At 42.4% G+C, this 121,896-nt stretch overlaps 4 protein-coding genes and 1 pseudogene across 8 annotated transcripts; 3 read left to right on the forward strand and 2 right to left on the reverse strand.

Annotated features, from left to right (window-relative positions):
- Positions 1-2,848: 2,848 nt before the first annotated feature.
- On the reverse strand, positions 2,849-15,050 carry LOC139538522 (T-lymphocyte activation antigen CD80-like). Of its 2 annotated transcripts, XM_071340666.1 has the most exons (6): positions 14,775-15,050; positions 13,240-13,279; positions 12,028-12,384; positions 11,602-11,907; positions 11,402-11,488; positions 2,849-7,025 (listed from the first exon to the last, which is right to left on the reverse strand). In XM_071340666.1, exons 1-6 carry the CDS (start codon positions 14,841-14,843, stop codon positions 6,943-6,945), a joined length of 942 nt encoding a protein of 313 aa, XP_071196767.1. In that variant the 5' UTR covers positions 14,844-15,050; the 3' UTR covers positions 2,849-6,942. The 2 variants fall into 2 exon arrangements, with proteins under 2 accessions (XP_071196767.1, XP_071196766.1); XM_071340665.1 differs by having other exon boundaries at positions 11,602-12,384.
- Positions 15,051-28,863: 13,813 nt separating this feature from the next.
- LOC139538523 (CD276 antigen homolog) lies at positions 28,864-36,655 on the reverse strand. Of its 2 annotated transcripts, none has more exons than XM_071340668.1 (5): positions 36,543-36,655; positions 32,513-32,905; positions 32,052-32,315; positions 31,692-31,826; positions 28,864-31,588 (listed from the first exon to the last, which is right to left on the reverse strand). In XM_071340668.1, the coding sequence occupies exons 2-5, from the start codon at positions 32,886-32,888 to the stop codon at positions 31,500-31,502; spliced, it is 864 nt and encodes a 287-aa protein (XP_071196769.1). In that variant the 5' UTR covers positions 32,889-32,905; positions 36,543-36,655; the 3' UTR covers positions 28,864-31,499. The 2 variants fall into 2 exon arrangements, with proteins under 2 accessions (XP_071196769.1, XP_071196768.1); XM_071340667.1 differs by lacking the exon at positions 36,543-36,655 and adding an exon at positions 35,841-36,530.
- Positions 36,656-58,925: 22,270 nt separating this feature from the next.
- Positions 58,926-72,798, forward strand: LOC139538524 (exosomal polycystin-1-interacting protein-like). Of its 2 annotated transcripts, none has more exons than XM_071340669.1 (3): positions 58,926-59,159; positions 66,756-66,896; positions 68,622-72,798. In XM_071340669.1, exon 3 carries the CDS (start codon positions 68,685-68,687, stop codon positions 69,420-69,422), a length of 738 nt encoding a protein of 245 aa, XP_071196770.1. In that variant the 5' UTR covers positions 58,926-59,159; positions 66,756-66,896; positions 68,622-68,684; the 3' UTR covers positions 69,423-72,798. The 2 variants fall into 2 exon arrangements, with proteins under 2 accessions (XP_071196770.1, XP_071196771.1); XM_071340670.1 differs by lacking the exon at positions 58,926-59,159 and adding an exon at positions 66,375-66,632.
- An 8,538-nt stretch (positions 72,799-81,336) lies between these two features.
- LOC139538526 (interleukin-10 receptor subunit beta-like) lies at positions 81,337-87,741 on the forward strand. 2 transcript variants are annotated; one of them, XM_071340673.1, is made up of 9 exons: positions 81,337-81,428; positions 81,676-81,728; positions 82,110-82,219; positions 84,231-84,351; positions 85,348-85,505; positions 85,728-85,876; positions 86,011-86,170; positions 86,255-86,382; positions 86,681-87,741. In XM_071340673.1, the coding sequence occupies exons 3-9, from the start codon at positions 82,171-82,173 to the stop codon at positions 87,563-87,565; spliced, it is 1,650 nt and encodes a 549-aa protein (XP_071196774.1). In that variant the 5' UTR covers positions 81,337-81,428; positions 81,676-81,728; positions 82,110-82,170; the 3' UTR covers positions 87,566-87,741. The 2 variants fall into 2 exon arrangements, with proteins under 2 accessions (XP_071196774.1, XP_071196773.1); XM_071340672.1 differs by lacking the exon at positions 81,337-81,428 and having other exon boundaries at positions 81,469-81,728.
- A 24,107-nt stretch (positions 87,742-111,848) lies between these two features.
- On the forward strand, positions 111,849-114,211 carry LOC139539223 (uncharacterized; annotated as a pseudogene).
- The last annotated feature ends 7,685 nt before the right edge of the window (positions 114,212-121,896 follow it).

Raw genomic sequence — 121,896 nt, forward strand, 5'->3', positions numbered from 1 at the left:
TCTTGCCACAGCTCGCATTGATGTGCCATCCTGGATGAGCTGCACTACCTGAGCCACTTGTGTGGGTTGTAGACTCCGTCTCATGCTACCACTAGAGTGAAAGCACTGCCAGCATTCAAAAGTGACCAAAACATCAGCCAGGAAGCATAGGAACTGAGAAGTGGTCTGTGGTCACCACCTGCAGAACCACTCCTTTATTGGGGGTGTCTTGCTAATTGCCTATAATTTCCACCTTTTGTCTATTCCATTTGCACAACAGCATGTGAAATTTATTGTCAATCAGTGTTGCTTCCTAAGTGGACAGTTTGATTTCACAGAAGTGTGATTGACTTGGAGTTACATTGTGTTGTTTAAGTGTTCCCTTTATTTTTTTGAGCAGTGTATATTTTCATTATTTAGCTTTTAGTTTTTGGGTTGATCTGGAGTTCTGGGGTCCTTGATGGTCCCCGGTTTAATGTGTGTGTGACGACCCTCCCACTCTGTCTGTCAAATTCTTTCTCTCTGTCCTTGTTTTCCTTTAGATGTTGGTGGGTGGAGCTGGGAGGGTCGTCAGTGAAATGGGACACATCTTGGCTTTTAAGGTACTAAGAAAACAAACATTCACTTAATATTTCGATAAATCACCTGCAAGCAATAGCTAGTGTGACATTACAGTGCACTGACTGACGGTGCTAGTTAGCTCATCATTAACATGGCTAGCTCAGCCAGCAAACACTTGGTTAACCTGCCGAAATAAGCTTTCAATACATTAACGGCAACATAAATATATACATAGCCACATTTGCTAATGGCTTCGGGATATATGAACCAGTTTTCCAAAGACACTATTGTGTTATACAGTTTTAAACAGATTTTTATGTACAGAAGAAGGAGACACAAACCTGCTCTCAGAATATCTATCTGCCTGAAGAGCAGGCAGACCAACTTAGCTAGTGGGACACCAGCCGACAACATCCGGTGAAATTGGAGGGCGCGCAATTCAAATAAGTAATCGTAATATTAAACATTCATGAACATACAAGTATCTTATATCATTTAAAAGCTTAAATTCTTGTTAATGTATCTTCGTTGTCTGATTTACAATAGGCTTTACGGCGAAAGCATACCATGCGATTGTCTGAGGACGGCGCCCCATATTAACATATTTTTCAACCAGCACAGGCTTCATAAAATAACAAATAGCAATTAAATAAATCACTTACTTTGAAGATCTTCCTCTGTTTGCAATCCCAAGGGTCCCAGCTACAACATGAATGGTCGTTTTGTTAGATAACTGACTTTTTGGAATATAAAGAAGGATTTTTAGTTGGCGCCATCGATATTAGTAATCCACTCGTTCAACATGCAGACGAAGGAGTTCAAAAGCTACCGCTGAACTTCGTCCAAACAAGTCAAACAACCTTTCTATTAAATCCTCAGGTACTCTAAAATGTCAAGAAACTATAACATTTCATACGGAAAGTAGTATGTTCAATAGGAAAGCAAAATTAGTAAGTGCGCACCGAAAGACTGATATTGTTCTGGTGCTCTCCTAACCAAAACTCAAAATTCTTGCTTGTTTTTCAAAAAACAAGCCTGAAACCTTGAATAAAGACTGTTGACATCTAGTGGAAGCCATAGGAATTGCAATCTGGGAGACGGAATTACACAGGAAGAATAGGTTTCCATTATAGGAGCCTGGGACCTCAAAAAAAATATGGTTGGTTTTTCTTTGGATTTTTGCCTGCCATATCAATTCTGTTATAGTCTCAGACATTATTTTAACAGTTCTAGAAACGTCACAGTGTTTTCTATCCAATGCTACCAATTATATGCATATCCTGGCTTCTGGGCCTGAGTAACAGGCAGTTTACTTTGGGCATATTAGTCAGACGGAAATTCAGGAAACTAGACCCTATCCCCATTAAATAAAAAATAATTCAACATAACTAACTTACTGTTTCTTAACAAAGCCATTTGTTTTCTCAACTCTGGTTTGTGTTGTGGTCTTGGTTGTTCTTAGTTGAGGAAATGTAGTGTAGTTAACTGCAGTGTTTGTCCTATGTAAAATCTGTCTACCTCATCTTACGTTATCATAGATCGGTCTGTGCAATGCGAATGAACGCGATTAGTGTGGCAGTTTCCCAACGTTTGGTGGTTTTAAAGTTAAAGTTAATGTTAACTAGTTATGTTTTGTTTAAGAAAGTATGATATTGTGGTGCATGAACTGGCCATACACATTAGCTAACGTTACAGTCATACGTTGGCTAAGGTTACCTAGCTAGCTAGAGTTACTTGGCTAGCATAGCAGCCAAGGACGTTCGCTTTGTGCATATTTGTTTGTGCTCCGATTACCCGCAAGTGTCTAGATCAGCAGTTTACAGATGACTTCAGTCTTATGAGAAAAAACTTACTTGGAAAAATTATAGCTAGCTAGCTAGCTTTCCTCGCTTGTTGGTTAGCTACTTAGCCAATGTTAGCTCTCATCTGACTGGTATAACATTACATTAGCTAGTTAGCTACCTAAGTAATAAAAACAAAACCACATTCATTGGCTAGCTACCTTTATTTGCCTGTTCATTAGCTAGCTAGCTTTCAGCTGATTGCTGTTAATTAGCTACAGAGACTAGCTGCTGGAATTTGTACAGGCAAGCTAATGTTAACTAGGCAACATTAGCTAGTTAGCTACGTAGCTATTCAATGTGCATGTGAAAGTGATAAATTATAAATTTAATAAAACGTTTTAAATCTAATGGTCACTTTATGAACGCTATAGCCTCGTTTTAATCCAACGTCAAGAATCTTAGCTAGGTAGTGTAACAATAATGCTAGTTCGAACCCAGGCGCAGAGAAACACAGCAAACAGAGGTAAGGGTAAATCCAGCACTTTTACTTAGAGTCTTAACAGAAACAAGACAACCCCACAAGAGCCCACTAATAAAACATGAGACCTAAGCAAAGATACAGGCCAACTGAGGAACCTAAATAACAAGGCAACCAGGTGAACAGAGAAGGTAATTAAACACAGGTGAATCCAATAAGTAATAATAAGGGTAACTTGGAAACTAGAAACCAGGGTAAGGGTGCCCTCCAGCGGTAACCTAAGGAAACAACAATCAAATAACACAGAAACTGTGACAGATAGCCGCAAGAAATACTCCTAAAACTCGTCACATCTATAATTGTCAAGATAAGGACTGCCTATAAACGTGTGTCATGAGATACAGTACACAATCGTCTCATCTATCTGCATCTAGTTCAGGCTAAGACCTGTCCGAAAACACAATTTCTTACCACTAATGTTTGTCCAGTTGCATGGTTACTGTTGTGACATTGTATTGATTGTGACGACTGCTGTTCATCGAATGATTAACTGTTAATAATTATGTGATTAACTCAGTAACCTGGGGCACCATGGGAAAGTTTGTTTTTATTGAGTTTCCATTTCCCAAATTAACTCAAAGAATATCAGAATATCGATTTTACAACAGTAGCTAATTAATTAATTTCCTCTACAGTCTCATCCTGAACGTCGCATAATCCGGGAATCTGCACAAACCCGAGTCCCACAAAACAAGTCAGTACCACACCAATTGAGTTGATTATTTATTTACTAACAAGCTAAAATTATAATATAAGATACACAAATACACAGTCTAGGCTATTGATTAGAACTTAGTACAATGAAACAGGTCCTTAGCGGGCCAACACAATATGATACGTGTTACACAAAATGGGGATTTAAAAAAGAGAGAGTGCATGAGAGAAAAGTACACTTGGATACATTTGTAAACTATGCTTATTTTAGCCCTAACACCTTGCCCCAAACTGCCGCTCTTATGGGTCAGAATATAATGATGTAATTACTTGTCGAAGGTCTCTGATGGGGTGTCTCTTCGTAGACCGGGTTTGCCTTCTCCTCTGATGACGGCACTTCTTTGGTTATTTGGTTACCGGGTGTAACTCTCTGATTGTCCACACGATGTCATTGTCTGTTCTCTTAGTGGTCTGTTTCCTAGCCCTTGTTCTGAAAGGGGGTCTTCTGAGTATGGTCAGCCATGTAGTTCAGGGCTCCAGCGTAGGAATGAAAGCAGTGTAGACACACGATTCCTTGGAGAGTGGTAACCGGGTGGTCCTGCTTGAATTCACCCTCATTCGTAGCATAGATTTTTAAAAGGTTTCTTTGTCTTCAACCTCGTGTTGCGTTTTGGGGTTACAACTAATCAGATCAACTTGCCAGCAGCATACCACCCTGCATACCACTGCTGGCTTGCTTCTGAAGCTAAGCAGGGTTGGTCCTGGTCAGTCCCTGGATGGGAGACCAGGTGCTGCTGGAAGTGGTGTTGGAGGGCCAGTAGGAGGCACTCTTTCCTCTGGTCTAAACAAAGATCCCAATGCCCCAGGGCAGTGATTGGGGACACTGCTCTGTGTAGGGTGCCGTCTTTCGGATGGGATGTTAAACGGGTGTCCTGACTCTCTGAGGTCATTAAAGATCCCATGGCACTTATTGTAAGAGTAGGGGTGTTAACCCCGGTGTCCTGGCTAAATTCCCAATCTGGCCCTCAACCATCAAGGTCACCTAATAATCCCCAGTTTACAATTGGCTCATTCATCCCCCTCCTCTCCCCTGTAACTATTCCCCAGGTCGTTGCTGCAAATGAGAACGTGTTCTCAGTCAACTTACCTGGTAAAATAACGGTAAAAAAATAAAAATAAATAAATAAAAAAGACCTTGGCTGCAGCTCGTGGTCAACTAGTCTGATATGTTAATTCTTAACTCACATGTTTTATACCCTCAGGTCAGAAAGGGGCATTTCCGTCTTCATGGCAAGTTCTCTGGGCGCCACTAGTTACCAGGCATGGTCTGGATTTTACTAAAACATTCTCTTTGATCTGGACATTTTCCACACAACGTACAGTGTGCAAACATCAGGTACATATTATGAAAAGTCTTCAAGTTACAATGTTTTGTTATAACGTCGTCATTTAACTTTTAATAACAACAAAAACAACATTAATTTTCATATTCCATCTATCGTCATTAGTGGTTCGTCCTTTGGCACGTTATTTAAGTGGCAGCCATCATAACCATTAAAGCTAGTTAGTGCTAGTTTGACCACCAGAGGGCATCTTTGAGAAACATTTGATAGCCTTCAATAGTGCTGTACTAGAGAATTTAAAACCTTTTTTGCAAGAACATAGTATATGGGACTGATTTTAAGACATTTTGATTAATTCATTTGATTAATATTATGGTGTTTCTATTCCAAGAAAAACAAAAAACCCTCTGGCTTTCTGTTAGGATGGAACGGAAAATATGACGCTGTACAACGTGGCGGTCGTGAGTAGTTTACAGTACTGGGCTATTTAGCAAAAGAATCCCCTTGTTGTGCAGGCACGTGGTAGACCGAGGTTCAATTCTCTGATGGGGAGGCAGGAGTAGGCTGTCCTTGTAAATAAGAATTTGTTCTGAACTGACTGCTACACTAAGAGCATAACATTTCTCCACCTTTATTGTATAATTGTAGTTTAACCAATACCCAAACGGAGATAAAAATAAATAAATAAAAATCTCATTGATTTATCAAGACCAGTCCCCATGCTTGTTTCAGAGCAGCGTGAAACAGTGATAAAATAGTTGTAGGCTATTGCTTCTAACTTCAATATGCTCTTTAAATAAATAAGACCCGCACCACTCTTAACAGCACATTACTCAACACAAGTGAGACTCATGTCGCCTACTGTAGGCCTACAGTATATCAAAAAATATTTATTTCAATGATGTGACCGTCGATAATTACATATGGGTCTCCCGGCACGGGTATCAAACCTACATCTGTAGCAACGCATTTTGCACTGCAATGCAGTGTCTTAGACCACTGTGCCAATCAGGAGGGCTATTATAATACTGTACATGGTGTCCAGGTCAGGATAACCAAAACATTTATTTATTAAAGACTATCAGAAAGAATGTTGGTACTTATTTATTTTGATCCAAAGCCATGAATGAGTGAGTCACTCAGCTTTATGTAGGCGCCGAGGCTATATGACTTTGCCATTAACTTGATAATATATAATGATATTTTGGAGGTTATTTCATTTTCAAAAAAACTAAAATGAGCGATTGTAATCTGAATAAATGCCAAAATAATATTTGTAAAGGCCAAAACATTTATTTATGTTTTTAGAGGGAGAGAAACGCTCTAAGTCCTATGGGACACCCAATCACGGTAGGATGTGATACATAATAATAATAATACTTATTAGAATAATTATTATTATTTAGAATTATTTATTAATGTTTTTAGAGGGAGAGAATCCAAAAACCTACAGTCATCTCATGGGTCTCCCAGTTGAGGCCGGCACGGGTATTGAACCAGCATTGGGACCCAAAAGCATAATCAGTGCTCTAACTCCCCCATGCGCTGGTCTGGAGCAATGAAGTAGTGACGCAGGGTACCGTACTAAACCACAAATGACCTCTAAGTACCACAGCAAAACTTTTAGTGGAGCAACCACTGTACCACCATTTTGGCTGACGAAACAGATTGTCCCAAAGTCCATTTTTTGCATGTTACTGTTCTGAGGTAGGTTCTCCATAGGCCCATCATACATTCCATTCCTCCACACTGAGCGACAAAGGGATTTTGTCTGCTGCTTAAGATTTGCAATGCGTGTGAGGTGTCATAAAACCCCCCCACCTCCATACCTCTCGATCTCTCCCCCTCTGGTGGGTGTAAGAGATGTCCCTGTAGATTGTGGTCCACGGTAACCACGGTCATCCACTGGTTCAGTAACACCTTCTGTGGCAGCACTGTTTGCAGCACTGTTTGCTTCTGTGGCAGCACCATTAGTGTTGTTAACTGTGACTTCACCACCATTGATTGCTGTAGCTCCATCACCTTGAACAACACTACAATTGCCCAAAGCCTGGCTTGTTGTGGAAGCCATCAGATTGCTGTGCTACTCATCACCTCCTGTGGCACCCTCGCTGGATCCTGCAGCAACACTGTTTGCTGTAGCTTCACCTCCACTGGTTCCACAACCTAGATCAACATGGATCAGTGTTTTAGTCATAATGAGCAATACACTGCAGCCAACTAACTATTAAAAGTACATAGGGAAGATTGATTTTCACATACTTGACACTTCTCAAATGAGAGGCCAGGATATACAGTAGTACATTCATCCAGTCCTGGGCAGAAAATAGTTGTATTTTATCATATAAAATTATTATTATAATTACCACTCATACAGCATTGTACGAGAATAGCCTTCATGGAATAGTCTTAATTTCTCAGAACAAGAATGGACTGACGAGTTTCAGAAGAAAGTTATTTGTTTCTGGCCATTTTGAGCCTGTAATTGAACACACAAATGCTGACGCTCTAGATACTCAACTAGTCTAAAGAAGGCCAGTTTATTGCTTCTTTAAATCAGAACAACAGTTTTCAGCTGTGCTAACATAATTGCAAAAGGGTTTTCTAATGATAAATTAGCCTTTTAAAATGATAAACTTGGATTAGCTAACAACGTGCCATTGTAACAGGAGTGATGGTTGCTGATAATGGGCCTCTGTACGCCTATGTAGATATTCAATAGAAAATCTGCCTTTTCCAGCTACAATAGTCATTTACAACATTAACAATGTCTACACTGTATTTCTGATCAATTTGATGTTATTTTAATGGACAAAAAATGTGCTTTTCTTTCAAAAACAAGGACATTTCTAAGTGACCCCAAACTTTTGAACGGTCGTGTATGTTATTTATTATATATATTAATCAATCAATCAAATTACTGTACATGCACAAACATAGATTTTGAAACCTTAAAAAAAAAATCAACCTACAATAGTGCATGCTGGGAAATATGTTAGACGTGGTTTTGGTTCAAATGTGTCTGAGTTTCAGGCCCCTGTATTACGGTCAAACTAGGCGCTCAAAATAAGACCTCGTGAAATACATATGGTATTGTGTTAAAGGTCATGAACAGTCAAAATCATGTTTTCCATGAAATGGTATGATATTTGGAGTAAACCAGAAGTATGTTGACCAAAGTATGAAAAATGACAGTTGCTTCTACATTGATAAAGTTTGATCATAAAGCTACTGGTTCCCTCCCCCATGTCAAACACTTGGATTCATTATTAACGGGACAAGGTGATATCACCCTCGACCTTCTAGCCCGAAGTCCAGCGCGCTATCGACTGTGCCGCAAAAGCATGCTCGAGCGGCAGAGTCGATTTCCATGCTAATAAACCCAGGGTCGTTACACTACTCCCTCCTTTCAAAGAGCGCGTCCTCGCGCTCTGAAGCAGGTTTTCATCAAGGATCTCTCTGTACTTTCTCCGTTCATTTTTACCTCGATCCTGACTAGTCTCCCGGGCCCTGAAAAACATCCCCAAAGCATGATCTGCCACCACCATGCTTCACCGAAGGGATGGTGCCAGGTTTCTTCCAGACGTGACCCTTGGCATTCAGGCCAAATAGATCCTCAGACCAGAGAATCGTATTTCTCATGGTATGAGAGTCTTTAGGTGCCTTTTGGCAAACTCCAAGCGGGCTGTCATGTGCCTTTTACTGAGGAGTGGCTTCCGTCTGATCACTCTACCATAATGGCCTGATTGGTGGAGTGCTGCAGAGATGGTTGTCCTTCTGGCAGGTTCTCCCATCCCGACAGAGGAACTCTAGAGCTCTGTCAGAGTGACCATCGGGTTCTTGGTCACCTTCCTGACCAAGACCCTCCTGCCCCGATTGCTCAGTTTGGCCGGGCGGCCAACTCTAGAAAAGGTCTTCGTGGTTTCAAACTTCTTCCATTGAAGAATTATGGAGGCCACTGTGTTCTTGGGGACCTTCAATGCTGCAGATATTTTTTGGGACCCTTCCCCAGATCTGTGCCTCAACATAATCCTGTCTCGGCGCTCTACGAACAATTCCTTTGACCTTATGACTTGGTTTTTGCTCTGACATGCACTGTCAACTGTGGGACCTTATATAGACAGGTGTGTGCCTTTCCACATCATGTCCAATCAACTGAATTTACCACAGGTGGACTCCAATCAAGTTGTAGAAACATCTCAAGGACGATCAATGGAAACAGGATGCACCTGAGCTCAATTTCGAGTCTCATAGCATAGGGTCTGAATTCTTATGTAAATAAGGTATTTCAGTTTTTTATTTTGTATAAATTAGCAAACATTCCAGAAAAAATCCAGAAAAACGCATGTCAAAAATGTTATAAATTGATTTGCATTTTAATGAGGGAAATAAGTATTTGACCCCCTCTCAATCAGAAAGATTTCTGGCTCCCGGGTGTCTTTTATACAGGTAACGAGCTGAGATTAGGAGCACACTCTTAAAGGGAGGGCTCCTAATCTCAGTTTGTTACCTGTATAAAAGACACCTGTCTACAGAAGCAATCAATCAATCAGATTCCAAACTCTCCACCATGGCCAAGACCAAAGAGCTCTCCAAGGATGTCAGTGACAAGATTGTAGACCTACACAAGGCTGGAATGGGCCACAAGACCATCGCCAAGCAGCTTGGTGAGAAGGTGACAACAGTTGGTGCGATTATTCGCAAATGGAAGAAACACAAAAGAACTGCCAATCTCCCTCGGCCTGGGGCTCCATGCAAGATCTCACCTCGTGGAGTTGCAATGATCATGAGAACGGTGAGGAATCAGCCCAGAACTACACGGGAGGATCTTGTCAATGATCTCAAGGCAGCTGGGACCATAGTCACCAAGAAAACAATTGGTAACACACTACGCCGTGAAGGACTGAAATCCTGCAGCGCCCGCAAGGTCCCCCTGCTCAACACATATACATGCTCGTCTGAAGTTTGCCAATGAACATCTGAATGATTCAGAGGACAACTGGCTCAAAGTGTTGTGGTCAGATGAGAACAAAATGGAGCTCTTTGGCATCAACTCAACTCGCCGTGTTTGGGGGAGGAATGCTGCCTATGACCCCAAGAACACCATCCCCCCGTCAAACATGGAGGTGGAAACATTATGCTTTGGGGGTGTTTTTCTGCTAAGGGGACAGGACAACTTCAACGCATCAAAGGGACTTTGGACGGGGCCATGTACCGTCAAATCTTGGGTGAGAACCTCCTTCCCTCAGCCAGGGCATTGAAAATGGGTCGTGGATGGGTATTCCAGCATGACAATGAACCAAAACACAGCCAAGGCAACAAAGGAGTTGTGATGTGCACAGTTTTTGGTTCAAAGTGATGTGTATCCGTTTCAGTCCCCTGCATTCAAGGCAGAGCTTTACACTAAGCAGTGTGTTCATTTAACAGAACCGGCATCTATATGTACAAATGACCTCGACTAACCTGTGACCCCGCACATTGACTCAGTACCGGCAACCCCTGTTTATAGCCTCATTATCGGTATTTTACTGTGTTACTTGTTTTTTTAATAGTTTATTTAGTAAATATTTTCTTAACTCTATTTTCTTCATTGTTGGTTAAGGGCTTGTAAGTAAACATTTCACGGGAAGGTCTACACCTGTTGTATTCGGCGCATGTGACAAATAAGATTCCATTTGATATGGGTTCAGACTCAACACTTTCAGTGTTGATTTAACATTCAGTGTTAATTTTGTTTGTTTTCTTACACTGGAGAATTAGCTGTGTAAATATCCAACTTGCAATGTTTGCAATTGGCTTCGATTTACTCTGCAATATTAATTGCAGCTTTCAACCTTTTCAGTGGCATGTTGAAAGAGTCATAAAGTAGTTGAGGGTCACAACTTATTTATACTTTTTTATAAAATATAATTTGTTAAATGTTTTGCCTTTATTATGTACACCTGGAGCAATGGATATTTAGGAGAATGGACATTAACAGAATGTTCAGATATAAATGTATTGTGTAGATCAAATACAGTATGACTGTCAGATAGATTGGAATAGTATAGGAGATTGTGTGTGCTCTATTGATTCTATTTCTATCTTCAACATGCAGATGCAGCCCTGCCATTAGTTGAAGGCAGCTAATCCTATAGTTTCAGAAAAGTAGTCACTTCCTCAGATCTGTGTTCAAATATTATTTTTAAGTAAATGCTTTCTCAGAACTTTATTCAAATCATTTTAAAAAGAAGTTTCTTTCTGAGATCTGTGTTTAAAAAGGTCATAATTTTTGGGAATCTTTATTCAAGTAATTGTAGTCACTTTCAAAGTAACTATTTGTGCCAAAGGAAAAATAGTTATTTTCCACAAAGCAGTTAGGTCTATAGTTATCCCAGGTTTGCAGTAATCATGTGATTGGGAGTTGATAGCACTTCATTGAATGTAAATGGATATAATATCCTTAGATTTGTCACTAACAGAGTAATTACAGATGGGGTGTCTTTACACAGTACTGGATCTATTTTCATTATAGTAATAAAAATACTGAAATTGCAACTTACATTGTTTGTACACAAAAATTATTCCCCCGACGCAAATCAGCATCAATAGTGTAATGCCTACAATAACACTGAGAGAAAGGCCTTCACCTGTGGGGAAAAGACAAGAACAGTTTAAGTTTTCAGTTAATAAAGATTAGGTAATGAGAGGGGGTGAAACACACTGTATCATGTTCTTGCAGGGTCTGTGTGAATTCTCTTACTTGTGCGGATGATGGTTGTGTTGCTCACAGTCTCTCTCAGAACGGGGTTGAATACCTGGCAGGTCACAGAATGATTATCTGTGTAATTCTCTTTGAAATTCACTTGGCTCCAGACAGTGTACAGTCCACTTTCAGGATCAAGTGTAATGTTGGTCTGTACTTCCCTGGGTTCCAGAGTGCCGTTCTGAGGCTGTGAGAGGTCCTGGATAGTCCATGTGACTTTTGGTTTGGGGTAGCCTCCCTGGGTCAAACACATTGCATTCATCGCTTTGTACTTCACAGTCAATTTGGGTGTCAGGAACCGTGCTGAAAGTGTACAAGGCAAAGACGAGAAGTGAGAGAAAGGTTCCATGAAGTGCCATGTATAAATGCTATAATAATGTCCTTTATGATTTCCCACAAGAGCTATGAATAACTCAGCCATACCTGCGACAAGCAGAGTAGTCTGACACACTTTGGTGAAATGGATAGTTTGATCAATTCTGTCGAACAGCGAAGCGAAAGCCCAGTAGGTTTTCTGGTTGTCTTGAGGTGTTACTTGCCTGAGTTCGATAGAGATATTTCCAGAACTCATCTCAACCTGAAAGGCGTTAGTCCTGTTTGTGTAAAGTTTATTCTGATACTCCTGCTCAACTCTTTTGTTGAACGAGTACAACACAACGTCTGAATGATCTTGCCAATGGAACCGGAGTCTTGCTGGGTTAATGGATAAATTCAGGTCACAGGGCAACAGAACAGATTCTCCTATAATGCCAGTGACTAGATGTTCAGATGCAACATGTGCTGAAAAAGTCAAGACAAATATGCCAAAGTTACACCAAACTAAGCTCAGAATTCAACACACAGATCATAAACGTCCACCACTGTATAACTGCATGATTGTGTTTGAATATGGGAGAATCTATGCATGTCTCAATTGGCTTGAGGTGTGAAACAGTGAAGAATTGTCACTGTGCCTTAATGTCATCAATGGTGCTCAAGCACAGGCCCATATGAGTTTCCTGCTCCTCATGCCTATATCCTGACTCCTTGAGAGAATTGTAGGAGCTTATGCTAGATCTGACACAGTCCTTCAAACCAGGACAGAGGGGCCCAAACACTAAAACTCACACTGCTATTGTGACAGCAGGCTTCCCTGGAGGAATGGCATGATGTGCTCATGTACTCACTCAAAGGAAATTACAGTAGTTTTAAGGATGTGGTAGAAAGAGAAAAGTCCCCTAAACAAACATGTTCCTGGAAATTTAAGAAACGTTTTCTCCTCCAAAAGCCATACAATAACATTTGAAACTGGGTTGTTCATTTATCTGTCTACTTTTGTAATGAATTCCAGCACTTGCTTACGAAGATGATGGGAAGATGTATGACATCACCCGTTTCATGACTACTCTGATGAAACGTTTGGTTATTTATCTTTGTCATAAACCGTCAGCTCGGTAACAGCATTTGTCACAATGGTTTACAGTAACCTGACCTAGACCCCCAAAAGGGAAGGAAGAACCATTTCCATGGGAAAGTCTGTGTGGAAGATGTGTGGGCAAGCCCAGAGATTTTCTCTTTAAACAAGCCAAAACCCTTTCTTTCTGTAAAGCATTGAATGAAATAAAATACATGCGTATTGAGATAAAGGAGACTTACCAAACAGCAAAAATATGAATACCAGAGTAGATATTCCACGCTGCAAGAAAAAAATTAGAGAAGAAATGAATGGTGGGAGGTTGGTTTCATTTTGTATGCCATCTGCTTTATTGTGAAATACACATCTTCCTTTCATGACATACACTGAGTATACAAAACATTAATGTCACCTGCTCTTTCCATGACATAGACTGACCACATGAATCCAGGTGAAAGCTATGATCCCTTATTGATGTCACTTGTTAAATCCACTTCAATCCGTGTAGATGAAGTAGAGGAGACAAGTTAAAGAAGGAATTAAGACAATCGAGACATTGATTGTGTATGTGCCATTCAGAGGGTGAATTGGCAAGACAAAATATTTAAGTGCCTTTTGAACGAAGCATGGTAGTCGGCTCACCGGTTTGTGTCAAGAACTGCAATGCTGCTGGGTTTTTCAAGCTCAACAATTTCCTGTGTGAATCAAGCATGGTCCACAACCCAAACGACATCCAGCCAACTTGACACAACTGTGGGAAGCATTGGAGTCAACATGGGCCAGCATCGCTGTGGAACGCTTTTGGCACCTTTTTAGAGTTCCCAGGGCAAAAAGTCGGGGTTCAACTCTATATTTGGAAGGTGTTCCTAATGCTTGGTATACTCAGTGTACGTTCCCTCCCTTAATCATCTATTAGCGGCGTTGGGTTTAGTGCTTACCAACATTATGATTCAAACAACGTTTGAAAGGTCTATCATTTTCATCGAACACAATCAACGTTAGCATAAGCCCTAGTTGCCTTCAATAGCCTTATAGGTTATTGTTATTGCTAGGATAGCTTTCTTTGTTATCCTGTTAATAGTTTTTCATTCTTTGTATGCGATGCACACTGCGCAGTAAACCGGAGGAGAGGTCGTGTGTTAAGTGATCCCTGTAAGGGGTGGGTCGCGAACTGGTGAACGAGACAAAAATCTAAGATTCAATCATTCATATAGGCAAGCCCAATTAAGACTTATTATAACAATGTGATGATGCATCCCAAACGGATCACTTGAAATAACATAATGTCAGGTAATTAAATAATCAAAAGAAAAATGTGGTTATTTATTAGTGGTTATATGTATTTAGGCATATGATGTGAAAAAGGCCTCGTGAAATCATTGTTAAAAGCGCAAGAGATACTGTTGCATGTAGGTCTCGATTATTTGTGGAGTGATCATATAGAAATATCAAAACATTATTTCAACAACTCCAAAGCAACTGCATGTGGCGCAGGAACCATTGACAGACTGCATTTTTTTATTTTCAATCTGGTAACTTTCCTACTCTCAGACAATTTGTGGATACAGCCCCTATAAGTTAACTTTGAATTGTGCAGAAGTTGTTTCATTTTGTCCGTGCATATGAATGCAGACAGCACTTTCTCATAGTAGCCGTATCTCATCATAGGGAAATAACAGTTGTATGTATAGTATGTAGCTTCATGAGAAACAAATGATAATGTACAGAATGCAACCCGCTTATTAAGCTGTAAATTAGGGGTTAACCCAAATCTTACCAGACTGAAGACCGACTCCGAGATGATCCTTCTCCTTTCTATGACAAGCATGTTGGTGTTCATACCCATTCACATCTAGATTGTCATCAAGAATAGCTGATCTACTTTCATCCTAACAGCTCCACCCTCTCACATGACCGCAATGTCACTGACTAATTTACGTCTGCCTATTCCTGGATATAATACTTGATTACATCATATACAGTAGAGATCACAATTACAATAATAAAGGTGCTAAAATAATAAAAACATCTTCACGTTCTTGCTCTCTTTCTCTTTCTGTCTCCCTCTCGCACACACACACACACACACTTCCTGTTAGCAAGAACATACGTATGTGATTTTCCTCACTTGTTGCTTCATTCATTAGAATCAAGTTTTTTTAACCAAATATGACACAACACATGGAAAGAGCAATACGTTTAGGTAAACATTGAAAGTTCATTATGCTCCCCATTGCTTCAGTTTTAAGACACTGAGTATATTACCACTGTAAAGAACTTTCATTTCAGTACTTGACTGACAACTTTTCTGTACAATGACATCTGCCTACACAGGATGCCCTCTCCTTTCTAGGTGTCGTTATTCAGTAATGTTGTGTATTTGTATTAATGCTACTGGTCCCAATTTGCCATTTTGTCTCTGTTAACGGCTGCGTTCAGTTGTCATCTTGTTGTACATCTAGTTTCTGGCTCCTTCAACGGCCTCTGTCACTATGCTACTGTAATTGTCTACAGTACATCCTGTCACTATGCTACTGTAATACTATACTACTGTAATAGCCTACAGTACTGCCTGTCACTGTTCTACTGTCATAGCCTACTGTACAGCCTGTAATTATTCTTCTGTAATAGCCTGTCATTATAAAAATATGTTTTACCTTTTATTTTATTTATTACAGCCTGTCATTATTCTACGGTAATAGCCTACTGTACTTTGAAGAAAGTACAGTAGATTAAATCCATGTCATGTGACATGATTGTCCAAAACAAAGTGCCCTCATAATAACATATAGAATGCACCAAACATTCCAGATTAAAACAGGAACATTTTCCATTTTAGATTTAGCAGCTAGGCAAGTGGATCAATGTCAGCTTTTAAAAAATATATATGTTTTACCTTTATTTAATTTATTCAGCTAGAGCTACAAGCCCCTCACACACTGTCTGTAATGTGGTGGACTTTAGGAAATAATTAAGCAGAGGTTTATGGGTGTCTCTAGAACAGATTGAGTATGGGTGTGGGCTGTTGGCTCTCTGTAATGCTCTGGTCATGGTCAGTATGTGAGAGCAACGGTGTGGTAGATGGCAGTCTTCAAATCAATCATTTACCAACATTGACGTGCAGGAAAAGAGATAAAAAATGCTAAATGCTAAAGTAAAATAGAAACTACTGTATATAGAATAAGGAAGCCTTTCTACTTTACCACCAGAGTGGAAAAATAACACGTTGTTTCCCAGAAATTATGATTTACAACACTTTTTTTATTTTTAGGAACTCAGTCGGGGTCTCAATTTACTGTTGAGAGTTAGAAAAGTAGAATACACAAGGTGCAATTGTGAAATTTGATTGTGCATCAGCAGTTTTTCTCTTGTTATGTCAGTCACTAACCAGGTTTCCATCCAACCTTTTTATGTGAGTAAAGTACATGTCGGAAAAAACGGTAATGACAGGTCTGATGGAAACAGAAACATTTTCGGTAAACTCTCCAAACGTTGATAAAACAAAAGATGCTACAAAATGTGAGATATTTTTGTGTCGGTAAAATGAATTTTAGCCAAAAATGTCGGTGGAAACGCTTTTATGTGCAACTATTGATAGAATAACCATCATATCGAAGTAAACTTGGGAGTCACACGCTGGCATGTTGTGTGGTCCTCCCACTATGACTCGTCGGGAAAGCATGCCGTTTATTAGGCTACAGATTAAATAAATTATGATTAACTTCACAGGGTGGTGAAAGTGCACGGTGATGAGCTTGATGCTGCTTTCTGAGGGTGTAATGCTGGTGTCATGATAATCGATGTTTGTATCTTGCTCTTTTGTCCATAATAATAATCTCATCATATAGGCTATACTGTACGTGTGCCCTAAATCTATTTTCTCCAGCAGGTGGCGACTTTTCATTCTTTTCGCTCCACAACTGGTGAGTTTTTGTGTGGAGGTCAATGAGTGTCGAATTTGGGTCACCAAAAAATGAATGGTTTATTTGCTACGCGTGGCTTTTGAGTGAATATTACTTCGTAATGTTTAAGTTGTTAAGAGTGTACTGGTATAAGAAGTTCTGCCTCGTTGTCACTAGTTACCACAGCCACAAAATCATAAACCCTGCCTATTTCTAAAATGTCTCTTCCTAAAATGTGATTTTAAACCTAACCTTAACCACACTACTAAATGTATGCATAACCCTAGCCTTAAATTAAAACCAAAAAGCAAATGTTTGTTTTGGTCACTGTGGCAGCTAGTGGGACTGTTGAGCCTGTTGTTCACACGCCTATCTGCCCTCTCATTGGCTAGAATGGTCTCACCTGATTTGGCTCCCCCATGACTGACTTCCATTTTTGAAGACATTGTTAGAGGCCACTAGAGTATCTGGTCAATATCATAGATCATTTGTGCACTGACCCACCACGTCATTTCAACATGGAGAATTGCGTAATATTTGGTCAAGACATTGATCAATGAGATTCCAACCTATTTTCACCGACTCAAAAAGACAGCCAAAGGTTTGTTGAATTCCCAATGTGTCATCACTATGCTTTCAACCATCAAAGTTATTTCAAGGAGAGCCCAGTGTCTGATGAATTCCAATTGAAAATCAATGTCTGATATTTGGTTTGGTTGTCACCTAAATGTGTTCACTGAGCTTTCAACCATTTAAAAGCATACCAAAGTTCAAATGGGAATGCAACGTCATATATTTTGTTTATTTATACAACAACTTAATGTGTTATCACTGTTTGATCTAAATCAAATCATACTTTATTTAAAGTACATTTAGAATCACAACACACATTAAAACAATGATAAAATCACATAGAAAGCAAAAAAAGCTGTTATTAAAGTGGTGTCTGCCCCTCTTACCTGACAGGGCAAGCTGTTCCACAATTGCAGTGCTTTAATAGAGAACGCTCCCCCCCGCCTTGGTTCACCATCTTGGAACCGTAAGAAATGGAGCTGGGTGGGAAGGCTGCCGTCTTATCGGCTCTTAACCAACCATGCTATTTTGTTTGTTTTTCCCTGTTGTTCCTAACTTGTTTTGTACATAATGTTGCTGCTACCGTCTCTTATGACCGAAAAGAGCTTCTGGACATCAGAACTGCAATTGCTCACCTCAAACTGGATGAAGAGTTCTTCTTCAATGAGTCGGACAGGAGGGATACACTACTACAGACACCAGGCCCAGATCCCCGTTATTCGCTAGAGAAGGAAATGCAGATTTCGCGGAAAGAGATCAGGGTGCCTTGTGAGGATCAGGCGACGAGTGGCTAATCTGCCCTTGCCCTCCGTTCTGCTAGCTGACGTTCAATCGCTGGGAAATAAATGTGACGAACTGAAAGCACGTTTATCGTACCAACGGGACATTAAAAACGGTAATATTTCATGTTTCACCGAGTCGTGGCTGAATGACGACATTAACAACATACAGCTAGCGGGTTATACACTCTATTGGCAAGACAGAACAGCAGCCTCTGGTAAGACACGGGGCGGGGGCTTATGCATTTATGTAAACAACAGCTGGTGCACGATATCTAAGGAAGTCTCAAGATTTTGCTCACCTGAGGTAGAGTATCTCATGATAAGCTGTAGACCACATTATCTACCTACAGTGTTTTCATCTATATTTTTCATACATCACAGACCGATGCTAGCACTAAAACCGCAGTCAATGTATACCGCCATAAGCTAACAGGAGAACGCTCATCCAGAGGCGGCACTCCTAGTGGCCGGGGACTTTAATGCAGGGAAACTGAAATCAGTTTTACCTAATTTCTATCAGCATGTTAAATGTGCAAGCAGAGGGGAAAAAAAATTTGACTACCTTTACTCCACACACAGAGACGCGTACAAAGCTTTCCCTCGCCCTCCATTTGGCAAATCTGACCATAATTCTATCCTCCTGATTCCTGCTTACAAGCAAAAATTAAAGCAGGGAGCACCAGTGACTCAGTCTATAAAAAAGTGGTCAGATGAAGCAGATGCTAAACTACAGGACTGTTTTGCTAGCACAGAATGGAATATGTTCCGTGATTCTTCCGATGGCATTGAGGAGTAGACCACATCAGTCACTGGCTTAATAAATCAATAAGTGCATCGAGGACGTCGTCCCCACAGTGACTGTACGTACAGTACATACCCCAACCAGAAGCCATGGGTTACAGGCAACATTCGCACTGAGCTAAAGGGTAGAGCTACCGCTTTCAAGGAGCGGGACTCTATCCCGGAAGCTTATAAGAAATCCTGCTTTGCCCTCCGACAAACTATCAAACAGGCAAAGCGTCAATACAGGGCTAAGATCGAATCGTACTACACCGGCTCCCACGCTCGTCGGATGTGGAAGGGCCTGCAAAATATTACTGCAAGACTGCAAAGGGAAGCACAGCCGAGAGCTGCCCAGTGACACGAGCCTACCAGACGAGCTAAATAACTTCTATGCTCGCTTCGAGGCAAGTAACATTGAAACATGCATGAGAGCATCAGCTGTTCCGGACGTCTGTGTGAGCACACTCTCCGCAGCCGATGTGATTAAGACCTATAAAACATGTCAACATTCACAAGGCCGCAGGGCCAGACAGATTACCAGGATGTGTACTCCGAGCATGCGCTGACCAACTGGCAAGTGTCTTCACTGACATTTTCAACCTGTCCCTGACTGAGTCTGTAATACCAACATGTTTCAAGCAGACCACCATAGTCCCTGTGCCTAAGAACACTAAGGTAACCTGCCTAAATGACTACCGACCCGTAGCACTCACGTCTGTAGCCGTGAAGTGCTTTGAAAGGCTGGTCATGGCTCATATCAACACCATTATCCCAGAAACCCTAGACCCACTCCAATTTGCATTCCGCACCAACAAATCCACAGACGATGCAATCTCTGTTGCACTCCACACTGCCTTTTCACACCTGGACAAAAGGAACACCTACGTGAGAATGCTATTCATTGACTACAGCTCAGCGTTCAACACCATAGTGCCCTCAAAGCTCATCACTAAGCTAAGGACCCTGGGACTAAACACCTCCCTCTGCAACTGGATCCTGGACTTCCTGACGGGTCACCTCTAGATGGTAAGGGTAGGTAACAACACATCCACCACGCTGATCCTCAACATGGGGGCCCCTCAGGGGTGCGTGCTCAGTCCCCACCTGTAGTCCCTGTTCACTCATGACTGCACGGCCAGGCACGACTCCAACACCATCATTAAGTTTGCTGATGACACAGCAGTGGTAGTCCTGATCACCGACAACGATGAGACAGCCTATAAGGAGGAGGTCAGAGACCTGGCAGTGTGGTGCCAGGACAACAACCTCTCCCTCAATGTAAACAAGACAAAGGAGCTGATCGTGGACTGTAGGAAAAAACAGGCCCCCATTAACGTTGACGGGGCTGAAGTGGAGCGGGTCTAGAGTTTCAAGTTACTTGGTGTCCACATCACCAACGAACTATCATGGTACAAACACCAAGACAGTTGTAAAGTGGGCACAACACTTCTAGCTACTGAAAATATTTGGCATGTGTCCCCAGATCCTTAAGTTCTACAGCTGCACCATCGAGAGCATCCTGACGGGTTGCATCACCACCTGGTATGACAACTGCTCGGCATCTGACTGTAAGGCGCTACAAAGGGTAGTGCGTACGGCCCAGTACATCACTGGGGCCAAGCTTCCTGACATCCAGGACCTATATACTAGGTGATGTCAGAGGAAGGCCCAAAAAATTGTCAAAGACTCCAGACACCCAAGTCATACACTGTTCTCTCTGCTACCACATGGCAAGTCCAGGACCAAAAGGCTCCTTAACAGCTTTTACCTCCAAGCCATAAGACTGCTGAACAATTAATCAAATGGCCACCCTGACTATTTACATTAACCCCCCCTCCCCTTTGTTTTTACACTGCTGCTACTCGCTGTTTATTATCTATGCATAGTCACTTTACATATTACCTCGACTAACCTGTACCCCCACACACTGATTCGTTACCGGTACTCTCTTTATATAGCCTCATTATTTTAATGTTATTTTCTTGTGTTACTTTATGATTTGATCTTTTTACTTTAGTTTATTTAGTAAATATTTTCTTAACTCTATTTCTTGAACTTCATTGTTGGTTAAGGGCTTGTAAGTAAGTATTTCACTGTAAGGTTTACACATGTATTCGGTGCATGTGACAAATAAAATTTGATTTGATATACAATTTTCGAGCTCTGTAAAATGTAAAAAACACTATTTCAAATTTTGCTACATAAGACCAAATCAAGCCGGTCACAATTTCATGCTACTGAATGCTACCCGGCCACCCTGGTGATAGCGCCCCAGGGTCATCCTAAGCATGTGATGTGCTTGCCCTGCACTGTATGGAGGGTCCATGCGTAATGGTTGCGTGGTACATATTATCTGAAAACTCCACACATGATTTTGTATGGATTTGTAGATCCCACAATGTAATACGGTAATGAGAAGCTTAGGCCTATGTAATGACCAGGTGAGGTGTAGGCAACGTTTCTACCATGTCTAGGCCTATGGTTTTGTTTTTAACAGCAACTTTTAGTCTGGCGCTAATATCTATATTATTATATTTATTATATGTCTTTCATAACTTTAAATTGTGTCTGTATTGTGCTTCTTACAGCTAAATGCAAATGACCTACACCAGTTGCACACACACATGTACACCGACCGGCCTGGTAGCTAGATGCAGTAGAATTAAGGGCAGAAGTGATGTAGGGTTACATTTTTCTGAGTAGCCTTACTCAGAGTTGAATTGCTGTAATACTGCAAATCTGGTGCTGCTGGACAAAGTATTGTGAAACGTACAAGCTGCAGCTCTGTTAATCATTGCTACAACAGAATTGCCTTCCTCTTTAAGTACTTCTGAGGAATTGTATAGGAAAATATCTGTACATGTAGCCTGCATACTGTGGATATCATATTGGGCCAGTATATTTGTGTGTGCCTGTTGAGTCTTGTTTCAGAATGAGTTCTAATGATATTGTCATTGCAGTAGGTTTCTTGAAAGTACACCCATGCAAAACTGTACATAATTCTGAAGGTCAACAATGACATTGAGTCTTAGCCGAAACTGTGAACAGGACATGAGTAAACAGTCCAAGCTTCCTCTAACCACAAATAAGTTTCAAAAAGTTTCACAGTATACCTAATGGCAATCCGGCTATCCAGAAGCCAATAGAAACTCCATATCCTTGGACTGGGCCTTAGACATGAGCCTAGACATGAGCCTAGACATGAGCCTAGACATGAGCCTAGACATGAGCCTTCCATATATCACTTCTAAAGGATCTCACAGACCGCTGTGGAAATTGTCCAAACAGGCCATTGAAAATCCTCCCAGACTACTCCACCCACCCATCACGCTTTGATTCTGACTCGTTCTCGGTTAGGCATTTCCCACCCTTTTTTCAATTCCCTGTTTAGATGGTGAGTCAGGCCCCCACATCTGCTTTGTGATTTCTCATGATTAGGACTGTGGCGGTCTTGGATGTATACTGCTTGGATAGTTCCATCTGAGCCACTGGCTTAATTCTATTATATAACTTTTATTTTTGGATTGAGTTGGAGACGTGAATCCGATATACAATTTGTTAACTTGTCGACATGTTAATAGGCTATTTACCGTATTACAGAAGTGATATTGAATTGTGTTTTGGTTTTCAACGCAACCACTTCTACATTTGAAGAATATGTATCTTCTGCTTGGATGGGTATATCTGTTACACTGAGTATGGCTTTAATTCCAGTTTGTCTACAAATTAATAATTGATATGTTAGATTCATGTCTCCATTTCATCCAAAAATCAAAGTTAAAGAATAGGACTAAATCAAATAAAACATTAAATGCACTTTGAATTTGATTTACTCCTATTGTTTAACTTTTATTTTGGTTGAGATGGAGATGTGACTCCAACATATTTATTATTAATCAAAAAGACAGGAGGACCAAGGCACTCTTCATATAATTAATTAAAATGCATTTATTTGTATGGCATGTTCAATAGAAACAAAGTTTTAAAAATCCGACGCGTTTCAGCTACATGGCCTTCGTCAGGGAGTACAAAGAAATAATACAATGTCCTCTTTTGAACAGCTTTTCCAATTAGCCCTAATTTGAAGAGGGATTGGTTACAAAATTGATTGGACACACCTAGTAAGCAATACTATACACATAAAAAAATGAAATACTGTAGCTATGTTATCAAAAAATGCATCTCCAAGCTAGAAGTATCAGAACGCCTAGAAAGGTAGTTCTAACCTTAAGTATGACTGGGAGAAGTGTCAAGAATAAGAAAGCAATATATTCCATAGTACACTAGAACACAGCAAAATATGAACAACAAGTCTAAACATAGCTGAGGGCAATTGAGCAAAATGTCCACTAGATGACAGCAAATGGACCTATCACGACCCTACAGGAAGGGTGAGAAATCCATATCTTAATTTTAACAAGGGTACTTACTGGCCTGTAGTTTGTAAATCCCAAAACTTTCCCTTTGTTTTAACTGTTTAAGACGGTCCCTTTTTCTAATTGAGGCCGGGACATGATCAATACCCATAGCTTGTAGGGAGGCAGGGTTGCCATGGTGTAAGGACTTGTAGTGCCTACCCATATGGCGTACTTGTGTTCCGCTAAGCGGTCTTGAAGGTGTCTCTTCGTCCGTCCAATGCAGAACACCTTGTACTATGGACATTCCAATCTATAGATGACAGGAGTGGTTTTGCAGTTAATGAAATGCTTGACATAATACTCAATTTTAGAAGCTGTGTCAACAAAATACTTTTTCTGCAATGGTTGCACTGGTTACATTTAAAAGAGCCTTTGGGTTTGTGGTCAAGCCAAGTTTTTTGAGAGTAACCAGGAAGATAGCTGTGGACTAATTTGTCATTTAGGGTAGGACATCTCTTAAAGCTTATGACTGGTGGCTCAGGGAAGACATGGCTAAGTAGCATATCACTTTGGATGATTCCCCAATTATTTTTAATGACTTTTTTAATGTTCTCTGCTTCAGTGCTGTATTTTGTAACAAAATACACTCTCTCTGATGTATCACGAGGCACTCCCCTTCGCAACAAGTTCTCTCTGTCAAGTATTCCAGCCCTTATGTCACATGTATTGATGCTGGAGAGACGAAGCAGGTACGGGAGTAACATTTAATAAATACAGACATAGAACAAGACAGGAACAGCGTCAGCAAACAGAAACTAATGACAAAAAACAATTACAATGCAGCAACGGGGAACAGAGCAAGGGAACAGACAAATATAGGGGAGGAAAAGAACATGTGATACGTGAGTCCAGGTGAGTCCAATAACGCTGATGCGAGTGACGAGGGCGGGCAGGTGTGAGTGATGGATTGCAGGAGCATGTGATGCAGGGTAATCTGGCGCCCTCAAACGCCAGGGGAAGGGAAGAGCAGGAGCAGACGTGACACCTTATACCTGCATCTTTCAGGACCTGAACTCTGTAGCCCTGATTCAAGAAGCGATTCTCCAATTCAGCAGATTTAACACTGTAGTCTGTTTCCTGATTTCAAATTCTCTGAACTCTTTGGAATTGGCCATATGGAATGTTCTCTTTTAGCCTTTTGGGGTGAAAGCTGTCTGCCCTCAGAATGGTATTCCCATCTGTAGGCTTCCTAAAGATTGATGTGTGCAAACAACCTTTGTCATTTTTACTAATGTCGAGGTCCAAAAAATGAATGTTATCCTTGCTGTACTCCATAGTTAGTTTGATATTAGGGTTAATGCTGTTAAGGTATTGGTGGAAGGAAATAAGTTCATCTTCTGAGCCGAACCAAAACAGGCAAACATCATCAATATAGGGTCCCCACCATATAATTCGGTCAAAGAAATGGTTATTAGAAGGATCCAAAATGAAGTCATTTTCCCATTTACACAAGTACAAACCAGCGTAGGAAGGGCTGTAGCAAGCTCCCATGGCACATCCTTTGACCTGTTAAAAAATACGGTCCTGAAAGATAAAGATGTTATGATTAAGAGGCCATTCAGTCAGTGAGACAATGAATTCTGTAGGAGGCATCTCAGTTTCAGGCCGGGTACTCAAGAAATGGTGCATAGCTGCCGATCCTTGTTCATGTCTAATGGTGGTGTATAGAAATTCCACATCCATGTGAATAAAAGGGAAGCTGTACCTATATTGTTCAATTCCTTCATTTTGTTCAACACATCTGTGGTATCTTGAAGATAGGCTGGGAGTGACGGCAGAAAAGACTTAATAAAGTAATCAATGTACTTAGAGATGGGTTCTGTCAGACTTTCATTACCACTAATGACTGGTCTGCCTGGGGTGGTTTTCAAGATTCATGTGGACTTTTGGAAGAAGATCAAAAGAAGCCATACGTGGACTGCCATTGAAAAGAAATGTGAACTCATTGTCTGAAATGTAGCCATTCTCCTTAGCTTCTGTGAGGATCCCTTTCAATTCAGTGTTTAGGTACTCTGTAGGGTTGAAGGTAAGAGATTGGTAGAATTCATCATTGTCTAATTGACGGTAGGCTTCTGTCACATATTTGTTTTTACTCCACACAACTGTAGAGCCACCTTTGTCTTCTTTTTTAACCACAATCCGTTCTTTAGAAATTTGCATCCTGTAGCACATACTCCAAAAAGTTCTGGGACACTGTAAAGTCCATGGAGAATAAGAGCACCTCCTCCCAGCTGCACACTGAACTGAGGCTAGGAAACACTGTCACCACCAATAAATCCATGATAATTGAGAATTTCATTAAGCATTTTTCTACTGCTGGCCTTGCTTTCCACCTGGCTACCATATTCAATCTCTCCGTATCCCAGTCCCAGTCTGCTGTACATTCAAGTCACTTTTTTGCAGCTCATACTATCTCTGTTTGAAGTTTGAAAATCACCCCACTACTTCATGTACTGTCTGACGTGCTGTCCTCACGTGCTTCCAGATGGTCACCATTGTTCCTGTAGTCAAGAAGGCAAAGGTATTTGAACTAAATGACTATCGCCCCGCAGCACTCACCTCTGTCATCATGAAGTGCTTTGAGAGAACATATCACCTCTACCTTACCTGCCACCCTAGACCCACTTCAATTTGCTTACCACCCCAATAGATCCACAGACAATGCAATTGCCATCACTCTGCACACTGCCCTATCCCATCTGGACAAGAGAATTACCTATGTAAGAATGCTGTTTATTGACTATAGCTCAGCATTCAACACCATAGTACCCTCCAAGCTCATCATTAAGCTCGAGGCCCTGGGTCTGAACCCCACCCTGTGCAACTGGGTCCTGGACTTTCTGACGGGCCCCCTCCAGGTGGTGAAGGTAGGGAACATCACCTCCACTCCGCTGATCCTCAACACTGGGGCCCCACAAGGGTGCTTGCTCAGCCCCCTCCTGTACTCCCTGTTCACCAATGACTGCGTGGCCAAGCACGCCTCCAACTGAATCATCAAGTTTGCAGACGACACAACAGTAGTAGGCTTGATTACCAATGATGACGAGACAGCCTACAGGGAGGAGGTGAGGGCTCTGGGAGTGTGGTGCCTGGAAAACAACCTCTCACTCAACGGAGATGATCGTGGACTTCAGGAAACAGCAGGGTGCACCCCCTTATCTACATCGACGGGACCGCAGTGGAGAAGGTGGAAAGCTTCAAGTTCCTTGGCGTACACATCACTGACAAACTGAAATGGATCACCCACACAGTGTGGTGAAGAAGGCACAACACAGCCTCTTCAACCTCAGGAGGCTAAAGAAATTAGAAATTTGTCTTGTCCCCTAAAACCCTCACAAACTTTTACTTTTTCCTGCTATTCAGTGGAGAAGGTGTGTGGCTCAAGTCTTGGTTTAAGGATTTAAAACATATGTCTGAAAGGGTCTCTTTTCCATGCTTAAAAGGATAAACATTCACACTTAAAACCATGAGCCAAAAAAGTTTGAATACATTGGCCACAATGTCAATCCAGGATGACTTCTACTGGGAACTCGGAACTGGGCATTCTCTGACTTCAATGCTTTCAAGACAACTGGGAACTCAGGGAAAATAAACTTGTTTTGAAAGGACATCCAACTCAGAATTCTAATTTGGGAACTCGGGTCTCTTTCTAGAGCTCCAACTTACCGACCTGAAGATCATTGACGTCATGATTCGACCTTGTTTTTTTAGAAAGCACCATAAATCCAGAGAATGCCGGACTTTGACAAAGTTTGATGACAAAAACTTTGCCAATAAGAATGAACGCCACGCCACCTTCCTGTTCAAGTGAGCTTAGCAAAATGGTGAGTCCAAAAATAGGCCAGGGAGATATGTATACTGTAGCTAAGAAAGTAATACTAAGTGTATGTTGTGTAGTAAGCTGTTAATAGCACGTGTCTCACCCTATTAATTTGGTCCCTCTCCCTCTCAGAACTTAGCCTACCATTCTGACTTGGTGGTGCACATGTGGCCTACAGACAGTTTTAGAGAAATGTCATCATAAAATATTTTAAAAGCTTTCATTTTCTGTTTATTTGCACCCGTTAATTATCCTACGGTTCTGACTTGGTGTGTAGGGAGGATACTGTAAGAACGGCACATGTTCTGAATTCGGCTGCTGTCCATGCTGAACAAATAGGGATATTGTCCGTTTTAGCTTGCTCATTATCTTAATTGAAATTACGGCTTGCCTCTTATCCTGTCAGGTTTTGGCCAGGACTGTTCTGGTTTTTTGTCACTAGATGTCCCCATTGCACCTTTTTTGTACCTTTTGTTTTTCCCTTGCTCTATTATTGTTTGCACCTGTATGTCGTTCCCTTGTTAGTATTTAATCCCTGTGTGTTCCTTAGTTCCTTGCTCAGTGTTTGTATGTTAGCACCCAGCCCCAGCCCAAGCCTTGTTGTGAACATATATTTTTCTCTTGTTGGATTTTCCAGAGGTTCTCTGGTTTTGTTCTTTTGTATTTTGGATTAGTCTTTTAGGTTTGTTTTTTCCCTTGCTGTTTTTACCACTTTGTGGATTTTCTTTGTATTTTGGAAGTTATCTATTTTTTATTAAACCACCATCTCTAGTACTGCTGTGTCTGCCTCATCTTCTGGGTTCTGCCGATTTAGTGACTGTTTCTCACACCGGGTCCTGACAGAAACACTGAGCCTTCTGTCAGGACCCGGTGCGAGAAACAGTCACTAAATCGGCAGAACCCAGAAGATGAGGCAGACACAGCAGTACTAGAGATGGTGGTTTAATAAAAAATAGATAACTTCCAAAATACAAAGAAAATCCACAAAGTGGTAAAAACAGCAAGGGAAAAAACAAACCTAAAAGACTAATCCAAAATACAAAAGAACAAAACCAGAGAACCTCTGGAAAATCCAACAAGAGAAAAATATATGTTCACAACAAGGCTTGGGCTGGGGCTGGGTGCTAACATACAAACACTGAGCAAGGAACTAAGGAACACACAGGGATTAAATACTAACAAGGGAACGACATACAGGTGCAAACAATAATAGAGCAAGGGAAAAACAAAAGGTACAAAAAAGGTGCAATGGGGACATCTAGTGACAAAAAACCAGAACAGTCCTGGCCAAAACCTGACATATCCACTCATTGTGCTTACTTTGTGTATTATAATTAGCTCATTTGCTCTTTACCATGAGGGGATACTATAATGTTGTTTACCGGGCAATGTTCAGTAATAGGCTACTGAACTGCTGAGTAAATATACCCTGTTGAATCCTACCTATTTTTTACTCATATCACTGCACATACAAGACGACCAATGACACAATATTGCTGCCGTAACTGTCTTTGATGATGGGGATATTGCTCTTTAGTGTTTTACAGAAAAACCAATAACAAATAAAATATACAACCAACAACAAATATATCAAGAGGAATCTTTTATTAGTTAAAAGCTCAATGAGGTAAAAAAGAAAATAACATAACATGCAATCTTCCTGTTGAAACACAAAGAACCTCTTGACAGTAGTATTGTACAACATTTCAAAATGTCTTGTTTCAGGTCATTGTCATTTAAGTTTCAAGTCATATCAGATAATGTGTAGCTGCCAATCATGAAAATTGCTGGCATAACTAAAATTGACCCATTACCACGGTACAGAAATCTAAGTAAAAAACACAAGAATAGCCCCTTAATACAATAATATTTGAAGCATATGAATGGGAATGTAACAGAGAACATAAAGAACATTTTCAGTCCTTCATTGTCATGGATCATAAAAATAATAAAGAAAAATCTATTAAACCAAGGTAAACCAACTGACATTGCACTTTTTTTGTCAACCAGGCTTAATACTTTGCGGACCCAAAGCAGATGTGTTTAAGACCAACCCTGCCTGTGTTCCTCCCTACAGCATCAGCATGGTACAGTGGCACAGTGATTCTTAACCAGAGGCATTGGGGCTGTACTGAGCTTTCAAGGTGTCCCTGAAAAAACTGAGAGGAAACTAACAAATGAAAATGACAGCATAATTAATAGAACACTGCAATAATGTTGACAGGCCTATTTGGGTGTTGGTGAATATTGAAGTGTTGTGTTCATCACTAATTGTTTAGTATAGAAGCCATGATTCATATCATCGATAGGACAGTCTATTTTGTTTATATGTTTTTGATCGAAAAATACTAGGTGATTTGGTGATTCTATTTCCATTGTATTTTGAGTTGCTACTCGTTGAGATAAACGTCAGCTTCAACTGAGATCAAGTGTTTGATTTTTAAAACAGAACATGAGGTACATACAGTTGAAGTCGGAAGTTTACATACACCTTAGCCAAATACATTTAAACTCTGTTTTTCACAATTTCTCCATTTTAAACCTAGTTAAAAGTCCCTGTCTTAGGTCAGTTAGGATCACCACTTTATTTTAAGAATGTGAAATGTCAGAATAATAGTAGAGAGAATAATTTATTTCAGCCTTTATTTCTTACGTCACATTCACAGTGGGTCAGAAGTTTACATACACTCAATTAGTATTTCGTAGCATTGCCCTTAAATTGTTTTACTTGGGTCAAATGTTTTGGGTAGCCTTCCACAAGCTTCCACAAAATTCCTCCTGACAGAGCTGGTGTAACTGAGTCAGGTTTGTAGGCATTCTTGCTTGCACACGCTTTTCAGTTCTGCCCACAACATTTCTATAGGATTGAGGTCAGGGCTTTATGATGGCCACTTTGTTGTGCTTAAGCCATTTTGCCACATCTTTGGAAGTATGCTTGGGGTCATTGTCCATTTGGAAGACCCATTTGCTACCAAGCTTTAGTCTTGAGATGTTGCTTCAATATAGCCACATCATTTTCCTACCTCATGATGCCATCTATTTTGTGAAGTGCACCAGTCCCTCTTGCAGCAAAGCACCCCCACAACATGATGCTGCCACCCCCGTGCTTCATGGTTGGGATGGTGTTCTTTGGCTTGCAAGCCTCCCCCTTTTTCCTCCAAACATAATGATGGTCATTATGGCCAAACAGTTCTATTTTTGTTTCATCAGACCAGAGGACATTTCTCCAAAAAGTACGATCTTTGTGTGCAGTTGCAAACCGTAGTCTGGGTTCTTTATGGCAGTTTTGGAGCAGTGGCTTCTTCTCTGCTGAGCTGCCTTTCAGGTTATGTCGATATAGGACTCTTTTTACTGTGGATATAGATACTTTTGTACCTGTTTCCTCCAGCATCTTCACAAGGTCATTTGCTGTTGTTCTGGGATTGATTTGCACTTTTCGCACCAAAGTACGTTCCACTCTAGGAGACAGAACGCGTCTCCTTCCTAAGCGGTATGACGGCTATGTGGTCCCATGGTATTTATACTTGCGTACTATTGTTTGTACAGATGAACGTGGTACCTTCAGGCGTTTGGAAATTGCTCCCAAGGATGAACCAGAGGTCAGCCAGAGCTCTTGGCTGATTTCTTTTGATTTTCCCATGATTTAAACAAAGAGGCACTGAGTTTGAAGGCAGGCCTTGAAATACATCCACAGGTACACCTCCAATTGACTCAAATTATGTCAATTAGCCTATCAGAAGCTTCTAAAGCCATGGCATAATTATCTGGAATTTTCCAAGCTGTTTAAAGGCACAGTCAACTTAGTATATGTAAACTTCTGACCCACTGGAATTGTGAGAGTGAATTATAAGTGAAATAATCTGTCTGTAAACAATTGTTGGAAAAATTACTTGTGACATGCACAAAGTAGATGTCCTAACCGACTTGCCAAACCTATAGTTTGTTAACAAGACATTTGTGGAGTGGTTGAAAAACGAGTTTTAATGACTCCAACCTAAGTGTATGTAAACTTCCGACTTCAACTGTACTAACAAATAATCAATTAAAATGTAGGTATTTTAGTAGCTAGAGAACCCTATTCTTGAGTGACCTTGATCCTAACAGCACTGTGACACTGTGTTCAGTCACATCCTGGGATCAAAATGTATTAAAGGGTTAAGTGTCAAATGGTAACATTGATTAAAAAAACATTCTATAGATCAATATTTGATCAATATTACCAGTTTAACACTTTGTAGTAAGCACACGTTGGAGTAGGCTATGTCGTAGTGGGCCCATCTCCTGTGTATCGGCACCATTCTGTTGCATGCTCTCTGGAGTGACAAAGAGAGAGTTACTTAACATCATAGTCATTCAGGAGATTCCGCTGTGACATGAAACTCAACAGTGATGAAAGATAACAAGTGCATGACTCACTTTTCCAGCAGACGAACACCAGTGTTGACCCAATCACAGCAACAGCAACAGCAACAGCAACAGCAACAGCAACAGCAACAGCAACAGCACCAATCCCTGTTTTTATGCCGCTCAAGAGGCCCGCCTGCTCCTTGTCTGTAGGGAGAGGATAAAGAGAGGTGTTTCCCTAATATTTCCTATACTTCCAACCAACTAGGGTCACTAGCACATAGACAGCCACTAAGGGTAAGATCACAGCCAGATAGCTTCAAGTGTCAGCTGTTTACTGCTTTACTATAACCAGAGCTAATCTCCAGTAATCTATTTGTAATTGACCACTCGTTGACATGCTTTCTTGTCATAATACTTTAGGCTACTCACCTGTTGATCTTGTGGTGTTCAAGGTCTCTTTCAGAGTCGGGTTGAAGATGGAGCACGTCACAGTCTGATTGTCTGTGATGTTCACCGTGCTGGAAATGTTCAATGTTCCACTTCCTGCATCCTGAACAATCTGAGGAACCTCGGGGTCTAGTAAGCCGTTCTGATTGGTCCAGGTCAGTCTAGGTTTAGGGTAGCCTCCCTGAGAAGTGCATTCTGCCTTCCATTCTTCATAGTTCACTGTCACAATGGGTTTATGGTAGCTTTCTGCAGAGCATGCCATCACAAAGATAAAGCACTTAGACAAAGTCACAATAGTGGAAATCATACATGATAAGTACAGTTATTCATGTTTTATAGGTATTTGGTGCGTAATGGCAATGGGCGTTGTCTTGTACACACAATTTAATATTGATAAACGTGCCTTTGACTACTGGCATTCTTTGTATGTAAAACTGTCTTACTTGCTACTTTTACAGTGGTCAAGCACATCTCTTTGTTTTGGTCAACTGTGTTGTAATTTCCATCCTCTTGATGATAAAAGAGGAAGAAAGTTGTGAGGTCATCTTTAACCCTTAAATCTTTGAGCAAGAGGGAGAAATTCCCAGAAGAAAGCTGGTCCTTGAAGATTTGCGTCCTGTTTTTGTAGAATGGAAATTGGGGGTCGTTGTTCTCTTTTCCGTCGTATAAGGCATGGACCACTTGGTCCTCCTTCTGGTACTTGAGTCTTGCTGTCCAGTATAGTGTGAGTCTTGCTGGGACAACAGGTGCAGATAAATTCAGACTGCAAGACAACATGATGGACTTTCCAAGAATCCCAATGATGGGATGGCTCGACATCTGAGATGAGTCTACAACTGTTTAAGAAAAAAAACTGTTTGTTACAGGAAAGCATGCACTTTATATGACAACATAAGACAGTTGTACCAATCTCTTTAAGATACTGTATGTTAATCATATTCTTCAAATAAAGGGGTATGTTACCTTAGTAAGGCCTATATACACTAAATGGCCAAAAGTATATGGACACACCTTCAAATTAGTGGATTCAGCTATTTTAGCAACACCCGTTGTTGACAGGTGTATAAAATTGAGCACACAGCAATGCAATCTCCATAGTCAAACATTGGCAGTAGAATGGCCCGTACTGAAGAGCTCAGTGACATTCAACGTGGCACCGTCATAGGATGCCACCTTTCCAACAAGTCAGTTTGTCAAATTTCTGCCCTGCTAGAGCTGCCCCGGTCAACTGTAAGTGCTGTTATTGTAAAGTGGAAAATGTCTAGGAGCAACAACGGCTCAGCCGCGAAGTGGTAGGCCACACAAGCTCACTGAACAGGACCGCCGAGTGTGAATCATCTGTCCTCGGTTGCAACACTCACTACCGAGTTCCAAACTGCCTCGGGAAGCAAACTCTGCACAATAACTGTTCGTCGGGAGCTTCATGAAATGGGTTTCCTTGGCCCAGCAGCTTCACACAGGCCTAAGATCACCATGTGCAATGCCAAGCGTTGGCTGGAGTGGTGTAAAGCTCACCACCATTGGACTCTGGAGCATTGGAAACACATTCTCTGGAGTGATGAATCACGCTTCACCATCTGGCAGTCTGACAGACAAATCTGGGTTTGGTGGATGCCAGGAGAACGCTACACACCCCAATGCATAGTGCCAACTGTAAAGTTTGGTGAAGGAGGAATAGTGGTCTGGGGCTGTTTTTCATGGTCTGGGCTAGGCCCCTTAGTTCCAGTGAAGGGAAATATTAACACTACAGCATACAATGACATTTTAGACAATTCTGTGTTTCCAACTTTGTGGCAACAGTTTGGGGAATGCCCTTTCCAGTTTCAGCATGACAATGCCACCGTGCACAAAACGAGGTCCATACAGAAATTGTTTGTTGAGATCAGTGTGGAAGAACTTGACTGGGCTGCACAGAGCCCTGAGCTCAACCCCATCGAACACCTTTGGAATGAATTGGAACGCCTACTGCGGGGCCAGGCCTAATCGCCCAACTTCAGTGTCCGACCTCACTAATGCTCTGGTGGCTGAATGGAAGCAAGTGCATCAAAGCTAGGCCCAAGAGACAACCTCTATCTCAAGGCCATCAGACTGTTAAACAGCCATCACTAACATAGAGAGGCTGCTGCCAACATACAGACTCAAATCTCTGGCCACTTAAATAAATTGACTTAATAAAGGTACCACTAGTCACTTTAAATAACGGCACTTTAATAATGTTTACATATCCTACATTACTCATCTCATATGTATATACTGTATTCTATACCATCTACTGCATCTTGCCTATGCCACACGGCCATTGCTCGTCCATATATTTATATGTACATATTCTTATTCTTCCCTTTACATTTGTGTGCATCACGTAGTTGTTGTGAATTTGTTAGTATATTTGTTAGATATTACTGCACCGTCGGAACTGGAAGCACAAGCATTTCGCTACACTCGCATTAACATCTGCTAACCATGTGTATGTGACCAATAAGATTTGATTTGATTTGAAGTCCGTGCAGCAATGTTCTAACATCTAGTGGAAAGCCTCCCCAGAAGAGTGGAGTCTGTTATTGCAGCAAAGGGGGGACCAACTCCATATACCCATGATTTTGGAATGAGATGTTCGACGAGCAGGTGTCCACATACTTTTGGTCATGTAGTGTATTATTAGTTTAACATTTTACAGGCTGTGGCTTTTATACTGCTACAGTAGCCTTCAATTTACACAATGAATTGGGAAAGAAGAGTACATTCAAGTCACTTCTGTGCAGCTCATACTATCTATTTTTGAAGTTTGAAAATGTTTATCAGCACAGCATGTTCATGTACTGTCTGACGTTTTGTTTCATTAGCAGACCGTAACCAAGTCTTTGCTCTGCATGCTCATTCAAAACTATAAAGAGAAACCCTAGCAAAGGCTCCTGACCTTTACAAATGTATGTTAATTTGAGAAATCTTATAGAAATAGGATGAACATCATGCAATAACATTTGAGCTTGGAAGTTGTTTTGTGAACTAGGCTCATAGGAGCTAGTTGTTTCCGTACCCCATTTGTAGCAGGACTACAAAAGAAAACCAATTTGGAATGGCAGGCCGCGACCAATCTGAGCAATACTGCTCCCCTCCAAAACTCTTGCTGTCATATGTTCAGAAATGTTTTGAGGGCTTACACAGAGATAATCACAAACACTGAGTAACAAGCATCGCAAGCTTGTGGTTAGAAATATCTGCTTTCTATTTTCCTAACAGTGCATCTCAAATGTTATTGCATCAAGAGTAGATCGGTTTATCACATCATAACCAGTCTGGCTCTAAAGATTCAAGCTATTCCTATTAACCCACACCCCCTATCCTAGGGTATAGCATGTGGTGAGCTATCTGGTTCAAAATGTGTGCCATGGCATCACCAAGGTGGGTGACCAAGGTAGGTTTCCTCCCTCAAATTAGAAAAGTGTGTCTGGAAAAGCGCTCTAATAATCCAATCAATTATAATTACAGTATTGTCAGTAGCCTGCCAGCATAGCCTACTTACAAATACTTGGTACACTAACGTAGCAGCACCTTGCATTTAGACAACCACGCCCTATCCAAACAGCAATTCTTTATTTATTTTTATTTCAATACATTTTGGGACATTGTGTTGTAAATAAATAATAAATTGTGTATTTGGTTGTATGTTGGATTTGAATGTAAAGGCGTGTGGATAAAATGCCCAGGGACAGCCACGAGGGACACAATCATGTGCAAATCTACAACGCCACAACAGAAAATAAAACTTACCAGATAACAGCAAAATACAAATCGATATTAGTCTGGCCATTGCACTCAGGATATATGGATGAAAAAACAATCAAATAAACAGTCCTTTTAGTTTGGAGCTTACTGTCTACCGTGTCCCCACCTGCTCCTAAGCGGGAGGAAAGTTGAATGAGAAACATGGTGTCCCTCCAGTGTGGCTCCTCCTTAACTGTGGTATATTTATCCATTTCCGGTGTCAATCGTTCCATCAAATCCATGTTAACAAAATCATCCTGTACAAACAACAACTTAAACACACACTAGTAGTAGCATTTCACCACAATGTCTCATTATCGTTGTCCTGTCACTCTTTCATGCACCTGTGCCAGTTGTGTGTGCTGAGTCAAAACTCTATCACAGGCTATTTCCGCATGGTTGTTGTTATGAGGAAGCGGTACACAGCAGATTTTTGCTTAGCAAATATTTGACTTCTGCTTGCATGCAGGGCACACATTCCTATCAGGAAGATCACTATCATAATCAACAGTATGCAGATCACTGGGATCATCAAGGTTCACCTTACCAAAATGTCTTTCACTGAGCTATCTCTCCCTCCCTCCTGATGTTTTCGCGCCCTGCCTTCTGTGATCTTCTATCAGAATGCTTGTTAGTCATATCGTTGCTTCTCTAAAGCAAATCGTGCTCCTCTCTCCCCTCCTTAATTCAAACACATTTCTTACTCACCTGAAGCTTGTTACCTCCCTTATGGAAACTATCCATGCACCAAAAAAAATGACACACAGATAATTACTTAATTACAATAGAGAACTGAGAAATGACAAAAAATAAGATCTCTCTCTCCACCCCCCATCTCCTCCCATCTCTCGCTCTCTGTATTTCTCTCACTCTCTCTCACTTAATACATGACGGATTAACTTCTCTTTATACAATGACTCATTGCATAGCTCCCAAATCCACCTGTGGCTGTATGATACATATGATACATAGTATATGCCATGTATCTTCTTTAACAAACCTTTTTTATTTGTTTCTATCTGTATTGTTGTTTTATCACTTGGAGCAAATAAATTAAACTAAAATAAGCCTATGCTAATCCTTCTTTTATCAGAAACATGTTTCTAGTCCCAAACAGTTCAAGGCAAGATTCTGTTCACACAATGCTTACAGTAAATGGACCAGTTTATAGGAGCTTATGTACAAATGGCTGTTCAGTAAGTCACTTTTCAATTTTCACTCTGAGCCAAACCTTATGATGTGGTTTATTTTGATGTGTCCTAAGTGGTGTAGAAATATAATCCAAGTGAAACAGTGAGGATAAGCAGTAGAAACAAACCTGAACCCAAAACAAATCTCGTGACGAAATGGCATGGTTTCTGACTTGTTTGTGTTCATAGCAGTACTACCATCTAAGAAGTTGATTTGTCGATTTCTTTCATAAAGATATTTTACAAGTGTTCACTGATGGTGTTCCATCAACTATTGTAACTATGTGTAGAAAAGCACAATGGTATGTACACACCAACAAATACACTGCTTAAATTACACATAGCACACAGTATGCAATATTACCAGCTGAGTGGAGATTGGGTGAGGTTTACTGATGCAAAACAAAGTATGTAACATCTGAATAACTTCACAAATTGAATAGTTTATTAATAAGATAAAGCACACGAGACACATACATTCTGAGGAAAATATAAAACAATATCTAAATATACATAATGTGCAACAAAATGATCATAATATTCTACTTCTAAATTTTCCCCATAAAAAGTCAATCAGGGCCTCCCGGGTGGCGCAGTGGTCTAAGCCACTGCATCGCAGTGCTAGCTGTGCCACCAGAGATTCTGGGTTCGAGCCCAGGCTCTGTCATAGCCGGCCGTGACCGGGAGGCCCATGGGGCGGCGCACAATTGGCCCAGCGTTGTCCGGGTTTGGGAGGGTTTGGCCGACAGGGATATCCTTGTCTTGGCGCAGTGGACACTGACCAGGTCGCCAGGTGTTCGGTGTTTCCTCCGACACATTGGTGCGGCTGGCTTCCGGGTTGGATTAGCATTGTGTCAAGAAGCAGTGCGGCTTGGTTGGGTTGCGTTTCGGAGGACGCATGGCTCTCGACCTACGCCTCTCTCGAGTCCGTACGGAATTTGCAGTGATGAGACAAGACTGTAACTACTACCAATTGGGGAGAAAAAAAGGGGTAAAAAAATCTGTTTTGTCATGATAACGCCATATTGATGATGAGAAATCACACAATTCAGTTCAATGCAAGTGCAGAATAATACCTAGGGTCAATAGTTTTCCTCATCATATGACCTGTCCAGTGGAGGCTCCTCAGAGGAGGAAAGGGAGGACCATCCTCCTCAGTGAATTTCATAAAAATTTAAATTGTAAAACATTTAAAAAGTTAGTTGTTTTTAAATAAAACTATTCTAAATATAATCACGACACCAAACAATTTATTAAAACCAGTGGTGTAAAGTACTTAGTAAAAATACTTGAAAGTACCACTTAAGTCATTTTTTGGGGTATCTGTACTTTACTATTTATATTTTTGACAACTTTTACTTTTACTTCACTACATTCCTAAAGAAAATAGTGTACTTTTTACTCCACACATTTTCCCTGACGCCCAAAAGTACTTTTTACATTTTGAATGCTTAGCAGGAGAGGAAAATGGTCTAATTCACAAGATAACATCCCTGGTCATCCGTACTGCCTCTGACCTGGCGGATTCACTAAACAGTGTGAGTGTTGGAGCATGCCCCTGTCTATCCATAAATTTAAAAAACAAGAAAACGGCGAAGTCTGCTTCGGAAGTTTACATACACCTCAGCCAAATACATTTAAACTCAGTTTTTCACAATTCCTGACATTTAATCAGAGTAAAACTTCCCTGTCTTAGGTCAGTTAGGATCACCACTTTATTTTAAGAATGTGAAATGTCAGAATAATAGCAGAGAGAATGATTTATTTCAGCTTTTATTTCTTTCATCACATTCCCAGTGGGTCAGAAGTTCACATACACTCAATTAGTATTTGGTAGCATTGCCTTTAAATTGTTGATCTTGGGTTAAATGTTTCAGGTAGCCTTCCACAAGCTTCCCACAATAAGTTGGGTGAATTTTCACCTATTCCTCCTGACAGAGCTGGTGTAACTGAGTTAGGTTTGTTGGCCTCCTTGCTCGCACACACTTTTTCAGTTCTGCCCACAAATGTTCTATAGGATTGAGGTCAGGGCTTTGGGATGGCCTCTCCAATACCTTGACTTTGTTGTGCTTAAGCCATTTTGCCTTAACTTTGGAAGTATGCTTGGGGTCATTGTCCATTTGGAAGACCCATTTGCGACCAAGCTTTAACTTCCTGACTGATGTCTTGAGATGTTGCTTCAATATATCCACATAATTTTCCTCCCTCGTGATGCCATCTATTTTGTGAAGTGCACCAGTCCCTCTTGCAGCAAAGCACCCCCACAACATGATGCTGCCACCCCCGTTCTTCACGGTTGGGATGGTGTTCTTCGGCTTGCAAGCTTCCCCCTTTTTCCTCCAAACATAATGATGGTCATTATGGCCAAACAGTTCTATTTTTATTTCATCAGACCAGAGATGACATTTCTCCAAAAAGTACAATCTTTGTCCCTATGTGCAGTTGCAAACCATAGTCTGGCTTCTTTATGGCGGTTTTGGAGCAGTGGCTTCTTCCTTGCTGAGCGGCCTTTCAGGTTATGTCGATATAGGATTATTTTTACTGTGGCTATAGATACTTTTGTACCTGTTTCCTCCAGCATCTTCACAAGGTAATTTGCTGTTCTGGGATTGATTTGCACTTTTCACACCAAAAGTACATTCATCTCTAGGAGACAGAACGTGTCTACTTCCCGAGCGGTATGATGGTAGCGTGGTCCCGTGGTGTTTATACTTGCGTATTATTGTTTGTACAGATGAATGTGGTACCTTCAGGCGTTTGTAAATTGCTCCCAAGGATTAACCAGACTTGTGGAGGTCAACAATATTTTTTCTGAGGTCTTGGCTGATTTCTTTTGATTTCCCCATGATGTCAAGCAAAGAGGCACTGAGTTTGAAGGTAGGCCTCCAATTGACTCAAATTATGTCACTTAGCCTATTAGAAGCTTCTAAAGCCAGGACACAATTTTCTGGAATTTTCCAAGCTATTTAAAGGCACAGTCAACTTAGTGTATGCAAACTTCTGACCCACTGAAATTGTGATACAGTGAATTATAAGTGAAATAATCTGTCTGTAAACAATTGTTAGAAAAATGACTTGTGTCATGCACAAAGTAATGTCCTAACCGACTTGCCAAAACTATAGTTTGTTAATAAGAAATGTGTGGAGTGGTTGAAAAACAAGTTTTAATGAAAACGGTTATTTCTTCTTGCACTCAGAGTAAAGGAAGATGTTTAACCTATGCAGGATATTTTAAGTAACATTTTTGTAAATCATTTTTTGGCTTTTAGTTTGAAATCAGGAATTTCCACTTTTTTAATTGTTGGCCAAAACCTATTTTGTTTGACACAAATGTCCAATGCTTTTAGCTTATGCTTCATGATTGTCCACTGATTTACTGGTATACATCTGTTTTTGTAACCAAACATGGATGTCTTAAGCTGGAGGCCACTTTTCTCAGATAGTTCTCTGGTGTGTATGTGCTCATGTAGCCATGTCTTCATACACTGGTAAACTTTTAAGGACAGCTGCAAGGCTTGTGTTCCATCCTATTCAGATGTACAAAAGATGATAAGAATAATTTTAACAGTTCTCACAAAGCTTTCACTCATTTGTATTTGTTTTTCTGCCACTTTACCTTGTCAACCATTTTTTTTCTCTCTTTGTTTGGCTTTTACTGAATATTATTTTAAGTGTTTGGAAGATATTGTGTGGGTTGTTTGATACCATATTTCAATGTAAGTATAATAAGTTATAACTTGAATAAATCCAGGGTAAAATGAAATGTTCTGACGTTCAATAGAAAGACTTAAAACTTGCATGTTTCTATTTAAATACAAATATGTACAAATTGTATATAAAATATTTATTTTAGGGTACATTTCTACTACAGTTTAACATTTGTATTGAAATTAAGTTGTAAATACAATTTGAGATTATATACACATTTTCTGAGCTTTTAAAAAAAAAAATAGTTTGAGATGACACTTGAGTCTCTGAACACTGTATATCAAATCAAATCAAATGTATTTATATAGCCCTTCTTACATCAGCTGATATCTCAAAGTGCTGTACAGAAACCCAGCCTAAAACCCCAAACAGCAAGCAATGCAGGTGTAGAAGCACAGTGGCTAGGAAAAACTCCCTAGAAGACCAAAACCTAGGAAGAAACCTAGAGAGGAACCAGGCTATGAGGGGTGGCCAGTCCTCTTCTGGCTGTGCCGGATGGAGATTATAACAGAACATGGCCAAGATGTTCAAATGTTCATAAATGACCAGCATGGTCAAATAATAGTAATCACAGTAGTTGTCGAGGGTGCAACAAGTCAGCACCTCAGGAGTAAATGTCAGTTGGCTTTTCATAGCCGATCATTAAGAGTATCTCTACCGCTCCTGCTGTCTCTAGAGAGTTGAAAACAGCAGGTCTGGGACAGGTAGCACGTCCGGTGAACAGGTCAGGGAACAGTTGAAACTGGAGCAGCAGCACGGCCAGGTGGACTGGGAACAGCAAGGAGTCATCATGCCAGGTAGTCCTGAGGCATGGTCCTAGGGCTCAGGTCCTCCGAGAGAGAGAAAGAAAGAGAGAAAGAGAGAATTAGAGAGAGCATACTTAAATTCACACAGGACACCCTGGATAAGACAGGAGAAGTACTCCAGATATAAAAAACTGACCCTAGCCCCCCGACACATAAACTACTACAGCATAAATACTGGAGGCTGAGACAGGAGGGGTCAGGAGACCCTGTGGCCCCATCCAATGATACCCCTGGACAGGGCCAAACAGGAAGGATATAACCCCACCCACTTTGCCAAAGCACAGCCTCCACAGCACTAGAGGGATATCTTCAACCACCGACTTACCATCCTGAGACAAGGCCGCGTATAGCCCACAAAGATCTCTGCCACACAGATCTCCGCCACAAAGATCTCCGGCACAACCCAAGGGGGGGCGCCAACCCAGACAGGAAGATCACGTCAGTGACTCAACCAACTCAAGTGACGCACCCCTCCTAGGGACGGCATGAAAGAGCACCAGTAAGCCAGTGACTCAGCCCCTGTAATAGGGTTAGAGGCAGAGAATCCCAGTGGAGAGAGGGGAACCGGACAGGCAGAGACAGCAAGGGCGGTTCGTTGCTCCAGAGCCTTTCCGTTCACCTTCATACTCCTGGGCCAGACTACACTCAATCATATGACCCACTGAAGAGATGAGTAATATGATCAAATTTTTTGGTTCTAGTCAGGATTCTAGCAGACGTATTTAGCACTAACTGAAGTTTATTTAGTGCTTTATCCGGGTAGCCGGAAAGTAGAGCATTGCAGTAGTCTAACCTAGAAGTAACAAAAGCATGGATAAATTTTTCTGCATAATTTTTGGACAGAACGTTTCTGATTTTTTCAATGTTACGTAGATGGAAAAAAGCTGTCCTTGAAACAGTCTTGATATGTTCGTCAAAAGAGAGATCAGGGTCCAGAGTAACGCCGAGGTCCTTCACAGTTTTATTTGAGACGACTTTACAACCATCAAGATTAATTGTCAGATTCAACAGAAGATCTCTTTGTTTCCTGGGACCTAGAACAAGCATCTCTGTTTTGTCCGAGTTTAAAAGTAGAAAGTTTGCAGCCATCCACTTCCTTATGTCTGAAACACAGGCTTCTAGCGAGGGCAATTTTGGGGCTTCACCATGTTTCATTGAAATATACAGCTGTGTGTCATCCGCATAGCAGTGAAAGTTAACATTATGTTTTCGAATGACATCCCCAAGAGGTAAAATATATAGTGAAAAAAGTAGTGGTCCTAAAACGGAACCTTGAGGAACACCGAAATGTACCGTTGATTTGTCAGAGGACATACAGACTCGACAGCCTTGGTTTCTCTAATGATTGCCTCGCCTGGTTCACCAACTACTTCTCTGATAGAGTTCAGTGTGTCAAATCGGAGGGTCTGTTGTCCGGGCCTCTGGCAGTCTCTATGGGGGTGCCACAGGGTTCAATTCTTGGACCGACTCTCTTCTCTGTATACATCAATGATGTCGCTCTTGCTGCTGGTGAGTCTCTGATCCACCTCTACGCAGACGACACTATTCTGTATACTTCTGGCCCTTCTTTTGACACTGTGTTAACAACCCTCCAGGCGAGCTTCAATGCCATACAACTCTCCTTCCGTGGCCTCCAATTGCTCTTAAATACAAGTAAAACTAAATGCATGCTCTTCAACCGATCGCTGCCTGCACCTGCCCGCCTGTCCAACATCACTACTCTGGACGGCTCTGACTTAGAATATGTGGACAACTACAAATACCTAGGTGTCTGGTTAGACTGTAAACTCTCCTTCCAGACTCACATCAAACATCTCCAATCCAAAGTTAAATCTAGAATTGGCTTCCTATTCCGCAACAAAGCATCCTTCACTCATGCTGCCAAACATACCCTTGTAAAACTGACCATCCTACCAATCCTCGACTTCGGTGATGTCATTTACAAAATAGCCTCCAAAACCCTACTTAATAAATTGGATGCAGTCTATCACAGTGCCATCCGTTTTGTCACCAAAGCCCCATATACTACTCACCACTGCGACCTGTACACTCTCGTTGGCTGGCCCTCGCTTCATACTCGTCGCCAAACCCACTGGCTCCAGGTCATATACAAGACCCTGCTAGGTAAAGTCCCCCCTTATCTCAGCTCGCTGGTCACCATAGCAACACCTACCTGTAGCACGCGCTCCAGCAGGTATATCTCTCTGGTCACCCCCAAAACCAATTCTTCCTTTGGCCGCCTTTCCTTCCAGTTCTCTGCTGCCAATGACTGGAACGAACTACAAAAATCTCTGAAACTGGAAACACTTATCTTCCTCACTAGCTTTAAGCACCAGCTGTCAGAGCAGCTCATAGATTACTGCACCTGTACATAGCCCATCTATAATTTAGCCCAAACAACTACCTCTTTACCTACTGTATTTATTTATTTATTTTGCTCCTTTGCACCCCATTATTTCTATCTCTACTTTGCACATTCTTCCACTGCAAACCAACCATTCCAGTGTTTTTACTTGCTATATTGTATTGACTTCGCCACCATGGCCTTTTTTATATTTTTATTTATTTATATATATATTTTGTTTGCCTTCACCTCCCTTATCTCACCTCACTTGCTCACATTGTATATAGACTTATTTTTCACTGTATTATTGACTGTATGTTTGTTTTACTCCATGTGTAACTATGTGTTGTTGTATGTGTCGAACTGCTTTGCTTTATCTTGGCCAGGTCGCAATTGTAAATGAGAACGTGTTCTCAACTTGCCTACCTAAGTTTATACAGTATGTTGTACTTATTTTTAACTGTCTCATCAGCATACAAAGTACAGTAGTTTTAATTGGGTTTGTTTTTAAACTATTGATAACAGATGTATTATGGATCAAGAGGAATACCCATGTGAGAATGCTGTTCATCGATTACAGCTCAGCATTTAACACCATAGTACCCTCCAAACTCGTCATCAAGCTCGAGACCCTGGGTCTCGACCCCGCCCTGTGCAACTGGGTCCTGGACTTCCTGACGGGCCGCCCCCAGGTGGTGAGGGTAGGTAACAACATCTCCACCCCGCTGATCCTCAACACTTTGGCCCCACAAGGGTGCGTTCTGAGCCCTCTCCTGTACTCCCTGTTCACCCACGACTGCGTGGCCATGCACGCCTCCAACTCAATCATCAAGTTTGCGGATGACACTACAGTGGTAGGCTTGATTACCAACAACGACGAGACGGCCTACAGGGAGGAGGTGAGGGCCCTCGGAGTGTGGTGTCAGGAAAATAACCTCACACTCAACGTCAACAAAACAAAGGAGATGATTGTGGACTTCAGGAAACAGCAGAGGGAGCACCCCCCTATCCACATCGACGGGTCAGTAGTGGAGAAGGTGGAAAGTTTTAAGTTCCTCGGTGTACACATCACGGACAAACTGAATTGGTCCACCCACACAGACAGCGTTGTGAAGAAGGCGCAGCAGCGCCTCTTCAACCTCAGGAGGCTGAAGAAATTCGGCTTGTCACCAAAAGCACTCACAAACTTCTACAGATGCACAATCGAGAGCATCCTGTCGGGCTGTATCACCGCCTGGTACGGCAACTGCTCCGCCCACAACCGTAAGGCTCTCCAGAGGGTAGTGAGGTCTGCAGAACGCATCACCGGGGGCAAACTACCTGCCCTCCAGGACACCTACACCACCCGATGTCACAGGAAGGCCATAAAGATCATCAAGGACAACAACCACCCAAGCCACTGCCTGTTCACCCCGCTATCATCCAGAAGGCGAGGTCAGTACAGGTGCATCAAAGCAGGGACCGAGAGACTGAAAAACAGCTTCTATCTCAAGGCCATCAGACTGTTAAACAGCCACCACTAACATTTAGCGGCCGCTGCCAACATACTGACTCAACTCCAGCCACTTTAAAAATGGGAATTGATGGAAATTATGTAAAAATGTACCACTAGCCACTTTAAACAATGCCACTTAATATAATGTTTACATACCCTACATTACCCATCTCATATGTATATACTGTACTCTATATCATCTACTGCATCTTGCCATCTTTATGTAATACATGTACCACTAGCCACTTTAAACTATGCCACTTTATGTTTACATACCCTACAGTACTCATCTCATATGTATATACCGTACTCTATACCATCTACTGCATCTGCCATGCCGTTCTGTACCACCACTCATTCATATATCTTTATGTACATATTCTTTATCCCTTTACACTTGTGTGTGTGTGTAAGGTAGTAGTTGTGGAATTGTTAGGTTAGATTACTTGTTGGTTATTACTGCATTGTCGGAACTAGAAGCACAAGCATTTCGCTACACTCGCATTAACATCTGCTAACCATGTGTATGTGACTAATAAAATTTGATTTGATTTGATTTGCAATATTAAGTAAAGGTATTCTTATGAGTTTGTTATTCAAACTTGGATTAACATGTCATTTAAAATCTCTTGTGAAGTATTACTTGTTACTAATAGGATTTCTGAGTCTGTCCTGAATATAATTTGTATTTTGCTGTATTGAGAATAAAATATATATGGTTATGTTTAATTTACCTGTGGTTTCCAATACATTGTACCATAATGTCAATACACTTGGATGTAGATGTATTTAAGAATATGATTTTTAAGAATATGATTGTAGAAACCTCATTCATTGAAGTAACCACACAACACATTTTCAGACCGAGCCCTTAAATGGCTGCTGGCTTCTCTTAAGAAACCCCCCTTATCTGCAAATTACCCCCCTTTATTCCAACCTAAGTGTATGTAAACTTCCGACTCCAACTGTAAGACATTTGAAATTATTTCAACTTTTACTTTTGATACTTAAGTATATTTAAACCAAATACCTTTAGACTTTTACTCAAGTAAGGTTTTACTGCGTGACTCACTTTTCCATGAGTCATTTTCTATTAAGGTATCTTTTAACTTTTACTCAAGTATGACAATTGGTTACTTGTGATTAAAACACACTATTTTTCAAAGAGGGTCTACAGTAGCCTCAGCAGCACTCTGTAGGGTAGCACCATGGTGTAGCCAGAGGACATCTAGCTTCTGTCCTCCTCTTGGTACATTGACTTCAATACAAAAACCTAGGAGGGTCATGGTTCTCACCCCCTTCCATAGAATTACACAGTAATTATGACAACTTCCGGAGGACGTCCTCCAGCCTTTCAGAGCTCTTGCAGCATGAACTGACGTTTTGTCCACCCAATCAAAGGATCCGAGAATGAATCTAGTACTGAAAGCATAGGCTACAGCTAATTAGCACTGCAGTGTATAAAATGTGGTGAGTAGTTGACTCAAAGAGAGAGAAAGACAATAATTGAACAGTTTTGAACAGGGGGGTGGGCTGTTTTTATAAGAAGGTTCTGGGTGGTCATACACTTTTCCATAAGTAAGAACATGCAACACTTTGTTTGTTACATCTGTTTGCCAATAAATGCGTGTTTTTACTGGGTTGATGGGCATTGACAATTTGGAGCGAACACATGACTGTCTGCTCCTCCAGGTATGTTAATAAAACTACTGCAAGAACTTTCCAAACATAAAAGGCAAGAGTTCAAACTGAACTCCACATTTCAGGAGACAATTTTATAAATGTTATTGTCAATGTACTCATTGGAGAAATTTCTCTGTGATGCATGGAATAAAAATTGGCCCAACAGAGATGACAAGTTTGGTGGAGACTCCCCCCAAAAATACTAATATGGGCAGTGCAAATTCAAGTACAGACCTACACAAGCCTGGGACTTTCCTGCCTCTCCGTTCATACTTCTGGCTTATAGAGTTGGTTGAGTCATGCTGGTGGTTCCCTGCTCACTACACTGTAAACAAAAAAGTTCTGTAGTTTTACATTAATTTACTTTATTTTTGAGATTCTTCAAATCTGTACATCTAAAACCACTTGATGTTTGGTCACTAACTTCCCTCCTCCATAGTACGCCCATTAGAAATGCAATTTTTCATTTAACTGATTTCACATGAATATCTCCTGTGATAGGTCTAATTTTCAATAGCTCACTGTTCATTTGAGCTATAGAGCTAAAGACAAGTGTGATGTGTTCCTTGACCTCTCTTAACATCTGACTCCACAGTGTGATCTGTTCTTGAAATGTGTAGTCTGGCATTTCAGATATAGATATGATAATTTATCACAAAGTATTTTGGATGTAGTGATCGACTTTTTTAAAAGTAACTTTAAGAAGTAAACTATATTTTTCATAAGGCTTTAGTGTGTACTGTAGCTCCATTCCATACATTTTGTGTCCTGAAAAACTCCCTAGTCCTTAATGATGCTTGAAAACATAGAGCGTGGAACTATTCAGGACAAAAAAATGTATTGCTTTGCCACAGTTTTTGCAGTATTACTTTAGTGCCTTGTTGCAAACAGGATGCATGTTTTGGAATATTTTTATTTTGTAAAAGCTTCCTTCTTTTCGCTCTGTCAATTAGGTTAGTATTGTGGAGTAACTACAGTGTTGTTGCTCCATCCTCAATGTTCTCCCATCACAGCCATTCAACTCTGTAACTGTTTTAAAGTCACCATTGGCCTCAGGGTGAAATCCCTGAGCAGTTCCCTCCCTGTCCAGTAACTGCTAGGAATGGTGCCTGTATCTTTGTAGTGACTGGGTGTATTGATACACCATCCAAAGTGTAATTAATTACTTCACTATGCTCAAGGGGTTATTTAATGTCTGTTTTTTGTTTTACCCATCTACCAATAGGTGCCCTTCTTTGTTTGATGGATAACCTCCCTGGTCGTTGTGGTTGAATCTGTGTATGAAATTCACTGCTTGATTTAGGGACCTCACAGAAAGGGTTGGGGAGTAACAGATTACATGTAATCTACATGTAAGGGATTACAAAAAAGGTAACTGTAATCCGTTACGTTACCAGAAAAAATACTGCCATCAGATTACAGATAATTTTGAAAAACTAGATGATTACTTCAAGGATTACTTTTCAATTCAGAAAGGATGTTTAAAAAAAAATCTTTGACACTTCTCTGTTTTCTCAATGACATATAAATCAGCATGGAAAAAAGGTGTAAGTTTAAGTTTGAAACCACTATGATGTCAGAAACCACTACAAGTCAAAAATCACTATGATGACACATCAAATGTGTTTGATGGATCGCGGGAAAAGAGCAGGAATAGGCTTTTGTAGGCTACAGTCCAAGCTATGTCTTCCAATGGTGCGACTGCTGTCGGCATGCAAAGATTATTCAACTTGAATAAACGCTTGGAGGTAAGGATGACAGCAGTGGTGTAGTCTACACCGATACGGATATCACTTATTATTGATATCTACATAGCGCATTGATGTGAATCACACTGCTGCTCTCTCATTTAGCTATTTGTGCCTTACCGATTGTGGTTGTTGTGGATGGCTGTTCACAAATCTAAATGTGTATTTGAACCCATTAATGGTTGAATTCAAGAAGTTTAAGCTGCCTATCAATCATTGCTTTTGAAACCAGTGGACCGCCAGTGTAAAATGCTGCATAGTGAGGATCCCAGCCTATGAAATAGAAGAGGGGCTTTAATTGCTCAATCTAATTCATGCTGACTTTTTTTAATCCATTGGCCTAAAGGACACATGCTCAAACTTGCACACTTTTGATAGACTTAAAAGGGGTAATATGAAGTTGCTACGTCCATTTAGACGTATAAATTATATACATTTGAAGTCGGAAGTTTACATACACTTAGGTTGGAGTCATTAAAACTAGTTTTTTAACCACTCCATAAATGTCTTGTTAACAAACTATAGTTTTGGCAAGTCAGATAGGACATGTACTTTGTGCATGACATAAGTAATTTTTCCAACAATTGTTTACAGACGGATTATTTCATTTATATTTCACTGTAACACAATTCCAGTGAGTCAGAAGATTACATACTCTAAGTTGACTGTACCTTTAAACAGTTTGGAAAATTACAGAAAATGATGTCATGGCTTTAGAAGCTTCTAATAGGCTAAGTGACATAATTTGAGTCAATTGGAGGTGTACCTGTGGATGTTTTTCAAGGCCTACCTTCAAACTCAGTGCCTCTTTGCTTGACATCATGGGAAAATCAAAAGAAATCAGCCAAGACCTCCGAAAAAAAATTGTAGACATCCACAAGTCTGGTTCATCCTTGGGAGCAATTTCCAAAATGCCTGAAGGTACCACGTTTGTCTGTACAAACAATAGTAGTGTCATGCCCTGGCCATAGAGAGGCTTTTATTCTCTATTTTGGTTAGGCCAGGGTGTGACTAGGGTGGGCATTCTAGTTTCTTTATTTCTATGTTGTCTATTTCTTTGGGTTTGGCTGGGTGTGGTTCTCAATCAGAGGCAGCTGTCTATCGTTGTCTCTGATTGAGAACCATACTTAGGTAGCCCTTTTTTCCACCTGTCTTTGTGGGAAGTTGACTTTGTTTAGGGCACATAGCCTTTAGCTTCACGGTTTGTTTTGTAGTGTTTATTGTTTTGTTCGGCGTCTTGTCTAAATAAAGAACATGTACGCTCACCACGCTGCACCTTGGTCCTCTCCTTTCAACAGCCGTGACAAGTAGGCAAGAATAGACACCATGGGACCATACAGCCATCATACCGCTCAGAAAGGAGACGCGTTCTTTGGTGCGATAAGTGCAAATCAATCCCAGAACAAAAACAAAGGACCTTGTGAAGATGTTGGAGGAAACAGGTACAAAAGCATCTATATCCACAGTAAAACGAGTCCTATATCGACATAACCTGAAAGGCCGCTCAGCAAGGAAGAAGCCACTGCTACAAAACCGCCATAATAAAAGCCAGACTGGGGTTTGCAACTGCACATGGGGACAAAGATCGTACTTTTTGGAGAAATGTCCTCTGGTCTGATGAAACAAAAATAGAACTCTTTTGCCATAATGATCATCGTTACGTTTGGAGGAAAAAGGGGGATGCTTGCAAGCCGAAGAACACCATCCCAACTGTGAAGCACGGGGGTGGCAGCATCATGTTGTGGGGGTGCTTTGCTGCAGGAGGGACTGCTGCACTTCAAAAAATAGATGGCATCATGAGGGAGGAAAATTATGTGGATATGTTGAAGCAACATCTCAAGACATCAGTCAGGAAGTTAAAGCTTGGTCGCAAATGGGTCTTCCAAATGGACAATGACCCCAAGCATACTTACAAAGTGGCTTAAGGACAGGAAAGTCAAGGTATTGGAGTGGCCATCACAAAGCCCTGACCTCAATCCTATAGAACATTTGTGGGCAGAACTGAAAAAGCGTGTGCGAGCAAGGAGGCCTACAAACCTGACTCAGTTACACCAGCTCTGTTGGGAGGAATGGGCCAAAATTCACCCAACTTATTGTGGGAAGCTTGTGGAAGGCTACCCAAAATGTTTGACCCAAGTTCAACAATTTAAAGGCAATGCTACCAAATACTAATTGAGTGTATGTAAACTTCTGATCCACTGGGAATGTGATGAAAGAAATAGAAGCTGAAATAAATCATTCTCTCTATTATTATTCTGACATTTGACATTCTTAAAATAAAGTGTTGATCCTAACTGACCAAATTAGGTCGTTTTTAGCCCATAATTTTTTTGAGTGTGGTCAGTGGGTTACAGTTACAGTGTGGTAGACGGGAAGGTGGCAGTTTTCTAAAACAATAATATACCAACATTGACGTGCAGGAAAACATTAAAAAAATGTTTGCAGAAGTAGGTTAGAAACTAGAATAAGGAAGTCTGCTGTACGGTACCAACAGAGTGAAAAAATAACAGATGTTTGTTTCCTAGAAATTAGGAAATAATCCAGAAATACTCCAGTATTTGTCTAATTCGAATTTCCATAATGTTTTACAGCTCCGTCTTCCTGCACACACTGCCTTGACAAACATTTGTCTGATGACCCATTTTGACCATGCAATAACCATTAGTACCCTTACGATCACAAATAGTTCAATTGTTCCCATAATGAATGCAACCATGAAGGCAGAATATGAACTTTGCGGTAAGAGCGAAATAAGACAGCTACCTACATGACATCATGTGACTCAGAACTAAATTAGGTTTGACTTGTGCAGAATAGCTATTGTTACCAATCATCTGGATTAGTTGGACCAGTTTACAGTCAGGTTATGTAACTGCCTTGAATGTATTTAACATTTGTGCCATGTGAAGGTCATCGTGTGTCATTGTTTGTGTGTGTGTGTGTTTGTGTGTTATCTCTCTCTATCTATCTCTTTCTCTCTCTGTATCTGTCTCTCTGTCTGTCTCTCTCCGCCAAGGCAGCAGCTACTCTTCCTGGGATCCAGCAACAGTAAAGCAGTTATACAATATTACGTGTCATAACACTTTTCACAACACCTCAGGCCACCACTCAACTGTCACATATCTACATTACAAAATCCATATGGACATGTGCGTAGAATGCATGTCGTATCATGTGTATGTGTGTCGGTGCCTGTGTGTGTGTCTCTTCACAGTCCCCGCTGTTACATAACGTGTATTTTTATCTGTTTTTTTATCTGCTTCTACTGTTTGCATCAGTTACCTGATGTGGAATAGAGTTCCATGTAGCCATGGCTGTATGTAGTACTGTGCGCCTCCCATAGTCATTTAAGGGCCAGCCATGCTGCCCTGTTCTGCCCTGCTCTGAGCCAATTGTAATTTTTTCGAGGTCCCTCTTTGTGTCACCTGACCGAACAGTAGTCCAGTTACCACCAAACTAGGGCCTGCTGTGTTGATAGTGTTGTTAAAAAGGCAGAGCAGCGCTTTTTAATATGGACAGACTTTTCCCCCTTTTAGTTACCGATGTATGAACATGACAGTTTATAACCTTAGTTGAGGTTTAGGGTTTAGTGAATGTTTTGTCCCAAATACAATGCTTTTAGTTTTTTAAATATTTAGGACTAACTTATTCCTTGCCACCCATTCTGAAACTAACTGCAGCTCTTTGTTAAGTGTTGCAGTGATTTCACTCGCTGTAGTAGCTGACGTGTAAAGTGTTGAGTCATCCATATACATAGACACACTGGCTTTCTCAAGACCAGTGGCATGTCATTAGTAAAGATTTTTTAAAAGTAAGAGGCCTAGACACATTATTTTTATCATTAATTTCTCTCAGACAATCATCAATCATTTGTGTAAGTGCTGTTCATGTTGAATGTCCTTCCCTATTGGTCTGTTGTAAAAAAAAAAATTACAGTAAAATAGCATTGTATCTGGTCGAACACGAGCGTTGGTAACAGGCTGATTGGTTGGCTATTTTAGCCAGTAAAGGGGGCTTTACTAATTTGGGGTAGAGGAATTGCTTTTGTTTCCCTCCGGGCCTGAGGGCACACACTTTCTAGTACGATTAAATTGAAGATATGGCAAATAGGAGTGGCAATATCGTCCGCTATTATCCTCAGTAATTTTCCATCCATGTTGTCAGACCATGTTGGCTTGTCATTGTTGACAACAATAATCTTCCACACTCACGTAACGGAATTCAGAATTACAGTGTTTGTCTTTCATACTTTTATCAGTTACACTTGGATGTGTAGTGCCAGCATTTACTGCTTGCATGTCATGTCTAAATGTGCTAATGTTGCCAATGAACAAATCATTAAAGTAATTGGCAATATCAGTGGGATTTGTGATGAATGAGCCATATGATTCAATGAAAGATGGAGCTGAGTTTGCCTTTTTGCCCAAAATGTCATTTAAGGTGCTCCAAAGCTTTTTACTTTCATTCTTTATATTATTTATCTTTGTTTGATAGTATAGTTTCTTCTTCTTTTTATTCAGTTTAGTCACATGATTTCTCAATTTGCTGTACGTTTGCCAATCGGTTGTGCAGCCAGACTTATTTGCCATTCCTTTTGCCTCATCCCTCGCAACCATACATTTTACTCAATTCCTCATCAAACCACAGGGATTTAACAATTTTTGCAGTAATTTTCTTAATGGGTGCATGCTTATTAGTAACTGGAATACGCAATTTCATAAATGTGTCAAGTGCAGCGTCTGGTTGCTCCTCACACCACAGACCAACAAATATTATGTACATTAACAACATAGGAATCACTACAAAACTTATTTTAGGCCCAGCCTTTGGAGCTTTGGTTTTCCTAGATATGGCTACTACATTGTGATCACTACATCTGATGGATTTGGATACTGCTTTAAAGTACATTTTTCTGCAGCATTAATAAAGATGTGATCAATACAATACATTGTTTAATCCAATGGCGTGCCGTGGGCCTGGGGCCTGGGGCCTGGGGCCTGGGGCCTGGGGCCTGGGCCTTCAGTGAGGTCCTACACAGTCCCACCCGAATTAATCCACCTCTTATTACCATCATTATGATGCCATGGCTCTAGACACTATACATTTAGACAGAAACGCAGTATAACCAGGCGTTGCGTCACCTTGAAATTGACATTTTTATTCAGAGAATTGCAGGGGAAGAGTACAATACAGTATAGTTCAACTAATAGGCAAGAACACAATCAATGAGTCATTTCAATATTTCCCTATTTTTCTTCACCTTTTCATTGTGCAGCTCCGTTGCCCTGCGCGCTTGTTCGTTGAGCTGTAGATCCACTCCGGTGTCCCCAAAAGTTTTCAAAAGCACCATTGCTTGTAAGTGCCCAGTCGTACTTTGGTGTCTCGTTGCTGCCTTGGTTAGACAACTCAAGTTTGCAAAGCCAGTGTGGCTCCAAACACCAAATCGATTACTTGCAAATAATAGGCATTCCCAGCAGTACAGTTTGCAGTGCTTCTCGGAGCCTGTGAGCCATTGATAGCGCTCGTAGTTGGAACTTTGAAAGTGGCGAACGAACCCCTTTCCCGCCTGTGACAGGCTTTGTAGCGTCGGCGTCGGGCGACCTCTCCTTACAATGTCTAACTTTTCTTGAAAAGTTCGTCTTGAGAATGGCGTTATAATTATATCCTCGACTAAATCGATATCTTCTCCTCCTTCCGCCATTGTGGATTGAAAAAACAGCTTAGTAGTACGCAAATTAATTCGTTTATCAAATTCGTTTATCAAACAGTTTCCTAGTTCTGAAGTTCTGCATAGACCTGCCCATAGGACCTGCCTCTCAATATTGGTAATCCAATCAAAAGACGTGCACGCACTACGCCTGCTAGCTGGCTCCTGTGTAACACTGGAGCCAGCCAGCAGGTGTACAATATCCAACTCTAAAGCTGATTGGTTGACACAAAATTTTCATTTCCATTCACTTTAAGCTACAAGCGCCCGCACTGTTGATTCTGAAGGCCTGAGGGCAGATTTTAGACCCCTGGCAACACATGATGGCTGAATATGATTGGATAAAAGATCTCAACCTGGGGCTGGAAGCAGTGCAACCAAGAGGAAAGCTATGAAATGAAGAGTATAACTCTTACTCTGGGGAATAATTTAATACATATTTGTGGGAAAATATATTTAAAAAATAATAATATTCTGATGATGTTTAGGCCAGCAGAGAAGGCCTTGCTGGCCCTGACGGCCCACCACTGGTTTAATCCCTGTGCTGTTTGTAACTACCCTGGTAGGTTGACTGCTAACCTGTACCAGGTTGCAGGCACTAGTTACAGTTTGAAGCTTTTTCTTGAGTGGGCAGCTTGATGAAAGACAGTCAAGATTTTAATCACCCAGAAAATATACCTCTCTTTTGAAATCACATACACTTTCAAGCATTTCACACGTTATCCAAATACTGATTGTTAGCACTTGGTGGTCTATAGCAGCTTCCCACAGCAATGGGCTTTAGGTGAGGCAGATGAACCTATAGCCATATTACTTCAACAGTATTTAACATGAGATCCTCTCCAAGCTTCACAGGAATGTGGTTCTGAATGTAAACGGTGACACCATCACCATTGGCATTTCTGTCTTATCTGTATATGTTATAACCATCTCAAACTCCATTTTAGAATAATGCTGTAGTGTAAAAAAAATTGGAAAAAGTCAAGGGGTCTAAATACTTTCCGAATGCACTGTATGTTAACATGGGCTATTTTTAGCACTTTTCTGGGATGTTTGATTGTTTTCATTGCTTTACTGGGAAGCTTAGCAGAAGTAGACAGGGTAATGTTATTTATGTTAGTGCAGGATGAGTTGCACACAGTGGACTTCCTACTAGGGCACACTGCCTCATTGCTAACAGGAAAACTCTGGTTCATAGGCATGAACTAGATTACTTACATTGTGTCTTCCAACTCCCCTGGGATAATGTACATTTTCTGAAGCATTATGACAACTCAGTGACACAATTTCTAACCGTCACACAATTCATTGAACCTTTCACAGGCCCACGAGAAGCAGGATAGCATACGCCCGCAGCTCCCGGCGTTAGGTACAGACCTCCCACAGCAGGCAGTGCCCCATCAGATCCAGAGAGAGGGAAAGAAGCCGAACTCGACTACAAAGCAGTTGCTGGAGTCAGCGTGGTTGGAGTCAGCACAGCCGTTGCAGGCACAGGTAGTCCCAGCGATGAAGGCGGCGGTAGATCAGGCACCAGGGCAGCGAAGCTATTCCTCATGTCAATCTGTTCCGAACCCCTAGCAGACACCCCAGTCCGCTTAGCAGCATGCCGCTGCCTTCGGTTTCCACGACTTGTGACATGGGACCAGCGCTGATTGGAACAATCCTCTTGCTGTTCGCCGTCTACTCCTCTACAAGATGGAGGAGGAAAAGCAGATGGAGACGACTTCCTTGGCAGGCAAGTTCCAGGTAGCACAGGCCATTCGGAAAGGGACAGATGACAAGGCAGAGATACATCCATCAGGCCCAAGCGGCATCCAGCCACAGGAGTTGAAAATGAGAAAGTTCCAATGTGCGTTTTCCCCATAAGTTTGCTCAGAACTGAAATTACTTTGCTTAGGATAGTCACCTCATTCCTATAATCCTCTGCCAGAAAGCAATTGCCGCATTAGAACTCCGGATTGTCAATATTGTCCCGGACGAGATTGTAATAAACACAGCTTCTACAGCGCTGGAAACGTTTGTTAGCTATTCCAGGCGAAGCGGGCTCCATTGCAACCTGGACGACAACAAAAATATAACATTTAATGTGATACATGTATTTCAGTGGTTATCGATAAAAATAATTATTCGAACACTTATACTGTCACTATAATGTATCAGAATGCCTGTTTACCTGCCAATTGCAGGCACTGCTTCACTGATTGAAGCTGTATACAGAAATTGAGAAACTGTACCCACTATACCGGAAAATTGGCATGTGAGATCTGATAAGCCAGAGCATACGTGTAACGGCTGTCGTCTTCCTCTTCCTCGGACGAGGAGAGGCGAAAAGGATCGGACCAATACGCGGAGTGGTTAGTGCTCATATTGATTTAATGAAAACGAAACTGAACACTTACAAATACAAAAAACAACAAACGTGACAAAACCGAAAACAGTCCCGTGTGGCACGAACACTGACACCAGATACAAACACCCACAAACACACACGTGAACCCCGGCTGCCTAAGTATGATTCTCAATCAGGGACAACGATTGACAGCTGCCTCTGATTGAGAATCATACCAGGCCGAACGCACAAAACCCCAACATAGAAAACAACACATAGACAACCCACCCAACTCACGCCCTGACCATACTAAATGCATACAAAACAAAGGAAAACAGGTCAGGAACGTGACAATACGTCAGTTCCTGTCACAAACCCGGATACCTCCTGCGCCTCGACCTGTTGTTTCGGCCTGTTTTATTTGTTTGTGTCAAAGTGTTTGTGTCAAAACCTGCCATAGGCAGCTAAACAGGCATTCTGATACAGATACTGTCACTTCAATGTATGAAGAATTATTTGTATCGATATCCACTGAAATACATGTATCACATTCAATTTTATATTTATGAGGGTTGATATCTAACATAGCATGGGCTATAATTTTAAGTCATGTATGGCCAAAACCCAAGAGAAACCTGGCTACAAGGAGTAAATGTATTGAGGTGCCTAGTGTGAGCTGCCACACACACACTACCCTCTTCTTCCTCCTCCTCTGACTCCAGGTTTTGGGTAAAGTGGGCCTCAGACTGTGCTGAGTGACACAGCCTGTTGACCTTTGACCCCTGGGTCCTGTAGTGCAGAGCCAGTCAGAATGCTGATGGCCACACCCCTCCAGGCAGACACCAGGGAACCGATAGGAGCCTCTACACAGGATGCCCTCTCTTTTCTAGGTATCTTTATTCAGTAATGTTGTGTATTTGTACTAATGCTACTGGTCCCTATTTGCCATTTTGTCTCTGTTAATTAAAGGCTGGATTCAGTTGTCATTCTAGTTTCTGGCACCTTCAACGGCCTCTGTCACTATGCTACTGTAATAGCCTAGTGTACAGCCTGTCACTATTCTACAGCCTACTCATCTCTAGCCCAAAGCTCCATCCACCATTGTGCCGTCATTGTAGTTTGTTTGCAGACCTTATCAAAGAAACAGACTTCAGTGCACATTCTAATTGTTCAGCGAGAGTTGATCATGAGGAAAGGCTTTTTGTTCAAGACGTTGTGTGTACAGTCATCAACCCTTCTAATCACCCCTTATCTTTCCAGTGCTGCTAATTTACAGCAAGAGCTTGGTTTGGCCCAGCTGCTTAGCATGCAGCCATATCAAAGTGTTTACAGTGACTAAAGTTATTTGCCTGGGCTTGAAATGTACCAAGTCCACAGATCTATCTGCTTAATATTTTATGTTCACATATTTCTCTAACGTCAGCTAAAGTTAAACAAGTAACATTTATCAAAGCATGTGTATTGGAAGAAAACCACCGATGGGTTGAAATTCCTGAAGTCAAGCGTTCCAAAGGAGAGTCAGGTATTAACTGGAGTCGATCAAGGGTAGAAAAAATTCTCAGCGGTCCCCATTTCACCCATTGGATTTCTGACAGGGACCAATAGGTTTGTGAGGGAGAGGCCATAGCTATGCAGATAGCGTAAACCCAGAGCACGTAGATTCCAAGGGAAGGAGAGGAAGACTGAGAGAGAGAAGGAGACAGATAGAGGGAGGTCTTTGTGTTTCTCTCCACTGTTTGAAGCCTATAGCCCGCTCTGCCACACTCAGGCCCAGTGGCTGGCCCGAACCCACTCAGTCTTCTGTTTGCTTTAGAACCCAACGGACAGCACACACACACACTCCTGTGTACTTAGAAAGTATACTGAGGAAGACACACATACACTTAGTTTTGATCGTCCAGTTTCACATTTCCATACTTTTTCTACATTTAACACGCATACACACTAACTAACAGTTCAGTGGGAGTCTGCAGAAAGGGAGCCCTTGTCCCGCTGGTTTAATAATGAAACAGGCTGGCCAGTGGCTTTGGTAGGGGTTGCTATGGGTACACTGGGAACGGGGAGAGAGGAGAGGGGTGGGTGAGAGGACTGGACTCAGTGAGAGAGACTCGAACATTCCAACCCTGATCGTTGCACTTTTGAAGCAGAATTCCCAAGGGATAGAAGAAGTGGACTCAGTGAAAGGGAGATCATACAGAAGAGAAGAGAGAGAAAGGTTGAAGAAGAGAGAGAAAGGTTGAAAAGAAAGAGAAAGAATAAGGGAGCAGGGGAAGAGAAAAATAATGGAAAGCTGAAGACTTCTCATTAACAAATAGGTAGGTAAAATAAAATGTTATTCGTCACATGCTTCGTAAACAACAGGCTAAGACTAACAAATAAATGCTTACTTACGGGCCCTTCCCAACAATGCAGAGAGATAATTTTAATTCAAATTTGTTGAACCAACGTGGAATAGACATTGAATTGACGCCTGTGCCTAGTGGGTGGGTCTGTGTGTGTTATTAGGTTTTTTTTGTCTGGTGGTTGTGTGTCAGATAGGAATGATTCATTTCTAGAACTGCTAGAGTTTTTTGGGGTTTTAGTTCCAGTAACTGTGTCTTACTGTTCACCTTTCAAGGGGAGAACAAAAACCCCTTCCGTTAGTGTGTGTGTGTGTGTGTGTGTGTGTGTGTGTGTGTGTGTGTGTGTGTGTGTGTGTGTGTGTGTGTGTGTGTGTGTGTGTGTGTGTGTGTGTGTGTGTGTGTGTTTCTAAGAATGTTGAATACCACCACAGTAAGACACACTGTCACATTTTGTTCCTTCATTTTCTACAACTGATGGGATGCACCACCTGCCTAAAAATGACCCAGAGAGGAGGGAGAGAGTTGGTGATAGAGGGGAGGTGGAGAAAGAGAGAGGCAGAGTACATTGCTTTCTAGAGAGAAGAAAGAGAGAAAAAAGCACAGCATATTCTCCAGTGTTAAATCAACATTGAAATGAAATGAAAGCAATTGTCTGAGGATGGTGCTGGACCATCTAACATAAAATGAAAATGGGACAGTTTGATGAAAAAGCTTTAAATAAAGGTTAAAATCTAGGTCATGTGAAAAGATTGTCCAAAACAAAGGGCCCTAATTATAACATATAGAATGCACCAAACATTCCCAATTAAAACAGTTCCATTTTAGAATTAGCAGCTAGGTAAGTGGATGAGTGTCAGCTAGAGCTGCCAGCCCCTCACACACTGTCTGTAATGTGGTGGACTTTAGGAAATAATTAAGCAGAGGTTTATGGGTGTCTCTAGAACAGATTGAGTATGGGTGTGGGCTGTTGGCTCTCTGTAATGCTCTGGTCATGGTCAGTATGTGAGAGCAACGGTGTGGTAGATGGCAGTCTTCAAATCAATCATTTACCAACATTGACGTGCAGGAAAAGAGATAAAAAATGCTAAATGCTAAAGTAAAATAGAAACTATATATATATACATTTTTCCTAATCCTCCTTGCACAAAGGCGGAGGTAGCGGTCCTGCTGCTGGGTTGTTGCCCTCTTACGGCCTCCTCCACGTCTCCTGATGTACTGGCCTGTCTCCTGGTAGCGCCTCCATGCTCTGGACAATACGCTGACAGACACAGCAAACCTTCTTGCCACAGCTCGCATTGATGTGCCATCCTGGATGAGCTGCACTACCTGAGCCACTTGTGTGGGTTGTAGACTCCGTCTCATGCTACCACTAGAGTGAAAGCACCGCCAGCATTCAAAAGTGACCAAAACATCAGCCAGGAAGCATAGGAACTGAGAAGTGGTCTGTGGTCACCCCACTCCTTTATTGGGGGTGTCTTGCTAATTGCCTATAATTTCCACCTTTTGTCTATTCCATTTGCACAACAGCATGTGAAATTTATTGTCAATCAGTGTTGCTTCCTAAGTGGACAGTTTGATTTCACAGAAGTGTGATTGACTTGGAGTTACATTGTGTTGTTTAAAACCTGTTATGGCTGCAGCCCGACACCGGTACACCTATGACAACATCCAGCTCAAATGCAGGGCGCGAAATTCAAAATCTATTTTTTAAAAATATTTAACTTTCACACATTAACAAGTCCAATACAGCATTTGAAAGATAAACATCTTGTCAATCCAGCCAACATGTCCGATTTTTTAAATGTTTTACAGAGAAAACACCACATATATTTATGTTAGCTCACCACCAAATAAAAAAGAGACAGACATTTTTCACAGCACAAGTAGGATCCAAGTAGCATGCACAAGCCAACCTAAATAACCTAGAAAAAACTACCTCAGATGACAGTCCTATAACATGTTACACAATAAATCTATGTTTTGTTCAAAAAAATTGCATATTTTAGCTATAAATCAGTTTTACATTACTGCTACCATCATAGCTACAGTCAGAAATCGCACGGGAGTAGCCAGAGAAAATACAGACACCAACGTCAACTACTAATTACACATCAGAAAAATATATGGTGGATAGCTAATGAAAGAGAAAGATCTTGTGAATACAGACAATATTTCCGATTTCTGAAGTGTTTTACAGCGAAAACACAATATATCGTTATATTAGCTTACTACAATAGCTAACACACAGCAGCATTGATTCTAGTCAAACGCTAGCGATAGCACAGTTCGACAGATATATGAAAAAGCATCCCAAATTGGGTCCTTATCTTTGTTGATTTTCCATCAGAATGTTCTCCAAAGGGTCCTTTGTTCAGAACCGTCTTCATTTGGACCCAGAACGAACGATGTCCCTCTTGAATTAGCATGCACACTGGCCATGCCGTGCTAACCTCTCCGTCTTGACAAAATTCTTGCGTCGCATCACGTCTAAAGTCCAGAATAAATTTCAATAATATAATTAAAGTATATTGAAAAAACATACTTTAGGATGATATTGTGACATGTATCAAATAAAATCGAAGCCGGAGGTCATATTCACCTATAACGAGGGTTTTCCAGGAGCGCAGTCCAGTTGCCCAGAAAAAAAAATAAAGTGCGCACTTCTCACTCCAAGATGTTGTTTTCAGTCCCTGACAGAGATAATCAAGTCATTTCTTCTCTCACTTCCGCATGACACCCAGGGGAAGGCGTGTGACGTGTTTCTACAGTCCTAAGTGCCAAGGCCTTTTATAGAGAGTATCTTGAAGAGAGACATAGCTTCTTGGAAATTTCACTTCCGGATAGAAAATGGGCTGTAAAAAGAGTTATGTTTCACTTAGAGAAATAATTAAACCTGTTTTAGAAACTAGACAGTGTTTTCTATCCAATAGTAATAATAATATGCATATTGTACGAGCAAAAATTGAGTAAGAGGCCATTTGAAAATGGGCACATATTTTCCAGTTTTTCAATACGCCCCCTGCAGCCATAACAAGTGTTCCCTTTATTTTTTTGAGCAGTGTATAATAACCTTCATATCGAAGTAAACTTGGAGTCACACGATGGCATGTTGTGTGGTCCTCCCACTATGACTCGTCGGGAAAGCATGCCGTTTATTAGGCTACAGATTAAATAAATGATGATTAACTTCACAGGGTGGTGAAAGTGCACGGTGATGAGTTTGATGCTCCTTTGAGGGTTTTATTCTGGTGACATGATAATCTTGCTCTTTTGTCCATAATAATAATCTCATCGTGCAGATACCTCTGTTGGCTAGAACGCACGTGCCAATACCAGAGTGGACACACTCGCAATATAACGCGTGTGTCCGCGAGTGTGTCCACAACATTTTTGTGAGAAAACCATCAGTAATTTTGAAAATGCGATGGAAAAACATGTAACTTGTATTTTGTATTCAGTACATGGGAATTTAACATCAAAAGGTATTGTTATTTGCACTATGTCATCACACACAGCCTTATCTGCAACAAGTCAATTTAATAGAAACATCTCTGGTGGGAAAATGCACTTTGCTTTTATCCCCCGAGAGTCGATTGACGTACCAGTGTGTAAATCTCAGTAACATAATCAAAACATCCCCATTAATATCTGTCAGTTTAAACTAGAGATATCTCAGTCCACCGCATTCGCCTATGTCGCACTTCCGCAGAGCTAGAGCGGTTTGTCAGACCATGACATCCCAAAAATTGTAAAAGTACCCAATTTTCATAACTGAGTAAAAGTATAGATACGTTAATAGAAAGTTACTCAAGGAAAATCAAATCAAGTAAAAGTTACCCAGTAAAATACTACTTGAGTAAAAGTCTAAAAGTTGGTTCTAAATATACTTAAGTATCAAAGTAAATGTAATTGATCAAATATATTTAAGTATCAAAAGTAAAAGTTAAAGTATACATCATTACAAATTCCTTATATCAAGCAAAGCAGATGGCACAATTTTTATTGTATTTTTTAAAACTTTTATTTAACTAGGCAAGTCAGTTGAGAACTAATTCTTATTTACAAAGACGGCCTACTGAAAGGCAAAAAAGGCCTCCTGGACTGGGGCTAAGATTCCATATAAAATAAACAAAACACACACCACAACAAGAGAAACACCACAACATTACATACAGAGAGACCTAAAACAACAACATAGCATGGCAGCAACACATACCAACACAGCATGGTAGCAACACAAGTTGACAACTACATGGTAGCTACACAACATGGCAGCAGCACAACATGGTAGCAGCACAAAACATGGTACAAACATTATTGGGCACAGACAACAGCACAAAGGGCAAGAAGGTAGAGACAACAATCTATCACGCGAAGTAGCCACAACTGTCAGTAAGTGTCCATGATTGAGTTTTTTAATGAACCGATGGAGATAAAACTGTCCAGTTTGAGTGTTTTTTGCAGCTCATTCCAGTCGCTAGCTGCAGCGAACTGAAAAGAGGGATGTGTGTGCTTTGTTTTTAAAATGTATGGATAGCCAGGGGCACACTCCAACACTCAGACATAATTTACAAACAATGCATTTGTGTTTAGTGAGTCCGCCATATCAGAGGCAGTAGAGATTACCACGTATTCTCTTGATAAGTGTGTGAATTGGACCATTTTCCTGTCCTGCTAAGCATTCAAAATGTAACGAGTAGTTTAGGGTGTCAAGGAAAATGTGGGGAGTAAAAAGTACATTATTTTCTTTAGGAATGTAGTGAAGTAATAGTAAAAGTTGTACAGATACCCCAAAAAACTACTTAAGTAGTACTTTAAAGTATTTCTACTCACTACATACATGACATTACATGACTCAGCAGAACTAGGGTTTCAAAAGGGGGATATATTACTGGAAACTTAAGTTTTCCAGTAAATTACCAGAATTGTGTTATCTTCAAGGATTTTATGTTATCTACCACAAGACATCTAGGGGTCCCTTTGGGTCCTAATTGACCACAAAATCAACATTTTGCCATGCCCATATCAGTCTCCGGACTTGAACCTCATTTAAAACCGATGGTTTGAATTGAAGAGGACAGTCCATAAGCGCAGACAAAGGATATCAAGGATTAGGATATAAATAGGATATAAAATAATATATATTTTTTTTTTTGGAGCATCCAGCCACATCACCCTCTAGGCCTTGGGATTGTGTGTGTATGCTTTGGAGAGATCCAGCAACCCGCCCATGGGCTTTTTTACATGGCAGACAGGGTCGCAGTGTGTTCCACTGTCCTGGCAACCACGCTGGCATCTCGTCTCCTCTCTCGCCCAGACACTTACTGGAACCACGCAGGCAGGAAGTGATCTCACTCAAGCCCTGGCCCTCGGTAGAAAAGCCAAACTTTCCATCTGTTTTGTCATCCCTGCAGTGGACAGTTTTCTTGGTTGCTAGCAACAACGTTGCCACACAAACACAAACATGAATGAATGAATGTGCCCCTACTCTCAAAGAGGTAAACATGCTAATATATTAGTCAGTAAACAGTGTATTAGTGTGCTTTGGTGAGTGAGTCATGACTGAGAGGGTTTGAATAGTACAAATCATGCATGGTGCTGCATAATGATGTATCTGTTCAGTGGAACAAGCCTGTGAGACGTTGAGATTTACCCATGAGCCCCTCTGTCACAACATTCCTCGGAAGACAAAACAGGAGGGGTGGGTAGTTGTATTGTAGTTTGTTTGCCCTTTGCTGTTACCGACATAAATCTTTTTTTCATATCTGCATTCTTTTCACACCTCAGTTTCACAATGTTAGTAGTTTCCTGCTTCCGTCTCACAGCAAATTCTCCAGTGTTAAATTAACACAAAGTGTGGACCTGTATAGACACTGGAACATTGTTAAAGGTCATGATGAACAGTCAAAATCATGTTTGGATGATATTTGGATGAAACCAGATCAAAGTATGATGACTAAAGTATGAAAATTGTCTGTTGCTTCTACATTGATAAAGTTTGATCATAAAGTTACTGGTCCATGTCAAACACTTGGATTCATTATTAAGGGGACACCTTAACTCTCATTTTAATACACCAATGGTAACATGATATTATCTTACCTAACTTAAATAAGTACCGCCCTGGAACCAACATCATAGAAGCAGTTGTCAAGTCAACATATCCTTCAGTGCTGCTGTGAACCGCATCACAAGAGACATGCAATTTCAATGTTGTTTGAGTTGTTTTGTGGATCACCAAATTTGCTTGAGCTGATTTTACTACAACACTGCTGGTAGTTAGCCATGAGAGAAAAACTAATTTTCAGAATGACTGTTCAGGACCTTTAAATAATAAAATATTAACGATGACATATCCACTTAGGATCTCACTCGGTGATGCCCAGAGGACTGAAAATAGATGAATGAAACAACCATGTCTCTGTCACTCACAAAATCAATCATGGGTGGTAACTCTACAACTCACTTGAATGGCAAAGCACTCTGGGAAATATGGAAATCAAGCTTTACACTTAGCAGTGTGTTAATTCGGGGCGGCAGGTAGCCTAGTGGTTAGAGTGTTGGGCCAGTAACCGAAAGGTTGCTGTATCAATACTCCGAGCTGACAAGGCAAAAATCTGTCATTCTGCCCCTGTAAATATGAATTTGCTCTTAAATAACTTGCCTAGTAATAAAAGGTCTACACTATTCAGTGTCTATTCAGGTCCACATTTTCAATGTTAATTTAACACTAGGTATTTTTGCTGTGTATCAGCTGTTGATTCATAGAGATACAGTATACATGAGTATAATTATATTTATTGTGGGCCTGTTTTTTTTTGTTGGTGTTTTTCTTTTACATATGCATGTGTGTTTGTTTCTCTGGGAAAGAATGTGTTTTATGTACTAGTTGGGACACATACACACAAACACACTCAGTAAAGGCAGTAATATTAATGAGGACCATCAGGCAATGTGTCCATGGGTCTTCTCCCTCTAGTGTATGACGTGAAGAGACCACTGTGTACTTCCATTACCCTGTCATAGGCCAACAGACTCCTATTTAAAATCCAAGTCTACATAGCTTTTCAAAGGACAAGAACGTAATGCACATTGGCTATATTGTCTCCTTTTTTGCAGCTTGTATTAGTTGAAAACATTTCAGATTAAATGTATGGGAGTCAGATAACATGATTGGATAGATATGCTATTTTAATAATTTAAGTGGTCTCGATTAGTCTGAGTGGCGTGATAAAAATGTTTTTAGTAGTACCATATTCTAACAGCAGGTGGAAGCTTGAGATACATCACTGACATGGAGAGGAAGGTGCAGTTAGTAGAAGAGGAGAGAGAGAGGGAGGAAATAAGGGAGGGAGGGAGTGAAAGCACATGAGGAGAAAATGGGCAGAGAATTTGTGTCTGTCATGTCATCACTGAAGACTGTCTGTGGTGTCCCGTGTTCAGAGAGTAAGCCTAAGTCCTCTATCTTTCTTTCTCCTCTCCTCTTTTTCTCCCCCCTGCTCTCTGTCTCCCCCTCCCCTCTCTGCTTCTCTCTCTGGGCTGACCGTTTCTCACCCTTGCGTCTGCTAGACAGGGGTGCGGAGTTCCAGCGTGTCTCCCAACAGATGTGGAAGGCTAAGTTGCTGCGTCAGGAGCAGAGCTAAAAGGCTAACATCTGAGAAGCAGAGAAGACGACAACATGCCTCCCTGACCACCGCCAGTGCCATCCCTGTAAGTAGCCATACATTTAATAGTCAAGCCACACATTTAATAGTCAAGCCACATCTTGAGTAATTTATCATACGGGAATCTATTAAAGTGCCGGCCTTATGTCTGTGTGTGCATGTGTGTATACGTAACAGACATAGAAAACGAAAGAGAAGGAGATTGGATTTGGAGGGAAAAGGAGAGAGGATTTGGAGAGGCAGAGAAAGAGGAGAGGGAGGGGGGGGGGGGGGGATTGGGTGCCTGCTTGCGGCCGCATGTGGAACATGATGTCAGAGGAATGCTCTGTGCCTCTCCTCATAGCTGTCTGGAACAGCAGCCACCTTCCCTCCCTCCCTCCCGCCCTCCCTCTCCTTCAGCATCCGGCCATGCAGCTGGAGCCTGCAGCAAGGGAAAGGAGGAAAGGAGGGAGAGAGAGAGGAAGACAGTAGAGCAGAGGGAGAAGAAGTTTGGTGTGACATAACTCGGGAGAGAGAGATGAGTGGGACTTGGACAGTAACGGAGTGGAAATAAGGAGGGAGATATCTAAACAGGAGTTTATAGCGCTGCATAGGCTTCTAGTATTGCAGACCTGTGAGTCAGGGCTGTGGTCTGGAGGAGGAAGGGAACAGTAGTCTATTAGAGCTTAGGCTCCGGTAATGCAGACTGGGCTGTGGTTCTGTGTACTTAGCAGGGGTCAGGTGACTGAAGGATACAGTGGCTGGAGGCCGAGGGAGTTAGAAGCAGTCAGACACTTAGCACAGAATGGAAGTAAGTTAACACAGTGTTGTGTGAAGCCACAGCTGCTGAGGTTTTAGTTTAGATTTAAGGCCAGTGGCATATTCTGTTTAAACTGAGAATTATTTTGTACTGTGTGATGGATATAATCTGTTGATGCTAAAATGAGGATTGGGATCGTCATAGCCAATCCTCTGCAAGGCTGGGTTTTCAAACAAATATATCCTCTTAAGTTAGAGAGAAAATATAGTTTGAATATGGCACTGTTTTAGCAACTGAAACCCTGATAAGCGCTATACGCAGTTTATATAAGAGAAAATAAAAAGGGTTCTTTGTGACCAGATCAATCCTTCTTTTTTTCCATCTATGTACATTATATCCAACCGTGATGCCAATCACAGCATCGGAAAGTCCTTGCTTCTTGAAGTCAAGATGGCTTATTCATCACATTTTTCCTTCGCTCCTCAATGGGGAAAGAAAGAGGCAGTGTTTTATTTTTCCTGACAGTTTTAATGTGGCTGGCCACAGCCTTTACCGCAGCACAGCACGGCGCAGGCACTTTTATAGACAGCCAAATGCCATCCGCAGTAGCCCAGGGCCTGGAAGGACCTCGCCCTAATAAAGTAGTGGAGCAAAAAATAAGTGGCTCAATTGCGTCTGCGGTAGCCTGGGCTGTCCTGGAAATAGAAAGCTGAATTCAGCTGGCTGTCTCTCACAGCCCTTAAACCAATAAACTGGAGATGTTAATCAGTAGCAGCTAGGTTACTGTAGGACAGAACAGCTAGGGACCGTGTGCTATTATGAGCAAGTGAGTGTCTGTATAATTGTGTGTTCTTTGTGACAAAGAGGCAGAGAGCAATCTGACTCATTTTTCCCACTGGTATGATTTGTCTTGCTTTCGATTTAGCTTTGTTTATGAATTGGTCTTGGTGTCTATGTTGTGATTTCAACCTTGTATACACCCAAAGCTCCTTAAAAACATGTACTTACATAACTTTCCCTCCTATCATACAGATTTGCATACAGCCTTCAGGATATCCCCTCGGTGAAGATGTAGTCCAATTGGTTGCCTTGGAGATGTCTCTAAACAGGGCCTCCTCTTGGCGCCGTCCCCCTGCCCTGTTGCTGTGGACTCTGTGGGTTCTAATCCTCCCCTCAACTGTCACCCTGACCACAGGCCCCGGCAACAGCACCCTGCTCTTTGACAGCACCGACAACAGCAACAGCCTGCGGAACTGCAGCTGCTCCGCCCACATCCAGGACTGTGACGAGGCGCTGGCCAACCTGCTGTGCAGCTGCCACACTGTGCTGCGCTCCAAGCTGACCCCCGGCGGCCTGAGGGAGCAGGGCGGACTGACTGTGTGGCTCAGAGAGCCCTGGGTTCTCACAGAGCTGCTGAACGGCAGCGTGGTGCTCGACCTAAGTCTGTCGTTCTGTGCCACTGGCACCCTGGCCATCCCCAACCAGTACCTGGCCCTGTTTGGCCTCCGTAGGCTGAGGGTCCACAGTGCTGCCCAGGACGCTCCACACCTGGAGCAGGTCCTCACCATCTCCTCTGGGAGTAGGGATATGGAGGGGATGGGGTGCCTCTCCTCCACTGACCCCGCCTCCCCCTCCTCCGTTCTCCATGTATCCTTCCTGGATGTGTCAGCGCTAAATGGGTTGTCGTCCCTGAAGGCCTACAGTGTGAGCTCCACTCCCATGTCCACCTTCTTCCAACACTTCCCCCACCTGCCCCTACCCCTACACCCCTCCACCGCCCTGGATCAGCCCCCGGAGCCCCAACAGGACTGCCTCCTCACCTTCATATACTAGACCTGTAGGCTCTGAGCTCAGAGCTAGATCTGTGGAAACTAGACTGGGCTGGATGGATGACACTGAGGTGCCTACAAGAGCTCCATCCACCCGGATGTTACTGAATGGGCTTGGTGTGCAGAGAGCTGTGCTGCTTTCCAATGTGTGTCTATATGGTGCATTTCTACAGTGCAGGAAAAAACAAACACTATTATCTGTCCTCAAGAGGAATATGGACAAGAAAACAACCATCTCTGAGAAGAAGATGGAGTCATATTTCAATATCATTGCAAGAAAAAGGGAGAGGTCCGGTTAGGTGAGAGTAAGACAACGATGGCATCTGTCTGCTGCTCTATAAACTGACAGAGCTTGTAGACCTACTGCTTTCTGACAGTTACATTTTCCAGCTGCTCTTTTCTCTCGGTTATTGTGTGCAGATGGCCTATTAAAACATGTTGTTTTGAAACCGGTTACGATATCTGCCTTATAAATGGGCCAGCCTGGTTAGAACCCTGTTGGATCATCAGGCGATGGACTTCACTCTTCGTGACTGTACAGTTCTGAATCCACCTACTTAAGCTGGACTTGGTTGGGGTTTTATTCAAGATTAAGCTAAAAGCGTTCTGGACTGGTTTGATCTGGAAATTGGTCCGGCCCATGCTGGATTGATTACGTCACTCTGTTTCTGGTGTTCTAGAATTCAGGGTTGTCCTGGAACAACCTTGGAGTGGAGTGTTCTCATCTCTATGTTCCACAATGTGTTCTTCTGCTCATGTTCTAGAACAGGGATGGGCAAACTTTTTGGCTCGAGGGCCACATTGCGATTTCGAAATTCAAGGGCCCCACATTTTTATTTTTCACAAAATAATAATTCCCCCACCAAAAGTTTGTAAAAAAAATACTCAAACCTCCCGCGGGCCGGATTGAATGTAGTTTGCCCACTCCCGCAGGCCGTAGTTTGCCTACTCCTTTTCTCGAATGACCATGTATATTTACAGTAGTACCTTGACCAGCCTAGTAAGGGTTAATACATTTTAATCATGGTGTAAAAAAAAAGGAGCATGCAAAGAGGTGTTAGGAACTCAAAAATAAGTTCTCCACTCAGAAAACGAATGGCACCAATCTGGTCTTTATTTCCATCTCACATCCTGAGAGACGTAAACATTCAATTCATCTAAAACCACTCTCACAAACAAAGACTGCAGCCAACACTTCTGTTCTGTAGATCATCCAGAGTCTGAGCATGTGCGTGTGTGTGTGCGCATATGAATGTGTGTGTGTACGCGATGTGTGCATGTGTACAGTGCATTCGGAAAGAATTCAGACCCTTTCACCTTTTCAACATTTTGTTACATTACAGCCTTATTCGAAAATGTATTAAATTAGTTTTTGCCAAGCATTATGTCTGTAGGAAACCTGGCACCATCCCTACGGTGAAGCATGGTCGTGGCAGCATCATGCTGTGAAGATGTTTTTCAACGGCAGGGACTGGGAGACTAGTCAGGATCGAGGGAAAGACGAACGGAGCAAAGTACAGAGAGATCCTTGATGAAAACCTGCTCCAGAGCGTTTAGGACCTCAGACTGGGGTGAAGGTTCACCTTCTAACAGGATACCGACCCTAAGCACACAGCCAAGACAACGCAGGAGTGGCTTCGGGACGTCTCTGAATGTATTCAAGTGGCCCAGCCAGAGCCCTGACTTGAACCCGATCTAAAATCTCTGGAGAGACTTGAAAATAGCTGTGCAGCGATGCTCCCCATCCACCCTGACAGAGCTTGAGAGGATCTGCAGAGAAGAATGGAAGAAACACCCCAAATAAATGTGTGCCAAGAATGTTGCGTCATACCCAAGAAGACTTGAGGCTGTAATCACTGCGAAAGGTGCTTCAACAAAGTACTGAGTAAAGGGTCTGAATAGTTATATAATATTTTTTGTGCTATGTCATTATGGGGTATAGTGTGCAGAATGATGAGGGAAAAAACTATTTAATCCATTTTAGAACAAGGCTGTAACATAACAAAATGTGGAAAAGTCAAGGGGTCTGAATACTTTCCAAAATGCTCTGTACATGCATAGGTGTGTGCATATTCTTTTCTCATCTACATCTTGTAATCCTATGGGCCCTGGTCAAAAGTAGGGCACTATATAGGGAATAGGGTGCCATTTGGGACGTGGGCACTCACTAATGACTGTTGATGTTGGAATCTGTATCTCCACTATAATCTCTCAAGCACAGACTCACTCTGTACAGTCAGAAATCTGGCATTAGTCCTTCCCATCTGGGGAATGTATGAATAGACACCTCTGAAAACCATTAACTGTGGATTAAACATTCAGGCTAGGTCATCAAAAATGTGTTGCTCCTTGCTCTAACCATCTGCCTCTTACGGAAAAACCACATGATTTCACGTGGGAAATCACATGATTTCACGTGACATTTGCATATGTTCGGGATTTTCACGTGATCCACAATGTGGATTAACATTTTCAAATGAGATTTCACAGATGATGCCCTACAAACAAAAATAAGTTCTTATGATACACATTGTGTTTTCAACGTACATATTTGACAAACATGACTACACTAGCTAGGTTTCCATCCAATTGGCAACACATTTTAATGTGAATTTTCTCAAATCCGCATAAAAACAAGATGTGTTTCCATCAAATTGATTTGTTGCAGATAAAAGTGATGATGCAGTGCACATAAAAATACATTTTGCAGTTAAATTCCCATATACCGAATAAAAAATAGAAATTAAATGTGTTTCCAGGACATTTTTTCAACTGATGAAAATGTTTGCATTATATAGCGTGTGCCCACTCTGGTATTGGCACATGAACTGGAGCCAACAGCTCACAGATACAGTGCAGTTATAGCCTACACAAGTGGTTCCCAACCTTTTTCGGTTACTGTACCACCAACTGAATTTGGCTCTGCCCAGAGTACCCCTGAGTACCTCCTCATGCATTTTACCAGTAGGCCTATGGTTTCATGCGTCTTCTCATGTACCCGCTGTGGATAGGCCAAGTACCCCCAGGGGTCCTAGTACACCTGGTTGGGAACCACTGACCTACATGATGAGAATATTATGGACAATAACGTCCGTCAAGCATCGAAATTCATGTCACCAGAATAAGACCCTCGATATTTATTGGAAAGGAGCATCAAGCTCATCACCTTGCACTATCACCACCCTGTGAAGTTCATCATAACTTATTTCATCTGTAGCCTAAAAAACTGCATCCCGACAAGTCCTAGTGGGAGGACCACACAACATGTCATCACGTGACTCCAAGTTTACTACAATATGATGATTATTATATCAATATTTCCGCATAAAAGCGTTTCCACCAACATTCCTTGTATAAATAATTTTACAGACACAAAAAGATCCCACCTTGTCTAGTGTATTTTGTTTTGTCGATATTTGTAAAGTTTACCAGCTGGTCTGTCATGACATTTTATATCCGACATGAACATTACACACATAAAAAGGTTGGATGTAAACCTGGTTAAGAGGGTACATTTATTTATACGGTCTTTATTATTCAACATGTTCTTACCTTGAATTTGAACTCACAACCTCTTGGTTCACAGCATTACGATCTTCCTGCTACGCCACCATGTCTGTGTCAATGACTGATTTCACCTCCATTTCTACACTTTGGACTTCAAAGTAAATCTCATCTTTGTTAAAAAATACACTCAAGAAAAACTAATATATTTATATTAATGGTTCAGGAGTAACAATAAATCAGAATAATATGCCCCACCAACATTAGACAACTACACAAAAACCCCTCAAGTTGCTGAAATAAGTCAATTAAATCCATGATGAGAGAATAGTCAGAATAACTGAGAACTAAAATAGCAGTGCAGACGGTACTCTTTTGCTAAGCACTGAGATGTATTATAGGTAATGAATGTTTAGGGGAACGCTATTGACTTTGTGACGTAGCAGAAATACAGTATCAGCGTATTCCAATTCCAGAGGTTGTGAATTCAAATCCCAGATGGTATCATAATTAAGCTGAACAGCGATAACACATGGAATTGCACATTTGAAAATGTGATCACATGTGAAGTGTTTTAAAAACATGTTTTCACATGTGAAATGTCTAGTGCTGACATTTTGGTTATTTTTAGTTTTTTAAACCACTAATTGATGATGTCGGTTCAATTATTTGAATTCCATTTAGTTTATTATTCTGTGAGCTCAATGCGCATATTTCTCAGTTTCTCATAAATCGGACAAAGCCCGAACTGTGAGATGTAGTAGGGAGTTGTAGTTTCCAACAGGCTAATATTCTACATAGTTTACCACAGAAAATGTGGTCATTTACTACAATGACCATAATCCATTGAGCACCTACTTGTTCGTTCTGTGTTTCTTTTACGCCTACTATGTATAAGAGACAGAAGAATGCACAATCAAGAGAGAGTTATCTCTACCTGAAAATACATGATCTAAGAAATTGATAGTTGGTATTCAGCAGTCATAAAAGTATCTGATGAAAGCGAGTCATACTTGTCCCGTCAATTAATCTGATTTATGGGGGAACAAAGTGCTCCTTTTTCTTCATTCTCCCAGATAGTCCCCAGTTGAAGTATCCTGGGGTAAGGAATGTTTTTTGGAGTCATAAAAGTATGCTTTACTTACATTGAAGAACTACTAAAATTGTGATTTTGTCAGACAGCATAGGCAGCGACTCTATATAGATGAGATGATGACTAGGAATTAAATAAAGTCATCAAATAAAGCAAATGTAATATACACAACAACAAATATTTTATTAAAGTGAAGTAATGTGAAAAAACGATGGTTAATAAGTGATAAGCAGTAATGGGCAGTCACTACCATCATGGGACATGTATTCATTGTTTTATGCTGTGCTCTTACTTCATTCAAACCACACAATGCATAATGCATTTCATGTTTAAAAATGAGTTTAAAAAAAAATTAAACTGTGATATTTTTTGGGGAATCGAACCAAAACTGAACCAATCTCGAAATGCACTAATCGCTCGTCACTAGAAATGTCACATGTAAAGTGTCCAAAAGCATGTTTTGAAATTATTTCACATGTGAAATGTCACGTTTCACGTGTGAAATCATGTGATTTTCCACATGTGAAAACATGAAACTACACTGTTAGACATTGCTGTTAATTTTATGGTAAATTATAGTCATTTTACAGTACATTTCTGCAGTAATAGGATACTGTATTAGTGTTTCACTATATTATTACTGTCAATCGCAATGCACTTGGAGGCTTTTTGGCCGTCCTGCAAAACAACTTGGCATGCCTCACTTGCAATTTCATTTAAACTCATAGGATAGCCTTCTTTTGAAGCACTTATGTCAAGAACTGTAAAAAAAAAAAAAATTTAAGTATGTTATCGGCTACTTCAAGAAACAGAAACAAATAAAAAGTTGGTGGTTGTATTTGATTAACATTTTATGGAAAAGGTATGGATATCAGCAAACAAAGAAAGGCACGCAACTACCGAGGACAAACATAAGTACAAGGTAGGTGTTTAATGATTACATTTTTTTGAAGTATTGACCTTGTGCGAATCAATGTAGTGACAGCTAGATTCCACAAAGCCTGGTCTCTGCTTCACTCTGTTGGTGAAGTTCATCATAAACTTTCTTTACCATGGAGTGGAGTTTAGTTCCCTAGGTATAGGACGACAAGTAGCCTAGCAATTAGAGCATTCGGCCAGTAACCAAAAGGTTGTCTGTGCCCTTGAACAAGGCACTTCACCCTAATTTTCTCCAGGGGTGCCGTACTACTATGGTTGACCCTAAAAACACCACATTTCACTGCACCTATCCAGTGTATGTGACAATAAATATTTTTGGGATAATTTGTGGATTTGACAGCTCTAACACAGTTCCACCTCCGACACCGCCAAAACAACTGCTACGTGGGTATAACAGTGTTGCTTCTGTCCCTCTCCTCGCCCCAACCCGGGCTCAAACCAAGGACCCTGTGAACACATTGACAACATTCACCCCCGAAGCATTGTTACCTATCACTCCACAAAAGCCATGGCCCTTGTAGAGCAATGGGAAACAACTACTTCAAGGTCTCAGAACAAGTGACGACACCAATTGAGTGACGACTACTAGCGCGCGCCGCTAACTAGCTAGCCATTTCACACCAGTTACACAGGTGTCCACTAGCACGGATCTGATATAATCTAGCACTAAGTGTGCATAAATACTCTGAGGATTTGAACTTGCAATCTAATGGTCTGAGTGTATTAATGTCTCAGCAGTGCCACCAGCTGGTTATTTGTTACCAAGAACATACTGTATATGCACACACTCTCAAAAATAAGAGTATGTTTATGGTACATTGCTGTTCCCTGGTGTACAAAAAGGCCAAAGGAAAACATAAGATACCTTCAAAGGTACACATAGGAACTCACATGGTACTGGTTGGTACATTTTAGGGTACATGTGCGGGCAATCTATTATAATGGTACATTTTTCTACCCAAAATATTACATTTAAAGCTGCGTTCGTAACCATGTGGGAGGTGGGAATTTACTAGTTTCGAAGTCGTAAATACCAGTTGGATGCATTCATGTGCATTCAAATTGTTGGGAAACACCATTTGGCTAATGGCCAACAAGCTGCGTCAACCATAAATGAAAAGTACAGCTATCAGGTTGGTAAACAAATTATAGATTTCAAAAACCATATTAACAGATTGGTTTTTCGAAATAATGTTTTGTTACATTTGACTGCCGAAAATGCTGTTATCAAGGTCATTTCCTTAGTAATAGTAGTAATAATAATACTTTTTTACGTGTAAAGCGCTTTTCAAGAATAATCTCAAAGTGCCTAAATTGAGCATAAATAATAGTAGTTTTTTTTATTTTACCAGATAAGTTGACTGAGAACATATTCTCATTTACAGCAACGACCTGGGGAATAGTTACAGGGGAGAGGCGGGGGGATGAATGAGCCAATTGTAAGCTGGGGATGATTAGGTGACCGTGATGGTATGAAGGACAGCTTGGGAATTTAGCCAGGACACCAGGGTTAACACCCCTACTCTTACGATAACTGCCATGGGATCTTTAATGACCTCAGAGAGTCAGGACACCCATTTAATGTCCTATCCGAAAGACGGCACCCTACACAGGTCAGTATCCACAATCACTGCCCTGGGGAATTGGGATATTTTTAGACCAGAGGAAAGAGTGCCTCCTACTGCCCCTCCAACACCACTTCCAGCAGCATCTGGATGATAGACGCATTTCCCACTAGTAATTACCAGTTGGAAGGCCGTTCATGTAGATTTTTCCCAGTCATATGTGGTAAAATCCAACTTCCCATGTGGTCATGAATGCAGCATTAAGTACTAATTACTGGACTTTAAAATTTAGGTGGGGCAAATGTATTCGGGAGCATCTCTTTTGCTATTGTCAGTTTTGCAATCTTTGTAAGACCTTGTGGCAATCAAGACCTGCACTGTTTAAAGGTTACTGTACGGTTTCCAGGAGCTTAATGGCAGCTGGTTCACAGGAAGTTATTGTTTAATTTTCAAATCTTACTGTCAACTAGTTACAAGTGTGTTATTGAACATTTACTGTAACTTAATACAGCTAATTCTTCACACCCACTGACCTGATGGTCTGGTTTAAAGTATTAAAATTACTAGTTATAAATTAAATATCGTATGGTACTTTAGTGTCGCTTCTTATAAGTGTAACGGATGTGAAATGGCTAGCTAGTTAGCGGGTACGCGCTAATAGCGTTTCAATCAGTTACGTCACTTGCTCTGAAACCTAGAAGTAGTGGTTCCCCTTGCTCTGCAAGGGCCGCGGCCTTTGTGGAGCGATGGGTAACGATGCTTCGTGGGTGACCGTTGTTGATGTGTGCAGAGGGTCCCGGGTCGGGGCGAGAGGACGCCGTAAAGTTATACTGTTACATAAGCAGCCTCTGTTTCCATTGATCACATTACCCCATTCTTTCCTATGCGAAGACTCTCAATGGCGCATTGAAGCCAAATGTGTAATTTTAACAGGTGTCCACATTCTTTTGTGTATGACTACACAATCTGTGAGCTACCGTTAACTAGCTGGCTAGCTCACTAAAGACTTGTCAATAAAAAGGTCACAACAGCCATTATGCTTGCCTATGCTGGTTTTCTTTTACTTGTAAGGAAGGTAACGTTAACGTGCATTGTACACACAACTACAGTCGGTGGTTATCTAGCTAAATTTCATAAGCACCTAGCTAACCACAGATCTTTGACCTAACCAAAATAGTTTGTCAGCAGCTAGCCTGTCACGATCGTCGTAGTGAGGAGACCAAGGCGCAGCGTGAGAGAAATACATTCTTCTTTTTAATAACGAAGAACACTTAACAAACAATACAAAATAACAAACGTGACCGCTATAATACTGAGTGCAAACATGCAACATCACATAGACATAGACAATTACCCACCACAGCCCAATGCCTATGGCTGCCTTAAATATGGCTCCCAATCAGAGACAAATGAATGACAGCTGTCTCTGATTGAGAACCATTCAGGCAACCATAGACATACCTAGATACCTACACTCAACACTAACCCATACACTCTAACAAAACCCCCTAGACACTACAACCACCCAAGACAAGACAAAAACACAAACCTCCCCCCTGTCACACCCTGACCTAACCAAAATATTACAGAAAATAAAGATAACTAAGGCCAGGGCGTGACATAGCCTCTCGATTACAGAGGTTGGAAAACGATAAAATTCACGTATGCTTATTGGAGTAGTGGTTACAATCCAGTACATAGCACTGAACCATCCTTGCTTCTGATCGACAGAGAGACCTAAGATTAGCTATCTAGTTAGCTACAAAAACCAGGGATATTCAATAATTCTAGAAAAAACAGATAGGTAGTTGGAAAGATGCTATCCCGAAATACACACGATAAATACACAATATCAATTATTTAAATGAGAAACTACAAAAAGGCTACAATATCTACTATTTATTCTATTTGATTTCACCTGCTAGGTGCCTTGTTGCTGAGCATTTGCGTGGAGTAACTTAGAGTTTTTCCATCCCTGCAACACTGCCTTGAGTGATGACGTCAAAGCATGTGACAGGATGTGCAATTCTGCAGTGGTGTAAAGTACTTACAGTTGAAGTCGAAAGTTTACATACACTTAGGTTGGAGTCATTAAAACTAGTTTTTCAACCACTCCACAAATTTCTTGTTAACAAACTATAATTTTGGCAAGTCAGTTAGGATATCTACTTTGTGCATGACACATGTAATTATTCCAACAATTGTTTACAGACAGATTATTTTACTTATAATCCACTGTATCACAATTCCAGTGGGTCAGAAGTTCACATACACTAAACTGACTGTGCCTTTAAACAGCTTGGAAAATTCCAGAAAATGCTGACATGGCTTTAGAAGCTTCTGATAGGCTAATTGACATCATTTCAGTCAATTGGAGGTGTACCTGTGGATGTATTTCAAGGCCTATCTTCAAACTCAGTGCCTCTTTGCTTGACATCATGGGAAAATAAAAAGAAATCAGCCAAGACCTCAGAAAAAAAATTGTAGACCTCCACATGCCTGGGTCATCCTTGGGAGCAATTTCCAAATACCTGAAGGTACCACATTCATCTGTACAAACAATAGTACGCAAGTATAAACACCATGGGACCATACAGCCGTCATACCACTCAGGAAGGAGACGCGTTCTGTCTCCTAGAGATGAACATACTTTGGTGCGAAAAGTGCAAATCAATCCCAGAACAACAGCAAAGGACCTTGTGAAGATGCTGGAGGAAACAGGTACAAAAGTATCTATATCCACAGTAAAACGAGTCCTATATTGACATAACCTGAAAGGCCGCTCAGCAAGGAAGAAGCCACTGGTCCAAAACCGCCATAAAGAAGCCAGACTACAGATATCAACTGCACATGGGGACAAAGATCGTACTTTTTGGAGAAATGTCCTCTGGTCTGATGAAACAAAAATAGAACTGTTTGGCCATAATGACCATCGTTATGTTTGGAGGAAAAGGGGGAGACTTGCAAGTCGAAGAACACCATCCCAACCGTGAAGCACAGGGGTGGCAGCATCATCTTGTGGGGGTGCTTTGCTACAGGAGGGACTGGTGCACTTCACAAAATAGATGGCATCATGAGGTAGGAAAATTATGTGGATATATTGAAGCAACATCTCAAGACCTCAGTCAGGAAGTTAAAGCTTGGTCGTAAATGGGTCTTCCAAATGGACAATGACCCCAAGCATACTTACAAAGTTGTGGCAAAATGGCTTAAGGACAACAAAGTCAAGGTATTGGAGTGGCCATCCCAAAGCCCTGACCTCAATCCTATAGAAAAAGCGTAGGAGGCCTACAAACCTGATGCAGTTACACCAGCTCTGTTGGGAGGAATGGGACAAAATTCACACAACTTATTATGGGAAGCTTATTATGGGAAACGTATTATGGGAAGCTTGTGGAAGGCTACCTGAAATGTTTTACCCAAGTTAAACAATTTAAAGGCAATGCTACCAAATACTAATTTAGTGTATGTAAACATCTGACCCACTCGGAATGTGATGAAAGAAATAAAAGCGGAACTAAATCATTCTCTCCACTATTATTCTGACATTTCACATTCTTAAAATAAAGTGGTGATTCTAACTGACCTAAGACAGAGATTTTTACTAGGATTAAAAGTCAGGAATTGTGAAAACTGCGTGTAAATGTATTTGGCTCAGGTGTATGTAAAATTCTGACTTCAACTGTAAGTAAAATACTAAAAAAGGATTAAAGTAGTTTTTGGGGGTATCTGTACTTTACTATTTATATTTTTGGCAACTTTTACTTTTACTTCACTACATTCCTAAAGAAAATAATTTACTTTTTACTCCCCACATTTTCCCTGAAACCCAAAAGTACTTGTTACATATTGAATGCTTAGCAGGAGAGGAAAATTGTTTAATTCACACACTTATCAAGAAAACATTAGATGTCATCCCTACTGCCTCTGATCTGGCAGACTCACTAAACATATGCTTAATTTGTAATGATGTCTGAATATTGGAGTGTGCCCCTGACTATCCGGAAATAAATAAAAACTAGAAAATGTGGCCATCTGCTTTGCTTAATATAAGGAACTTGAAATTATTATACTTTTACTTTTAATACTTAAGTAGATTTTTGCAATTACATTTACTTTTGATACTTAAGTATATGTAAAACCAAACACTTTTAGACTTTTACTCAAGTAACGTTAGTATTTTACTGGTTGACTTTTACTTTTGTCATTTTTCCATTATGGTATCTTTACTTTTACTCTAGTATGACAACTGAGTACTTTTCCCAACACTGCAGTTATGTATGATAGCCACATTAACAGCTAGTTAGAATTTAATTTAGGGGGGGGGGGGTAATTACAGGCAAATATATTGATAAAAGTTACCTTGTCCGAGAGTCTTTCCGGGGTAAACCTACACAAAATACAGACCTTATATGAATTAGTTCTAAAATCCCCTATAGAAAAATGAATGGTGGAAAAACGATTGGAACCATGTCCGGGTTTTACCGCTAGTTTGTGTATTATGACTCACACTGTGGTACTCAATTGACTCCTTGAAGGAGAACTCATCTCTCCTTGTCCCAGAATCGGACAGAATGCATCGCGCGGCCCATTAACGACACATGGGCGAAGTACACAATGGGCGTTAATACGATGCCAGTGGAGTTTCCCACAGCTCAAAATTATATCTGGGTGCGCTTCTAGGTTTAGAAACTCTGTGCTTTGGCCTCTTTCTGTGGATGAGAGTTTAGTTTCCCTACCAGAAAACACGTGATACCGTAAAGTGTTGTGTATTCGCGCAAAAATCCGGGGTGTACGGTCCAAACATGCACTCATAATTGACTGTAGCGCGTATAAAGCACCCACAAGGTACCGGTGGCTGAAAACACAATCATCGCGGGATGAGCGAGTGACGAATTTCCGGTCAAGGGTGGGCCATTTAAAAATCATTCCTACCTCCCTTGCCCTGCAGGTGTATACTCGTCAGTCGTCAAGTGTCCACTTAATTTGAGGGCTGAGGGAATTGGGTGTGTCGTTTAAGTATTTGGACCATGGAACATGGAGGCTCCTGAAGCGCGGATTGCTAGACTCTTTTTTTGCGAGTGTTGACTCCTTCAGACCGTCTATCTATATCTATGTTTTCACATGTATATTTTCGCTTCTGCTTTTACGAACAGGTTAACATCACTTTCATCCGAATGGAATTCCTCTAGGAACGCAAGGTCTTCAGGTACAATTATTTATTAATGTCAGCATTTAGTTCACATTAAGAAACAGTGTAGCATGTAGCATTTTATTATAGAAACAATGTGGCTTTTCATTACTACAGTTCTGAGTTGTTTTTTTTTTATATCCTAAAAATTGTTTGTTGTGTTTAATAATTTCAAGACTTGTAGAGGGGTTATAGACACCAGATTTCTATAAACACATAAATAATAGTAGCCTGGATGTAAAGTGTTGTCCTCCTGTCTCAATATTGCAACATGCAACCTGATCTTCATGTTTGATGGGATGCAAACCTCACGATAGTTAGGATCGAATCGTAGTGTCAACCTTTCCTATTGTGTGTGCAGGACAAGTTTATTTTCTGTATTCAATCTTTTTTTTTCAGGTCAATAACCAACCATGAGTTAGAAGACTTAGGCTATGTGATGTTTAATAAATAAGAAGATATGAAACATTTCCTTCTGACTATATATTTGATGTTGCAGTGTTGCTATGGTAAGTTACCAACACCAATCATTGTTATAGAATATGTTCAACATCTGACTGTACTGTTTTTGTCACTATCATATATGTTGTTGTAGTTTGCGTTATTTAAGCAATAAGGCACGAGGGGGGCCAAAATAGCACGGCTAAGGGCTGTTCTTAAGCACGACGCAAGAGTGCCTAGATACAGCCCTTAGCCGTGGTATATTGTTCATATATCACAAACCCCTGAGGTGCCTTATTGCTATTATGAGCTGGTTACCAAAGTAATTAGAGCAGTAAAAATAAATGTTTTGTCATACCCATGGTATACGGTCTGATATACCACGGCTTTCAGCCAATCAGCATTCAGGAGTCAAACCACCCAGTTTATAATAAGTGTAAATGATCTGGGTGGTTCAAGCCCTGAATGCTGATTGGCTGACAGCCATGGCATATCAGACCATATACCACAGGTATGACAAAAAAATGTACATTTACATTTTTACTGCTCTAATTACATTGGTGTAATAGTTTATAATAGCAATAAGGCACCTCAGGGGTTTGTGATATATGGACAATATACCACGGCTAAGGGCTGTATCAAGGCGTTGCGTCGTGCCTAAGAGCAGCTCTTAGCCATGGAATATTGGCCATATACCACACCCCTTCGGGCCTTATAGCTTAAATATTCCACCTTATATTTCTGGCAGCTGTTTTTGTACTGAACTGGAAAATAAAATATTTTAGTGGCGCAGCGGTCTAATACCCTGACTACACCGCTCGTGTCGCGTATGCGAGCGTTGCAAAATACATTTGGGAATCTATGTTATTCAATTATTGCACACACAGTGCTCGCGCGCGTCAATGAGCGTCTGCGTTGCCAAGGGCTAAAATAGAAGTCATTCCTATTTCTGATGCAGATTGCGCTGCAAGTCCTGCCTCTCTCATCTCCTCATTGGTTTATAGAAGCAGGTACCCACGTGCCATCTCCTCATTGGTTATACCCACATGGGTGATTGAAAGACGAAATGTTGCCGGTTGTTGTGGTAAAACATTGAAAGTGTAGATGCCAATCACCATATAAATTAAACATGAAAAAGCTTGGAAGGAGGAGCGATGACTAGAAATGATTCGTTTGACTGTTTTTATGTGTGGATTCATTGTTGGAGTAGAGGACCTTGTGCATTTCAGGTAAAATAACAACCTAATGTTTATATCCCAGGACAAATTAGCTAGCAACAGCAAGCTAATGCTTTTCGACCTATCCCCAAATTGTCATTGGTTCAGAGTTTGTTTTGATATTTTAACCTGCGTGTCAGGATCGCATTTGGTGTAGGGGGGCAAAATATATTTATGCACGATGGTGCACGAGCGCAGCCGGTTTTAGTTCCATGTAAGGCGCTGCAGTGTTTGAGGCATCACTACAGATCCGGGTTCGATCCCGGGCTGTGTCGCAGCTGGCCGCGACCGGGAAACCCATGAGACGGCGCACAATTGGCCCAGCGTCGCCCGGGTTTGGCCGGCATGTCCTTGTCACCACGAATCCTGTGGTGCGCCGGGCGCATGCACACTGACACGGTCGCCAGTTGTACAGTGTTTCCTCTGACACATTGGTGCGGCTGGCTTCCGGGTTAAGCGAGCAGTGTGTCAAGAAGCAGTGCGGCTTTGCAGGGTCGTGTTTCGGAGGACGCATGGCTCTCGACCTTCGATCTCCCGAGTCCGTACGGGAGTTGCGGCGTTGGGACAAGATTGTAACTACCAATTGGATATCACGAAATTGAAAAAAAAAAAGAAGAATAAAAAAAAAACTGGTTCAATATAGCATTCCAGTTTTACTGCCAGATACTAGCAGCAAGTTATGTATTTACTGTACCTGCCTACCTGGCCTCGGATAAGATACTGTGATCAACATTTGCTCTCACATATATACCCACCCACAAACAGTCTGTGTCTGTGGGCAGTATAGTGGTACCATATACTGTATGTTATCTTTATGAGTTTGATGGTAATGGCCCTCACTGTATTATCTTATTCCTTTTAGCCCTGTGCTCCCTCCCTGCTCCAGTCAATGTTTCCATAGAGTCCCTCAACTTCCACCATGTTCTACGCTGGCGCGCCGGTCCAGGCACACCTCCTGGGACGGTGTACAAGATCAGCCGCAGGTTGTCACAATATTTTTAATGACCGGTTTATTCCCACACCATGCTGTTGTTGAGGTACGCCCAAACCCAGTGCTTTGCCTATATGCATTTAGCAGTGGTGGAAATCTGGACAGTTACTTTGAATTCAAACTGAGTATAGTGTCACCTATCATCATGATTTTGTTTGTGTTAATCTTGTTGGATAATTCTACTACTTCATTGTGGTTAGGTTTTTGGACTTTAGACGAATGATGTTGATCGGATTCCCATGACACACTTGATATGACTGGGATGTGGATTGTCTCAGAGGTTAGATGTAATAACACTATATTTACAGTAGTAAATCATTGCTTTTCAGAGTGACAGTCATTGGAAAGTTCAAACTTCAGTCAGAGCATTTTGGGTTTCACTTGTGGAGAAATGTGTTGGTTTTGGACATAAGCTATAACCTTTACCTTTAACCAACATTAGCCTATTCAGCATAATTTGCCTGTCTTACAAAGTGTGTTGTGGCTGGAAGATTTGACTGTAGTGTGAAGTGTTTTTCTCAAGTATTGCTTTCACTTGACCGTAGATACAGCTTTGTGTCATCGTGGTCGTTGTTTCCACCCTCATAGACCCTCTAGACTCTAGAGACAGTACTCTGTTATGCAGGTGTTACCACTTTTTAAAAAGGCTGTGAATTTCAAGGAAATTCAATATAATCAACCACTTTCTCTTCTGCTAGGGGTCTGGTGAGTCAGACAGATGAGCTTACTGAAAACACAGCTTTGTTTTGTTTGAACTACAGATAAATACTCATTATGGAACAGGAAAAACTACTGAGTGATATGGGTATAGAATTCTGTTGAGATATTGTTGAGATTTGAAGACCACACTAATTAAACATTTGAATAATTTGGAATTGAACCAACCATACTTTTGTTAATAAAGTTATTCAACTCGGCCTACTCCTTGTTTTATTTGCTAATATTCGGCACCACACACAAATTACCCTCCTTGTTTCTGTCTCAACAGAAAAAACCACAGGCTGCAATCTCCACATCAAACCAACATGACAAGTCATAGGCTGGATCTAAGGTTCCCCAAAGAAGAGTATAAATTCTGTGTTTGGGCCTCCCGCAACCTCTCAGAGTCGCCCGTGGTCGAGACCACCTTCACCCCCTTCACACAGAGTATGTCTGCGCTCTATTTTGTCCTGCTAATAGGAATGTTAAGATATTTATTTGCTAGAAATTTCGAATAGGTGTTTGTGTGAGTGCAATTATTTACATTATCCAAGTTGACATTAAATTACACAATCTAGGCATGTATTTGTGTGTGAACGTGTCTGATAATTTGTAAATTGTTTAATCTGTGTGTGAAATGATGCTACAGTACCATTATATCTTACATAGCTGTTATTGGCTCTCCAATATTGTCTTTGGATGGATGTGGCAACTGCCTGGAAATCAACATCACACTGCTTGAGATAGAAACTATTAAAAACATCTATGGGAAATCCTTATCTTTTGACATCTACTGGAAGAGAGCAGGAGAGACAAAGGTAAAAACAACTAGGCCTATTCTTTCCTTGTCTTCATTGCCGTATCAAATTGTACTCTTTTTTTTATTTTTTATGATGTGAAATAGAGGACCCTTTCATGTGAATTATTACTCTTCGTTCATGTTCATTTCCAGCCCCAAATGACCCAAACAACTAATTTAGCTTACATGCTGGAGAACTTGGAGGTGGGTATGGAGTACTGTGTGAGGGTGTACACAAGGATCGTCACCAACCACAACACACGGTCCTCTGGGTGGAAGTGTGCTTACACCAGCATTCTGGAGCCCAACAGAGGTGAATATTGTCTATAGTTTAAGTTAATGTTTCATCCCAATTGCACAGAGCTCATATTTGATCATGATTCTCTCTCTCTCTCAGTCCCTGCTGTTGTAGCTGGGGTGTCTGTTGTCCTCATTGTGAGTGGGGTAGGTCTGATGGTTCTCACGTTTGGCCTGTTCTACATGGGGTTCCTGTGCAAGCTGAAGACCCACCAACCTAGAGGACTGGTGAGAAATGGCTACATCTTTAACTAACTACACCTCACAATCTCACTCTTTGTCATTGTTTCAATGTTGATCTGTGGATCTAGGATGTGAATTTGTGGAGCTTAAGAAATGCAAAGCCAATGCAAATGCAAAGCCAATGCCAATTCCTGTAGGAAAATACTGTAAGAGGTACTCTGTCACCCATGTAGTCTACATAAAGGGGTGTACACACAACATCTATAGCCATAAAATTCAGGAATTGACGTCACTGTACCTTTCTCTGGGTTTAACACGGCCTCTCTCTCCTCCCCCCATGCAGACTGCCCTGGTGGAGGGCTTCTTCCTCATCCCAGAGAGGACGATCCCTGACTTGGTCTCTATATCTTCTAAGACAGAGGAACAAGGGAAGGCCCGCAGATCAAAAACACACCATGACAGAGAGAACGCTAACCAAGCAGGGGAGGAGGAGGAGGAGGAGGACGAAGAAGAGGAAGAGGGGGGAAACGACGACTACATGGACCGCGCTGCGGGGCTCTCATCTGACAGCAGCTCTAGCACCACACAGTCCCAGGATGCATCAGGGGCCAACGTAGCCCTCCTTGACACCGCATGGCATTCTGGGGGATTGAGTTCTGGGGTAGCTGCTGCTGAGGAGGAAAGGGAAGCTCCTGTGGGTGTGATGGTGCTAGGATGTCAGGCTCAGGGAGAGGTCACAGGTGAACAGGCGAGGGTCATTTCCAGCTTTGAAGGAGACCGACCCAGACCTCTGGGACTTGGAGGGTTGGGTGGAGAGGAGGAGAAAGAAAGAGAGGTGGAGGAGAAGGAGACCTTTGGTAATGTCAATCTGTTCTCTGTGACTCTGGGGGCATTAAAGAGGGATGAGGAGGGCGAGTATGAAGAGGAGACAGACTTTCTATTAGAATTTTCAAAACAGGAGCAGAAGCCTCAACTTCCCATAGACTCCTTACAGAGGAACTTACGACCGGGCAGCATGAGATCTCCGAGTGAGATACAGGAGGATACAGGCCTAGTACTGACACTGCCACAGACAGTTTGCACATGGATATACTCTGAATATTCAAATAGACATGCTGACAGCAGCACAGAGACACACTCTGGCTACCTTGTAACGCACACAGGCACTGGGCAGGCTGACAATGAGACAGAAGAGGAGGAAGACTTCTCAGGGTACATGGGACATTGATTATTGTGTGTGTGTGTGTGGCTCTGTGTAATAGTGTTCCTTAGCCGATAACTGCGCAGATATTCCACTTGGTTGGATATGCTGTCTCACATAGGCCTACATTCCTTCCCAATTATTGCCTTCTGTTGAGGATGTGTATGTAAAATAATAATTTCCATAAAATGCCATGCACTTGTTTTTGTATGTCGGTTTTATTTATTGTAATGTAAGTGCAATTTCATGAGAGAAGAATAAGAGCTCGGATCAAATCGTGACGCCATCTTAACCGACTTAATTTGGCCGACTTAATTTACATTTACATTTACATTTAAGTCATTTAGCAGACGCTCTTATCCAGAGCGACTTACAAATTGGTGCATTCACCTTATGATATCCAGTGGAACAACCACTTTACAATAGTGCATCTAACTCTTTTAAGGGGGAGGGGGGGGTTAGGAGGATTACTTTATCCTATCCTAGGTATTCCTTAAAGAGGTGGGGTTTCAGGTGTCTCCGGAAGGTGGTGATTGACTCCGCTGACCTGGCGTCGTGAGGGAGTTTGTTCCACCATTGGGGTGCCAGAGCAGCGAACAGTTTTGACTGGGCTGAGCGGGAACTGTACTTCCTCAGAGGTAGGGAGGCGAGCAGGCCAGAGGTGGATGAACGCAGTGCCCTTGTTTGGGTGTAGGGCCTGATCAGAGCCTGAAGGTACGGAGGTGCCGTTCCCCTCACAGCTCCGTAGGCAAGCACCATGGTCTTGTAGCGGATGCGAGCTTCAACTGGAAGCCAGTGGAGAGAGCGGAGGAGCGGGGTGACGTGAGAGAACTTGGGAAGGTTGAACACCAGACGGGCTGCGGCGTTCTGGATGAGTTGTAGGGGTTTAATGGCACAGGCAGGGAGCCCAGCCAACAGCGAGTTGCAGTAATCCAGACGGGAGATGACAAGTGCCTGGATTAGGACCTGCGCCGCTTCCTGTGTGAGGCAGGGTCGTACTCTGCGAATGTTGTAGAGCATGAACCTACAGGAACGGGTCACCGCCTTGATGTGAGTTGAGAACGACAGGGTGTTGTCCAGGATCACGCCAAGGTTCTTAGCGCTCTGGGAGGAGGACACAATGGAGTTGTCAACCGTGATGGCGAGATCATGGAACGGGCAGTCCTTCCCCGGGAGGAAGAGCAGCTCCGTCTTGCCGAGGTTCAGCTTGAGGTGGTGATCCGTCATCCACACTGATATGTCTGCCAGACATGCAGAGATGCGATTCGCCACCTGGTTATCAGAGGGGGGAAAGGAGAAGATTAATTGTGTGTCGTCTGCATAGCAATGATAGGAGAGGCCATGTGAGGATATGACAGAGCCAAGTGACTTGGTGTATAGCGAGAATAGGAGAGGGCCTAGAACAGAGCCCTGGGGGACACCAGTGGTGAGAGCACGTGGTGCGGAGACAGATTCTCGCCACGCCACCTGGTAGGAGCGACCTGTCAGGTAGGACGCAATCCAAGCGTGGGCCGCGCCGGAGATGCCCAGCTCGGAGAGGGTGGAGAGGAGGATCTGATGGTTCACAGTATCAAAGGCAGCCGATAGGTCTAGAAGGATGAGAGCAGAGGAGAGAGAGTTAGCTTTAGCAGTGCGGAGCGCCTCCGTGACACAGAGAAGAGCAGTCTCAGTTGAATGACTAGTCTTGAAACCTGACTGATTTGGATCAAGAAGGTCATTCTGAGAGAGATAGCAGGAAAGCTGGCCAAGGACGGCACGTTCAAGAGTTTTGGAGAGAAAAGAAAGAAGGGATACTGGTCTGTAGTTGTTGACATCGGAGGGATCGAGTGTAGGTTTTTTCAGAAGGGGTGCAACTCTCGCTCTCTTGAAGACGGAAGGGACGTAGCCAGCGGTCAAGGATGAGTTGATGAGCGAGGTGAGGTAAGGGAGAAGGTCTCCGGAAATGGTCTGGAGAAGAGAGGAAGGGATAGGGTCAAGCGGGCAGGTTGTTGGGCGGCCGGCCGTCACAAGACGCAAGATTTCATCTGGAGAGAGAGGGGAGAAAGAGGTCAAAGCACAGGGTAGGGCAGTGTGAGCAGAACCAGCGGTGTCGTTTGACTTAGCAAACGAGGATCGGATGTCGTCGACCTTCTTTTCAAAATGGTTGACGAAGTCATCCGCAGAGAGGGAGGAGGGGGGAGGAGGGGGAGGAGGATTCAGGAGGGAGGAGAAGGTGGCAAAGAGCTTCCTAGGGTTAGAGGCAGATGCTTGGAATTTAGAGTGGTAGAAAGTGGCTTTAGCAGCAGAGACAGAAGAGGAGAATGTAGAGAGGAGGGAGTGAAAGGATGCCAGGTCCGCAGGGAGGCGAGTTTTCCTCCATTTCCGCTCGGCTGCCCGGAGCCCTGTTCTGTGAGCTCGCAGTGAGTCGTCGAGCCACGGAGCAGGAGGGGAGGACCGAGCCGGCCTGGAGGATAGGGGACATAGAGAGTCAAAGGATGCAGAAAGGGAGGAGAGGAGGGTTGAGGAGGCAGAATCAGGAGATAGGTTGGAGAAGGTTTGAGCAGAGGGAAGAGATGATAGGATGGAAGAGGAGAGAGTAGCGGGGGAGAGAGAGCGAAGGTTGGGACGGCGCGATACCATCCGAGTAGGGGCAGTGTGGGAAGTGTTGGATGAGAGCGAGAGGGAAAAGGATACAAGGTAGTGGTCGGAGACTTGGAGGGGAGTTGCAGTGAGATTAGTGGAAGAACAGCATCTAGTAAAGATGAGGTCAAGCGTATTGCCTGCCTTGTGAGTAGGGGGGGAAGGTGAGAGGGTGAGGTCAAAAGAGGAGAGGAGTGGAAAGAAGGAGGCAGAGAGGAATGAGTCAAAGGTAGACGTGGGGAGGTTAAAGTCACCCAGAACTGTGAGAGGTGAGCCATCCTCAGGAAAGGAACTTATCAGGGCGTCAAGCTCATTGATGAACTCTCCAAGGGAACCTGGAGGGCGATAAATGATAAGGATGTTAAGCTTGAAAGGGCTGGTAACTGTGACAGCATGGAATTCAAAGGAGGCGATAGACAGATGGGTCAGGGGAGAAAGAGAGAATGTCCACTTGGGAGAGATGAGGATCCCAGTGCCACCGCCCCGCTGACCAGAAGCTCTCGGGGTGTGCGAGAACACGTGGGCAGACAAGGCGAGAGCAGTAGGAGTAGCAGTGTTGTCAGTGGTAATCCATGTTTCCGTCAGTGCCAAGAAGTCGAGGGACTGGAGGGACGCATAGGCTGAGATGAACTCTGCCTTGTTGGCCGCAGATCGGCAGTTCCAGAGGCTGCCGGAGACCTGGAACTCCACGTGGGTCGTGCGCGCTGGAACCACCAGGTTAGAATGGCAGCGGCCACGCGGTGTGAAGCGTTTGTATGGTCTGTGCAGAGAGGAGAGAAGAGGGATAGACAGACACATAGTTGACAGGCTACAGAAGAGGCTACGCTAATGCAAAGGAGATTAGAATGACAAGTGGACTACACGTCTCGAATGTTCAGGAAGTTAAGCTTACGTTGCAAAAATAAAATAAAATCTTATTGACTAAAATGATATAGTACTGCTGGCGGTGAAGTAGGCTGGCTAGCAGTGGCTGCGTTGTTGACTTTGTTTGAACGTGTAGCTGGCTAGGTAACCTCGACAATTTCTCAAAACTACACAATTATCTTGGATACAAGGACAGCAAAGACAACTATGTAGCTAGCTAACACTACGCTAATCAAGTTGTTCCGTTGTAATGTAAGTTGTAATGTGAGTTTCTACAGTGCTGCTATTCGGTAGAAGTTGGCTAGCTAGCAGTGTTAGCTAGCAGTGTTGACTAGGTAGGAGACGGGAGCGCAGCGCGGCGGACGAAAATAGCTGGCTAGTTAACCGAATAATTACTCTAACCAACTCTAAGCTACACAATTATCTTAGATACAAAGATAGCAAAGACAACTATGTAGCCAGCTAACACTACACTAATCAAGTCGTTCCGTTGTAATGTAATCGTTTCTCCAGTGCTGCTATGCTGCTATTCGGTGGCTAGCTGGCTAGCTAGCAGTGTTGACTACGTTACGTTACGAAAATAGCTGGCTAGTTAACCGAATAATTACTCTAACCAACTCTAAGCTACACAATTATCTTAGATACAAAGATAGCAAAGACAACTATGTAGCCCGCTACCACTACACTAATCAAGTCGTTCCGTTGTAATGTAATCGTTTCTCCAGTGCTGCTATGCTGCTATTCGGTGGCTAGCTGGCTAGCTAGCAGTGTTGACTACGTTACGTACGTTCGGTCGAAAATAGCTGGCTAGCGAACCTCAATAACTACACAAATATCTTTGATACAAAGACGGCTATGTAGCTAGCTAAGATCAAACAAATCAAACCGTTGTACTGTAATGAAAATGAAAATGAAAATGGTAAAACTACCTGTGGAGCGAAGCGGAATTGCGACTGGCATCAATGCGCTATTGACTCTTCCCCAATGATTGTATACACTACAAGACCAAAAGTATGTGGACACCTGCTCGTCGAACATCTCATTCCAAAATCAGGTGCATTAATATGGAGTTGGTCCCCCCCTTTGCTGCTATAATAGCCCCCACTTTTCTGGGAAGGCTTTCCACTAGATATTCAAACATTGCTGCGAGGACTTAGTGAGGTCAGGCACTGATGTTGGGTGATTAGGCCTGGCTCGCAGTTGGTGTTCCAATTCTTCCCAAAGGTGTTCGATTGGGTTGAGGTCAGGAGCTCTGTGCAGGCCAGTCAAATTCATCCACACCGATCTTGACAAACGATTTCTGAATGGACCTCGTTTTGTGCACGGGGGCATTGTCATGCTGAAAAGGAAAGGGCCTTCACCAAACTGTTGCCATAAATTTGGAAGCACAGAATCGTCTAGAATGTCATTGTATGCTGTAGCATTAAGATTTCCTTCCACTGGAACTAAGGGGCCTATCCCGAACCATGAAAAACAGCCACAGACCATTATTCCTCCTCCACTAAACTTTACACTTTGCACTATGTATTGGGCAGGTAGCGTTCTCCTGGCATCCTCCAAACCCAGATTCGTTCGTCGGAATTCCAGATGGTGAAGCATGATTCATCACTCCAGAGAAGGCGTTTCCACTGCTCCAGAGTCCAATGACAGCGAGCTTTTCACCACTCCAGCCAACCCTTGGCTTTGTACATGGTGATCTTAGGCTTCTGTGCGGCTGCTCGGCAATGGAAACCCACTACATTGTTGCTTCCAGAGGCAGTTTGGAACTCTGTAGTGAGTGTTGCAACCGAGGACAGGCAATTTTTACGCACTCAGCGTTCAGTGATTTTGTGCGGCCTACCACTTTGCGGCTGAGCCGTTGTTGCTCCTAGACGTTTCCACTTCACAATAACAGCACTTACAGTTGACCAGGGCAGCTGTAGCAGGGCAGAAATTTGACGAACTGACTTGTTGGAAAGGTGGCATCCTATGACGGTGCCACGTTGAAAGTCACTGAGCTCTTCAGTAAGGCCATTCTACTGACAATGTTTGTCTATGGAGATTGCATGGCTGTGTGCTCAATTGTATATGCCTGTTAGCAATGGGTTTGGCTAAAATAGCTGAATCCACTCATTTGAAGGGGTGTCCACATACATTTTTATTTTTTATTTCACCTTTATTTAACCAGGTAGCCAAGTTGAGAACACGTTCTCATTTACAATTGCGATCTGGCCAAGATAAAGCAAAGTAGTTCGACACATACAACAGCACAGAGTTACACATGGAATAAAACAAACATACAGTCAATAATACAGTAGAAAAATAAGTCTGTATACAATGTGAGCAAGTGAGGTGAGATAAGGGAGGTGAAGGCAAAAAAAGGCCATGGTGGCGAAGTAAATACAATATAGCAAGTGAAACACTGGAATGGTTGATTTGCAGTGGAAGAATGTGCAGATAGAAATAATGGGGTGCAAAGGAGCAAAATAAATAAATACAGTAGGGAAAGAAGTTGTTTGGGCTAAATTATAGATGGGCTATGTATATGTGAGCTGCTCTGGCAGCTGGTGCTTAAAGCTAGTGAGGGAGATAAGTGTTTCCAGTTTCAGAGATTTTTGTAGTTCGTTCCAGTCATTGGCAGCAGAGAACTGGAAGGAGAGGCGGCCAAAGGAAGAATTGGTTTTGGGGGTGACCAGAGAGATATACCTGCTGGAGCGCGTGCTACAGGTGGGTGCTGCTATGGTGACCAGCAAGCTGAGATAAGGGGGGACTTTAACTAGCAGGGTCTTTTAGATGACCTGGAGCCAGTGGGTTTGGCGACGAGTATGAAGCGAGGGCCAGCCAACAAGAGCGTACAGGTCGCAGTGGTGGGTAGTATATGGGGCTTTGGTGACAAAACGGATGGCACTGTGATAGACTGCATCCAATTTATTGAGTAGGGTATTGGAGGCTATTTTCTAAATGACATCGCCGAAGTCGAGGATTGGTAGGATGGTCAGTTTTACAAGGGTATGTTTGGCAGCATGAGTGAAGGATGCTTTGTTGCGGAATAGGAAGCCAATTCTAGATTTAACTTTGGATTGGAGATGTTTGATGTGAGTCTGGAAGGAGAGTTTACAGTCTAACCAGACACCTAGGTATTTGTAGTTGTCCACATATTCTAAGTCAGAGCCGTCCGGAGTAGTGATGTTGGACAGGCTGGCAGGTGCAGGCAGCGATCGGTTGAAGAGCATGCATTTAGTTTTACTTGTATTTAAGAGCAATTGGAGGCCACGGAAGGAGAGTTGTATGGCATTGAAGCTCGCCTGGAGGGTTGTTAACACAGTGTCCAAAGAAGGGCCAGAAGTATACAGAATGGTGTCGTCTGCGTAGAGGTGGATCAGAGACTCACCAGCAGCAAGAGCGACATCATTGATGTATACAGAGAAGAGAGTCGGTCCAAGAATTGAACCCTGTGGCACCCCCATAGAGACTGCCAGAGGCCCGGACAACAGACCCTCCGATTTGACACACTGAACTCTATCAGAGAAGTAGTTGGTGAACCAGGCGAGGCAATCATTTGAGAAACCAAGGCTGTCGAGTCTGCCGATGAGGATGTGGTGATTGACAAGAGTCGAAAGCCTTGGCCAGGTCAATGAATACGGCTGCACAGTATTGTTTCTTATTGATGGCGGTTAAGATATCGTTTAGGACCTTGAGCGTGGCTGAGGTGCACCCATGACCAGCTCTGAAACCAGATTGCATAGCAGAGAAGGTATGGTGGGATTCGAAATGGTCGGTAATCTGTTTGTTGACTTGGCTTTCGAAGACCTTAGAAAGGCAGGGTAGGATAGATATAGGTCTGTAGCAGTTTGGGTCAAGAGTGTCCCCCCCTTTGAAGAGGGGTATGACCGCAGCTGCTTTCCAATCTTTGGGAATCTCAGAAGACACGAAAGAGAGGTTGAACAGGCTAGTAATAGGGGTGGCAACAATTTCAGCAGATAATTTTAGAAAGAACGGGTCCAGATTATCTAGCCCGGCTGATTTGTAGGGGTCCAGATTTTGCAGCTCTTTCAGAACATCAGCTGACTGGATTTGGGAGAAGGAGAAAAGGGGAAGGCTTGGGTGAGTAGCTGTAGGGGGGTGCAGTGCTGTTGACCGGGGTAGGGATAGCCAGGTGGAAAGCATGGCCAGCCGTAGAGAAATGCTTATTGAAATTCTCAATTATAGTGGATTTATCGGCGGTGACAGTGTTTCCTATCTTCAGTGCAGTGGGCAGCTGGGAGGAGGTGTTCTTATTCTCCATGGACTTTAGTGTCCCAGAACCTTTTTGAGTTTGTGTTGCAGGAAGCAAATTTCTGCTTGAAAAAGCTAGCCTTGGCTTTTCTAACTTCCTGTGTATATTGGTTTCTAGCTTCCGTGAAAAGTTGCATATCACTGGGGCTGTTCGATGCTAATGCAGAACGCCATAGGATGTTTTTGTGTTGGTTAAGGGCAGTCAGGTCTGGAGAGAACCAAGGGCTATATCTGTTCCTGGTTCTACATTTTAAGATGGTGAGGAAGGCATTAAAAAAAAACAGGCATCCTCTACTGGCGGGATGTGGTCAATATCCTTCCAGGATACCCGGGCCAGGTCGATTAGAAAGGTCTGCTCGCTGAAGTGTTTCAGGGAGCGTTTGACAGTGATGAGTGGAGGTCGTTTGACCGCAGACCCACTACGGATGCAGGCAATGAGGCAGTGATCGCTGAGATCTTGGTTGAAAACAGCAGAGGTGTATTTAGATGGCAAGTTGGTTAGGATGATATCTATGAGGGTGCCCGTGTTTACGGCTTTGGGGTGGTACCTTCTCTTCGATTATAATCACAGCCGTATATATTCCCCCCCAAGCAGACACATCGATGGCCCTGAACGAACTTTATCTGACTCTATGTAAACTGGAAACCACACACCCTGAGGCTGCATTCATCGTAGCTGGGGATTTTAACAAGGCTAATCTGAAAACAAAACTCCCTAAATTCTATCAGCATATCGATTGTGCTACCAGGGTGGTAAAACTCTGGATCATTGTTATTCTAACTTCCGCAACGCATATAAGGCACTCCCCCGCCCTCCTTTCGGAAAAGCTGACCACGACTCCATTTTGTTGCTTCCAGCCTACAAACAGAAACTAAAACAAGAAGCTCCAGCGCTCAGGTTTGTTCAATGCTGATCCGACCAATCTGATTCCACGCTTCAAGACTGCTTCGATCACGTGGAATGGGATATGTTCCGGATTGCGTAAAACAACAACATTGACGAATACGCTGATTCGGTGAGCGAGATCATTAGAAAGTGCATCAGCGACGTAATACCAACAGCAACGATTAAAACATTCCCAAACCAGAAACCGTGGATTGATGGCAGCATTCGCGTGAAACTGAAAGCGCGAACCACTGCTTTTAACCAGGGCAAGGTGACCGGAAACATGACCGAATACAAACAGTGTAGCTATTCCCTCCGCAAGGCAATCAAACAAGCTAAGTGCCAGTATAGAGACAAAGTAGAGTCGCAATTCAACAGCTCAGACACAAGAGGTATGTGGCAGGGTCTACAGTAAATCACGGATTACAAAAAGAAAACCAGCCCCGTCGCAGACCAGGATGTCTTGCTCCCAGACAGACTAAATAACTTTTTTGCTCGCTTTGAGAACAATACAGTGCCACTGACACGGCCCGCTACCAAAACCTGCGGGCTCTCCTTCACTGCAGCCGAGGTGAGTAAAACATTTAAACGTGTTAACCCTCGCAAGGCTGCAGGCCCAGACGGCATTCCCAGCCGCGTCCTCAGAGCATGCGCAGACCAGCTGGCTGGTGTGTTGACGGACATATTCAATCAATCCTTATCCCAGTCTGCTGTTCCCACATGCTTCAAGAGGGCCACCATTGTTCCTGTTCCCAAAAAAGCTAAAAAGGTAACTGAGCTAAACGACTACCGCCCCGTAGCACTCACTTCCGTCATCATGAAGTGCTTTGAGAGACTAGTCAAGGACCATATCACCTCCACCCTACCTGAGACCCTAGACCCACTCCAATTTGCTTACCGACCCAATAGGTCCACAGACGACGCAATCGCAACCACACTGCACACTGCCCTAACCCATCTGGACAAGAGGAATACCTATGTGAGAATGCTGTTCATCGACTACAGCTCAGCATTTAACACCATAGTACCATCCAAACTCGTCATCAAGCTCGAGACCCTGGGTCTCGACCCCGCCCTGTGCAACTGGGTACTGGACTTCCTGACGGGCCGCCCCCAGGTGGTGAGGGTAGGTAACAACATCTCTACCCCCGCTGATCCTCAACACTGGGGCCCCACAAGGGTGCGTTCTGAGCCCTCTCCTGTACTCCCTGTTCACCCACGACTGCGTGGCCATGCACGCCTCCAACTCAATCATCAAGTTTTCGGACGACACTACAGTGGTAGGCTTGATTACCAACAACGACGAGACGGCCTACATGGAGGAGGTGAGGGCCCTCGGAGTGTGGTGTCAGGAAAATAACCTCACACTCAACGTCAACAAAACAAAGGAGATGATTGTGGACTTCAGGAAACAGCAGAGGGAGCACCCCCCTATCCACATCGACAGGACAGTAGTGGAGAGGGTAGTAAGTTTTAAGTTCCTCGGTGTACACATCACGGACAAACTGAATTGGTCCACCCACACAGACAGCGTTGTGAAGAAGGCGCAGCAGCGGGTCAACAGCATCAATGTAACAGTATAATTTTAAACCGTCCCCTCGCCCCGACACGGGCGCGAACCAGGGACCTTCTGCACACATCAACAACAGTCGCCCACGAAGCGTCGTTACCCATCGCTCCACAAAAGCCGCGGCCCTTGCAGAGCATGGGGCAACACTACTTCTAGGTTTCAGAGCAAGTGACGTAACTGATTGAAAGGCTAGTAGCGCGTACCCGCTAACTAGCTAGCCATTTCACATCCGTTACACCACTTTATGTTTATATACCCTACATTACTCATCTCATATGTATATACTGTACTCTATACAATCTACTGCATCTTGCCTATGCCGTTCTGTACCATCACTCATTCATATATCTTTATGTACATATTCTTTATCCCTTTACACTTGTGTGTATAAGGTAGTAGTTGTGGAATTGTTAGGTTAGATTACTCGTTGGTTATTACTGCATTTATTACTGCATTGTCGGAACTAGAAGCACAAGCATTTCGCTACACTCGCATTAACATCTGCTAACCATGTGTATGTGACAAATAACATTTGATTGATTGATTGACCTGGTAGGTTCATTGATAATTTGTGTGAGATTGAGGGCATCAAGATTAGATTGTAGGATGGCTGGGGTGTTAAGCATGTTCCAGTTTAGGTCGCCTAGCAGCACGAGCTCTGAAGATAGATGGGGGGCAATCAGTTCACATATGGTGTCCAGAGCACAGCTGGGGGCAGAGGGTGGTCTATAGCAGGCGGCAACGGTGAGAGACTTGTTTTTAGAGAGGTGGATTTTTAAAAGTAGATGTTCAAATTGTTTGGGTACAGACCTGGATAGTAGGACAGAACTCTGCAGGCTATCTTTGCAGTATTTTGCAACACCGCCCCCTTTGGCTGTTCTATCTTGTCTGAAAATGTTGTAGTTAGGTCTGAAAATTTCTGAATTTTTGGTGGTCTTCCTAAGCCAGGATTCAGACACGACTAGAACATCCGGGTTGGCAGAGTGTGCTAAAGCAGTGAATTAAACAAACTTAGGGAGGAGGCTTCTAATGTTAACATGCATGAAACTAAGGCTATTGCGGTTAAAGAAGTCATCAAAAGAGAGCGCCTGGGGAATAGGAGTGGAGCTAGGCACTGCAGGGCCTGGATTCACCTCTACATCACCAGAGGAACAGAGGAGGAGTAGGATAAGGGTACGGCTAAAAGCTATGAGAATTGGTCGTCGAGAACGTCTGGAACAGAGAGTAAAAGGAGGTTTCTGGGGGCGATAAAATAGCTTCAAGGTATAATGTAAAGACAAAGGTATGGTAGGATGTGAATACAGTGGAATACATATGTGTATATATATAGTGTATATGAATGGACAAACACATTGAATGAATGGTGTCACGTGGTCGATGGCTTTGTCCATTCATATATAGGGGTCCGACGGGCCACATTTCAACAACATGCTTTTGTGGTTCCAAACGTTCAATAGGTACAAAAATCTCAGGGGTGAACCAAAAAAAAGTAAAGGGTACGACACTGTCAGCCTGGACTCAGGGGAAGACGTAACATAATAAATGTAAACCCTGGACACTCCTATTAGTATGATATGTTACATTTCGTATGTTATGTATTAATTTGTGGATGGCCATCATCCATTTCGTATGATATGTTACGAATTACAATTTGTATGATATGTTACGAATTGCAATTCGTACAATATGTTACAAATTTGGAAAACGTATGATATGTTGTGAATTCCAATTTGTTGTGGCTAATGTTTGCTAGGTGGCTAACACTAGTATTAGCTAGGTGACTAACGTTAAGTAATCTTAAGTCTTATGTGACCGTACCATACTGCCAGGAAAAGAAAAGAGAGAGACAGATCACACATTGCTGAGAGAGACAGAATTATATTAGGAGATTTGGTTCCCCAACACAGAAAAGTCTGGTCTTATAACTTGCGTTGCCCGACCCCTTGCCCATGTGTGTACATTTTAACATCAATTGGGGAGAGAGAGACTCAAATATCACATTCATTTGTACATATAGGGCTCGTTTGAGTAGTAAGGCGAAAGCAACCGGCTGTAGATTAAAGTCAAGGAGTGAGGTCTGGGGAGGTGCATCTGCAACAGCCGAAAGTCGGACGCTGATGTGGTTTTCCAACAGCAAGGCTCAGTGCAACATGCCATTGTTTATAAAAGATTTTCTTTGTAATGTCAAAATAAACAACCCCCATATCACATTCTCACGAACTGTAACTATACTGTATATGTGCCTGCTCTCCAGGACATCTACAGCACCTGGTGTCACAGGAAGACCAAGAAGATAATCAAGGACCTCATTCCTCCAAACTACGGCCTGTTCACCCCACTACCATCTAGAAGGCGGAGACAGTACAGGTGCATTAAAGCTGCGAACGAGAGACTGAAAAACAGCTTCTATCTCCAAGCCATCAGACTGTTAAATAGTCACCAATAGACGGCCTCCGCCCAGTACCTTTCTCTGAACTTTAGTCACTGTTACTAGCCGGCTACCACCCGGTACTCAACCCTGCACCTTAGAGACTGCTGCACTATGTACATAATCACTTCAATAATGTTTACATACTGTTTTGCCCACTTCACATGTACACAGAACAAGAATATAAATGCAACATGCAACAATTTCTAAGATTTTACTGCATTACAGTTCATATAAGGAAAATCTGCCAAGCTTGTGGTGTCATACCCAAGAAGACTTGAGGCTGTAATTGCTGCCAAAGGTGCTTCAACAAAGTACTGAGTAAAGGGTCTGAATACTTATGCAAATGTAATATTTCTGTTTTTTTATTTTAATACCGTAGTAGATTGATGAAAAAAAATAATACATTTTTGAAAAACACTAAGAGTCACATTGACTGGAGCAGGCAGATCACACACTGCTGAGAGCAGTAGGCCTTGTGGAAAAAGTCAAGGGGTTTGAATACTTTCCGAATGCACTGTATTTTTCACAAGTTCTACTGCTTCATTGTAGCCATTACCGTATTTCTGAGGTGAAATATCCTAATATAATTCTGTCTCTCTCAGCAGTGTGTGATCTGCCTGCTCCAATCAATGTGACTCTCTTCTCCAGCCATTTTGTCCATATCCTGACGTGGCAGCCAGGGGTGTGTACTACCTCGTGAAGGTTTGCTCTGACAGGTATGTGTTTGCTTGTGGGTGTGAGTGTGTCATTCTGTGATCTGTATGAGTATCTCTCTCACTCCCTAATCCCTAAATATCTTAAACAAGCCAAAACAGCCTTCCCTTGAGGCGTTTGCTCTTTGGGAGATTCAATACTGTAATTACACCATGTAGATAAAGATAGACTTGTCAGAACAGTACTGGGAGTGTCTTCCTGCATTTAAATGCAATGATACATACCCATAGTTACTATTGTAATATTTCGCCAACAAGTAAGCAGATTAGTTAAAGGTAACAAAAGTTCAAAACACTTCAGCTAGTCTTCAACTGCTCTTTCCCCCCCTCTCTCTCTCTCTCTCTTATTCCCTATGTTTTGTCCCTCCTGTACAGAAGAGGAAGGGTCGGACAGACTTGGGAAGAGGTGCTGGTTGTGAGCATGTGCAGTCCCCTCTGGTGTGTAGCCTGACCGAAACCCCACCTACTACAGCCAGGTGTTCGCTGTATTGGTGAACCAAATCTCACGCCCGACCCACCAAGATGGCTTTAAACTCATCAACGACAATGAGTATCAGCATTTCCTCAGGGTTAAAGTTAAAATACTTTGGAGTTGTGTTCAGTAGCACTAACAGAGCTTGCACCTATACGTTCTCCATTTTAAAAACATCTGGTCCCCTTGGAGAGACTTTCAAGATGCAGTGAGTCATGTCAGAACCTAGCATATTAATTTCTTACAAACAGTTGCAAATTCCAATAAAACTAGGCTACATCGCGTATTGAAGTTCACTTTCCTTGCTTTGTCTAACAGTATAATGAATGTAGCAAATATGTTGTGGGTCAGAGTGCAGTATTTATTTAGTTTCATAGCACAAGTGTTTGTTAGCAAGTTTCTCACACTGGCTTTATCTACGGAGGAAGCAGGCCTGCCCCAGCAATTGCAGGAGTGTTGCCTAGCAACACATGCCTCGGAGGGAGTCGAAGTCTACATTGCACAACAAATTACCATGATTTAGGTATCTGTTCGCACCCAACAGCAAGTGTGATAGCAAAAATGTCTTTAAAAAATATATGCTTTCAGCTAATAGGGAGAAGTATCCAACAAAAGTATCCTACACATTGGTGTTTACAAATCATAAACTATTTACATATCATATAAATGTCGGTACGTTTGTGGACAAAATTCTTACTTACTCAACCTTAAAGTCCAATACAGCCGTTTTTATCTTGATATCAAATAATTTCTGAGGAACGATTAAGTACCTTATAGTGATTGTTTTCAATTAAAATGGTCAACAAGAAACAAAAATAGCTTCTAAGCAAAGAGCAATTTCTCAAGATAATTTATTAATGACTGTCTGGGAGTGTTCTGAGTGGAGAGAGGAAATGGAAAACCAGCTGTTATTGGCAGAGAGGTTTGGAACGCTTTCTTACTGTTCTATTAACTGGTTCTATTAACTGGCAAAAACTCCATCCCACCAAAACAGGCAAAAATTTCAGGCGGTCTTTTCAAACAGGTTTAAGACTAAAATGGCATTATCATGATTTTGGCAATTTCACAGTAATATTCCAACCTCATAGTGGGCCTTTAAAAAAAAAAAAAAGCCTGGTTGCACAACAGTCACTAAGCTCATTTGTCCCTCTGTGTGTCCTGTAGCCCACCTGGATCTACCCTTGAGTGAGAGCCTGTGGCAGCACTTTGTGTGGACCTGAGGCCTCCTGTGGATGGCCAACGAGATGTCTACAACAGGTTCAGCTACAAACTCCACATCAGAAGCAACAGCAACAGGGATGGCGCAACAGTAAGGACAGGAAGAGCATGATACGTACACTTAAACTTCTTTATGATGTTCCAAACCTTTGAAGACCCAAAACCTGTGCCATATGGGTCAATTTGAAATTGAGTGACAGATTCAAACTCATTATCAAGCACTCACTAAATCATCAGAGGTGCTTTTTAATGCATTAAATGTTGTTTTTTTCAGTGCTAAATGTCTCTTCAGTGCATTCAAGCATGATGCATGCAGGGATTTTTCTGGATCAAAATGGGACTTAGGTGGTTGGCGTGGCCAATAATGTGGTTGCTGATTTAAAAATTTAGAGGCCTAGCTGTTGGTCGCAGTGATACAATTTAGCTGTTTTAAAGCTAATTTGCTTCAATGTTACATATTTTGCCACGAGGCTAAGAGAACATTTAGCAGTTTTAAAGCACATTTCCTGCAATTCTACACATTGGGCCATGGCTTATGCTACTATATCTGAATATATCGAACATTATAATAAAATCAATGGGAGCCTCATGCAATAACAAAAATATTCCTGAATGCATACTTTTTAATTTTTAGATTGTCCTTGACTGTTATTTGTTATAAAAAATATATATACACTGCTCAAAAAAATAAAGGGAACACTTAAACAACACAATGTAACTCCAAGTCAATCACACTTTTGTGAAATCAAACTGTCCAATTAGGAAGCAACACTGATTGACAATAAATTTCACATGCTGTTGTGCAAATGGAATAGACAAAAGGTGGAAATTATAGGCAATTAGCAAGACACCCCCAAAAAAGGAGTGATTCTGCAGGTGGTGACCACAGACCACTTCTCAGTTCCTATGCTTCCTGGCTGATGTTTTGGTCACTTTTGAATGCTGGCGGTGCTCTCACTCTAGTGGTAGCATGCGACGGAGTCTACAACCCACACAAGTGGCTCAGGTAGTGCAGTTCATCCAGGATGGCACATCAATGCGAGCTGTGGCAAAAAGGTTTGCTGTGTCTGTCAGCGTAGTGTCCAGAGCATGGAGGCGCTACCAGGAGACAGGCCAGTACATCAGGAGACGTGGAGGAGGCCGTAGGAGGGCAACAACCCAGCAGCAGGACCGCTACCTCCGCCTTTGTGCCAGGAGGTGCACTGCCAGAGCCCTGCAAAATGACCTCCAGCAGGCCACAAATGTGCATGTGTCTGCTCAAACGGTCAGAAACAGACTCCATGAGGGTGGTATGAGGGCCCGACGTCCACAGGTGGGGGTTGTGCTTACAGCCCAGCACCGTGCAGGACGTTTGGCATTTGCCAGAGAACACCAAGATTGGCAAATTCGCCACTGGCGCCCTGTGCTCTTCACAAATGAAAGCAGGTTCACACTGAGCACATGAGCACATGTGACAGACGTGACAGAGTCTGGAGACGCCGTGGAGAACGTTCTGCTGCCTGCAACATCCTCCAGCATGACCAGTTTGGTGGTGGGTCAGTCATGGTGTGGGGTGGCATTTCTTTGTGGGGCCGCACAGCCCTCCATGTGCTCGCCAGAGGTAGCCTGACTGCCATTAGGTACCGAGATGAGATCCTCAGACCCCTTGTGAGACCATATGCTGACATGCACATTTGTGGCCTGCTGGAGGTCATTTTGCAGGGCTCTGGCAGTGCACCTCCTTGCACAAAGGCGGAGGTAGCGGTCCTGCTGCTGGGTTGTTGCCCTCCTACGGCCTCCTCCACGTCTCCTGATGTACTGGCCTGTCTCCTGGTAGCGCCTCCATGCTCTGGACACTACGTTGACAGACACAGCAAACCTTTTTGCCACAGCTCGCATTGATGTGCCATCCTGGATGAACTGCACTACCTGAGCCACTTGTGTGGGTTGTAGACTCCGTCTCATGCTACCACTAGAGTGAGAGCACCGCCAGCATTCAAAGGTGACCAAAACATCAGCCAGGAAGCATAGGAACTGAGAAGTTGTTTGTGGTCACCACCTGCAGAATCACTCCTTTTTTGGGGGTGTCTTGCTAATTGCCTATAATTTCCACCTTTTGTCTATTCCATTTGCACAACAGCATGTGAAATTTATTGTCAATCAGTGTTGCTTCCTAAGTGGACAGTTTGATTTCATAGAAGTGTGATTGACTTGGAGTTACATTGTGTTGTTTAAGTGTTCCCTTAATTTTTTTGAGCAGTGTATAACATCCTATGTTTTTCCATCCTGAAAAATATTTACAAAATATATTTTTTGTATTCATTTTACATTTTTGCCCACCCAATACCTTTCTGTGCAGAAAAAAACCCTGGCATGGTTTTGATGGTATCTGTTGTGTCCAGTACTTTGTGGACAAGGTGTCTCTGAAGGGTAAGACTCTGAAGGACCTGGCCCCCAGCAGAGAGTACTGTGTCTCCGTAAGGATCTTAGGCGGCCCAGAGAGATGCAGCAGGAACTCTTCCTACAGCCAATCACACTGTACCTCCACTACTTCTAAGTACACCTGTGCGCGCATGGGTGTACACACATGAATCCATGTTAGTGGTCTTTGTGCCCTGACGCTCTCTCTTCACAGACACAGAGGTCTCAGTGGTTTTGTGTCTTCTTGTGATGCTGTCTGGGCTCTGTACAGCCCTACTGGTTCACACTGGATTCATCTGTCTGAAACGACCTCTTCCTGAAATACTGTTAAGCTATAGACTGATACAGATATTCTAGCCCTGGCTTCAATCAATCAATCAAATGTATTTTATATAGCACTTTTTACATCCGCAGTTGTCACAAAGTGCTTTACAGATACCTCGCCTAAAACCCCAAAGAGCAAGACATGCTGATGCAGAAGCACAGTGGTTAGGCAAAACTCCCTGGATAGCAGGTTACTCAATCAGCAGGGATTTGGGACAAAGTAACACTGTCTGAAAAGTGTTGGGTAACTCATAGCATTAAGTCACATCACAAACCTTAGCTTAGGTCTTGGTAAAATGTCAACGTGAGGCTCACAGTGGAGACGCAACACAGGAAAGAGCTGCAGGTGTTGCATATGCCTCCCCTCTGTTGTCACACACACACGCCACCACTGTGATACATGTGCCTGTGGTTGTGCTGTGGTCACAAAGACAGAAAGGGCAGAGTGTTTAACAGACAGCTGCAGCCCCCGCCATCTGCTTCTCTCTCTTCTTTGGTTAAAGCTGTAACTACAAAGATAGGTAATTTTTTGGCTGACCTGAAAACATTCATATAGAAATGTGAGTTACAGATCTGTCATTCTCATTGAAAGCAAGTCTAAGAAGCAGTAGATTGGTTCAATGTGCGCTATGTCTATGGTTCCCGTTCTTAAGTTTCGTTTTTGCGTCTTTTTATTTATTATTAAAAACTTCTGGTTTTGTACACCAGTTTCAAACAGCTGAAAATACAACTTTTTATGTTATGAAAAATATATTTCACAGCGGTTTACACAATGACTGTTTGTTTTGTCACATTAAGCGATCTATTCGAATTTTGGCAACCAGAAATGGCAAAGTGATTTCTGCATATTGCACCTTTAAAACAAACCCCTCTTCTTTGTCTCTCTAATGCAGGGGTTCCCAAACTTTTTCACTCAGGGCACCCCTTCCAGCATTTCTATGGGCACAAGCACTGTTCATGACAAGGGCTGCTGCAGTCACAAAATTTCGTCAGTCGGTGATTGTCAAGCAAATATCTGTCGGTCTCACGGTAATTGACCGTTAATTAACAAGCACATTTAGCATCTCCTGGCTTCCACACAAGCCACTGATGCAGACCTTTGTAACATCTACATTTGAAAAAGTATAATAAATCCATGTAATATAGCCTACACCTTCACAGTCAATCCATTGTTTATTTTAGACAGGTGTAAAGAAACATGATATGAAGAAAATGTGGTCTATTTCAGAAGAACAGAATAGCATACTCTGAGTTGTCCTTATGTTAGGTTCTGAGCTGACTATGCCATATGGCTGTGGGCTACACTATGTCACGATCGTGTGGAGGAGAGACGGACCAAAACGCAGCATGTGAAAAATAAGACATCTTCTTTTTATTTGAAGAAGGAAAAACGAAGTAAAACACTTTACAAACTAACAAAACAAAACAACAAACGACCGTGAAGCTATAAACGTTAGTGCACACAAAAAGCAACAAACGTTCAACATAGACAATTACCCACAAACACCTAAAGCCTATGGCTACCTTAAATATGGCTCCCAATCAGAGACAACAATAACCAGCTGTCTCTGATTGAGAACCAAATCAGGCAACCATAGACTTTCCTAAACACCTACACTCAACCATAGACATACCTAGACACATACACTCAACACAAACCCATACACCCCCTATGCCATATAATCACCCAAAACACACACATACCCCATGTCACACCCTGACCTAACTAAAATAATAAAGAAAACAAATAATACTAAGGCCAGGGCGTGACAGTACCCCCCCCAAAAGGTGCGGACTCCGGCCGCAAAACCTGACATATAAAGGGAGGGTCCGGGGTGGGCCCTAATATGGCGGCGGCTCGGGTGCGGGACGTGGCCCCCACTCCAGCATTGTCAATATCCGCTTCGGTGTCTCTGGTAGATCCTGGCTGACTGGCGGTTTCAGCCGATCCCGGCTGACTGGCGACTCTGGCTGCCCATGGCTGGCGGGCGACTCTGGCTGCCCATGGCTGGCGGGCGACTCTGGCTGCCCATGGCTGGCGGGCGACTCTGGCTGCCCATGGCTGGCGGGCGACTCTGGACGCTCATGGCTGGCGGGCGTCTCTGGACGCTCATGGCTGGCGGGCGTCTCTGGACGCTCATGGCTGGCGGGCGGCTCTGGACGCTCATGGCTGGCGGGCGGCTCTGGACGCTCATGGCAGGCGGGCGGCTCTGGACGCTCATGGCAGGCGGGCGGCTCTGGACGCTCATGGCTCGCTGGCGGCTCTGGACGCTCATGGCTCGCTGGCGGCTCTGGACGCTCATGGCTCGCTGGCGGCTCTGGCAGATCCTGTCTGGTTGGCGGCTCTGGCAGATCCTGTCTGGTTGGCGGCTCTGGCAGATCCTGTCTGGTTGGCGGCTCTGGCAGATCCTGTCTGGTTGGCGGCTCTGGCAGATCCTGTCTGGTTGGCGGCTCTGGCAGATCCTGTCTGGTTGGCGGCTCTGGCAGATCCTGTCTGGTTGGCGGCTCTGGCAGATCCTGTCTGGTTGGCGGCTCTGGCAGATCCTGTCTGGTTGGCGGCTCTGGCAGATCCTGTCTGACGAATGGCTCTAGCAGCTCCTGACTGACGAACGGCTCTGACGGCTCGGGACAGACGGGCGGCTCAGACGGCGCTGGGCAGACGGATGGCTCAGACGGCGCTGGGCAGACGGATGGCTCAGACGGCGCTGGGCAGACGGATGGCTCAGACGGCGCTGGGGAGACGGATGGCTCAGACGGCGCTGGGGAGACGGATGGCTCAGACGGCGCTGGGGAGACGGATGGCTCAGACGGCGCTGGGGAGACGGATGGCTCAGATGGCGCTGGGGAGACGGATGGCTCTGGCCGGATGAGGCGCACTGTAGGCCTGGTGCGTGGTACCGGAACTGGTGGTACCGGGCTGGAGACACGCATCTCAAGGCTAGTGCGGGGAGAAGGAACAGGGCATACTGGACCCTGGATACGCACATTAGGCCTATTGCGTGGTGCCGGCACTGGTGGTACCGGGCTGGGGACACGCACTTCAAGGCTAGTGCGGGGAGCAGCAACAGGATGCACAGGACTCTGGAGACGCACAGGAGACTTGGTGCGTGGCGTAGGCCCAGGTGGTAATGGGCGGGAGACACGCACCATTGGACGAGTGCGTGGAGGAGGAACAGGGCTCTGGAGACACACTGGAAGCCTGGTGCGTGGTGTAGGCACTGGTGGAACTGGACTGGGGCGGGGAGGTGGCGCCGGAAATATCGGACCGTGCAGGCGTACTGACTCCCTTGAGCACCGAGCCTGCCCAACCTTACCTGGTTGAATGGTCCCCGTCGCCCGCCCAGTGCGGGGAGGTGGAATAACCCGCACCGGGCTATGTAGGCGAACCGGGGACACCATGCGTAAGGCTGGTGCCATGTAAGCCGGCCCGAGGAGACGCACTGGAGACCAGACGCATTGAGCCGGCTTCATGGCACCTGGCTCAATGCCCAATCTAGCCCTACCAGTGCGGGGAGGTGGAATAACCCGCACCGGGCTATGAACACGTACAGGAGACACCGTGCGCTCTACTGCGTAACACGGTGTCCGCCCGTACTCCCGCTCTCCACGGTTAGCCTGGGAAGTGGGCGCAGGTCTCCTACCTGCCCTCGGCCCACTACCTCTAAGCCCCCCCCCAAGAAATTTTTGGGTTGTACTTGCGGGCTTCCAGCCTTGCCTCCGTGCTGCCTCCTCATATCGCCTCCTCTCGGCTTTCGCTGCCTCCAGCTCTTCACGAGGGAGGCGATATTCTCCCGGTTGTGCCCAAGGTCCCTTTCCATCCAAAATCTCCTCCCATGTCCATGAATCCTTTGTTCCTTGCTCCTGTTGCCACTGATCACGCTGCTTGATCCTTGTTTGGTGGGTAATTCTGTCACGATCGTGTGGAGGAGAGACGGACCAAAACGCAGCATGTGAAAAATAAGACATCTTCTTTTTATTTGAAGAAGGAAAAACGAAGTAAAACACTTTACAAACTAACAAAACAAAACAACAAACGACCGTGAAGCTATAAACGTTAGTGCACACAAAAAGCAACAAACGTTCAACATAGACAATTACCCACAAACACCTAAAGCCTATGGCTACCTTAAATATGGCTCCCAATCAGAGACAACAATAACCAGCTGTCTCTGATTGAGAACCAAATCAGGCAACCATAGACTTTCCTAAACACCTACACTCAACCATAGACATACCTAGACACATACACTCAACACAAACCCATACACCCCCTATACCATATAATCACCCAAAACACACACATACCCCATGTCACACCCTGACCTAACTAAAATAATAAAGAAAACAAATAATACTAAGGCCAGGGCGTGACACACTAGTTAATTTAGCAGACAAGATTTGCTTAGAATTCTGTGGCATTATTTTAAAGTGTGAAAAATACAATAAAAAAAGATGAATAAAATAGAAAGGACATTTTCTCCAAACCATTTGAGGAAGTGCGCACATGCGGCTATTCTTGAGCGGGTAACAAAGAAATAGGTACCCCTATATGCTTAATTTAGAGTTATTAATGTAACTATAGTTGTTTTACAAACGTTAGGCTATATGTTTAGATGTTTAATACATTGTAAGGCTGCAGGATGAGACTAATGATGATTTGAAAAAGTTGCTTGAAAGGCCTGAGCTCTGATTTGGGTTTTTTGCGCAGACTGTACACACTTCGTCAGTCTCTCATTCACAATTTGAGAAGCACTTGATAGGCATCCCTTTGTGTGGCTATAATGCACCCTAAAAAAAGCAATGCCTTTTGCAGCCCTTCTCCCTAAATACTGCCCTCCGAAGCACCTCTCATCTCACTCACACCTCTCACTCACATGGCTCTCCATCACGTGATCAGGTCTTTCTCAGGTTACAAGTGAAGACAGACACATCGGGACGCAACTGTGCGCGTCCTTATCCAATTCCGAGGTTCATATTGAAGATATTGGAAGAACTGTCCACATTTACTTTTCGTCAGCCATCAAGATGAGTAGGCCTAACGAACAGCAAAGCACTAGCCTATGTCAATCTAGTATATCCCATAGTACCAAAGTAGACCTATTCTGTGCGAGAAATAAATATTCCAAACACAGTCTGGGACAGTTGTGGGATGCGAAAGATCCCAAATTAAAACAACCACTAGCATCAAAAAACCTTGTTTGCAATGAGGCTGACGCAACAGATCTGAACGTTTAGCTTAAAATGTTGATTAACTATTAGGCTATTTCTTCACATTATAAGTGCAGCAATGCGCACACAGCAGTAGGTTATAAGCGCAAATGTTCCATTAGCTGTCACGGATGACTAGGAGTGGAAGGTAGGAATCAGGCGCAAAGAGCAGAGGGTTCAAGGAAAAATGGCAATTTATTCCTGCACAAAATGGTCCTGCCCAAACACAGGGCGGAAAACACTGACCAACCCAAAACACATGGTAACACTGTCCAGAGCACAACAACACCTCCAACTCAAAACGTGAACACAAAATAATCCCGCACAAACAAGAGCGGGCTTCACAAGCTTAAATAGGCGAGCAAATCAAGAAAACACAAATAGAAACAGGTGCAACTAATAAGACTAAACTAACAGAAAAGGAAAAAGGGATCAGTGACGACGACCGCCGAGCACCGCCCGAACAGGCAGGGCAGCCAACTTCGGCGGGAGTCGTGACATTAGCTGGACAACACCATTATCAAAAGTGACCGCAAATGCAATTATGCATGTAATGCTTTTATTATAAACGTGCATTTTTATGGTGAAAATTATCTTCCCCAAACTTTAACCCTGAGCTACCTTTTGAGTTTGGATCCTGTTACGCAGTTGGCAACAGTTGCTGGGACCACTGCTATAGTATCTGTCTCGGCATCCTGCCTAACAGTAAATAAAAAGTAAAAATAAAAATAAATAAAAAATCAAGGGTCTGATGAGCTGCTTGGTGTAGCAGCTAGCCTAGCTGCCACTGTTAGGTGCCTATCAAGCTAGCAGGGTTTCCTTGAGGGCTTGAACACAGCCCGTGACGTGGTTAGCCCTTGTGGCTGGGACTGCGGATTGTTCCGGGCTTGTGACTGTATAGATCCTTGCTATTTGTTGCTGTTTCCATTTTCCCTGCGACCTGCCCTGTCTGGAACTGCGAGGAATAACAGCGTAGCTAACGTTGCTACATGACAAAGACAAACGCCGGTGGGAGTACCATTGAGGACAGTGATGTCTCTCTATCACAGGTGAAGGAACTTTTAAACAAACAAAAAATAGTTCTACAAGCAGTTGTTACAACAATGAGAAGAAAAACAAACAAAAACAAAAAATAGTTCTACAAGCAGTTGTTACAACAATGAGAAGAAAAATACTGGTGGAGTCAACTAATAAAAGAATGGACAACCTGACCAAGAGTCAGGTTGTCCAAGAAGAGTTTGTAGTTCTCCTAGGGTCAGCTCAATGAGTTTAACAGGAAAACAGTAAGATGGCAGCAGTCTTTAAGTCACTGAAGAAGGACATCAGATCTGTATGGGAATCCATGATAACAATGACTGAGAAATCAGATTATCTCGAGGGACAATCAAGGCAGAACAACATTGTTGTGGATGGAATTGCAGAATCTCCGCATGAGATCTGGATGAAGTCTGAAGACAAAGTGATGGAAATTATCTCTGATAAACTGAAGCTGGACCACAGGAAGATTGAGGTGGAGCGCGCCCACAGGATTGGAAAACCGGTCCAGGTGACAGGCCCAGGCCAACAGTGGTGAAGTTCATGAGGTTAAAGGGCAAGGTAGCTGTTCTCGAAAGAACCAAGAACTTGAAAGGAACGTACATCTTCCTCAACAAGGACTATCCGGAAGCTGTGTGCCATAAGAGAAAATAACATCCCGTCCATGAAAGCTACCAGAGTGCTTGAGCCTGGAAGGGATGGGTTCGTAGCTTCAATCCTGCAGCAGACACACAGTTGCACATACCAACTGGTTAATGGACTGCTGAATGTTTTTTTCTCTTGCTTTGTTTGGTATTTTCCATATTATGTCTATCTCTGAGAAGCTACCCAGGAAAAGGATGAAAATAGCCCATATTAATATTTGTAAACATAGAAATAAGGTTCATGAAATCAATAACTTGCTAACATCAGATAACATTCATACATAAGCCATTTCTGAGACTCATTTAGATGATTCCTTGGATGATACAGTGTAGAAGAGATCATACAAAATATTTTGCTGTGACTCTTATGTGGATGATGTTACAAATATTATTTGTTGGTCTGATGTTATTAATAAGGAGCATCCAGCCACTGCGCTTAATGAATTTATGAAATTGCTTCTTCCAATTATTGATAAACATGCACCTGTTGAGAAACTGACTGTCAGAACTGTTAAGGCTCCATGGATTGATTAGGAATTGAAAAGCTGTGTGGCTGAAAGAGATGGGGCAAAAGGAGTGGCTAATAAGTTTGGTTGCACATCTGATTTACTGCAAATTGAGAAATGATGTGACTAAACTAAACAGAATGAAGAACTATTATGAAGCCAAGATCAATGATACTGTATAAATAATGCTGGAGTGGGAAAACACTTGAGTACTTTAAATTAAATTATGGGCAGAAAGACCAATTCAACTCCAACTTTCATTGAATCAGATGGCTTATTCATCACAACCATTTGATTTTGCCAATTATTTTAATGATTACTTCATTGGCAAAGTGGGCACACTTAGGCAGGATATGCCAACAACGAACAGTGAGCCATCAAGCATAAAAAAACAGATGGTTTGTATCCCCCATATGCATAACATTCTATTGGTTGCAAGAATTTTGTATAATCATTTAAATTGAAAAACTCTTAAGTTTTGAATACAGCGTTGTTTTGTGTGTCAGTTCATAAACCATGTGCCATGGAAACATGATTGTTATTACTGTACATATATTGTCACAAAGACGAGGTACAAGGAACCGTTAATAGCGTGGGCATGACTTAAACCACATTGCTGAATTAACATAAATGTGTCAAGTAGAGGGGGAGTCTAGGCTAACACGCTGCTAATAAAAGCTAGGTTGTTTCCAATCCGCTCGCTATTTGATTTGTTCCATTGTGAAGCGTTGACCACAGCAATGGTTTAGTGTTGAGGGGTTTTCCCTTATGGGGGATTGTATGAGGTGACCTTAGTCACAGGCTCACACATGGTGTCAGAAGAGGTGCAACGGTCTCTTGATTTAAGACTGTTTTTTTATCAACATATTCCATTTAAAACATATTAACACTGTCTGACTCTTTGCAGAGATAAATACAACACCAGGAGAACCTGGTCCTACGATGAGGAACGGTTTCCCTCAGTGCATTTAGTTCCACCATCGTCACCTTCGGGAAGCAGTGGAAAGGATGGAGAGAGTAAGGATGACAGTGAGGCAGTGATCGAGACGGAGGGGAAGATAAATAGTGGGGGAGGAGGAGGGTACGAGACACGAGGGGCCGCTGCCGATCTGTCCTCTCTCATCCCCCTCTCCTCTTCCTCATCCTCTAAAACAGAGGTGCTCCTACACCCATCCAAAACACTCTCCGTCCTATCCCACTGTCCCGTCCACAGAGCTTAAGACCACCTCTGAGACAGTGTCCAACCACCCTCAATGTCCTCTCTTCATAACCGAATACCAACAACGTGAATCTCTGCTCAGATCTGACTGCCTTTCAATGTCCATATCAAACAACTGTCAACTATCTGTGTCCTCACAAACCAGTCAACTTCCAGAGCCAGCCAAGTGTGGTTCATTGGGACAGGACTTGAGCTTCAGTCTTTTCTCAGAGAGAGAGACACATGTACCGTAGAGAGATTACAGCAGATGAAAGAGGAGGAGGGGAGCGGTCACGTGATGATGTGGCTTTTCATATGTGAAAACATGTTTTTGGAACACTTAATGTGACGTTTCAAAACACTTCATATGTTCCAAAAACACGTTTTCACATGATTTCAGATGTGAAATGTCACATATTTCATGTATGCTTCAACATGTGATAACATGAAACTACACTGTTAGCCATTGCTGTTAATTTAGTGGTACATTTTATAGCCATTATACGGTAGATTTTTACAGTAATATACACTACCGGTCAAAAGTTTTAGAACATCTCCTCATTCAAGTTAAAAAAAATAAATAAAAAACTATTTTCTACATTGTAGAGTAATAGTGAAGACATCAAAACTATGAAATAACACATGGAATCATGTAGTAACCAAAAAAGTGTTAAACAAATCAAAAGATATTATATATTTGAGATTCTTCAAAGTAGCCACCCTTTGCCTTGATGACTGCTTTGCACATTGTTTCAACCAGCTTCATGAAGTAGTCACCTGGAATGCATTTTAATAAACAGGTGTGCCTTCTTAAAAGTTACTTTGTGGAATTTCTTTCCTTCTTAATGCGTTTGAGCCAATCAAATCAAATCGAATCAAGTTTATTTTATATCACCCTTCGTACATCAGCTAATATCTCGAAGTGCTGTACAGAAACTCAGCCTAAAACCCCAAACAGCAAGCAATGCAGGTGTAGAAGCACGGTGGCTAGGAAAAACTCCCTAGAAAGGCCAAAACCTAGGAAGAAACCTAGAGAGGAACCAGGCTATGAGGGGTGGCCAGTCCTCTTCTGGCTGTGCCGGGTGGAGATTATAACAGAACTATGCCAAGATGTTCAATGTTCATAAGTGACAAGCATGGTCAAATAATAATCATGAATAATTTTCAGTTGGCTTTTCATAGCCGATCATTAAGAGTTGAAAATAGCAGGTCTGGGACAGGTGGCGGTTCCATAACCGCAGGCAGAACAGTTGGAACTGGAATAGCAGCAAGGCCAGGTGGACTGGGGACAGCAAGGAGTCATCATGCCCGGTAGTCCTGACGTATGGTCCTAGGGCTCAGGTCCTCCGAGAGAGAGAAAGAAAGAGAGAAGGAGAGAATTAGAGAGAGCCAAGATTATCTGTATACCACCCCTACCTTGTCGCAACACAATCAGTTGTGTTGCGACAAGGTAGGGGTGGTATACAGATAATAGCCCTATTTGATAAACGACCGGGTCCATATTATGTGAAAAGTGAAAAGAAAGGCCATCATTACTTTAAGACATGAAGGTCAGTCAATCCGGAAAGTGCAGTCGCAAAAACTATCAAGCACTATGATGAAACTGAAGCAAGTCTCACAAGTACCACCACAGGAAAGGAAGACTCAGAGTTACCTCTGCTGCAGAGGATAAGTTCATTAGAGTTACCAGCCTCGGGAATTGCAGCCCAATTAAATTCTTCACAGTGTTCAAGTAACAGACACATCTCACCATCAACTGTTCAGAGGAGACTGCGTGAATCAAGCCTTCATGGTCTAATTGCTGCAAAGAAACCACTACTTAAGGACACCAATAAGAAGAAGAGACTTTCTTGGACCAAGAAACACAAGCAATGGACATTAGACCAGTGGAAATTTGTCCTTTGGTCTGAGTCCAAATTTGGGATTTTTGGTTCCAACCGCCGTGTCTTTGTGAGACGCGATGTGGGTGAACAGATGATCTCCGCATGTGTATTTCCCACCGTAAAGCATGGAGGAGGAGGTGTTATGGTGTGGTAGTGTCACCAGCAAAGCACAATCTGTGATTTTACAGGCACACTTTAGGCTACCACAGCATTCTGCAGCGATACGCCATCCCATCTGGTTTGTGCTTAGTGAGACTGTCCTGTTGAAAAACAATTGATAATGACCCAAAACACCTCCAGGCTGTGTAAGGGCTATTTTACCAAGAATGAGAGTGATTGAGTGCTGCATCAGATGACCTGGCCTCCACAATCACCCAACCTCAACCAAATTGAGATGTTTTGGGATGAGTCTGACCGCAGAGTGAAGGAAAAGCAGCCAACAAGTGCTCAGCATATGTGGGAACTCCTTCAAGACTGATGGAAAAGCATTCCAGGTGAAGCTGGTTGAGAGAATTCCAAGAGTGTGCAAAGCTGTCATCAAGGCAAAAGGGTGGCTATTTGATGAAACTCAAATATAAAATATATTTTGATTTAACACTTTTTTGCGTACTACATGATTCCATATGTGTTATTTAATAGTTTTGATGTCTTCACTATTATTCTACAATGTAGGAAAACAATTGTAAAAATAAAGAAAAACCGAATGAATGAGTAGGTGTTCTAAAACTTTTGACCGGTAGTGTATGTATTAGTGTTCTGCTATATATTTACTGTCAAATGCAATGCGCTTGGGTACTTGTTGGCCTGTCCTGCAAATTAACTTGGCATGCCTCACTTGCAATTGCATTTAAACTTATAGGATAGCCTTCTTTTGATGCGCCTATGGCACAAACAGGATCGGTGGGTCCCCCGCCGGACTGTTGAGCTAACGTAGGCTAATGTGATTAGCACGAGGTTGTAAGTAACAATAACATTTCCCAGGACATAGACGTATCTGACATTGGCAGAAAGCTTACATTCTTGTTAATCAACTGCACTGTCGAATTTAGAGTATCTATTACAATGAAAGAATACCATGCTATTGCTTGAGGAGAAAGCACCATTATGAGCTTGAAAATGTATTAATAAACCAATTAGGCACATTTGGGCAGTCTTGATACAATTTTTTTTACAGAAATACAATGGTTCATTGGATCAGTCTAAAATGTGCACAAACACTGCTGCCATCCAGTGGCCAAAATCTAAATTGTGCCTGGGCTGGCATAATACATTATGGCCTTTCTCTTGCATTTCAAAGATGATGGTACAAAAAATGTTTTTTTTCTTTGTATTTTTTTCTTTTTATTATCTTTTACCAGATCTAATGTGTTATATTCTCCTGCATTAGTTTAACACTTCCACAAACTTCAAAGTGTTTCCTTTGAAATGTTATCAATAATATGCATATCCTTGCTTCAGGTCCTGAGCTACAGGCAGTTAGATTTGGGTATGTCATTTTAGGCGAAAATGGAAAAAAGGTGCGTATCCTTAAGTGGTTTTAAGAAAAAGTAGCAGTGCTCAGGGACACTTGACATTATGGCCTAGATTAAATCAGATCAAGTGTAAACACGCGATAGCCAACACCCGCATAGCTGGTGTTTTGACGGTGTCAGGGGTGTAGTTCCTTACTTATTAGTGACCTTAATTCATCAATCGAGTACAAGTGAGGAATGAAAAGCTGCAGACACTGCCCTCCATGGAATGAGTTTAACACCTGCTGTAAAACAACACATTTCACTGGACCGATCTGGTGTATATGACAATAAAACATGATGTATTTTTTATTCCGATTGATGCTTGTGGATTTGACAGCTCTAACGCAGTTCCACCTCCGACACCGTCATGCGGATGTTTTCTATCGCGGATCTGATAGAATCTAGAATCTAAGAGTGCATAAATTCTCTAAGGATTTGAACTTGCAACCTTTCGGTCTGGAGTGCATTAATACCCCACTAGACTAATGTCTCAGCAGTGCCACCAAGAACATACACTACCGTGTAGCGTTTGGGGTCACTTCGAAATGTCCTTGTTTTTTAAAGAAAAGCTCATCTTTTGTCCATTAAAATAACATCAAATTGATCAGAAATACAGTGTAGACATTGTTATGCTGCCTCGAAGGCCAGCATCCCGGAGTCGCCTCTTCACTGCTGACGTTGAGACTGGTGTTTTGTGGGTACTCAGTTGTGCACCGTGGCCTCCCACTCCTCTTTCTATTCTGGTTAGAGCCAGTTCACGCTGTTCTGCGAAGGTAGTAGTACACAGCGTTGTACCAGATCTTCAGTTTCTTGGCAATTTCTCACATGGAATAGCCTTAATTCCTCAGAAAAAGACAAGACTGACGAGTTTCAGAAGAAAGTCTTTGTTTCTGGCCATTTTGAGCCTATAACTTTGAGCCACAAATGCTGATGCTCCAGATACTCAACTAGTCTAAAGAAAGAAAGTTTTATTGCTTCTTTAATCAGCACAACATTTTTCAGCTGTGCTAACATAATTGCAAAAGGGTTTTCTAATGATCAATTAGCCTTTTAAAATGATAAACTTGGATTAGCTAACACAACATGTCATTGTAACAGGAGTGATGGTTTGCTGATAATGGGCCTCTGTACGCCTATGTAGTTATTCCATTTTAAAAAATCAGCCATTTCCAGCTACAATTAACAGTGTCTACACTGTATTTCTGATCAATTTAATGTTATTTTAATGGACAAAAAATTAGCTTTTCTTTCAAAAACACGGACATTTCGAAGTGACCCAAAACTTTTGAACGGTAGTGTATATTCACAAACACAAAAAAAATAAAAGTACAGTTACTGTACAGTGTTGTTCCCTGGTGCACAAAAAGGTCAAAGGTACACATAATGTACCTTCACATAGGAACTCACATGGTAGTGGTCAGTACCTTTTTGGGTACATGTGCGGATACTAGTATAATTGTAAATTTTTCTACCCAATATATTAAATATAAAGCTGTGTTCGTAACCATGTGGGAGGTGGGAATTTTCCAGATGTGAAGTTATAAATACCATACTGGATGCATTCACGTGCTTTGAAATCATTGGGAATTGCCACTTGGCTAATGACCAACAAGCTGCGTCAACCATCATGCTTGTTGTGACGTGTGTGCTGGGAGTCGGGAAGCAAGTTGAGGGAGTGAATCATTTAATAAATAAATGGAACATAATACAAAACAAGAAACACGAACAACGCACAGACAGGAAACTGAAACAGAAACAATAACACCTGGGGAAGGAACCAAAGGGAGTGACATATATAGGGAAGGTATTCAGGGAGGTGATGGATTCCAGGTGAGTCTGATGACGCGCTGGTGCACGTAGCGATGGTGACAGGAGTGCGCCATAACAAGCAGCCTGGTGTATACATGACAGTACCCCCTCCCTGACAAATTAATGGAAGTATGGAGGTAGTTTTGTGCCAATAAAAACAAAAATATTTTCTGAGCTTTCTTATATTCCCTACATATAGGACAGACAGTTCAAAACCGTAATCCTCATGATTTATTTACTTGATTCTGGGCAGCTTTTAGCAAAATGCACAAATGCATTCTTGTAATGTTGCACCGTATACTGGTACCACGGTAATATCACAGTACCAAAACGTCATAATACTTATGATACCAACATTTTATAATACTGTAGTACCGTTTCATATGATAATACCGCATTTTTCAGCCCTACCAATTACACTTTTTTTTATAAAGTCAGTTTCCTGCGCATCTATTCCTCAATCAGTTTTTTAAATATAATTTAGTTGTGATAGCGAGCGGGGATAGTGACCCTGATGAGTCTTCTGTGTTTACATTTATGCATTTGATACATTAGGGCAGAGCAAGTAAAGTTAATACATTGTATCATTTAATCCCTAGTATAACCAAAAGCACAGGCCAGTCTGAGTAGGCTCTGCAAGTTTGTTGTCACGCAGCCTCTGAGTGCCAGGGAGGACAAATACAGCACAGCTGTGCGACAGGCATGCTTGCAGCTTTACAGCAAAAGAAATGTCTTGTCTTAGCTCAAAAGGTTCAAATAATATGACCCATATTAACGGAGCTACCTTTTTATTCCTGCGTGATTTCACGCATATTTTATATAATTTCACAAACCATGTTGTGGACCGTTTTAAACTAATTCCAGGTCGCTAATTATTGGTTTGATAAACAACATTTTTCAGTCATTTTACCTAGCTAACAACCTGCTAACTTGACTGTATGTCTAGGGATATTTGATTGGTAAAGGAAATGGGTCTGCTACACTCCTCATTTGTACTTATTATGGATCCCATTATTTGCAGCCTTGGCATGGGGATCCATAACAAGGCAGGTCCTACAGGTCCAGAAAAATTAAGGCAGTTCTATACTATTAAAAACATTACATTGCATTTCACAACAGATTTCACAACACATTAATTGTGTGCCCTCAGGCCACTACCCTACTACCACATATCTACACACAATCCATGTGTTTGTGTGTGTGTTTAATGTGTGTGTGTGTGTGTGTGTGTGTGTGTGTGTGTGTGTGTGTGTGTGTGTGTGTGTGTGTGTGTGTGTGTGTGTGTGTGTGTGTGTGTGTGTGTGTGTGTGTGTGTGTGTGTGTGTGTGTGTGTGTGTGTGTGTGTGTGTGTGTGTGTGTGTGTGTGTGTGTGTGTGTGTGTGTGTGTGTGTGTGGACGTGTTTAACTATTCTTGTGGGGACCAGAAGTCCCTACAAGAATAGTAAACAAACAAAAAGTTGACCAGCTGGGGACATTTTGTTAGTCCCCACAAGGTCAAATGCTATTTCTAGGGGGTTTAGGGTTAAGGTTAGAATTAGTGTTAGGGTTAGAATTAAGTTAAATATTAAGGTTAGGAGCTAGGGTTAGTTGTAGGGTTAGGGTTAGGAGCTAGGGTTAGGTTTAGGGTTAGGATAAAGTTTAGGTTTTTGGGTTAGGGTTAGGGTTAGGGTTAGGGTTAGGGTAAGAGTATGGGTTAGGATTAGGGTTAGGTTTAGGGTTAGGGGTTAGGGAAAATAGGATTTTGAATGGGACTGAATTGTATGTCCCCACAAGGTTAGCTGTACAAGACTGTGTGTGTGTGTGTGCGCTTGTCTGTGTATGCGTTTGTCTGTGCCTGTGTGTGTGTCTCTTCACAGTCCCCGCTGTTCTATAAAGTTGTGTGTACACTACACAATTTTGGCCACGGTTTAGCTATCCTAGTCAAGTTTTTGAGATTGGAGACAAAATCCCAATGTCGCTGCCTACTCGGGCGCGCGGCCATCACTGACGCTCGTTTAATGTGAGCGGGTCAGAGACACAATCTGAGGGCTACCGATCTTGTGTTTGAGTAGTCCCAGACGTCCTAACATTTTCAAACATGTTTGATTTTATCAGCACAAAATCTGCAATGCTCTTGTAGTGTGAGATGTGCAACGACACGTTTTGAGAACAGTGATCAGCAATAGCCAATGAAAGTTCGCCAGAGAAGAAGCCAGTGAGATGATGACATTGTTTTGCATCTCCCAGAATGTGTAGACTCAACCAGGAGCTACTACTAGTATGCTTTTGTACTTGTCTTTAACCAAAAGCAAAAGTGTCATTTTGAAAAGAAATTGGGCGTTGACTGCTCAGATATAAATGATGACATAAAGAGCCGTTATGTTGAAACACCGTGCCATGTTTAACGGTGAGAATCGCAGAATGGTGATCTTACTAAATGACTGAACAGTTTGACTGTGTGATATTAGGTTGCTTCTTGTGTAAATATTTTCCGTCTGGATTTTAATGATTTGTATGTTCACAAGCAATGTTATTCAATTCAAAATGTTGGCAAGATATATCAACTCTGTATGGCAAGCGTGAATGTCTTACTGAAAACATTTGAGGCTGCTTTGAGCCACAGCTAATTGTAGCTACTGTACGTTAAATCTAATCACATCATTGTTTTTGTGAGACGTCATGGTATCGAGAATCATAACGACCAAGTGAAGAATCTTGCAGTGTGTGACCCCAGTCTGTGCCACATCGTTTAGTGTGCGCACCACTATGTTGGCAACACAAAAATAACTACAGGAAAAAAGGTTGTTTAATGTGAGAGGCTCAGCAATGTT

This window comes from Salvelinus alpinus, chromosome 14 (assembly GCF_045679555.1).
Source record: "Salvelinus alpinus chromosome 14, SLU_Salpinus.1, whole genome shotgun sequence".
In the NCBI taxonomy this organism is placed as follows: domain Eukaryota; kingdom Metazoa; phylum Chordata; class Actinopteri; order Salmoniformes; family Salmonidae; genus Salvelinus; species Salvelinus alpinus.

What these genes read in the sequence shown, in the direction of transcription:
- LOC139538522 (XM_071340665.1), bottom strand. Translation starts at nt 14,843, where the DNA reads ATGGGTATGAACACCAACATGCTTGTCATAGAAAGGAGAAGGATCATC. An exon ending in CGGAGTCGGTCTTCAGTCTG is followed by an intron (nt 13,280 to 14,774) that starts GTAAGATTTGGG and finishes TTTTTCTTGCAG; the next exon opens with CGTGGAATATCTACTCTGGT. An exon ending in AATTTTTGTGTACAAACAAT is followed by an intron (nt 7,026 to 11,401) that starts GTAAGTTGCAAT and finishes ATGTTGATCTAG; the next exon opens with GTTGTGGAACCAGTGGAGGT.
- LOC139538523 (XM_071340667.1), bottom strand. Translation starts at nt 35,880, where the DNA reads ATGGCCAGACTAATATCGATTTGTATTTTGCTGTTATCTG. An exon ending in TTGTATTTTGCTGTTATCTG is followed by an intron (nt 32,906 to 35,840) that starts GTAAGTTTTATT and finishes TTTCTTAAACAG; the next exon opens with TTGTAGACTCATCTCAGATG. An exon ending in GAACACCACAAGATCAACAG is followed by an intron (nt 31,827 to 32,051) that starts GTGAGTAGCCTA and finishes CTCTCCCTACAG; the next exon opens with ACAAGGAGCAGGCGGGCCTC.
- LOC139538524 (XM_071340669.1), top strand. Translation starts at nt 68,685, where the DNA reads ATGTCTCTAAACAGGGCCTCCTCTTGGCGCCGTCCCCCTGCCCTGTTG.
- LOC139538526 (XM_071340673.1), top strand. Translation starts at nt 82,171, where the DNA reads ATGAAACATTTCCTTCTGACTATATATTTGATGTTGCAGTGTTGCTAT. An exon ending in AGAGAGCAGGAGAGACAAAG is followed by an intron (nt 85,877 to 86,010) that starts GTAAAAACAACT and finishes GTTCATTTCCAG; the next exon opens with CCCCAAATGACCCAAACAAC. An exon ending in CATTCTGGAGCCCAACAGAG is followed by an intron (nt 86,171 to 86,254) that starts GTGAATATTGTC and finishes TCTCTCTCTCAG; the next exon opens with TCCCTGCTGTTGTAGCTGGG.